Here is a 144,179-nt window from a genome sequence, read left to right as displayed (position 1 = left end):
CACAGCGAATGAACACAGACAGCAGACAATGGGGGGGAGGGGGGGAGAGAACTAAATAAAAATAAATCTTTTAAAAAAAGAAGAAGAAACATCTCAAATTAGTAACCTAATTTGATATATTAAGGAACTCGTAAAAAAAAAAACCAAAAAACCTAAAACCAAAGTTATCAGAAAGAAGGAAATAAGATTAGAGTGGAGGTAAATCAAATACGGAATAGAAAAATAAGAGAAAATTTACAAAATAAAAAGTTTATTATTTGAAATCAATAAAATTAACAAACCTTTAGCCAGAGTGACAAAGAAATAAAGAGAAAGAGAAAAGATGCAAATAACAAAAACCAGAAAGGAAAATAGTGACATTACTACTGACCTTTCAGAAACAGGAAGTATTATAAGAGAATACTATGAGTTACTGTATACCATCAAATTAGATAATCTATACAAAATGGAAAAATTCCTAGAAATACACAAGAAGTAAAACCTCAACAAACCTATAATAAATACATATAAAGAGATTGAATCAATCATTAAAAACCTTCAACCAAATAAAAGCCCAGGACCAGATAGCTTCACTGGTGGACTCTGCCAAAAATTTAATAAAGAATTAATACCAATCTTTCTCAAACTCCTCCAGAGAACGCGAGAGAACACTTCCCAATTCATTCTATGAGGCCAGCATTACCCTGATACTAATTTCCCTTATGAATATAAAACCAAAAGTCCTGAACAAATACTAGCAAACTGAATCCAACAGCATATTTAAAAAGATTATTCACTAGAACCAAGTGGTGTTTATCTCAGACATGTGAAGGTGGCGCAGCATTAAAAAATCAGTCAACATCACCATATGCAAGTCACACAGCCACATAAAATCAACACCCCCTCACTGGGCTATATCTGGAAATTTTTGAAAAGCTATTTATACAATATAACATAATTATACTCATTTATAAACCCCCTAATCATTATTCTTTTACTTCTTTTATTTGAGACTATAAATTTCATTATACTTGGTAAGTATATTTCTTAGAGACTTAAAGCCCTCGGATTGTTCTTACATTGGTTGAACCCTGAAACCCAGCAGATATGTGGCCAACTCTACTTTCCAGTTCTTCAGGTCTGCCCTGGACAACTAACAAAACAATGAAGATGAACCAACCCCATCTCCAAAGCAAGGAGTATCTTCAACTTCAAGCAAAACAATTTCATTTCTCTGCCCCATAATATCTACATCCTTTCTCAGCCTGAAGCAGTCAGAGTAGACATTGTCTAAAATCCCTCAAGACTGAGGAATGAAGAAAAATAAGGGGGGAGTGTAACCACTGACTAAAGCATATTTATGGTTATTGTATTTATTATCTTGCATTAACTGAGTAACTTAGAACATTGATATAAAAATAAATTTTAATGATAAAAAATCAATGTAATACAATAAATAAATAGAAAAAAAGGGGAAAATCCTACATGATTTTCTCAATAAACACAGAAAAAAGCTATTGACAAAATCTAGCATCCTTTATTGATAAAAGACATTCAGAAACCTGGGAATAAAAAGGAACATCCTTAACATGAAAAAGGCCATTTACGACAAACCCACAACCAAAATCAAAATAACGAAAGACAAAACCTTCCCCTTAAGATCAGGACAAGACAAGAACACCTGCTTTTACCACCGCTATTCAATACTGTACTAGAAATTCTAGTCAGACCAATTTGACAAGAAAAAGAAATAAAAGTTAACCAAATTAGAAAGGAAGAAGTAAAACGATATCAATTTGCATACAAAATAATTTTATATAGAGAAAATCCAAAGGAATCCATAGGAAAACTGCTAGAGCTAATAAGTGATTTCAGCCCACTGGCAATGTACAAGATGAACACTCAAAAATCAATTGTGTTTCTATATGTTAACAATAAACAATCTGAAAAGGGAATTGAGAAAGCAATACTATTTACAATAGTGTGCAAAAGAATAAAACATCCAGGAAAAATCTTAACCAAGGACATAAAAGACATGTACACTGAAAACTACAAAACACTGCTGAAAGAATTAAAGAAGACCTAAAGAAATGATAAGACATTCCATGTTCATGGATTGGAAAACATAATAATGTTAAGATGTCAATATTTCCCAAAGTGCTCTATAAATTCAATGCAATCCCTATCAAAATTCCAGCCATATTTTTGTAGAAATAGAAAAGTTGATCCTCAGATTCATATGGAAATGCTTGGTGTCTCAATTAGCCAAAACAATTTTGAAAAGAACAACAAGACTGGAGGGTTCACTTCTTTATTTCAAATCATACTACAAAATAACAGTAATCAAAACAGCATAGTACTGGCATAAAGAGAGAAATATAGATCAATGGAACAGCATTGAAAGTTCAGAAATAGACTCATACATCTATGACCAATTGATTTTTTATAAGGGGGATAAATTATGTAATGGGGAAAGAATAGTCTCTTCAGCAAAAGGTGTTAGGAAAACTGGATATCACAAGCAAAAGAATGAAGTGAGACCTCTACCTCACACCACTTAAAAAATTAACTTAAAATGGACCCAGGACCTAAATATAAGAGCTAAAATTATAAAACTTTTAGAAGGTAATATAGGGACAAATCTTCATGACCTAGGGTTTAGCGATGGATTCTTAGATATGACACCCAAAACATGAGCAACAAAAGGAAAAACAGATAAATTCAACTTTGTAAAAATTAAAAATGCATCAAAGAATAAAATCAAGATATTGAGAAAACAACCTACAGAATGGAAGAAAATAGTTGCAAGTCACATATTAGATAAGAGCTTAACATCCAGAATATACAAAGAACATTGACAGGGAAGCAGACTTGGCCCAATGGATAGGGCGTTCGCCTACCACATGGGAGGTCCGTGGTTCAAACCCTGGGCCTCCCTGACCTGTATGGAGCTGGCCCATGCGTGGTGCTGATGTGCATAAGGAGTGCCGTGCTATGCAGGGGTATCCCCCACATAGGGGAGCCCTACATGCAAGGAGAGCACTCCATAAGGAGAGAGCCACCCAGCATGAAAGTGCAGCCTGCCCAAGAATGGTGCTGCACACACAGAGATGCTGGCACAACAAGATGACACAACAAAAAGAAACAGATTCCCGGTGCTGCTGCTAAGGATAGAAGCGGTCACAGAAGAACACACAGTGAATGGAAAGAGAGCAGACAACTGGGGGAGGGGGTGGGAAGGGGAGAGAAATAAATAAAAAATAAATCTTTAAAAAACAACAACTATAACAACAACAAAGAACATTTACAACACAAAAACAAAGACAAACAACCCAATTTCAAAATGGGAAAAGAACTTGAATAGACATTTTTCCAAAGAAGATATACAAGTGGCCAATAAGCATATGAAAAGATGCTTAACCTTAGCCATTAGGGAAACATAAATCAAAACCACCATAAGATACAACTTCACACCCACAAGAGTGGCTATTATTTTTTAAAATGGAAAATAACATGCTTTGGAGAGGATGCAGAGAAATTGCAACTCTAGTGCATTTGTTGGTGTGAATGTAAGGTGGTATAGCAACTGTAGAAAGCAATATGGCAGTTCCTCAAAACATTAAGTACAGAATTACCATTTGACCCAGCAAATTCACTTCTAGGTATTTAACCAAAGAGAGTGAAAACAGGATCACAAACAGATACTTGCACACCAATGTTTGTAGCAGCATTATTCACAATAACCAATGGATAAACAAAATATTGTACTTATACACAATGAAATATTAATCAGCCATGAGAAAGAATGATGTTCTAAGACATACTGCAACATGGAAGAACATTGAAAAGATCATGCCAAGTGAAAGCAGCCAGACCCAAAAGGCCACATATTGAATGATTCCATTTACATGATATGTCCAGAGTAAGCAAATCCATAGAGATAGAGAGTAGATTTGCTGTTTCCAGGAGCTATGGAGAGTAGGTAATGGGAAGTGACTACTAATGGATATGGAGTTTCTTTGAGGGGTGATGGAAATATTCTGATATTAGATAGTTACACAAGCTTATGAATATACTAAAAGCCACAAAATTGTTGCACTTAAAAAAAAGAATGATGTTAACTCTAGGTTTTTTTGTAGATACCCTTTAGTAGATCAAGCTCTATTCTATTCCCAATATCATGTATAGGCATTTAATTTTCCTTCATCTATTGAAATGATCATATAGTTTTCCTCCTTTATTCTGTTAATAAGAATTACATTGGGAAGCAGACGTGGCCCAACTGATAGACATCTGCTTACCATATGGAGGGTCCAGGGTTTGATACCCAGGGCCTCCTGACCCGTGTGGTGAGCTGGCCCACGTGCAATGCTGCCACACAAGTGCCATGCCATGCAGGGGTGCCCCCACATAGGGGTGCCGTACATGCAAGGAATGCGCCCTGCAAGGAGAGCCATCCTGCATGAAAAAAGCGCAGCCCACCCAGGAGCGGCTCCACACACATGAAGAGCTGATGCAGCAAGATGACGCAACAAAAAATGAGATGCAGCTTCCTGGTGCCTCCTGACCATGCAAGCAGACAGAGAAGGACACACAATGAATGGACACAGAGAGCAGACAATGAGGGGAAAGGGGAGAGAAATAAACAAAATAAATCTTTTAAAAAATTATATTGATTGATTTTCAAGTATTATAGCTACCTTACATTCCTGAAATAAACTCTATTTGGTCATGGTCATTTACTTTTTATATATTGCTGAATTCTGTATGACTATTCAACAGGGTGAAATTCAAGATTTTATTTTAAATCTCCAAAATGAATTAAATGGTATTATTTGATTCTATTAACCTGTATCTATTAATTGATATGTATTAATTTATACTATAAATTTTAAATTTAGTTATGTTAATTTTATTTATAAATACTATATTTGAGAAATGAAAAAGTAACCACAATAAATGAAATCGTATATGTTGGTGAGTATGCTTTTGTTTTTAAGTCCTGTAAAGGTTCTTAATTTTATGCAAAAGTATATAAAATTCTGATTCTATTTGGTGAATGTTGGCCTAGGATAGATCTATAAATTAAGGGTTGTATCTAGCTTCCAACATGATACAAATATGGCTAGATTAGTTCATGCTATTCCTGCAAAAAGCTAGTAATTTTTCTACTGCCAAAGCAAATAATCGGGCATCAATTTTACTTAGTAAGAAAATGAACTTGTTCAAATTTTGCTATGGTTTGCCTTGGCATCCAGCAAGCATAAAGAAATGCTAACTGGGAAATGGATGTGGCTCAAGCAGTTGGGCTCCTGTCTAACATGTAGGAGGTCCCCAGGATTTGATGCCCAGGGTCTCCTGGTGAAGGCAGGCTGGCCCACACGGCAAGCTGGCTGACGTGGAGTGCCAGCCCACGGAGGAATGCCAACCTGTGTGGGAATGCCACCCCACGCAGGAGTGCCAGACAACACAGAGAGCTGGCACAGCAAGATGATGCAACAAGAGACACAGAGGAGAGAAAATAAGAAGACGTAACAGAAAAGGGAGCTGAGGTGGCTCAAGAGAGTGGTTGCTTCTCTCCCACTCCAGAAGGTCCCTGGACTGGTTCCCAGAACTGCCTGATGAGAACACAAGCAGACACAGAGGAACACACAGTGAATGGACAGAGAGAGCAGACAATGGGGGTGAGGGGAGAAATAAATAAATAAATCTTAAAAAAAAAACACCAATTTCTCTTGCCAGAGCTAAAGCACACTGGATTTAAATAACTTTTTATTTTTGCTTTTCTGGGAATGAATCACCATAGTTAAAATTAACCAATAGCGGGAAGTGGACTTGGCTCAATGGATAGAGCATCTGCCTACCACATGGGAGGGCCAGGGTTCAAACCCAGGGCCTCCTGACCCATATGGAGCTGGCTCACATGCAGTGCTGATGTGTGCAAGGAGTGCTGTGCCACGTAGGGGTGTCCCCCACATAGGGGAGCCCCACACACAAGGAGAGCCACCCAGCACAAAAGAAAATTCAGCCTGCCCAGGAGTGGCGCTGCACACATGGAGAGCTGATGCAGCAAGATGACGCAACAAAAAGAGACATGTGATCCCCAGTAACACTGACAAGAATAGAAGTGGACACATAAGAACACACAGTGAATGGACACAGAGAACAGACAACTGGGGTGGGGGGGAGGGGAGAGAAATAAATAAAAATAAAAATTGAAAAAAAAAATCAACCAATAGTTTAATAAGTACAACTGTCAGTTATTAAGTCTATCTTGGATATTTTTAAATGGCATATGTGGTATTTTGTATTTGCCTACTGTTGTATATTTCATAGATAAAAATCCCTACTAATAGTCAATATTTTATACTTTTTATAATTCATGAAACTAAGGGACATAATAAGTAAATGACTATCTAAATTCCACTAAGAGTTAAGATAGTATCATATTTCATGTTAATCAGAATGGAAGCTCTTCCAAGTTTGTAGACTCCTTTAAGGCAGAAATTATTTTGTTTACTGTTGTATTCCAAATTCTCAACATAGTGCATGACACAGGTACTCTCCTCTTATTTCCTCCCTCCCTCCCTTTCTCTGTTTTTCTCTTTCCTTTTTAACTCATTGAATTCACTTTATTGAAAAGAATCTCAAACAAGGTAAGTAATTTCAATGTAATTTTGTGGATTTGATTATATATAGTTTTATAGACAAAAATATAGATATATGTGTGTAGTTCGTTTGTTTAAATAAACAATGAATGTAGAACTTTTTTTTCTACATATATATGGCTTGATTTCAGGTACAATACTTCAAACTGGGTATTTGGATTGCATAGCCTAAAATGTATGAAAATATCCAGTCATTAAAATGTTTGAAAAGATCCAGTAAAACAAATAACATTTATTTCATTATTTTTTGTTACATGTGTTTTTCTTTGTCTCTTAAGGAATGATTAGAACATTTTTATTCTAATGAGTTAGAAAGAGTTCCAGGCTGTTTATTTTCTTGCATGTTCCTTATACATGGGAAACCAACCAAGAAAGTACTGAAAATAGATTTAGCACAATTAAGATGTGTCCAAGTGAAGCTAAAAAAAAATGTGGTTAAAAGAAGATATAATTTTAAAAATAATAAATAAAATACAAAAATAACAATTTTTAAAAATTTGAAATAAAAAATTTTCATACATTGTATCTTTCATCACTCTAAGATCTGTTATCTTGTGTGTACAGTGATAATTTCTTCCATATGTTCTCCCAGTGTCTTATTTTTTTCATTTTATCTTTAAAGATGGTTTAGGTTACAGAAAAGTCACATAGAAAATACAGGGAATTCCCATACACCCAACATCCTCCCCCTTTTCCACTTTCACCTATTAATAACATTTTACATGTGGATGATACATTTGATACAGTTGATGTACAAATATTGCAGCATTGCTACTAACCATGGTCAATGGTTTATATCATGGTTCACATTTTACACCATACCCTTTTATAGGTTTTAAGGAAATTTAAAAGGGCATGTATCTGTCATTGCAAGATCATACAAAACAATTCCCATGCCCTAAAAATGCCCTGTATTAGTCAGCCAAAGAGGTGCTGATGCAAAATACCAAAACTTGGTTGGTCTTTATAAAGGGTATTTATTTGGGGTAGGCACTTACAGATACCAGGCCATAAAGTACAAGTTACTTCCCTCACCAAAGTCTATCTTCACGTGTTGAAGCAAGATATGGTTGCCGACGTCTGTGAGGGTTCAGGCTTCCTGGGTTCCTCTGGACTCAGCCTCTCTTTTCTCCACAAGGTCAGCTGTAGACTGAGGCTCTCTAGACTTTGCCTCTCTCCACAAGGTCAGCTGTAGCCTATCAGGTGAAAGGCTATCTCTCTCTCTCTCCCTGTGGCTCCAGTTTCAGCATCAAACTCCAACATCAAAACTCCAACATCAGAAGCCCCCAATTCTGTCCTTTGCCATGCCTTCTATCTTTGAGTCCCCATCAAAGGGTGGGGACTCAATGCACTACTGGCACAAGAGATTTACATGATTACTTAATCAAGCAAACCTCTAAATCCAATATAATCTAATATGCCCAGAGGAAAAGATCAGTTTACAAACATAATCCAATATTTCTTTTTGGAATTCATCAATAATATCAAACTGCTACATGTCCTATGTTCTATCTATTCTATTCTTCCTTCCCCCTCCCTCAGAACAATTTTTGAAGAATAAGGTTCATAGTTACTTGCAATAATATTGAGGGCTTGTCATGTTGGTCTGTTTTCTTGTATTAGGCACTGCCTATGCTCTCAAGAGATTCTTATCCCTCTACTTGAGAAAACAGCAGGACTTCCCAGGACAGGGTTTAATATTTTGTTTATTGTGTGGGTCTCCACCCACTGAGAAAGCGCACTACGACAAGATGAACACTTACAAATTCCATAGCAGCACGCCGCAGATATACCCTATCCCTCATATCCCAGAGACTTAAATCTTTATTCTGTTCGTGTCCTGGTTGCTGCAACCCACGCAGCTGAACAGGTTCCTGAGGTGGGAGGAGTGTGAGGCTGAGAAATGGACGATGAGGAGCTTGCAACTACCTCAGGCACTTGGCTTAATCATGGACTTCATTTTATACTATAAGGGGAAACAGCACATTCGGGGGCGGTTTGCATTTCTAGGTTACTACAAATACAAAAGTTATTCTTCTATTCATTAGCCTATAGATAACACAGTTTCTTTCTTATCCACACTCAGCATATTCAGCTCAGCACATGACTTTGCCCAGTGGGCACCTCCTATTTTATCTCCAGACTTTTCAGGTGCACTTTTTCTCCATTCTTACTGTGAACCTTGGGACCTGCTTTGCAGGCTTCCGGGGACCCTGCTTTGCTGGGCTCCCCACACCTGGTTGAGCCCTGAGTCCCAGCAGAGTTGCAACACCTACTCTCCAGTTTATTGGACTCAGCCAGGACAACTAACAAGGAGATGATGATGGACAACACCCATCCCAAGGAAGAGAGAGTGTCTGCAACTATAAGCAAAATTATCCCATCCATCTGCCCCATGGGGTCTATAGACTTATTAGCAATGGAAGACTTTTTTTTTTTTTAAAGATTTATTTTTATTTTATTTAATTCCCCTCCCCTCCCCCGGTTGTCTGTCTTCTGTGTCTTTTTGCTGCGTCTTGTTTCTTTGTCCGCTTCTGTTGTCGTCAGCTGCACGGGAAGTGTGGGCGGCGCCATTCCTCGGCAGGCTGCTCCCTCCTTCGCGCTGGGCGGCTCTCCTTATGGGTGCACTCCTTGCGAGTGGGGCTCCCCTACGCGGGGGACACCCCTGTGTGGCAGGGCACTCCTTGCGCGCATCAGCACTGTGCATGGGCCAGCTCCACACGGGTCAAGGAGGCCCGGGGCTTGAACCGGGGGCCTCCCATGTGGTAGACGGACGCCCTAACCACTGGGCCAAAGTCCGTTTCCCTAGAAGACTTTTATCACTGACGTGGAGGCAGTGGCCACCAGAGATTCTGAGGGGAGGTAGAGAGAATAGGTGTAACATGGTAGCATTTTCAAGACATTGAAATTATCCTGCATGACATTGCAATGACGGATGCAGGCCATTATACAATTTGTCATAACCTATAAAATTGTGCAGGGCAGATTATAAACTATAATGTAAAACTATAGTCCACAGTTAGTAGCAATGCTTCAGTATGCATTCATCAGTTGTATGAAATGTACCACACTAATGAAAGACGGTGTTAATGTTGGAAAGTGGGGTAAGGGTTGGGTATCTCCTGTATTTTTTATGTAACATTTATGTAATTGAAACTTCTTTAAAAATAAAAAAAATTTAAAGAAAAAAAGAAAAGCTAACGCTTCAATAAATAAATTAGATCTCTACCCTAATTATCCCATTCGTCAGTACTGAAAAAAATGTACACATATACACTTAAGTTCCCCTAGCAGTGGAATTTCTCATCAAAGTCAGAGGCAACTGCATCCTACCAATAGTACATTACAATTTTCTTGCCTTCTATGAAGAAAGATGCAGATATTTAGAGAATAGGTTATATGCTTTATCAAAGGACCATTTCTAAATAAAAATAGGATTTCAATGTATTTTTATTTGTAAATGAAATTTTAGATGATTCTAAACCCATGTCAAAGGATCTAATGGTATTCATTTAAATGAAATATTTCTTATACATAGGTATAGATGCAGAGTTCTGAGGAACTAGAAATACACTATGCCTCACAGCACTGGGGTTCTTTCTCACCTATATGATGAGGTGCTCCAAGGTGTAATATTCCTATAAGAGGTAGTGTAAATGCTATTTCTGTAGTAAACACTTATTGAATGTACATTAAACTTGCCATAATTTGCCAGGGCTGCTATAACAAAGTACACAGGCTATTTTTAGCTTCAACAACAGAAATTTATTGTTTTACAGTTGTGAAGGCTAAGAAGTCTAAAATCAAGGTGTTGTCCTATTTATGATGGAGTGATTTGTTCATTGATTGATATCAACCAAACTACTGATAGATTTAGGTGCTAAACCTTGTATTTTCCACTGATGAAACAGAAACTGAAGAAACTAACCGCTGTCTTGGAAATTTGACTATATATGTTTTGAAACCACTTGCTAAGACATTAGATTAGAGGCAGACCTCAGGCTGAGGAGTGTGCCCTCCAGCAACTAGCCCAGGGGTAACCACAGGAACCCATGTGATTGCACAGCTATTAAAATCACACCAAAAAATAAATAAGCAGCTGAAGTGGCTATATTGATATCAAATAAAGTAGACGTCAGAGCAAAGAAAATTAAAAGGCATAAAGAGGAATATTACGTAATTGTAAAAGGATCAATCCACCAGAAAGACATAATCTTAATGTGTATGCACAAATGACGTAACTTTAAAAACATGAAGCAAAAATTGACAGCGATAAGAGGAGAAACAGACAAATCCACAGTTACATGTTGTGGTCGTCAACACCTCATTCTCAGTAATTGATAAAACTACTAGACAGAATATCATCAAGGATACAGGAGATTTGATCAACAAAATCAGCCAAGATGATCTAATTGAAACCTATAAAACTAGACTTAACAACAGCAAAATACACATTTTTTTTCAAGTGTCCATGAAATATTTACCACGATAGACCATATTTTTGGCCATAAAACAAACTTCAACAAATGTAAAAGAATTATAATCATACAGACTAAGTTCTCTAACCATAATGAAATCAAACAAAAATCAACAACAGAAAGACAAAAGGAAAACTTCTAAACCCTTGAAAATAAAACAATACATTTCTAAGTAATACATGGATCAAAGAAGTCAGAAAGAAAAATTTTAAATACATAGAACTGAATGAAAGTAAAAATACAACATATACAAGCATGGAGATGCAACTAAAGCAGTGCTGAACATTAAGTGCTTATAGTACAAAAGAAGAAAGGTCTCAAATCAACAGCTAAGTTCCTACCTCAGGAAACATGAAACAGAAGACAAAATAATCCCAAAGCAAGCAGGAGGAAGGAAATGATGACAATCATATATCAATGAAACAGGAGAAGTGAAAATAAAACGAAGTTGGTTTTTTTGAAAAAAAATCAAGGAAATTGATAAACTTCTAGCAAGACTAACAAAGATAAAAACAAGACATAAATCACCAATATAAGGAATAAATCAGGGGATATCACTGCAGATACTGCTATTAAAAGGAAAATAAGGGAAGACGTTATGCTCATAAATTCAAAAAATTAGAAGAAATGAACCAATTCTTCAAAAGCCACAAACTATCAAACTCAACCAAGATGAAACAAAAAACCTTAGTAATTTTTTATCTTTAAGGAAATGAACTTTGTAACTAAAACACTCCCAAAAAAGAAGTCTTCAGGCCCAAGTGGATTTACTATAGAACTCTACCAAACATTTAAAAAAAAATTTGCACTAATTTTACACAATCTCTTCCACAAAATAAAAGAGGGAACATATTCCAACTCACTTTATAAGACTAGGATTACACAGATACCAGAACCAGACAATGAAAATACCAAACAAACAACAACAAAAAACCCAAACCTACAGACCAATATCTCTCATGAATTTAGATGCAATAATTCTCAACAGAATATTAGCTAATCAAATCCAACAATGTGTAAAATGATTTATACACCATGACTAAGTGAGATTTACTCCAGTATGGAAGGCTGGTTCAATATTCAAAATTCACTTACTCCACTATATCAACAAGATAAAGAAAAAAAAATTACATGTCTTATCAATTGAGGTAGAGGAAGCATTTGACAAAATCCAACACTCATTCATGATAAAAAGAAACAGCAAACTAGGAAGAGAGGAGAACTCCATCAACTCGATAAAGAGCAGATACAAAAAACAAACAAACAAAAAACCCTACAATTAATATCATACTTAACAGTGAGAGTCTGAATATTTTCCTCTAAGGTAAGGAACAAGGCAGGGATGTCTGCTTTCACCACTCTTATTTAACATAGCACTGGAAGTTCTAGACATTGCAATAAGACAAAAGAAAGATTTAAGACAATCTTAAGCCATACAGATTGGAAAGGATGAAGTAATACTGCCCTTATTTGCAGGTGACGTTGTTGTCTATGTAGAAAATTCCAAGGAATCCACACAAAAAACACACAACAAACTCCTAGAACTAATTAGGATATTAACAAGGTCATAGGAAATAAGATCAATGGACAAAATTCAATCACATTTTTTATGCTGTACTAACATGAATATGTGGAAACTGAAATTAATAGCACAATGCTAAATTAAAATCACTAAAAAGGAAATGAAATATTTAGATATAAACTTTAAACATATATAAGCTCTTTATGTTGAAAACAAAACGATGATGAAAAAATTCAAGAAGATCTAAATAAAAGGAGAGATGTACTATGTTCATGGACTGTAAGACTCAACATGGCAAAGATATCAATTCTCCCCCAATTGATCTGTAGATTTGACTCAATTTCTATTTTTAAAAAAATCTCAGCAAGGTGTTTTTTAGATAGAGAGAAGGTTATTCTAAAATTATATAAAAAGGCAAAGGTCCTAGGATAACTAAATTGTCTTTAAAAAGAAGAATAAAATGGGAGGAGTCACTCACCTTATATTAAGGTCTACTATATAATTACAGTAATCAGGATAGTGGTGTTGGTGGAAGGATAGTCACATAGATCAATGAAACAGAATAGAAAACCCTGAACCAGACTGACACAAATATGCAGTACTAATTTTTGACAAAGAGGTAAAAGCAATTCAATGAAGAAGGAGAGTCTTTTCAACAAGTGGTGCTGGAATAATTAGACATCCATAGGCAAAAAAAGAACCTAGACTAGAACCTCACACTAATGCAAAAATTAACACAGGGGAGCAGATGTGGCTCAAGCAGTTGAGTGCCTGCTTCCCACATGAAGTCCTGGGCTCAGTTCCCAGGGCCTCCTAAGAACAAAAACAAAAACAGACACACACACACACAATCAAGCAAACAAATGACTAAACCAACTCAAGGGAGCCAATGTTGCTCAGAGGTTGAGTGCTGGCTTCTCACATACGAGGTCCAGTACCTCAATCCCTGGCCTCAGTACCTCAAAAAAATAAAAAATTAACTCAAAATGGATCATGGACTTAAATGTGAAATGTAAAGCTACAAAACCTTTCAAAAAAGCACAAGAGAAAATCTTTGGCATCTAGAATTAGGGAATGAGTTCTTAGACTTGACACCAGAAGCATGAGCTATATATAAAAGGAAAACTGCTAAGGTCAACCTTTGCTCTGTGAAAGACCCTGTTAACGGGATGAAAAGAAATGCTACAGACTGAGAAAAATATTTTCAAATGTCATCTCTGAAAAAGAATTAGTATCTAGAATAAAGAACTCTCAAAATTCAACAGTGAAAAACAACATTCCAATTTAAGAATGGATGAAAGACAAGGATAGACATTTCACTGTACATGAAAATATGTTCAACATCATTAGCCATTCAGGAAATGCAAATTAAAGCCATAATGAGATATCACTATACACTTATTAGAATGGCTAAAATAAAAATGATAACATAAAATGCTGGTGAGGTGCAGAGAAACTGGATCATTCATATGTTGGTGAAATGTGAATGGTACAGCCATCCTGGAAAAGTTTAGCAATTTCTTTTAAAAATATAAACATGCAATTACATATATGAAACAGCAATTGCACTACTGAGCATTTATCCTAATAAATGAAAACTTCTCTTCACACATAGGCCTGTGTACATATGTTCATAGTGGTTTTACTCATAATAGCCAAAAATTGGAACAACCCAGATGCCACTCAGTGGATGAGTGGTTAAACAAACTGTGGTACAGCCACACCATGGAATACTGATCAGCAATAAAAAGGAATGAGCTGTTGATATATGCAACAACTTGGAGAATCTCCAGGGAATTTATACTGAGTAAAAAATGGCCAATTCTAGAACGTTACATGCTGAATGATTTCATTTATAAAACATTCTTGAAATGACAAAATTATAGAAATGGAAAGCAGATTAGTGGTTACCAGAGGGTGTGTGGTTTGGGGTAGGTGGCTATAAAAGGGCAATATACCTTTGTGGTGATGGAACTGTTCTATATCTTGACTGCTATGATGTTGTACAAAATTTTTGCAAGCTATTACCATTGGGGGAAACTAGGTGAAGAATACACTGGACCTATTAGTCTTTAAAACTTAATGTAAATCTGTATCTCAAAATAAAAAATCTAATTTTAAAACCACATATACCCACTAGTCCATTAATCTCAGTCCTAAGAATTAAAACCATCAAAGTATAAAGACATATAAACATTTACTGAAATTGCTCTTAGTGGCAAAACCTAGAAACAAAGTAAATGCCCATCAACTTGGTGGTGTTAGAATAAATTATAGTACATAATTTATGCATTTATTGAAAGAATTACTTAGAGCTACACCAGTTGTTTGAAGGTGTTTTTACAAGGTTGAGTAAGAAAAGATAAATGTGTAGAATATGATCCCCTTTTATAAAGAGAAAATGTGTAAGTGTATATATGTATAAAAGCATATGATTTTATATGCTTTTTATTATTATATGAGCATAGAAAAAAATATGGAATACATATCACGTTGGTGACATGGGTTACCGGGGGAGAAAGAAGGTTTAGTGATATCAATGTGGTGGAATAGGGAAGAAAGGTGTTTTAGTTTGCAAAAGGCTTCCAAGGTAACCATGGCAGTTTGATAGTATTTATGAATTCCAAAAAGAGATATAGATTATGTTTGTAAACTGGTCTGCTCCTCTAGGTGTGATACCCTTTGATTGTATTAGATTCAGCTGAGATGTCTTTGATTAAATTAAGCTTGGGCTTTGATGCGACATCATCAGTAGGGTGTAACTCACTTTAAGTCCCTACCCCCTTGGTGGGCTATGTAAATGGTCATTCACTCAAGAAGACACACAGAAGGAGAAACACAGAGGAAGGGCGCTCCATAGATACAAAAGAGGAAAGAACTTGGTCATTTCAGTCTGCCATGTGACAGGAAGGAGAAGCCTCAAACAGTTAAAGTCTTGGGGAGAGCTGAGCCACTCACCTGATAGTTTGCAGTTGAGAAGGCCTGGAAAGAAACAAGTCCTCCAGTCTAGAGTTGAGATTGTAAGAAGCTGGGCCCACCAAGCCTTAAGAGGAAGAGGAAGGCTGAACACTTACAGAGATAAGCAACCAACTTGCTCCAACACATGGCAACAGACTTTGGGGAGTAAGTACCTCTTATGGTACCTTGAGCTGGACACTTTAGGGCTTTGTAACTGTAAGATTTTACCCCCAAAAATACCCTTTATAAAAGCCAACAGATTTCTGGTACCTTGCATCATCACCCCTTTGGCTAATAGAGACACATACCAGAAATGGGTTGGTTTTTACAATGGGGATTTATTAATTTACAGTCTTGCAGTTCTGAGGTCATGAAGTGTCCAAATCAAGGCATTATCAGATGTTTTCTCCCGCAGCTGCAGCTGTGGAGGCACATGGCAGCAACTACTTATCTCTCCCCTCTCCTCCAGGCCTCACTGCTTTCAGCTTCTGGCCTCAGAGGCTCCCTCACAGCTTCTATGATCTGTTGATTTCAGCTTCTGGCTCCCAGAGCCTTCTCTCTCAGCATTCAGGGTTTTCTCTGTGTGTCTTTGGCCCCTTTTCTTCTTGTTCATTGTTTATAAATGACTCCAGTAAAAGGATTAAGAACTACACTAGGTCATGCCTAGTGACTGAATCAAAGGGTTCCACCTACAAAGGTTTATACCCAAAGAAATGCACCAATTTAAGAACATAATTTTCTGAGGTCCACAAAAGACTCAAACTACCACAAAATGTAGAACAAAGAAAAAGAGGAAAAGAAAAAACTATAGACTGTATTAAATACATATGTGATAAAATATATGCATTTATATAAAATTTTATCTCTGTATGACATTTATTCATTGTATTTTAACAGGTTATTGATGGCTCATAATATATAAACTTTTGTATTTTTATTTATATCTGACTCTCATCCTGAAATATCTTATTGATTCTAATATCCTTTTCATTGCTCTTAGGTAAACAATCATATAAATTAAAAATAAATTTTGGAGCCTGTTTTCTAATTTGTATACTTGTTATTTCTTTTGTCTTTGAAAAGTTTGAAACTTCAGGTTGATTTTCTCAGACATCCTTATTTTGTTTTTTTACTATATCCAGGGTTTACTACTAAATATAATATTGGGGGAGGCGGACTTGGCCCAATGGTTAAGGGTGTCTGCCTACCACATGGGAGGTCCACGGTTCAAACCCTGGGCCTCCTTGACCCGTGTGGAGATGGTCCATGTGCAGTGCTGATGCGTGCAAGGAGTGCTGTGCCACGCAGGGATGTTCCCGTGTAGGGGAGCCCCACACGCAAGGAGTGCGCCCCGGAAGGAGAGTGGCCCAGCGTGCAAGAAAGTGCAGCCTGCCCAGGAATGGCCCCACACACACGGAGAGCTGACACAACAAGATGACGCAACAAAAAGAAACACAGATTCCCATGCCACTGACAACAACAGAAGTGGACAAAAAAGAAGATGCAGCAAATAGACACAGAGAACAGACAACTGGGGTGGGGAGGGGGGAGAAGGGAAGAGAAATAAATATTTTTTTAAAATTTTAAAAAATTTTAAAAAATACAATATTGGTTACAAGTTTGACTTAGTTTTTTTGGAGGTGAGCAGGTGTGTATGCGCATGTGTGTTCTGTCAGGAAAAGATGCTGAAGTTCAATAAGTACCTTTTTTTTTTTAAAGATTTATTTTCTTTATTTCTCTCCCTCCCGCCCATTGTCTGCTCTCTGTGTCCATTCATTGTGTGTTCTTCTGTGTCTGCTTGCACCCTCAGCAGCACTGGGAAACTGCGTCTCTTTTTTGTTGCGTCATCTTGCTGCATCAGCTCTCCATGTGTGCAGCACCACTCCTGGGCAGGCTGTGCTTTTTTCATGTGGGATGGCTCTCCCTGCAGGGCATACTCCTTGGTCATGGGCACACCCACATGGGGACGCCCCTGTGTGGCACAGCACTCCTTGTGCTTGGCAGCTCTGTGCATGGGCCAGCTCACCACATGGGTCGGGAGGCCCTGGGTATTGAACCCTGGACCTTCCCATATGGTACGCAGATGCTCTATCAGTTGAGCCATGTCTGCTTCCCATAAATAAGTATCTTTTTGACATCTAACAATATGATACATTTTTTATTCCTTTCTCCTATTAAATGATAAATTCTATGACTAGATTTCTTAATATTAAATCATTCTTATATTTTAGAAAATACATCCTCCATGGGCATTGTTTATTTAATATAGTTCTGGGTTTTATTTTTAACATTTTATTTAGAAGTGATTCCAATTTAATTGATGTATTATTTTGCTTTTGCATGTTTTTACCAGATGTTGACAATAGGGTTATTAAAATGAACTGAGATGCTCCCATATTTTTCTTTGTCAGATACACTTTAGATAGCATAAGAGTTATCTATGTCTTAACAGTTTAATAGTTACGGCTATTAAAAGCCCTTAGGGTCTGGTATATTTTACAGGTTAAGTTTTAATAAACTTCAATTTATTACATGATTATATCTCTATTCAAATCAATTTTGATAATTTATATTTTCCTAGAAAGTCACTAACTTCACCAAAATAGTCTTGTCAGATCTTCCTGTTTTTTCAAGAGAAGCCAGAATTTAAGTTTTACTAGTACTCTTTTTATTAAAAACAATTTTAAAAAAATATGTGTTTACTTATTTTTCCCCTTTCCCTTTCTCCTACCCTGCTGTTTTTGCTGTCTGTGTTGTCTTCTGTTCTCATTTCATCTCCTCTTGGATTCACTGGAATTTGATCCTGGAGACTCCTGATGTGGAATGAGGTTCCTTGTCAATTGTGCCACCTCATTTCCTGGTTTCTGCTGCACTTCACCTTGACTCTCCCCTTGGCTCTCTTTCGTTGCATCATCATCTTGCTGTGTGACTCACTTGCATGGGCACTGGCTCACCACGTGGGCACTTGTGCTCACCACATGGGTAATTGTGCTCACTGGCTCACCACACAAGCACTCATGCGGGCACTTGTGTGGGTACTGGATTGCCACATGGGCACACTTTCTCTTCTTCTTTTTCACCAGGAGGTTCCAGGGATCTACCCAGGTCCTCCCATATGGTAGGCAGAAGCTCTATCACTCGAGCCACATCCACTTCCCTATTAAAAACAATTTTAGGCTTACATTAGTATTAACATCTTACCATAGTTAAATTATCAAAGTCAGAAAATTCATCATACCTCATTAACTAATCTACAGACCTTCTTCAAATTCCAGTTGTCCCATTTATATACTTTTTTCAGTAACAGAAGCCAATCCAGAGCCTGTACTCATTGAGTCAAATCTCTTGATTTTTACGGTCCTGATTTTTTAAAGTTAGCAATTTACTGCTAACTCTTAGCAAGATGACTGTAGCAGACCTTCAGTTTGCTACTTCTGTATAAGCAGGGTCATGGCTGAAGCTTACATCTTGTGTATCATTAGCAACAGTGGCCCGAAACTCAAGCTAATATGGGGCTGATGGAGAGTTGACAGAGTATAAAGGAGTGAGTGTTCTTTTTTTTTTTTTAAAAAAGATTTATTTATTAATTCCCCCCTCCCCTGGTTGTCTGTTCTTGGTGTCTATTTGCTGCGTCTTGTTTCTTTGTCCGCTTCTGTTGTCGTCAGCGGCACGGGAAGTGTGGGCGGCGCCATTCCTGGGCAGGCTGCTCTTTCTTTTCACGCTGGGCGGCTTTCCTCACGGGCGCACTCCTTGCGCGTGGGGCTCCCCCACGCGGGGGACACCCCTTGCGTGGCGCGGCACTCCTTGCGTGCATCAGCACTGCGCATGGCCAGCTCCACACGGGTCAAGGAGGCCCGGGGTTTGAACCGCGGACCTCCCATATGGTAGACGGACGCCCTAACCACTGGGCCAAAGTCCGTTTCCCGAGTGAGTGTTCTTACATCTCTTCTTTCCTTAGTTTGCCATATGGATATTTTTGGCATTTTACTATGCAGAAACCAATTCTTATTTGCTTCTTCTGGTATCCCTGATATGGCCTACCCTATGGAATATGTTGAATAAATACTTGTTGAATAAATGAGTGAATTCTTACAAGGATAAACGTTGTCCATTTGAGAAAAGTTTCTACTAGCAAGAATGTGCATGTATTATATTGTCATGGACATGCTGTGCTTTTGTCTATCCATCATCTCTTTTCCTTTCTTTTGTAGAAGCAACAAAATTTTCTTTTTGGAAATAACTTCTTCCCAACTCCATACAATCATTCTGGAACCATCAATCAAGGTGCTTCAGCTACCTGGGCCACAAAGTGAGCACATGACCCAGTTTAGGCCAATCAGACTCTCCTGGAAACTCTAACAGCAAAATGCAAAAATGGTTGGAGCTGTGTTTTAGTCTGCTATGCTGCTCAAAGCAGATACCATGAAATGCAGTGGGAATTTACTAGTTTACAAACCTACAGTTTTGAGGCTGAGAAAAATGTCCAAAATAAGACATTATCAGGCAATGCATTCTTCTTGAAGACCTGCTGCTCTTGCAACATGGCAAGATACATGGTGGCATCTGCTGGTCTCTCCTTTATCTTCCAGATTTTTTTGCTTTCAGCGTCTTGCTTCTATGGCTTTCTTTCTCTGTATAGTCATCCCATTTGTAAAGGACTCCAGTAAGAAGATTAAGACCCACTCTGGGCCACACCTTAACTGAAGTAACCTATTCAAAAGGCCCTACATACAATAGCTTTACACCTGCAGGAATGGATAGGCTTTAAGATCATGCTTTTCTGGAGTGCTTACAGTTCCAAATCACCACAAGCTCATTCATTCCATTGTCAGATTCCTGTTGAGACCTAGATACCTGGATCTTCTCTGGTTCTTGCCCTTCTAAAGGATCCATTGTTCAGCCTTTGCTTCTATTTTACAAGCTACTCAAATCCTTCCAATAATCCAATAAACCCTCACTTTCACCCTTCCCCTGCCCACACCCGCTTTGGTTTTGGCTTAATTTAGCCAGTCATTTCTATTGTTTGCAAACAAAGAAACCTATATATATATATATTCCTTTATATATATATATGTAAAAGGAAAGTGGAAAATCTATTTTTAGATTTTCTTCTCAAAATGTGTGGGAAGCAGTATAAAGCAGTATATAAAATTCAAGTTCTCCCTTCTGTATATGAACTAATCACAAGCCCTAATTAAAACTATAGCTAATTTAATACATATGTATCAACTATATTCTATACTATAGATATTTATATATCTATATTATCCTATATTTTAGATATTTATGTATCTATATCCTATACAAAATATACTGATATTATATTATGTGTAATGTATTAAAATAATTACATGTATCAAATTTAGTAACTATATATCTTAATATACTAGTGGGATGAGATATAGCAAAGGATACAATAGCATTTTTTCATGGAAAAAATTAATTATTCTGGAAAAAATCTGACATTTTTCAAGTTATTAGATTAGCATTTATGAAATTTAATATAATTTTCTTATGTAGACACTATAATACATTACAAAAATTTACCTCTAACTCCTTGGAGTAGTTAATCTAGTGTTTTCTAAGATATCCTACCCTATAACAGTTCTCATAGTTGACTCATAATAGAAATAAAACCATAATGCATCAAAACTACTTGCTTATAAGACAAAATTGGACACATTGTGTTACTTGGAAACATAACAATCTTATTAATGGTTTATAAATCCATGCTTATTGTTATGATAAAATATAATATAAGGAAAATATACACATTTTACATCCAACTTCATTTCTTAACTTACAAAGATGTGGTAAAACCTTAAACCATCAAATATCATTTCTTATATATTTGATAACCCAGAAAAAAAGGTAACTATATTTGAAGTTCTGGAAAATATTGCTAAGCCTTCAGCATTTACTTGTCAAAGTTATCCTTGTAACTAACAAGAAGCTATGAATGACAAAGAGAAATACAAGTGATTGTTTCACATTATATTGATACTCAGTTGATCCAACCACTATGCTTAGTTTCTGATGCTCTTAATTCTGAAACACCATGGTTTAAGAATTCCAGGAAAAATATATAAAGGCCCTTGAAATTCCCAAATAGCTATTCTAGATTAGTCTCGGTTTAACAAGCAGGAAGAAAGAGATAATGAAAGATGCTAAATTAAGTAAATGAAATTATTATTCCTCTCATACAGCTTTTTCAGTTGTATATATGATAGGTGAAAATTCTTAAGAAGTAAAATAGCAGCAGTGTATGCCAAGAAAGTTATCATATCAGTGTACTTTTTATAATCCTTGTTCTGTTTCATGCCAACAGACAACATGGCTAACAGACCACAAGGCTGAGAGACGCTGCCAGAAACCTCTTGAGAAGAAGGCTGCCACAAAAACTCCTGTGAGGTCCCAGCCATGAAAATCTCATTTGGAATTAGAATTGGTTGGGGGTCAGGGGAAAACCCCCTATACTCCCAAAAGACCTCAAGATTGGCCCCTGAGAACAGACAGGAGGGGCAACCAATCAGAACAGCAAACAGCTGGTGCCCCACCCAAACATGATGACTGGGGGAGGAGGAAAGACTTTAAAAGCCCCTACCTGGGGCCCCACATTCATCTCATTCTGCAGCATGCCCACAGTCCATGCCTCAGACGGTGTACTTCTGTGGTTTTCTTGTTTCTTAATAAACTCTTAACTCCCTTGCCCACCCTTAAAAAAAAAATAGCATATAGATGGTACTTAGATCAATGGAAGCCAATAAGAAACTTTCTTCCATAATACTCTAATCAGGAAGAAAAAGACATATACTATTGTATTTCTAGTGTATTTGTTTTTTTAGGCATAGAATGTTAATTATATTTCAGTTTAAGCTATCAGTTAAAGATAACTCATATGTTACTCATACGTTATATTAAAATGTAAAAATAAAAATAATTTGCATTATAATCTCAACTGTGCTTTTTAAACCAGGTTGGCTTTATATATGAATAAATTCAGCCTCTTCTAGAAGCACTGCTGTTGCTGTGGAAGATTAATTTTTGTTAAGCTCAGATAAGATATACCATTTTTTTTTCCCCCTCTTCCCTGCCCCCCTGTACACTATGCTCCAGCCACAGTGGCTTGCACTTCCTAGAAATACAAAGTTCCTGTTTTAGGACATTTGCCCATACTATGCCCATTACACTTTAAATATTCAACTCATATGTTTCTCATTTAGTAGGCCTTAACAAGTGTTTCTTGAATTAATTATTGTTAACCATATTTTTAATTATGAGATTCTTTCATTTTTCCACCCACCAAATATTGAGAGGCTCACTAATTCAACAGATGTATATAATATTTATATGTAATAAAAATGAAATATCACAGTTAAAGTACTTTTCTATTACCAGAAGCCATCGATTACTTATGAAGGAAAAAAATTAAAATGAGAAGATTAGTGAGTAAATAATTTAATGTCATTCTTTTGTGATATGTTGCAAGACAGAATTATCACTTGCTTAGCTAGAAAAAATGCGTATATTTGCAAGCAGTTATTTTTCAGATGCATTTGGACCATGATATAATTAAATTAATATAAAATGCCTTTCTATTTAATATTTACTTTATCATTAAAGACTCTACTAGCTATTTAGACGCACCTTTTTCTCTATCATTGATAAGAATTTAGCACTTCTTAAATGTATTTTAAAATCTGAACATCATATTATCTTGTTCTGCAAGAAAAATATCATCTACCTTTAAAACAAACTGACCACCATTCATCAAATGCTTACGATGACCTATGTACCATGTTAAACACTTTATGTACATCATCTCATTTAATATAACAACCATCTATAACGGTTTAAAAATGAGGAAACTGAGGCAAAGAGTATAAATAACTTGCCTGGAGACATACTTTAAGCATGCATCTTTCGGTGTTTAAACCCAGACAGTAATTCCAGGGTCAACACTTTTAACCACTATTTGGTACTCTATTCCTTTATTATGCTCCTCTGTGGCTCATCAATCTGGAGCCCAAATACTTCACGAAAAAAAACTTTCTAAAATAATCCCTCCCCAAAAAACTAAGTGAACTGATACTTTTGAAAAACTATCCTCTAAAACATAGGGTGGTTAAAAATTCTAAAAAGTATCATTTTCATACTGAATTTAAAAAGAAAATTAAAGAAATAATGGGCTAGAAGGCAAATTCCCAGCAAGATTTTAACATCAGAATGCAATATATCTTGAAGCAGAAATGCTGAGCTGCAAACAACCCAGGTGTGAGTGATAGATTATCAGGACAGGACACCAGGGACGTAAATTTGATTGCTTGTGACTTCTGTCAACTCTCGAGAAATCAAGAACAAAGCATAAAAGCATTGCAATAGAAATGTTTCTATATGAGCCATTCAGCCTCTAAGGCAAGTTATACAGCAACTGAAATTCAAAATGAAAGCATAAACATGGCGACTTTTTTATCTTTAAATATACAATGCTTGTGCATTCACTTCTTCAAAAGGTCAGAAAAAAACTTGATTTTTAAAAATTGTAATACCACTTCAAAATTACTAGCACTCTCTGGCAATCCTGCTATTATGAAAGCTCTGGTCAGTCACCTGTTCATTCCACCAAAATGAATTTCTAATGCCCTATTCAGCTGCAACATATGAAAAATTAATCTTTATATTTTCCATTCACTGAAGGATTTAAAACCTTGCAGTCAACAGGATAGTGGAGAGCTTACTGTGTTTTAAAACTGTAAATCTACACATTCTAATCTTCTCTAGCCAAAAGTATTTACAGCTATTTCCTCATTATGCTTAAGTGCATTAATGCAATAATATTCAAATAGTTTTTTCAATCCTCTGAGCTTTAAATTTGATATAAATTACAGTTAAACATCTAATAGAACATTGAAAAAAAATAGTCATTAAATGGTTAGTTGCCTTAATATCTACACTGTGGCAGTTTGATATTTATGAATTCCAAAAAGAGATACTATGTTTGTAAACTGGTCTGTTCCTCTAGGCATAATACACTTTGATTGTATTAAATTCAAAGATTTTACTTTTACTTGGTTAAATCAAGATTAGGGCTTTAATTGACCACATCATTAGGGCAACTCAGGGTTGACTTCCTTCCCCCTTGGTGGGCTATATAAATGGACACTTACACAGAAGAAGAGACAGTGGAATAGAGATAGCTTCATAGACATGGAAGAGGAGAGAATGTTGATACTGAGGGCCCGGAGAGAGGTGAGCCATTCGCTTGTTAATTTGCAGCTGAAGAGACCAGAGCCCTGAGCAGCTGAGAAAGCCTGGAAAGAAAGGAGCCCTCCAACCTACCGCTGAGATTGGAAGAAGCTGGGCCCATGGAGCCTTAAAAGGAAGAGGAAGGCTGAACCGTTTCAGAGACCATGTTGTTCCAACATGTGGCAACAGACTTCAGTGAGGAAGTACCTCTTATGGTACCTTGAGCTGGATACTTTAGGGGCTTGTAAGTGTAAGCTTTTACCCCAAATAAATACCCTTTATGAAAGCCAACAGATTTCCGGTACTTTGCATCAGCACCCCTTTAGCCAACTAATACATACATGGAAGCAAACAATCACAATCAGGTCAAATGATTTTTGCAAGTGACAAATGGTTTCAGAACTGTTAAGAAAGTCAATCCAACCTAAATAAACGTTCTTTTCCAAGAATCTTAAAATGCTGTATAAATTTCATTGTTAGATATAAATGACATTTCCACTTTTGTAGAGCTTCTTGCCCAACCTCCTATTCACATTTAAGTTTTATTATATTTCCTTTAAAATTTGAATTTAACCAAATAGACTACTTTTCTTAATTCAGAAAGTTGATACTTAAAATTAATGGGATTACTTCTTTTGGAAAGAAGGAAAATGTGCCCTACCTAATTTTCAAATAGTTAATGACCTAAGTAAAAAAAAGAAAGTTACCTTGTAAATTGGGTAATGCAATACTGCTGCCTATATAGAAAAGAGTGGTTAGCAAGTGGGACACCAATGATATCAAATGGAGCATATTTAATTATCCTGGAATTCATGGATTTCCCAAAATTTTTAAAGTCCATGTTTTTAAAAATATATAAAGACTGAATGAGAGGGAAGCAGACTTGGTACAACGGATAGGGCATCCGCCTCCCACAAGGGAGGTCCACGGTTCAAACCCCAGGCCTCCTTGACCCGTGTGGAGCTGGCCCATGCGCAGTGCTGATGCATGCAAGGAGTGCCCTGCCATGCAGGGGTGTCCCCCGTGTAGGGGAGCCCCACGCGCAAGGAGTGTGACCCGGAAGGAGAGCAGCCCAGTGCGAAAGAAAGTGCAGCCTGCCCAAGAATGGCTCCACGCACACGGAGACCTGACACAGCAAGATGACGCAACAAAAAGAAACACAGATTCCCGATGCCGCTGATAAGGATAGAAGAGGTCACAGAAGAACACACAGCGAATGGACACAGAAAGCAGACAACTGGGGGGGGGGGGGAGGCAGGGAAGGGGAGAGAAAAAAAATTAAAAAAAAAAAGACTGAACAAGAGTCTTAAACAAAGATGACAAACAGACAAGAATGGACTGACGGCTCCCCAAATCCCGAACCTAATGACATTACAAAAACTAGAGAAAGTAAAAATATCTGTAAAACTTATATACTTTGAGAAACCATTAAAGCTGAACACCAATTTTGGGAGCTAGCATGGGGATGAGTTTTTAGGTTTGCCCTTTTATCTTATCCTGTCAGCAGCAGCAACATGTTGATATGAATGGCAAGTGAACATCAGGTTCTGGAGAGCAGTTCAGAAGTGCAGGTGAATTCCCTGAATGCCTCCTCTGCCTTCCCTTCCCTGTACACCTAGTATTTTTTTAAAACTATGAAAAGTGTTTACATGTAGTCAGAATTTCATATAAATGCAAAATCAAAAGATCTTTGAGATAGATTCGGTGAAAAGACAATATAGTGTATCTAGCATCCAATATGTCTTAAATGTCAGGCATGTAGGAAAAGAAGGATGTTCTTATTTTCTTTTATATGCATGAAAACCCTGGAAGAATACCAAAGAAAGTAATATTTTTTACATATGGACATAAGAAATAGGTAGAGAAGGCAAGGGTAAGGAGATTTATCACTGTTTACTTTCATGTGTGTATGTACATGTGTCCATATTATTTTCTGAGGAATAATTTCACTTTAAAAAAATAAACAATGAAGGAAAATAAAGATGTCCCCAGACATAAAAGTCCTCAAAAGGTTTACTATTTAATGGACATCTTGGAAAACATTCTTGAAGGATGTACTTGAGCCTAAAAAGAAATAGATCCATAAAGATACAATGAAATATAGAAAATAAAGGAGAACATATGGTAGCAAATCCTAAAGTTTACTATTATCTACATAAAGAAACAAAGCAAAAAGTACATGTGAGTAATAACCTTTCGCTATCCATTCTCCTCATCTTCCTTAATAATAAAATCCTGAGTAACGTGACCAGCTAAAACCCCACTTTTCTGAGTTGCCCTTGCAATTAGTTGGAGTCTTGTGATAACTTCATTCCGACCAATGAGAAATAAGCCAAGATGTGGGACCATTAAAAGGAGTACAGGCAGAGACAGCTAGAATGGCTTAAAAAAGCAAAAGCCAACCATATGCTATCTACAAGAGACATACTTAAAATAAAAAGACATAGGATGAAAAGAAATGGAAAAGATACATGATGAAAGCAGTAATAAAAAGGCTGGATGGGCTATATTCATATCAAATGAAAAAGAAGGGAAACATTAGGGAAAAATCAATCATAATATGTATGAACTTAGTGACAATTCAATGGAGAAAGAGACAAAAATACAACGAAAGTTTTGACACCCCTTTCTCAGATATTGGGAAAAAAGATAGGATGACCTGAACAAAACCATTAACCACCTTGACCCAAATGGCACTTATAGACAACACATCCCACAACTGCAGTATACACCTTTTTGCCTAGTGCATATGGTTTATTCACAAAGATAGACCATATGCTGAGCCACAGAAGTATTAATAAATTTAAAAGAATATAAATCATAATCTTAATCATCCCAATGGAATTAGACATCAATAAAAGTAAGGAAAAAATCACATTTCTATTTTAATACTCTGTATTTAAATTTTTTTAAACCTAATTCTGAAAAGGCTTCTTAATTAGTGTTATTTTGAGTGTTAAATTGTCACAATTAAACTATTATTTTATCCCTGGTATAATTCTAATTTTTTTAACTTTGTAAACATCTGTCTCTTGTTCATCTGTAATAAACTAATTTTGTGGAAGATGTAATTTCTTACTGCATAAAAGAATGATTTTATCTTGGGGAATTCATTGTGTTAAGAGAACCAAGTCAGCCAGTTAAATTATCCTATCGCTATATCCTTAAGACTAATCTTAGAAAAGAGAAATTTAATCTGTGTAATTACCTTACAAGGTGGAAAGACTTGTTGACATTTATGTTAAGTCTGATTCACATAATAAAGGTGTTGCAAAGAATTTGTATTTTATAAATTTTAAAGAAGATATGCTTAAAGGTTTTTCTTTATCTTTCCTTTATCTTTCCTCCTGAACACTTACATCTTCGCAAGTGATGGACATGATTTTAAAGTCTAATTTTTGCTAAATGATTGAGGCACAGATAAAAATATCAATATCCACTGTCTACCACCATGTTCTTTGAAATAGAAGTGACCATTTGTTCTATCTGGCTTGAAGAAGTCTGACAAAAAAAAGCAATATCTGTCATTTGTAAATTTTCTTGTTCCAAAGAAAGCAGTTATGTTTAATAAATTATGTAAATAAGTTATTTTATACCAAAAAATAAAAATAAGATATTTAGGAAAACTCCAAATATTTGAAAATTAAATAATGCTCTTTTAAATAATTCATAGGTCAAGGAAAAGATTAAAAGAAACATTTAGGAAATATTTTGAGCGAACTAATAATAGAAATATACCATTAACAGAATTGTGTAGGATGTAGCTAAAAGAAGCTCTTAGAAGGGAACTTAAAGTTTCAAGTGCTTATATAAGTAATGGAGGAATAAAATAAATGACCCACAGTTATGCCTTAAAAAGCTTGGAAAAGAAGAGTAGAGTAAACCCAAAGTAAGCAGAAATAATAAAACAAGAAAAATAAAAATAGAAATTCACAAAACTGAAAACGAGCAAGAGAGAAAATTAAACCCAAAAGTTGGTTCTTTGAAAATATGAACAACTGATAGACATCAAGCTAAAATGAATAAGAAAAAAGGAGAGAAAACACAAATTTCCCATAAAAGGAATGAAAGATGTATTATCACTATTCAACCTCAGAAACTGAAAGGATAATAAAGGAATAGTACGAACAACTCTATGCTAACACGTTAAACAATTGAGATGAAACTGATAAACTCCTTAAACATATAGTTTATTTCTCCCAGTTTCCATTCAGGGATGTATTAATAGAAAGCTGGAAAGAGCATCACTCCCAGCTTTACAATGAAAAATAGCTGGATAAATACTAAGTTTAAAGCTTTTCTTGAATTTATCAAAGAGCTAACATCACAGGGCAACCAACTGGACCCAAGTCAAAGGACAGACAGGCATCTGCAGGGAGACACCAGATGTGAACAATAGTTTAAATGAGCAAGATGCATCTGGACACCTTTAAGAAAAGTTTGGCCAAGGTATCTGGCAAACTGATGGAGGGCAGCCAGATATATAACAACAAGAGAGTGAAATCCCTAGGGGTCACAAACATGGGGAAGCAAACTCTTGCAGGCTTTTACTTCATGAGTTCCACTGGTGCTCGCAGAAAATCTTGGGAGAGTCCTGGGAAAGTTTCTCTTACAGTGCAGGACTGCAGGGAAGAACAACAGCCAGTATAAGAGGGGAACAAAACACTGATAGTAACCTGCACTTCAATGTCTTCATCTGTGGATAGAAGGATGCCAAACACTGTCACCCTTAAAGCACTGGCAAATCCACTGCAGCTGGATGAAGAGAAAGGGAAAAAACTTCTACAACTAGGGAAGGGGCAAAAATATGTACTGGGCTAGAATTATGCAAAGGAAAGAAACGAACTCTGAAAAGACCATACTCCTGAGACCCAGGGATTTAGAGCCTGCCTAAGACTAAATCTTAATCAGAACAACAGAAAATGCTCCATTTCCTACAAGCAGGCTAATAGGCATTGTGTAATAAGAATTGCACTCTTTTGGAAGTTCTGCACAAAGGAAAGGCCTAAAACTAAGAGTGGAGCAGATGTTAGGGAAAAAACCCTCTAGAAAATAGCTCACACCCAAAACACAAGGTATCACTAGAGAAATTTCAAGCCTATGTTGCACTAAAGGTAACAACAGCAAAAACAAACCTCAAATCTAGACAAACTCCTTATTAGAGTAACTCTAATGTACTAAAGGTCTTGCAAAAAGAAAGGTGTTCCCATTTTGAGGCAAAGAAACTATTTTCCTTAGTCTCTCCCATCTTACACAAGATGCCCAGTTTCCAACAAAAAACTATAAAGCATTTGAAAAGGCAAGAAATAAACAACACACTCCTGAGAGACAAAGGAGTCATCATAACCAGACTCACATAATATAAGATAATGAAACAGTCTGTCAGATAATTTAAAATGACAATGATTAATATGCCAAAGGCTCTAATATGAAATATAGACATGAAAAATCAGATGGGTAATTTTAGGGAAGAGATGGAAGCTATAAAGAAATAATTAAATGGTAATGTTAGAGAAGATAAACACAGTAATAAAGATGAAGAATGCTTTCAGTGATTTCATCAGTAGGCCAATAGAAGAGAAAATAATCAGCAATCTTCTGACTGAAATGCAAAAAGAAAAATAGTAAAAATTAAAAATAAGTAAAATAAAAGTAAATATACCAGAAGAGAGCATCCAAGGGCTGTGGGAATTTCTCAAATTAATGTACATGTAACTGGAATTCCAGGAGAGGTGAGACCAGGGCAGAAGAGCTTTCTGAAAAAACAATGCATGAGAATCTTCCAAAATTAATAGCAAACATCAAACAACAAATACAAGAGATCATAAGATCTCAGAGAATGCAAAGCAGAATAAATATCCCCCAAACAAACAAACAAACAAAACACCCATGTATATTATATTCAAACTGCTAATAAGAAAAGACAAAGTCTTGCAGCCACCTGGATTAAAAAAAAAAAAGAGGATATATGGGGCGGGGGGGCAAATAATGGAAGACTTCTATTCACAAACTATGCACACTAGAAAACAATGGAATGATATCTTTAAAGAGCTGAGAGGAAAAAACGTTCAACCCAGAATTCTATACCCAGTGAAAATATCTTTCAAAAGTAACAGTATTTCTCTTTTTCTTTTTGTTTTTTGCTTTTTTTAATGGTTGAAGCAATGAAATTGTTCTAAAATTGATGGTGGTGATAAATGCACAACTCTGTAATTATACTGAGAGTCAAGGATATTTATTGAACACTGTGGATAGACTGTATGGTGTGTGAGTCTTTAATTTAAAATTAATAAATAATAAAACAAATAAAATAAAAAGCAAAAGAGTAACAAAGACTCTGAAACATAACTAAAGAAAAAATATTAATGATGTATTGTGTTTATATCATACATAAAAGTAAAGTCTATGAAAACAATAGCCCAAAGGATGAAAGAAAGGAATTGGAAACATTGTCATAAGTTTACTACACAAGAAGCAATATAATAGTACTTGAATGGAAATGCTGATTAAATAAAGATATATATTGTAAATATATATCTAGGGAAACAGCAACGAAATATTTTAAGGTATAAAAAGTCAATAGAAGAAACATAATAACTCAAGAGAAGACAGAAGGGAAAACAAAGAACAGATGGAACAAATAGAAAATAATATGTTAGATTTTAATCCATCATATAAACACATTATATTTGCATGGAATAAACACATCAATTTTGAAAGTTGGATAAAAAAGTAATACCAAACTCTATGTTATCTACAAAGAAGTTTACTTTAAATATAAAGATATAAATGGCTTAAAGGTAAAAGATTGGAAAGATATTCCATGAAAACATTAAGCTAAAGAAAGCTATATCAGTATCAAATAAAGTAGACTTCAGAGGCACATTATGAAACAATGAAAGGGCCAATTCTCCAAGACATAATAACCTTAAATGTATATACTTCTAACAACATAAATCAGTAAAATTGAAAACAGAGAAATAGAAAACATCAATGAACCCAAAGCTAGATTTTTGGGGAAAAGACTATAAAATTGATTAACCATAGCCAGAATGACCAAGAGAAGAGAGAAGATACAAATTACCAATATCAAGAATGAAAGTAATAACTACAGACTACAATGAAAGATTAATGAGAATACTACAAACAACTCTATGGCCATAAATTTGACAGCCAAGATGAAGCCAATTCCTGGAGACACAAAATACTAAACTCTTTCATGAAGAAATAGATAAACCGAATAGTCCTATAATTACTAAAGAAATTGAATGCCCAGTTTAAAATATCCAATAAAGAAAACTCCAGGTCCAGATGGGATCACTGGTAAAAATTTCCCAAACATACAATGGAAAAAATACCAATTCTACACTATCTCTTCCAAAATTAGAAGAAGAGGAGAACTTCCTAATTGGTTTTATGAAGCCACCAGTACCCTAATACCAAAGCTGGACAAAGAAAATAGAAGAAAAGAGAACTGAAAACCTAATTTTCTCATGAACATAAACAAAAAATCCTTAACAAAATATTCACAAATTGAGCCCAGCAATATATAAAAAGGATAACATACAATGGCTTATTCCATGAATGTTAAGGCTGGTTCAACATTTAAAAATCAGTCAATGTAATTCAACATATTATCAGACTAAAAAGGAAATAATATGATCATATCAATGGGTGGAGGGAAAGAATGAAATGAAATTTGACAGCCATTCATATAAAAAATTCTAGCAAAATAGAAGGGCAATTTCTTAACATGACAAAGAGCTTCTATCGAACAACCCACAGCAACATCATACTTAATTATGCAAGACTGAATGCTTTCCCTAAAACCTGGATTGTGGTGAAGATGTCCTTCCTCCCCACTCCTATTCAACATTTTATTACAAGTCCTAACCAGTGAAATAAAGCAAGAAAAAGGGAATAAAATGTATTTATATTCAAAATGTCTAATATGGGAATCCTGAAGAATCTACAAAAAAGTTACTAGAACTATTAAGTGGGTTTAGTTGCATGGTCACAAGTTATAAGGTCAGTATAGAAAACTATTAGTATTTTGATATACTAGCAATGAACAGTTAGCATTCAAAATTAAAAAGAAAAGCACTATATCATTTACAAAAGTACCAAAAGAAAAAAGTAATATTAGGCATAAATCTAACAAAACGTGTTTAGAATCTATTATATATTATGAAAACAATAAAATATTGATGAAAGAAATCAAAGGAGACATAAATAAATGGGGAGATATGTCATGTTCATTGATTAGAATACTTGAAAAATTTTTTTTTAAAGATTTATTTATTTATTTAATTCCCCCCCCCCCCCCCCCCCCCCCGGTTTTCTGTTCTCTATGTCTATTTGCTGCATCTTGTTTCTCTGTCCACTTCTGTTGTCGTCAGCCGAACAGGAAGTGTGTGCTGTGCCATTCCTGGGCAGGCTGCACTCTCTTTCCCGCTGGGCAGCTCTCCTTACAGGGCGCACTCCTTGCGTGTGGGGCTCCCCTAAGCAGGGGACACCCCTGCGTGGCAGAGCACTCCTTACGTGCATCAGCACTGCGCATAGGCCAACTCCACATGGGTCAAGGAGGCCCGGGGTTTGAACCGCGGACCTCCCATGTGGTAGACAGACGCCCTAACCATTGGGCCAAGTCCGTTTTCCAATACTTGAAATTTTTAAGATGTTCAGTCTACAGATCAACATAATCCCAATGAAAATCCCAGACTTTTAAAAATAGATATCAACAAACTGACTCTAAAATATATATGAAAAGGCAAAGGAATTAGAAAAGTTAAAATACTCTTTTCTTGAGTTGAAATTCACATAACAAAATTAACAATTTTAAAGTATACAATACCACGACATTTAGGACATTTACATTGTTGTGTAACCATCACTTCTAACTAATTCCAAAAAATATTCATTGCCTCAAAAGAGAATCTTGTATCTATTGAGTAGTCACTACCCATTCCTCCCACTTCCCAGTATCTGGCAAGCATTAATCTGCATTTTTGTCTCCATGACTTTATCTTCCTTAGACATTTCATATAAAAGGAAACATACAGTATGTTTTCTTTTGTGTCTAGCTTCTTTTATTTAGCATAGGATATATTTTAAAGATTTATTTCTCTCCCCTTCTCCGCCGCACCCCAGTTGTCTGTTCTCTGTGTCTATTTGCTGCATGCTCTTTGTCCGCTTCTGTTGTTGTCAGCGGCAGGGCAATCTGCATTTCTTTTTTTGTTGTTGTGTCATCTTGTTGTGTCAGCTCTCTGTGTGTGCGGTGTCATTCTTGGGCAGGCTGAACTTTCTTTCACGCTGGGCAGCTCTCCTTACAGGGCATATTCACTGCACGTGTGGCCCCCCTGCGCGGGGACACCCCTGCGTGGCACAGCACTCCTTGAGCGCATCAGCACTGCACATGGGCCAGCTCCACATGGGTCAAGGAGGCCTGGGGTTTGAACCGCGGACCTCCCATGTGGTAGACAGATGCCCTAACCACTGGGCCAAGTCCACTTCCCATAGCATAGTATTTTTAAGGCTCATCCACATTGTGGCATGCATCAGTACTTCATTCCTTTTAATGGCTACATGATATTTCATTGTATGGTTATATCACATTTTGTTTATCCATTAATTAGCTGATGGATATTTTTTTCCCCCACCTTTTGGCTATTGTAAATAGTGCTGTTATGAACATTCAACTATAAGTGTTTTTTTTTTGAATACCTGTTCTTAATTATTTCAAGTATACACCTAGAAGTGAAATTGTTGAGTCATATGGTAAATCTATGTTTAACTTTTTGAGGAACTGCCCAGTTATTTCCCACAGCATCTGCACCATTTTGTAACTCTACTAGCAATGTACAAGAATCCTTATTTCGTCACATTGTCTCCAACAATTGTTCTTTTAAATTTTTCATTAGAAAAATGGTAGACTTACAGAAAAATCATACATAAAATACAGAGTTCCCATAAATCACCATATTATTAACACTTTGCATTAGAATCATACCTTTATTACAACGGATGAAAGAACATCCTGTGATTTCCATTAGGGCCCACTGCATTGTACGGTCATATGCTTTTTAAAATTTTTATTCTAGTAACATACATACAGCCTAAAATTTTCCCTTTTAACCACGTTCATAGAATTCAGTGGTGTTACTTTCATATTGTGCTACCATCACCACCATCCATTACCAAAATATTTCCATAAACCCAAATAGAAACCCTGTACAATTTAAGCATTAACTCCCAATTTTTTACCCTCACCCTTGCTAACATATATTCTAATTTCTGACACTATGAGTTTGATTATTGTAATTGAGAGATCATATATTTGTCCTTTTTTGTCTTGTTTTTTTTTTTTTAAGATTTATTTTTATTTACTTAATTCCTCTCCCCTCCCCCGGTTGTCTGTTTTCTGTGTCTTTTTGCTGCGTCTTGTTTCTTTGTCCGCTTGTTGTCGTCAGCGGCACGGGAAGTGTGGGCGGCGCCATTCCTCGGCAGGCTGCTCCCTCCTTCGTGCTGGGCGGCTCTCCTTATGGGTGCACTCTTTGCGCGTGGGGCTCCCCTACGCGGGGGACACCCCTGTGTAGCACGGCACTCCTTGAGCGCATCAGCACTGCGCATGGGCCAGCTCCACACGGGTCAGGGAGGCCCAGGGCTTGAACCGCGGGCCTCCCATGTGGTAGACGGACGCCCTAACCACTGGGCCAAAGTCCGTTTCCCTGTCCTTTTTTGTCTTGTTTCACTCAACACTATCCCTTCAAGGTTCATCCATGATGTCCCATGTATCAGAAACTCATTCCTTTGTATGGCCGAATAATAATCCATTCTACGTATAAATCACACTCTTCATCCATTCACTGGCTGATGGACACTTGGGTTCTTCTATCCTTTGGTAATTGTGAATAATGTCACAATGATCATTTGGTATGCAAATATGTTTGAGTCGCTGTTGTCAATTCTTTTGGATATATATATACCTAGAAATGGGCTTGCCAGATCATAAGGTAATTCCATACTTATACAATTCTGAGGAACTGCCAAACTGTCTTCCACAGTGGCTGCACTATTTTACATTCCCACCCAAAATGAATGTTATTTCTCTGCAAACTCTCTAAAACTTGTAATTTTCCAATTTTTTCTAGTGCATGTGAAATGGTACCTCATGGTTTTGATTTGCATTTCCCTAATGGCAAATGATGTTGAGCATCTTTTTTTTTTTTTTATTGCGTTATGTTTTATTCAACAAAATAACTTTAATGTTGTAGCTTAAATTGAATTCGCTAAAACATCTTCATCTCTAGCATAATGTGCCTCAAGTGTCTTTTTTTTTTTTTAAATTATTTTTTTAAATTACATTATGAAAAATATGAGGTCCCATTCAACCCCACCGCCCCCGCCCCCCACCTCCCCCCACAGCAACACTCTCTCCCATCATCATGACACATCCATTGCACCTGGTAAGTTCATCTCTGAGCATCACTGCACCCCATAGTCAATGGTCCACATCATAGCCCAGACTCTCTCACGTTCCATTCAGTGGGCCCTGGGGGGATCTATAATGTCCCGTAATTGTCCGTGAAGCACTATCCAGGACAACTCCACGTCCCGAAAACGCCTCCACATCTTTTAAGAGATGTGTTTATTTACTTATTTTTATCTATCCTCCCTCCCGCCCCCCCCCCCACACAATGGTTCTCTACTCTTTCTGCTCATTGTTTGCTCACCTTCTCCAGGAAGCACCAGGAACCAAACCTGGGACCTTCCACATCAGAGGTGAGTGCCCAGTGACCTGAGCCACATCAGTTCCCTTGTTGAGCATCTTTTCATGTGCTTTTTTGTCATTTGTATATCTTCGAGGAGATGTTTATTCAAGTCTTTTGCCCATTCTTTGATTGGGTTGTCTTTTTGTTGATGAGTTTTAGGATTTCTTTATATAGTCTAGATATTAAACCCTTACTGAATATGTGGTTTCCAAATATTTTCTCCCATTGTATGAGTTGTTTTGCTTTCATGATAAAGCCTTTCAGGCACTCAAGTGTTTAATTTTGATGAGACCCTTTTTTTTTCTTTTGTTGCTTGTGCTTTAAGTGTAGTTGAAGCAACGATTGTCTAACACAAAGTCCTGAAGATGCTTCCCTATGTTTTTTTCCTAGGAGTTTGATACTTCTTGCTCTTACTCTTCCCAAATTGAGTGATTTGCCCCTTTTCAAAACTCAGTTGGCTATAAATGTGAGGGTTGGTTTCTGAACACTGTTTGATTCCATTGGTCTATGAATCTGTCCTTGGGCCAGTACCATGCTGTTTTGATTACTGTGACTTTAAATTATAATCACCCTAGTGGGTGTGAAATGGTATCTCATTGTGGTTTTGATTTGCAGTTTCCTTATGACTAATGATATTGAACAAGTTTTCATTTGCATGTTAGTCATTTGTGTATCTTCCTAGGAGGCCTTTGCCCATTTTTAAATTGGGGTATCTTTTTGTTGTTGAGCTGTGAAAGTTTTTTATATTCTGGATATCAGACCCCTCTAAGATAAATGATTTTAAAATATTTCTACCAATTCTGTAAATTGTCTTTTCACCTTCTTGATAGTGTCCTTTGATTAACAAAATTTTTAACATTGAGGAAGTCCAATTTGTTTATTTTTCTTTGTTTCCTTGTGCTTTTAGTGTCATAAATAAGATTCCATTTGGGCACCTAAGTGTTTCATTTTTCCCCATTTCTTCTTCTAAGAGTTGTGTAGTTTTAGCTCTTACATTTAGGTCTTTGATCACTTTGAGTTCATTTTTGTATATGGTGTGAGGTAAGAGTCCAAATTCATTCTTTTGTATGTGGATATCCAGTTTTCCCAATACCATTTGTTGAAGAGACTAAATAAAATTTTAAAGAAAAGAACAAATTTGGATAACTCATATTACCCAATTAATTCAGTATAGGGTCAAATCAAAATAAATAATTTATATGAAAAAATCTGCCACCTTTTAACTTAAATTTATATCTTTCAACCAGTTTTTTTTTTTACACAGTATAAAGATTTCTTAAATTATTTCTATCTGGGAAGCAGACTTGGCCCAGTGGACAGGGTGTCCGTCTACCACATGGGAGGTCCATGGTTCAAACCCTGGGCCTCCTTGACCCGTGTGGAGCTGGCCCATGCGCAGTGCTGATGCACGCAAGGAGTGCCGTGCCACGCAGGGGTGCCCCCCACATAGGGGTGCCCCCTGTGTAGGGGTGCTCCCTACATATTGGGAGTCCAATGCACAAGGAGTACACCCCATAAGGAGAGCCACCCAGCGTGAAAGTGCAGCCTGCCATGGCGCCATACACACGGAGAGCTGATGCAGCAAGATGACGACACAACAACAACAAAAAAAGAAATGCAGATTCCCGTGCTGCTGACAACAACAGAAGCAGACAAAAAAAAAAGAACACGCAGCAAAATGGACACAGAGAACAGACAACTGGGGTGTGGGGGGGAAGAGGAGAGAAATAAATAAATCTTAAAAAAAATTATTTCTATCATTAGCTAGAATATCTTTCTGACTTCTTAAAAGTCTTTGGAAAGGTTTGACTTCATAAATCTTGAAATAATTTAAATTGTTATATGTTCAAAGGCAAGATAAACTTTCATCCCGAATTCAGTTCAGATGTTGATACTGATGATGCCATACAAACATCAGAATATGAAAAGGGAAATGGATGTGGCTCAAGCAATTGAGCTCCCAGCTACCATATGGGAAGTTTCAGGTTCAAGTCCCAGGACTTCCTGGTGAAGGGAAGCTGGCACAGCAAGATAACACAATAAAAAGAGACACAGAGGAAAAACAATAAGAGGCACAGCACACCAGGGAGCCAAGGTGGTGCAGGTGTTTGGGCACCTCTCTTATACTCTGGAAGGTCCCAGGATCAGTTCCTGTTGCCACTTAAAGAGAAGACAAGCAGACACAGAACATACAGTGAATGGACACAGAGAGCAGGCGACAGGGGCAGGGTGAGAAATAAATTTTAAATCTTTAAAAAAAAAAAAAGATTATGAAAATGTTCAGTACCCACAGAAAGGGTTTTATGCATATTGAGCTAGTCCTAAAATGGCTTGAGAGCAGGGAAAGGGGGGTGGCTTTGGGTTTTATGGTGGTTAGGGAGTAGGGCTGAACTGAGGGTTCCTACTCATGGTAAGAACTTTCTGCAGGTGACAAGGGAGGGAGCATCAGGGCTTTCTTATTAAGTTGCCCAGTTAATAAGACAAAGGGATGAGACTTAAAAGCTGGCAGCAGACATCAAAAACTGGTGTTGGACTCTTTAATACATGATAAATTAACACAACTAATTTACAATAGAGATGTTGAGCAATATTTTTACACAGTTTCATCAAATTTTAAATATCTTCATTTAAACTATGTATTGGCACGGCAAACATTGCATAAAATTATAAAGGTGAATTTTTTTGTTGTTGAAGACAGGGAACAAAATTTTAAATGTTCTTCAAAAAAGATTTAAGCAAGAAAATTATCTTAACAGTATCACCACTGATACAGCAATCCAATTTTCAGAAATTACTTTAGTCCTTCACATTTAATTTCCTCATATCAAAGAATTTTAGAATAACTCCTGCTTTTGCCATTTATTGTATTAGAAGAAATAACACAGACTTTATTCAAGAACATAAATTCTTTGAGATTACTAGAGTATCCCTCTATATACTGCAGCGATGAAACAAATGAACACTAGTACTTTTTAAATTTTTTAGTAACTAAAGTTAACGTCAGCAAAAATTCTGCACAGTTATCACTGAAAGGTCTCCTGATGACCTGAATTCTAGCTCTTCTGAAAGCACTTGAAATACTACCAGAACGAAACTTAGGTTCTGGGGAGCATCTGGCTTAATATTTACAACAATGATTAATAGAAAAAGCATCAAATTCTACTAAAACTAATAAAACTTTTGCCTGAATATGATTTACAAATCAAAACTGAAATAAATAATGATCAATTAATGCTACAAGTAAAAATAAAATTAGATTTCAGGCTTAGTTTAAGTATTTAAATAAATATAATCAAATATGTAACTATGGTGACTCACTGTTTTAATCAACAAAATAAAAAGAATAGTCTTCATGTTTTAAGTAATAATGGAAATGTATGCTCTAGATAATTACAGAGCAGTAAAATAACTCAAGAAATTAGTAATTAGCTCAAAAAAAAGTAAATTGTGTTGTATTTTGTGAGGAAGATGAAAAACCTTTTAAGGAGGAAGAATGTGCTGAGTTTTGATCCTGTTCAAATGAAAATGGAAAACTAAAATCATCTTTTCCAGCTCCAAATGCGTGAGTTGAAGAGTCGGATGGAAAAGAAAATGTAAAAGCATCTTCTTCAGGTTTCCCAAATAAGTTTCCTGAAGAAGATAAATATTACAATATCATGTTATTCACATTATTTAAATTTTGCATAACCTATTGAATTACAGTATACCACATACAATAAAAGGAGTAACACTGAATTATTTATTTATTAAGCAAATCTTTAACCATATTCCTCTTATGTGCAAGGCACTGTCATTGGTACTATGGAAGGTTAAAATAGACTCAAACTTAAACTCTACTTTCAAAAATTTGAACTTGAAGATACAAATGTATATAAGGAACTATATATAATGTAGAAAGTGGGATAAAATGCCCCAAATAGAAAGAATAGCACAGAGGCTCAGAAACAGGCATGCGGGAAACGGACTTGGCCCAGTGGTTAGGGTTGTCTGTCTACCACATAGGAGGTCCGCAGTTCAAACCCCGGGCCTCCTTGACCCGTGTGCAGCTGGCCCATGAGCAGTGCTGATGCATGCAAGGAGTGCCCTGCCACACAGGGGTGTCACCCGCATAGGGGAGCCCCATGTGCAAGGAGTGTGCACCCTGTAAGGAGAGCCGCCCAGCGTGAAAGGTGCAGCCTGCCTAGGAATGGCGCCACCCACACAGAGAGCTGACACATGATGACAAGACACAGATTCCCGTGCCGCTGACAACAACAGAAGCGGACAAAGAAACAAGACGCAGCAAATGTACACAGAGAACAGACAACTGGGGTGGGGGGGGAGGGAAGAGAAATAAATAAATAAATCTTTAAAAAAAAAAGAAAAAAAGAAACAGGCATGCAAAGGCAAAATAAGGGTAACAGAAGTTGATTCAACTTGGCAGAAGCACTGAGAAATAATAAAGAGGTATAAAAGGGAATTACTGAATATGAGCTTGGAAAGATTACTGAATGTTCAACTACAGAATCCAGACTTTATTTGGTAGGTAAAAGGAAGACATTAATGAATTTCAAGTAGATACATGATGTGATTTGAATTTTGCTTTACAAGGATTACTCAGGAAGAAATGAGTAGAAAAGCTGGAAGAGAAGAGTGTCTAGAGGTGAGGACAAAAGAAAGGTAAAAATGTCAATTGCTCAGGGAAGAAGTGATGAAAGTTTGAACTTACCTATTGTCATAACAATGAGAATGGAAAAACTGCTGAATCTAAGAGATATTGCATAAATCAAACAAATTCCACCACTATTTATTGAGTAGCCATAATATACTATTCAGGGCTCTGTTAGAAACATTATATTGTTTTAAAGAAATTTTAAAAATAATCTTTATATATAAAATTTTTTGGTTGGTGATTTCTAGAACTGCCAATAGGAAAAACATTCTTTCATTTATAATATTTAAAACTATAAATATAAAAATATTTTTTCGACATATTAATTATAATTTTAATTATTACAAAGCAATAAAAATGTATAGTAATCCAAAGACTTATTTGAAACAAGCTTTTTAAAGCACTTATGCTTTCTTTTCTATAGAGAATTTAACTATAGCACAGTAAGCATAAAAATTTACTTTGCGCCACTGAAATTTTCTTATATTTTCTAACATTTTAATTATTTCACCCTAAAATAGAGCTGAGCCAATAAATAATAGGATGATGGATGTATGAATGAAAAATGAATGGATAGATGGATGGATGGACGGACCACCTGATTACCAATATATACATGAATTCTTCCTTTCCACCGTTCTCATCATCTCACTTCATTTTTCCATTGACTTCAAAATACATCCATAAAATTTAAACAAAGGAAAATAGCTGTAGCCCAAGTAAATGTAGTAAGAGTTTGAAATATAGTGGTATCAATGAAAACAGAAAAGAATGAAAAACACATATTTCAGAGAAAGAATTGAGAAAATTTGGTAACTAGTTGGATATAGTCACAGACACAGAGAGGGGTTACAGTTACCAGTATTGTTTGGCAATTAGAATAATGTTTGGCAATTAGAATAATGGCAATCCCATTAGAGACATCAAAAGGAAAACAAGCTAGAGATATGCTGAGTTACTAATGTCAACAAATGTCATAGACATAAAGAGATTTCAATTACACAACCAGAAATAAGGTACTAGAGTTTAGGAGAAAAGTTAATGGGGGAAGATATGATTTTTGTCATCACCTGTATTATAATACTGGAAAGCACAGAAGTTGAGTGTCAAGTGAATAATAGTGTCAAAGAAAAGAATATAAACAGAATAAAATTTTTAGATGGCTGATATTGAAAGCATGTCTACAATTAGTAGATTCCATCTGGTCTTACAGCAATAAATACCATTATGACAATGCCAAAATTTATGTCTCCACCCCACTGAAATCCAGATTCATATATCCAACTGCCTTCTGATTCTACCTTCAGAAAAATTTTTACATCAAACCTGACCTCTACTCATCACTTTGGCATCTACCACCCTATCATCAATTCTCATATAGATTATTTTAATAGATTCCTAAATGGTTCTTCTTGCTTTCATCCTTATTTCCATACCTGCTGTTTTTCATATAGTACCCAGAGTAATTCTTAGCCTGTCAGATCATTTCAGTCCTTTGCTCAAAACCCTCCAATTACTTCCCATCTCAGAACAAAAAAACAGCAAAAAACAAAAAACACCCCAAATCCTTACTGGTCTTTAAGACCCCACATGATTTGTACCCCTGCCAAACTCTCTGATTTAATCTTCTACAGTTTTCCCCTTCCTTATTATGAGGGACAGACTGGCCCAGCTGCGGTCCAAGCCATGAAACTCGCCTTAGAAGGGACAGAACTATGAGTAAACTCTAGATCCTACACACCCTTGAGTAAACTCAGGGATAGCCCTCATAGGAGCTGAGTCACTGGCTAAAGACAGTACACCTGTGCCAAACTGCCTCTTCGTCCCCTCCCGCCCATCTAGCCAGTAACCCTAAAAGCCACCTTATATAGACATACTGCTGTATCAACCAATCACATAATGTTTCCGCGTTCACCCTATATAACTCCCTTCTACCATTCCCTCCCCGGACTTGCTTGCAGACTGCGCATTAACCCGCACACATTGGCTTTCTCACTCCAGCTAATAAACTGTTTTGAGCATCTTGGCCAGTGGTTTGCGTGAGTCCCCTTCTGCTGACTAGTAGCCCCGGCCAGCAAACCCCGACACACAGCTGAGAAGGTGTGTCGACAACCGGCTGCCTACGAGGGCGATGTGAGGAAAGCTTCTCCTCCTGCCTGAGCGGCCACAAGCAGCTTGCCAGGTTCTTGGAAACAACTGGCAACATTATTCCATTCCAAATATACCAGTTTACCTGCTGTTCAATAAATATCCTAAGCATGCTCCCATCTCAAGGCCTTTGCACCCTCTTCCTGGAGCTTGTATTCACAGCTCCTTCAGGTCTCTGTAGAAATGCTGCCTTTTAGCAAAGCCTTCCCTAACTTCCTCGTAACACAGCAACCACCTTCCAACCCAAGTACTCCCTATTCTCTTCACTCTTCTTTACTTTTTTTCATAGCACTTATCACTGTCTGTAAGTAAAGAAATAACAAGAAGCTTGAGTTAATCCAAGCTTGCCTGGGAAAATTATCCTACAATCTAACTTCTTACAGCACTGTTTTCTTAGAATATACAGAGTTAAGATAACATGGAAAGACTTGTTTCTGCTTTGTCTGCTGTGTGGGACTGAACCTGAGTTAGAGAACCTGTGAGTTAGTCTATAGGCATTGGGCCTCAGAATATTATTAGAAACGGGGAGGAAAATGAGGCTGTAGCTTTTCTATGTCAAGGTGAACTACATGCACCATGCCTCTTACACTTAGCAGCCTTACATGCCCCATGTAGGTGAGATGCCAAAAGAAAGCTTATACTTGGGTAGCTGATGGGCCTCTTGATGAGATAAAGATGGTGTACCTGCTATTATCTGCTATCCTGTATCATTCTATAAATCTATGTAAATGGAGCATTAGATTAAAAGTCTATTGTATGTAAACTAGGGGCAATGCTCCAAATATGTTCATCAATTGCAATGAATGTACCACAACTAATGAAAGAAGTTGTTAACGTGGGGAAGGTGGAAGATATAGGGAGTGGGGCATATGGGAATCTCTTATATTTTTTTATGTAACATTCTGTCTAATCTGAGTATCTTTAAAAAATATATGTATATATATTTTAAAAGTCTATTTTAACATGAAAGTCTAACTGTCAATTCAACCCATAACAACTGCTGTTTAGGGCACCACCTAACATATTATATATTCGTTTGTCTATTTTATGTTTTTCTCACTTGACCATTAACCCTATGAGAATTTGGCATTATTGTCCACTGTTCTTTGCCCAGAGCCCAAAGCAATACCTAATATAATATATATGCATATATAGTTATATGTCGAATGAATTAACTAATTAAGGGATGGAAGAAAAATAAAGATCCAATAAAATGTAATCACCAGAGAGATGGAAGGAATACCAAAATCAACAGAAAGGAAATAAGAATAGCAAACTGTTTCAAATATTGCAAAGAGGCTTAATATGATGTTAAATGCAGAAAACCCATAACACTTGATAATTGGAAAGGCATTAGTACTCTTGGAGAAATCAAATTTTGGTAGGATGGTAAAAACAGAAGCTAAATTGCTAAAAGATTATCAGTGAGGGATGCAGAAGTAACAGTAGTTTTTAAAGAATAAACTGAGCATCTAAAAAAATTGGTTAGAAACAAACTAAATACGAAGACATAAAGTTGATATGTTTTTATATGTAGCAAACTTCCAATCACTTACCAATATCCTGATGTGATGAGAGAGGATTTAAATTTCCTGCAGAGTAATGTTCACTAAACTGAAAAATAATTTGCATGAAATATTACTTGTGAAATCCGTATAACAGTATACATAGCATTTATTTTTAAACATAAACCAAATTTTGTTTTATAACTTTTATATAAAACCTAGTTCTTCCAAATAAGCAGAACTAGAGTGCTCAAAATAGCAACTTTCTATATCACATACTACTGTACTAAAAAATAGATATATCTTCAAAACCTGTCAATTACTTATGATTAAAATAAAGTCTACCAATTTGATTCTGCCAATAGACAAAAATATGAATGGCAACATGTGCTGTACTAATGATAGCCCCTCCTTTAGACTACTAGTATGGCCTAAAATTTTGTCAACTTTGGCTTTAATTAAAGCCCTTTAAAATTAGACTCTTGGTATTGTTTTTCTGCCTATAAAAATAATAAGAACTATGATAGCTCCAAATTTTTTCTCTAAGACAGACTTTCTAAAAGAAAATGGAACTATGCTATATACAGGATAGTCTTTTGTCCTTTTTTTCTCTTCATATTGCCTTGTAATAAGTATTTTTCTCTGTTGCTATTCTTCAGAAATTGATTTTTTTATGGCAGTATTATATACTTTCATATGGACATACCATACAGTTTGGAACCATTTTTAAAATTTTGGACACTGAGGTTGTTAATTTACCTTTTATAAATTTTAACATACAAGAAGTTTAAATTTTTGTTTACAACCAAACCCAATTTCTTTTCTTTTGATTCTTCTTCTACTGTTTTTATGCTTAGATAATTGTTTCACCTATATTTCCTCCAAAGTATTTTTTTTTGTTCTGGCAGTTTGAGATTATTTATGAATCCCCAAAAGAGAAATATATTATATTTGTAAACTCATCTATTCCGGGTGTGATACCCTTTGATTGTATTAAATTCATAGATTTTAAGTTTACTTGATAAAATCAATTTAGGGCTTTTGATTTGACCACATAAGTAGGGCCTGACTCAGTTTGAGTCATTCATCCTAGCAGGCTGATATAAAGAGGCACTCACTCAAGAAGACACACAAGGAGAGAGAGAGCTCTGTCATGTTTGATCCTGGAGCCTAGGGAAGAGATGAGGCATTTGCCTGATAGTTTGCAGCTGAAGAGAACAGTGCAGCTGAGAAGGCCTGGAAAGAAATGAGCCCTATGCCAGAGACCAATAAAGAAAGTCCTGAGAGACCAGGCAGAGATCAGTGGCCATCTTGCTTCAACATGTGGCAACTGACTTCGGTGAGAAGACAACCTTGAGTTGGACTCCTGAGGGTCTTATAACTGTAAGCTTTTACCCCAAATAAATACCCTTTATAAAAGCCAACAGATTTCTGGTGTTCTGCATCAGCACCCCTTTGGCAGACTAACACAATGGTTAATATTTTTTATTGAAGTTAATGTATTTGTAACTTCTACTGGTGTACAGTGAAAAATGGGTGCCTAATTTATCCTTACTAATCTGTGGTCCCATCTTTATCACATTCTAAATTCTTTTATTTTGGAACTTTCTAGTCTTTACCATTGATCAGTCTATCAATTCTTATATCATTATCACACCATTTTGATTACTCTAGGCTTATAGGATTTATTTATTTATTTCTCCCCATACCCTTGTTTTTTTTCACTTCCTGAGTCTATCTGTCTTCCTCGTTTCTTTAGGAGGCACCAGGAGTCAAACCTGGAACCTCTTATGTGGGGAGTTGTCTAATCACTTGAGCCAACCTCTGCTCTCTGCTTTGTTGTGTCTCTCATTCTGTTTTTCTTCCCCATGTCTCTTGTTGAATTATCTTGTTGCATTAGCTTGCCACGCCTGCCAGTCATGTCAGCTCGCTATCTTCTTCAAGCAGCACAGGGAACCTCCACTCTCTACTGTGTTGTGTCTCCCATTATGTTCTTTTTTTCTTGTGTCTCTTGTCATATCAGCTTGCTCTGCCTGCCTGTCACACAAGCTCACTGTATTCTGTAGGAGGCATTGGGATCTGAACCAGCAACCTCCCATGTGGTAGCTGGGAGCCCAGTTGCCTGAACCACATCTGCTTCCCTACATGTTTTAATATGTAGAAATATAAGTTCCCCCTCACCAATCTTCTTTTTTTGTAATCTTCTCTTATTATTAATATCCACAGATTCTCTAGTGATATCCTCTCTTATATCCCTAATATTGGTAAATTGTATTCTCTCTCTTTTTCTTTATCAGTCTAGCTAAGGGTTTACCAATTTTTTCAAAGAACCAACTTAAGCTTTGTTAATTTTCTGAATTGTTGATTTCATCAATTTCTGTTCTTATATTTATTTGCTTCATTCTACTTACTTCGAACTTACTTTGCTCCGTATTATAGCTTCTCAAGGTAGAACCTAAGACCAATGATTTTAGACCTTTCTTCTTTTTTATCAATGTGATTATTTGAATTACTAAATTATTTAAAGCCCTGGCTTTGCTCTGGCTTTGTCTGCATCCCATAATATTTTATATGCTGTTTTTTTAATAATCATTTGAGTCAAAGTATTTTCCAATTTTTCTTGTGATTCTTTTTCTTTGACCCATGGTCTAAGTATTTATACGGTTTTCCTAAATAACCTAGTTACAGATTTCTAATTTAATTCCATTGTTGTCCAAAAACATATTCTGTATGATTTCAATCCTTTTGAAAAGAATGTACATGCTGCAGTTGCTGGATGTGGTATTCTCTAGATACCCATTGGTCAAGGGGGTTGATGGTGGTGTTCAGATCTTACAGATCTTTACTGATTTCTTTTTTGGTATAATTCTATCAGTTGCTGAGAAAGGGTATTAAAAATCTCCTACTACGTTTATGTTTTTGCCTATTTCTCCATTTAATTCTGTCAGTTTTTGTTCCACATATTTTGAAATTGTTATTAGGTGCACAAGCATTTATGATAGTTATATCTTTCTGATGAACTGGCCCTTTTAACATTATGAAATGTTTTAACATTATGAAATCTCTTTACTTCTAATAATATTCTTGGTCTTAAAGACTACATAAAATGATATTCATACAGCCACTGTGGCCTTTCTATAAAGCTTTTATTTTTCATGGTATATCATTTCCATCCATTTAGTTTCGACCTGTCTATCTTTATATTTCAAATGTATCTCTTGTGGATAGCTTATAGTTGGGTATTGCTTTATTATCCATTCTGACAATCTCTGCCTTTTAAAAAAGGGTTTAGTTCATTTATGTTAATATAATTATTGAAATTTTTATTTTTGGGCTTACCATTTTACTATTTCTTGTCTGTTTGTTCCCTTTGTATTTTGTTATTCTATTCCTTTTCTGCATTCTTTTTGATTAAGTCTTTTTCTAGAATTCTATTTTAATTTATTACAAATTTTCTTTTTGAAATTTTCTTGATTATTCTTGACCAGTTTTTTCCCCAAGAAAAAGTCGTAATTATTTTGTTAACCATCTCTCCCAACCTCACACCACAAAAACAAAACAAAACAAAAATTAAAAATAATCTTGCCAGGATTCCAATTAGATTTGAACTGGATTAAATCTCTACATTATTTTGAGAAAAAAAATACATCTTCACAACATTTTCTTTCTATACAGGTACTTCATATACATTTCTATATATTCAAATAGGTTTTGTTTTTGTTTTTGATTTTGAGGTACTGGGGGCTGGGGATTGAACTCAGGACTTCATATGTGGGAAGCCAGTGCTCAACTATTGAGCCACACTGGCTTCCCTGAGTTGGTTTTTTCTTTTTTCTTTTGCTTGTGTTTTTCTGTTTGTTTTGCTTATTTTTTCAAGAGGCATCAGGAACTGAACAGGATCTCCCATGTGGGAAGCAGGGGCTCAACTGCTTGAGCCAAATGATTCCCTCAAATCATTTTTAAAAATAAAGTTTTTATGATTTTCTTATCCAAAATGTACCTGTTTCTTGTTAAGGTAACAAACACATATTTTGCATTTATGTTACTTTTGTAAATAAGAATTAAGCAACTATTACAGAGAAATGTTTTTTCATGCCTGGCACACCCTTTCTAGGAATTGCCTGTTTTACTAATAAACATTAAATAAAAAATGAGACAAAAGCTGAAGACATGAAATACTATGAAATGTATAGTACTATATCAAATCCATCAATAAATTTCAAATTACCATCACTTAATATGATGTAGGGGGATAGGAATAGAACATTCTAATCCATATAAAATTAGCTAAATTTGTCTAATTTAAATAAGCAATAATAGTATAAAATAATGGTTGATACAGAGCATTACAAAATGGCTGGTATTTTTCTAAGTCTTTAAGTATAGAAATTCATTTATATTCATAAATCCTATAGTAATAACTATTATTATTTCCATTTCACAAATAAGGAACCTTAAGCACAAAGAGTTACTGACCCAAAATCCCAAATCCAGTATACAGTCAAGTTGTCTGCCTTCAGAATCTAACCTTAATTACTATACATATTTTTACTGATAAAATAAAGCATGTCTTACCAGTAAATGTGCAAATAAATACTTATCATAATTTCTACTAAGGAAGAACAGAAACCAACATTAGAAGGCAGTTATTAAGATCTTTTAAAATTAACCAATAATAATTTTGCTATGTAAAAATATGCAGTTGAAAAGATCAACCTATAACCTGGAGCATTTTCCACATTGAGAATATGTGAAATTGGTTTAGCAGTTAGATATATTAACTATAAAGCCAAATTCATTTTTAAATTGTCTCTAACTGCAATTTAAATCATCCCCACCCCAAAATTCTATTTATATGAGTAGATGTTAGTTTGGGGGACCTGAGGTTGAAAGCAAAAAGGTAATGGGGAACTGTGTTATATTATCTGTACTCACACAATTTTCAAATTGCTTTTGTTTTGTGTTCTGTTTCATGACAGTTTGGTACTAAAGAACTAAAATTACTTGAGGTTCCAATGTGTAATTTTTAAAAATAAACTTTGGCTTATCTTATTACCTGATCTGATGGGATTTCTGAATCAAATACAGAAGAATCAAATAAGTTCAGTCCAGGTGATCTAGAAGTATAATTCATAAGAAAAGAAAACCCAGGGGATTCCTTCTGAGCTTGACCTTCAGGTATTGTATTTCTATTTCTGTTATGGAAAAATAAGAAAAAATCAAAATTACAAAAATCCACTATTAAACATTGGAGACTGGTGACCACCATAAGCAATGTCATAAAAGTAAGAATTATAGTGGGGAAAGGCAGAAATTAGTTACTGAATGGACAAACACATGGAGAGAAAATTGTTTAGAGTGAAGAATAATGTTAAATAATATAGAACCATCAGTTTTGGAATAATAATAGTTGATACCTATTGAGAATGTACATTGGGCTATATTCCACCTATTTTCATAGGCATTAACTTATTTTTCCTCACAATAACCCCATGAAATAGACGCTTATTACTAATTTCCAATTTAAACAGAGGATTTTAATGCATAGAAAAATAATCTGTTTAAAGCTATATAGCCAGTAAGTGTTAGAGTTGGGATTTGAATGTAGCAAATCAGATTCAAACTCGAAGCTTTTGACCCCAATGCTACCCTGTCTCCCAGATGTTGAAAGTCAGTCACAAGAGTTTCATTTTGATGAGAAGCCAGCCATTACAGATTGTCACATAAGAGAATTAAACTATAAAAGTAATGATTTTGGAAAAATAATTAGACAAGGCAACATATAACCCAGTAGTTAAAAGCAAGGACTCTAGTTTTGAATCTCAACTCTATCGTTGACTAGCTGTATCACCTGTGGTATTTCCTTACCTATAAAATAAGGATAATAATATACCTATACCTTATAAGATTGTTGTGAATATCAAATGAGTAGTTATAAAATGCTTAGAACAGTGACGCACATAATTAGTGCTATATACCTGCTTGTTAAATAAAATAGAAGTCTCAAGATTACTGCCATAACTAACTGTCTGACCATGAATGAGTCACTTAACTTCCATAAATCACAGGTTTCTCATCCATAAGACATGGAGGTTTTAGTATATGATCACATTCTTTTTTAGTTCTTATATTTGATGATAAGTTCCACTTTGAACATGCTGTGATTCAGTAAACAACATGACATTTAAATATAAAGATCTTAAAAATATAAGTGGAACATAGGTGAGCGATGCATGATGAAAAGAAATGTTTGGCCTGTGTTTAGAGGAAATTTACGGTTCAGTGTTAAAGAAGGGATTGAACTAAACAAAAAGATTAAATGCTGAACTATTTTCTTGGCTGCAGACTGCAGATCTGAGGTTTCCAAAGTTAAACAGTTAATCTTGATAGAGATATTTATGTCTAAAAAGGTTACTTAATGATAATTCTTGCTTCAGGTATTACAACATATGGAAAAATGACTGCTGGAACATTAATTATTCAATGGTAAATCCACACTCTATTACATCTGACACTAGCTTTTTAGCTTCACATTTAAAATTTTTCCACAATGTTTCTGTCCTTTGAAAAACCTTAAATCAATCTACTATTGATTTATACTTAGGATTTATACTATATACTTAGGATCTATTCCATCTTCAGTAAAATGTTACAGGAAAAATAGGGAGGAGGGTCTGAGAAATAAGAATGATAGAACAGTAATAATTGTTGAAGTAGAGGTCCATTATACTAATCTCTCTCCTTAGTTAAGTTTGCAATTTTATATGATATAAGCTTTTTAAAGTTACAGGTATTCCAGCATTTTACTATTTCTATCAATTAGTTATAAAAAAACTTGGTATATAGATACATTAATGATAATTATTAAGATCCTACATTTCAAATGAAGGAGTTTTAGAAAACTGTAATTTCTCCAAAGATTCAGGTGTTTTCACAACTTCAGTTCTTAAAAATATAGGAATTTCAGGAGTTTCTGGAAATTTTTCAGCCCTTTCTTCAGCTTCATCACTATTATTTTCTTTTTGCTTCTCAAAATGTTCCATAAATACAGCCTGTAATTTTGAAGTAACAGACAACTGAAAAAGTGAATGTTGTTACTACATTTTAAAAAATCACATATATAAAAATATGTGAAGTGGAAATTACTATATTAATCCATGATCTCATTATCATTTAGACAAAATAATTGAAATAAGAATAACTGGTGAAGTAATACCAAAATAAACTATGTCCAAAAAATGGAAAAGTATTTTTATCTAATTTCCCCCCCCCCCAGCTCCAGCTCCCCCATTCCTCCCTGAAAGAATATATGATTATTAGAACATACTCAAAACTGAGGGAAAAAAATTACTAAGAATGATTTTTCTCTTAAATTTTCTACCTTAATCTCTAGATAAAGAACTGTATATGCTAATTTCTTAAAAGGGAAAAGAAATTTACCCTGAAATAATCTATCTCATTCTATTCATGTTCTTTGTACTTTCTATTTTGCCCTTAATAATCTGTTATACTACTTTCTCTGCAAAGACTGAGGACCTGTATACTAAATTTGCCTTTATCTTATTTTGTAGGCTAGGAATCTGATTTCTCTAATGTTTGTTACACCAAATTCCACTATAGAAACAATTTGTTCCCCCTAATCATTGCCAAAATGATTAAACAGTGTTTTTCCTGTACTACTTTACAGCAGAATACTATTGTATTGTTTCTCTTGTTTAAACCCTAAATAGCTAGGGTGATACAGCTCATAATTTTAAGTTCTGTTGATTGACTACTTAACATTGTGCCTACATCTATCATCAAAGCTTTCCAATATTATAAAATATTTTTGTGGCAACCACTAATCTTGAATTGCCAGTGCAATATGTTCAGTTTCACCAAACAAAATTTTTTCTTTTCTTCAGTCATGATTTAGTTGTGGCCTCAATAAATATGGTCTCTTATTAAATAGTAACTTTTTTGCATATTTTCATATAAACTTCTTGTGGCTTCACTTTTGTTATATAAAACTGCTATAAGGGATAGAATCTGGAACACCCTAGCAACCTGATTACTGCCTAATGACTTCCAGACCTCACGTAAATAATCTTAATTAGATTAAGTCTGATATTAAAATGGAAGCAGAATATTTTTAATTGGAGCATTTTGCTTAGAGATTAGAAATCAAATACTTGACTTACCTTTGACTCTCTTAATTGTCTTACTGTCCCTTTATCTCCACTCTCAGCATCTGTTGTTAGATGAAAATAAATTATTTTTTTTCTTTTTCTTGTAAAATAAAACCTATTAGTTGAGCCAATATTTGACTTTTGTTGACCTTCAAAAATGAAAATTTAATACTGTTCAACCCAAAACATAAAGAATACAAGAATAGTTTAATAAACAATTATAAGAATAGCATCTAACCACCACGAAGATAAAAAATTGGGCATTATGAACACCCCCAAAAGGCTCCATACTCCCATATCCTCCTCCTCAGGGGTAACCACTATCCTGACTTTTGTGATAATAATTTCCTTCATTGTCTTTATAGTTTTATCACCTATGTAAGCATCCCTAAATAATATAGCTTATTTTCCCTGTTTTAAATGTTACATGATGAATAACATACATCTCGCTTTTTTTGTTTGGCATATGCTTTTGAGATTTATCCATATTGCTGCATATAACAGATGCCAAACAATTTTCCAAAGTGGCTCTATCAATTTTGTTTGTGGCAATTAGCCATCCTAAACTACCTCAGCAAATCATTCAATCCCATCAGAAAATAATTAGCTATGCTTACAATTTAGCTATGGTCTAAATATATAGCAACAATAATTCCTACCAATTGTTTATGAGTTTTGCCCTACACTCTCATCAACACTAAGTATTGTCAGACTTTTTGTATCTTGTTAATCTGGTGAATGTGTAATATTTCATTTTGGTTTTACTTTGCAGTTTCCTAATTTGCTGAACAATATTTTCATGTTTATCTGCCACAAAAGTCTCTATTTTGTGAAGTATCTTTTCCATATTTCACAAATATTTCTAATTGTCTTTTTCTTCTCGGTTTGTACATTCTGTTATATGAGTTACAGATATATCTGTCAACTTTGTGACTTGCCTTTCAGTCATTTTATGGTATATTTTGATGAACAGAATTCTTAATTTTAATATAGTCAAACTTATCAGTAAATCCTTTCTTACCTTGAAGTCATGAATATTGCTATTTTATCTTCTGAAAGATTTAGAGTTTTCCCTTTCGCATTTGTTATTACAGTATTTTCAGCACTTATTAGCTTCATCAAAAGATGGATCTGGAGATTGTCAAGGAGTCTTTTTTCTTCCAAGATAATTATATGCCTTCTTGGGTACAAAGTCTCACCATACATTCTGAATGGCAGCTAGGCTATGGCAGATATATGCATTTCCCATATCTCTGCATTGGAGGCACACTGTTTCTAAAGAATTTTTATTCCCCCCTAGTCTAAAACTCGGTTTGGCATATAAATAGGTGGAACATATTACTTGTGTTGATAAAGATATGAGCATTTCTCCCAGAAGAAAACATGGGAAATATCCATCTACATGGAATAAGAATATTGTGCAGAATAAATCCTATACCAGGGGTGAGAGAAAAAGACTCACAGTATATTATACAACCACTCTGACTATGCATATATTTACAGAGGTTTTATACTGCCAGAATGAGGCATTTATAAAACTTCAAAATAAGCATTACTAATCAATATGTGACAGACAAGAATAGGTAAATACATCTGTAACCTAATGAATGGAAAAATTTTTATTCATTATGGGTTTACCAAATAAGTATGTATACATAAATGCACATATATATATGCAAACATTCATACAGCTAGGATTTTAAAGGGTGTGTCAAAGTTCCAAAACTAATCAATGATAGGATAATTAACTGATACACATACATCCTGTGACCTTACTGTGATTTTTTAAAAAAAATTGTGACAACATACATACATACAACACAAAATTTCCCATTTTTGCCATTTGTTAAATGTACAGGGGTATTAATTACATTCAGGATGTTGTTCTACTATCACCACCATTTACCACTAAAACTTTTTCATCACCCCAAACAAAACCTCTGTACCAATTAAGCATTAACTCCCTATTCCATACCCCTACTGCACCCCCTGGGGTAAGCTGTATTCTAGTTTCTGACTCTATGAATTTGCTTATGCCAGATATTTCATATAAGTGGAATCATAAATAGCTGTCCTTTTATGTCTGATTTAGGTTACACAAAAGAATGATTTCAAGTTTCATCCAGGTTGTAGCATGAATCCAAACATCATTCACAGATGAATAATATTCCATTGTATGCATACGCTATTCATACATTTTGTTTATCCATTCATCTGTTGATGGACACTTGAGTTTTTTTCACCTTTTAGCTACTACAAATAATGCTGCTATGAAGATTGGTATGCAGATATCTGTTCCAGTCTCTGCTTTCAATTTTTTGGCAGATATACCTAGAATGGAATTGCCATCATATGGTAATTCTGCTTAGTTTTTTGAGGAACCACCAAACTGCTTTTCCATAGTGGCTGCACCACTTTACATTCCCACAAACAATGTACAAGGAAGGGTTCCTACTTCTCTGCATCCTTGCCAACATTTATTCTGTTATTGTTCTTTTTAAAATAATAGCAATCCTAGTGGGTGTAAAGCAGTATCTACTGTGGTTTTCATGTATTTACTCACCATTGGTATATCCTACTTGGAGAAATGTCTGTTCAAGTTCTTTGCCCATTTTGTAATTAGGTTGTCCTTTTTTGTTGAATTGTAGAAGTTTTTCATATATTCTGGATATTGAACCCTTATCAGATATATGATTTGCAACTATTTTCTCCCAGTTTTAAGACTGTCTTTTCACTTTCTTGATAATGTATTTTGATGGACAAAGTTTTTATTTTGATGAAATATACTTACTTATTCCCTTGTTACTTGTGCTTTTGGTATCATATCTAAGAAATCATTGTTAAATACAAGGTCATGAAGTTTGACCCTATGTTTTTTTCTCAGAGTTGTATGGTTTTAGCACTTACATATAGGTCTGTGGTCCATTTTGTTAATTTTTTTCCCAAAGACTATTTACCCCCCTATCTTTCCCCCCACCCTGATATTTTTTGCTGTGTCCATTCACTGTGTGATCTTCTGCATCTATTTCTCTTTTTGTCTTCTCTTCTTATTTTTCCTCCTCTAGGATTCACCGGATTCAATCCTGGGAACCTCTGATGTGGAGAGAGGTTCCCTATCAATTGTGCCACCTCAGTTCCTGGTCTCTGCTGCGCTTTACCTTGACTCTCCCCTTCATCTGTCTTTGGTTGCATCATCATCTTGCTGCATGACTCACTTGCACAGGCACTGGCTTGCTGTGTGGGCACTGGCTCATTGCGTGGGCACTGGCTCACCATGCAGGCACACTTCCTCTTCTTCTTTTTCACCAGAAAGCCCTAGGGATCTAACACGGGTCCTTGTATAGTACACATCCACTTCCCCATTTTGTTAATTTTCATATAGGATGTGAGGTAGGGATTCATTTTTTTTTTTTTTAAACATGTGGTCAGCCAGTTTTTCCAGCACTACTTGTTGAAAAGACAATTCTTTCCCCCATTTAATGTTCTTGGCACCCTTGTGAAAAATCAGTGACCGTGGTGTGGATTTATTTCTGAACTCTCAATTCTATTCCATTGGAATATAGGTCTATCTTATTCAAGTACTATACAGCCTTAATTACTTACCGCAGCTTTGTGGTAAGTTTTGAAATTGGGCAATGTGAAATCTCCAACTTTACTCTTCTTTTTCAATATTATTTGGCTGTTAAGTACCCTTCACAGTCCATATGAATTTGAGGATTGTCTTTTCCATTTTCACAAAAATGACTGCTAGCATTTTGATAGGGATTGCATTGACTCTGTAAATAGCTTTAGAAATATTAATTTATGAATACCAAAAATAGATATTGGATTGTGTTTGTAAACTGGTCTGTTCCACTAGGCATATTAGATTGTATTAGATTCAAAGGTTTCACTTTTACTTTACTAAATCAAGATTAGGACTTGTATTTGACCACATCATTATGGTGACTCAGTTTGAGTCCCCACCCCCCTCCCCTTTGTGGGCTATATAAACAGATGCTCAATTAAATATAGGGAAGTAAATACATGGAGAACACAGAAGCAGATACAGAGGAAGAGAGAGTGCTCCAAAGACAGGGTCCCAGGAAGAAAGATAAGCCTGATAAGTCTATAACTGACTTTGTGAGAGAACAGAGAAGTTGAGCACAGAAAGAAATGAGCCCAGGGAAAGAGAAGAGCATTATGCCAGCCTACAGCTGAAATCAGAAGAAGCTTTGACCACAGAGGAAGGAGGAAACCTAAACCCTCACAGACATCACTTGCCACCTTGCACGAACACATGGTAACAGACTTAGGATGACAAAGTACCTCTTATGGTACCTTGCGTTGGACTCTTCAGGGCCTGGTAACTGTAAGCTTCTACCCTAAATAAATACTCTTTATAAAAGTCAAAAGAGTTGGTACTTTGCATCAGCACCCCTTCGGCTGACTAATACAAGTAGTAATATCTTCAATGTTAAGTCTTTCAACCCATGAAGATGGGATGTCTTGCCATTAATGTAGGTCCTCTTTCAGTATTGTTTTGTAGTTTCCAGCATATAAGTCTTTCACCTCCATACTTAAACTTACTCCTAGATATGTTATTCTTTTAGAAGCTATTGTAAATGAAATTGTTTACTTAACTTCCAGTTCAGATTGCTCATTACCGGATATATTAGTTTCCTCTGACTGCTCAAGCAAATATAATGTAAAGAGTCAGCTTAAGCATTGGGAATTTATTAGCTCATGGTTTTGAGGTTAAAAGAAAGTTCAAATCAAGGCATCATCAAGGTGATGCTTTCTTCCCAAACACTGGTGTTCTGGGGCTGACTGCTGGTGATCCTTGGATTTTAGCTTGTCTCATGGCAAGGCATATGGCTGTGTCTCTTGGTCTCTCCCTTCTCTTCCAGGTTCTACTGATGTTGAGCTTCTGGCTGCTCCCTCTGTGGCTTTCTCTCTGGCTATATGAATTTCATTCCATTTATAAAGGACTCCAGTAATAGGATTAAAACTCATCCTGATTGAGGTGGGCCACACCTTAACTGAATTAACCTCATCAAAAGATCCTACTTACAATGGGATCACACCCATTATGCAGGAATGGATTAAATTTAAGAATATGTTTTTCTGGGGTGCATACCAACTCTAACTCATCACGGGGACAGAAACACACCTGATTTCTGTGTGTTCATCTTGTAGCCTACAACTTTGCTGAATTCATTCATTAGCACCAATAGATTTCTTGTGGATTCTTTGGGATTTTCTATATATATAGCATCATGTCATCTGTGAATAAAGATAGTTTTACTTCTTCATTTCCTATTTTGATACCTTTTATTTCTTTTTATTGCCTAATCACTTTGGCTAGAATTTCCTGTGCAAATGTTGAATAACAGTGATGAAAGAGGGCATCCTTGTCTTGTTCCTATCTTAGGGGGCAATTTTTCAGTCTTTTACCACTGAGTGTACTGTTAGCTCTGGATTTTTCAGAAGTGCCCTTTTGCATACTGAAGAAGTTCCCTTCTATTCCTCTTTTTCAAAATGTTTTTAATCCTAAAAAGGTGTTGAATTTTGTGAAATGTCTTTTCTGTGTTAATTGAGAAATATTTGTTTCAGCAGCCAGGAAATCAAAACATTTAAGAACCTGAGTCATCTTCCTCAAAACTCTGAAAAACAGTGAAAGGGTTGCAGTAACTGGGTGAGTGCGAATTCAAGAAAACACAACTCAAAACACAAGTAGGAGAAATATGTGTCACTTTTGCTCATCACTCCCTCACCCTCTCCTCAGACCAGTGTGGAGCCAGCCTGCACTCCTATTGTGGGTCCCTGGCCCTGTTCTGGAGGGAGCAGAGTAACTGCTATGCACATACCTGTGTGACCATATGTCAATGCCAATTAATCAGGTGGTAACCTGAAAGACTAGATATTCTTTTCTGGCTCACCCTCCCAGAACTTGTTCTGCAGACAGAAGTAGCTTACTGAAACTAAAGCAGTGTAAGAAACAATTAAATCAAGGCAACCTGGGGCAAAGGATTACTGGCTTTAAGACACAGAACGGAGCACCAGGGAGGGGGAAAGCCTATTTCATAGGGAATAGAAGGGGCATTCAAATTCCTGTAAGCAGAACAAATCCTGAGGCAAAGAGTGTAAGCCCAAGCAATACTAGAGGCATCCTCAAGAAAGAGAGAGAGGACACTGCATTTTTGCTGCATCTTCTTGTTAGGAAGATTAAACTAAAGAAAAGCATCGGTCAGCACAGAGCCTATTTGCAAAGACTTTGAAAGGTGTTTTGTTTTGTTGCATTGGTTTTTTCCTTTGTTTTTAGCTCCTGGTACTCAAGGATATCTCTGTCATATCGCTAGCTGGATACAAACTTAAGGAACAGACAGCTCAGGTACTAAATTCCAGGGTTAACACAGTGTGCAACAAAAGATTACAAGACAAACAAAGAAATAGGAAATGATGGCCTATCCGAAGGAACAAGATAAAAATCCAAAACACATCAATGAATAAGGAAAGACTTCGGACACATAAACAGAGTTTTCTAAAAAATGATCTTCAATATGCCCAAGGAGGTAAAAGTGAACAGAGCCTAAGAGAGCTACGGAACACCATCAAACACACAAATATATTCCAGTGTCAGAAGAAGAAGAAAGAGAGAAAGGGGCAGAGAGAATATTCAAATAAATAATGGTAGGAAACGTCCCAAATTTAATGAAATACATAATGCACATTCAAGAATCCCAACAAACCCCAAACAGGATAAACTTAAAGAGAACCTCACCCACATACATGGTAGTCAAACTGTCAAATGCCAGGGACAAGAAAAGAGTTCTGAAAGATGGAAGAGAAAAGCAATGTTATATACAAGGGGATCCCAATAAAAATTAAGTGCCACTTTCTCATCAGAAACCATGTAGACAAGAAAGCAATGGCATGGAATATTTAAAGAGGTGAAAGAAAATAACTGCCAACCAAGAATTTTATATCTGGTGAGAATGTCTTTTAAAAATGAGGGAGAGGTTAAGAAATTCCCACCTAAACAAAAGCTGAGAGAGTTCATTACCACTAGCCCTGCCCAACAGGCAATGTTAAAGGGAGTTCTTCAAACTTAAAGAAAGGACACTAGCCAGTGGATTGAAGCAGCATAAAGAAAAAAAAGAACTTTGGTAAAAGTAACCATATGGGTAAATATACATGCAAATAATATTGTATTGTTATTTTTTGGTATGTAAATCTCCTTTATACTTCTTACAGGTTCTAAAATGCAAATGCATAAAAAGTAATGATAAACCTATGATTTTATATATACAATATATGAAGATATAATTTGCTACAAATACAATAAAAAGGTGAGGGATGGAGAGGCATAGAACAGTGTTTGTATATGCTACTCAAGTTAAGCTGGTAACAAATCAAACTTGATTATTATAGATTTAGGCTGTTAAATTTAAGTCCCATGGTAACCACAAAGAAAATATCTAAAAAAAGTTATAAAGAAAGAAATGAGAGGGAGCTCCAGGGGCACAATCATTTAGCATGTGGTACTTATACAGAAAGAAATGAGAAGAGACTCAAAATGATACACTACAAAAAATCAAAATAAATATGGAAGTAGGCAGTAACAGGATAACAGGGACATTAAAAGGTATAAAACTTCCAAAGACCAAATAGCAAAGTAAGAGAAGAAAGTCCTGTATTATCAGGAGTTGTTTTAAATGTAAATAGATAATGCTTTTCAGTCAAAAGGCAGAGATTGGCAGAAAGGATAAAAAGCATGACCTGACTATATGCTGTTTACAAGAGACTCACCTTAAGGTCAAAAATACAGGTAGCTGGGAAGTGAAAGGATAGAAAAAAATATTCCATGCAAATCATAACCGAAAGGGAGTAGAGGCACCTATCACTAATATCAGGCAACGTCAGACAAAACAGACTTTAAGTCAAAAATTGTTACAAGGGACAAAAAGAATATATATTGATAAATTGGCCAATTCAACATAACAGCTAAATACACACACACATCTACCAGCAGAGCCTCAAAATATGTAAAGCAAATACTGACAGATTTGAAGGAAGAAACAGTTTTACATTAATAGGAGGAGACTTCAAAACACAACTTTCAATAATGAATAGAACATCTAGGCAGAAAATCAACAAGGAAATAGAAGACTTGAATGATACTATAAATCAACAGAATACACTTTCTTCTCTAGTGCACAAAGTTATTCTCCAGAAAAGACCCTATGTTAAGTCACAAAACAAGTGCCCCAAATTTAAAAAATACTGAAATCATACAAAGCATATTCTCTAACCACAAGGGAAAGAAGCTAGAAATCAGTAACAGAGGGAAGAAGGAAAATTCATAAATATGAGAAAACTGAAAAAAAACATGCTCTTAAACAACCAATGAGTCAAAGAAATAAAGGGAAATTAGGATATATCTTGAAACAAATGAAAACAAAAATTCAATATACCAAAATCTATGGAATGTAGTAAAGGCAGAGCTGAGAGGGAAATTTATAGTTCAATAGACTACATTGAAAAAGATCTCAGAGACCTAACCTCACAACTGGAAAAACTAGAAAAAGAAGAGCAAGCTAAATCCAAAGTGAACAGCAGAAAGGAAATAGCAAAGATTAGAGATAAATGAAATAGAGAAAAAGAAACAATAGAGAGAATCAATGAAATCAGTGGTGCTCATTACCAAAACTCTTTTTTTTTAAAGTTGCTTATTTGAATAAGCCAAAAAGCATATGAAAAGATGCTCGGGAAGTGGATGTGGCTCAAGCAACTGGGTTCCTGTCTACCTTATAGGAGGTCCAGAGTTCGATACCCAGAGCCTCCTGGTAAAGGTAAGCTGGCCTGTGTGGTGAGCTGGCCCATGTGGTGTGCTGGCCTGTGCGGAGTGCTGGCCCATGCAGGAGTGCTGGCCCATGAGGAAAGCTGGTGCAGTAAGATGATGCAACAAAAAGAGACACAGAGGAAAAACAATAACACAGCAGACCAGGAAGCTGAGGTGGTACAAGAGAATGATCGCCTCTCCCCCACTCTGTAAGGTCCCAGGATCAGTTCCCGGAGCTACCTAATGAGAATACAAGCAGACACAGAAAAACACACAGCAAATGGACACAGAGAGCAGACAATGGAGGGAGGGGAGAAAATAAACTAAATTTTTTTTAAAAAAAGAAGAAAAGATGCTCAACATCATTAATTATTTGAGAAATGCAAATCAAAGCCACAATGAGATACAACACTTTATACCCACTAGGAGGGTTATAATTAAAAAGATAGGAAATAGGAAGTGTTGACAAGGATGTAGAGAAATGAGAAATCTCATATACTGGTGGCAAGAATGTAATATCTTGGTGGCACAGTCACTTTGGAAAACATTTTGGGAGTTTCTCAAAATATTAAATACATAGTTTTCACATGACCCAACACTTTCATTCCTAATTATATAAACAAAGGAAATGAAAATATATGTCCACACAAAGAATTGTACATGAATGCTCAGCGTAGCAATATTCACAATAGCCAGAAAGTGGAAATAATCCAAATGTCCACCGACTGCTGAACGGATGAACAACATGTGGTATATCCATACAACGGAATGCTAGCTGTAAATAAAAAATGAAGTACTCATACATGCTACAACATGGATGAACTTTGGAGTCATTATGCTATGTATCCAGATACCAAAACTGACATATTATTATTCCATTTATATGAAATAGCTAGAATAGACAAGTCTATAAAAGAAAATGTAAATTATTTATTGCCTAAGCCTGGGGACCCGGGGGAATGGGGATGACTGCTGGGGGTGCAGGGTTTCTTTTGGGGATGATGATGAAAGTTTTCTAAAGGGCAGCAGACTTGGTCCAGTGGTTAGGGTGTCCATCTACCACATGGGAGGTCTGCGGTTCAAACCCTGGACCTCCTTGACCCGTGTGGAGCTGGCCCATGTGCAGTGCTGATGCGCTCAAGGAGTGCCATGCCACGCAGGGGTGTCCCCTGCATAGGGGAGCCCCACGTGCAAGGAGTGCGCCCCATAAGGAGAGCCACCCAGCGCAAAAAAGTGCAGCCTGCCCAGGAATGGCGCCGCCCACACAGAGAGCTGACACAAGATGATGCAAGAAAAAGAAAACACAGATTCTCGTGCCGCTGACAAGAGAAGCAGACAAATACAACGATGCAGCAAATAGACACAGAGAACAGATAACCGGGGTGGGGGAGGAAGGAAGAGAAATAAATAAATAAATAAATCTTTAAAAAAAAAATAGAAACTTTTCTAAAATTGTATTTGGTGATGGTTGTACAACTCTGCATACACACTGAATTTTAAGTCATGTCATTTATACTTCAATGAAAATTTTATTTAAAAATGAAAAAAGGGAAGCGGACTTGGCCCAGTGGTTAGGGCATCCGTCTACTACATGGGAGGTTCGCGGTTCAAACCCTGGGCCTCCTTGACCCGTGTGGAGCTGGCCCATGCACAGTGCTGATGTGCACAAGGAGTGCCCTGCCACGCAGGGGTGTCCCCCGTGCAGGGGAGCCCCACGCGCAAGGAGTGCGCCCCATAAGGAGAGCCGCCCAGCGAGAAAAAAAGTGCAGCCTGCTCAGGAATGGCGCCGCACACACGGAGAGCTGACACAACAAGATAACGCAACAAAAAAAGAGACACAGATTTCTGTGCCGTTGACAACAACAGAAGCGGGCAAATAAGAACACACAGCAAATGGACACAGAGAACAGACAACTGGGGGGGGGGGAAGGGGAGAAAAATAAATAAATCTTTAAAAAAAATAAAATAAAAAAAAATAAAAAATAAAAATGAAAAAAAAAGTTGCTTGAAGAATTTCTTGTGTGTGTGTATTTTGCCCTTGAATGTTATGGATTATTTTTATTTCATTTTGACAATGTTATTTGATAAATATCTAATATATTTACTCTTGTCAAAGTTCAAAATTAATATATTAGAACGACTAAAATAAAAACTACTGCCATCACACACACACACAAAAAAAACTGAAAAAATCTGGCAAGCACCTTCAGTTAACAAGAGATGCAAACAATCCAAATAATCCATTTAAATAGTATAAAACCCAAATATAATTTGTTACCCTCACTTCTTATGAAAAATACAAATAGCAAATACCTGCATCTCCTTTTTCAAACCACTGAGTACAATTTGATGGTTTCTGTGGTGTTAGCAATCTAAAATGCAATAAATATAATTTTATATTTTTGTTTAGTTGATATTCATAAATTATTTCAGAAATTAAAGCATTTTATTTTTTTAAGTTACCTGAACTGCATAAAATTTTGTGAACTTTTAATAGCTGGAACATGTGAACATTTTAAACGGCTATTCACAGCAGAGTCACTAAACACCTGAACCAAAGAAACCAAGCATTAGAATTGGCTACTTTACAAAACAAAAAATTTTTGCTTGCCATACCTACTAAGGGCTCTCTCATTTCATTTACATTGCCATCCCTTCATAATATCATCAACAACAACTACAAACATTAACTGAAATCACTTTATATAAAATAGTAAGTCAAATGCTGGTAAACAAATGATTTCAGACGAGAAACTTCGTATTTTTGTATATATATAAATAATTATTCATGGTAGCATGTCTATATTTAAGGCAACTCTTGTTTAATTTTGTCCCATATTCTTGACTAATCAAGTGAATCTTAACATTTTCTCAACTTGATACCTGATTTCTCAAATTGAATATAGAAAAGCAAAATAATGGGTTAAAAGAGTAAAGCCTGAAACATTCTTTCATTTATACTTATGAAAAAAACTAATACTATTTTATCTTTAATTAAAATTTATTATTAATATCTAAACCACTGTTTTACTAATGATTGAAGTGTCTGATATGCATTTCACTTTCTGTGAGTCACTCATTTTAAAGGGTCTCTGATTTTTGTTATTTGATACTTAATAGGAAAGTTTATCCCATTTATTTTTGTTATATCAGATGTTGTTCCTAATTCTATCAATTTAGTGTGCAATTATAGTTTATGAAAAAACACTGCCAACTTCCCTTAAAGAACAAGTGTTGGTAATGTTGTGATGTATGTTAAACTATACATGCTTGTTACATGCCTCCTGGTAGACATAGTTAAGTATTTTACAGTAGATACCAAGAAGCAAAATTGCTGGGTATACACATTTTTATTTTTAATAAGTACTATGAACAAGTCCGCCAATGTAGCTATACCAAATTACACTCTAACCACCATTTACTTCCCTAGATATTACCAAATGTTTTAATATCTGAAAATCTAATAGGTGAAACTAGGTATCTTGTTGGTTTATTTATTTTATTTTATTAAAGATTTATTTTATTTAATTTGCCCCCCTCCCTCCCGCTTGTCTCTTCTCTGTGTCTATTTGCTGCGTCTTTTTCTTTTGTCCATTTCTGTTGTCGTCAGCGGCATGGGGCGGCGCCATCACTGGGCAGGCTGCACTTTCTTTCACACTGAGCAGCTCTGCTTACGGGGCACGCTCCTTGCACGTGGGGCTCCCCTACAGGGGGGACACCCCTGCGTGGCAGGGCACTCCTTGCCCGCATCAGCACTGTGCATGGGCCAGCTCCACACGGGTCAAGGAGGCCCAGGGTTTGAACCGCGGACCTCCCATGTGGTAGACGGACGCCCTAACCGCTGGGCCAAGTCCATTTCCCTATCTTGTTGGTTTAACTTGCAATTTTCTGTACTCCTGCGACGGTCAAGCATTTTGTTTAGTGATCCTTGGCTTTTCCTTTACAGTAATTTACCTTCTCATACTTTGCCCATTTTTTATTGTCTGTTAGTTTGTAAGAATTATTACTTCCTTTTATATTATATATTCTCAATGCTAATTCTTCGCTCACTGTCATTGTCTTTTAACGTTGTTAGTGTCTTTTGTCATACATAAGTTTTAAATTTTAATGCATTTTTTAAATGAAATGTTATAATAAATTGTTTAAGGAGCTTCCAGGAAAGATCCTTAAAAATGGGGCTGACACAGCTAGCTCTTCCCCCGCTTTCTCCTTCCTGCCTGGAAGGCAGATATGATGGCAAGGCTGCAATGGTTACCTTTTGACCATGAGGTGACCTTAAGGTGAAAGCTAAGCACTAAGGATAGCAGAAAAGAAAACACAGATTAATCACAAGAAATACTTATATTATGGAGATGGTGCTATCAGCCTTGAACCTAAACCAGAACTAGAACTTAATTGCAGGTTAAGAAAAAATAAATCTTTATCCTGTTTAAGATGTCATTATTTTATTGGTTGGTTTTCTTTTGTTTTACATGTAGTCAAACTCAACCCCTACACTCACAATCAGTACCTTTTTTGAGAAAACTATTATTAAAGTTTCCTGTTATAAATGTGTGGATTCAATAGATCTTAGGAATGCTATCAGTTTTTGCTTTATATATTTTGAAGCTGTATAATTTGGTATATTATGGTTCTAAAGACTTCTTGGTGAACTGTTCTTTTTCGAAATATAAAATATACTTATTTATCCCTTTTAATGCTTTTCATCTGTTTTGTATGACATTAATATTGTTACATTTGCTTTGTGTTTGTTTGCATTGGCCTGATAAATATTTTCCATACTTTTACTTCCAGCCCTCATTTGTCAAGTTGCTTCAGCTGTTCTAATAGTCTATAGGTAAATTTTTTTTATATATCCCATATTAGTGCCTTTGTCTTATAATGAGGTATTTAACCAGGCACATTATTATGATAATTGATTTGTTTGTACTTACTTTTGGAATCTTATTTTCTATTTACTATGCTTCCTAGCTGTTTTCTTTTTTTCCCCCAAAGATTCCTGCCTTTTGTTGCACTGATTAAGTTTGCTGTGCTTTATCTTTTTTTAAAATCTCCACTGTTCTAAAAAACTTACACTTTCCACTTCTCTTCTGGTGATTATCCTTAAATGTTTAACATACATACAAATTTAATATTCCTAGCATGTATGGAGTTAATCAGTATTCATATCTTCTCTCCAAACAAAAAAAAAGAACTTTAGTAAGCTTTTGTTCTCCTCATTTTTCTTCCCACCCTCATTCCATATTGTTATCACCTGGAATTTTAGTACCAGATTTTTAAATTTTATAATTAATACATATTAAGATTTAAAAATAAGCTTTAACACAACTGCCCTATATCTGTGTTATATTGATTATGAATGAATAAAAGTACATTTTTCATTGATGATTGTACTCTGAACTATTCTTAGGAAGAATGGGGGAAGACAGAGATGCACTACCAACAGCCGCCTTTATGGGTGGCATGCTCCTTGTTCTTCTTTGGCATCAAGAACTATTCAGGGCACTGCCTGTCTCTCTAACCCAAGCACCCACACTCACTGCTTCTACCGGAGATAGTTACCCATTTTACTAATGCCAGGCCAAAGGCAGAGTGGATATGGAATGAACAGGTGTTAACTAAAGTAACTCCCAGAGAATTAACCCAAAGAATTATTATTCATTGTGCCTGGACTGCTACCTTCTACAGTAATATTCTCTTATGCATGAATTGGGTTACAATTTCCCTCTTCAATCCAGTCCCATTTCCTCCTTCAGAGATTTCTCAGTTTTTGGTCTAAAGGGTGCAGGCTTGATTTTCCATTATTTTTGGAATAATGTTTTAGGGGCAAGGCTAATAGTATTTGCTCAGACTGCCATATTGAAACTTTCTTTTTAGACCCTGATGTTATACAAATGGATGATTTAATATATTTGATAACACCAAAACAAAATTAAAAATCCCTTTGTCCTAAGTACAGTACACTCATTATCTTACTTATGAATATTTAATTTATACTTTTAAAAAGACATACATACATGTGTATCATTTTCTTTTTGTCTGAAGTCAATATTGGCAAGCTTTGGCTGCTTCACAGAACTTTCTTCTTTTTTATCTAGGTTATCAAATATTATTATTTCAAGTCAATTACAGGAATAGAATCATACGTCAAATCCAATATGTAATCTAACCTTGTAATTTAAAAAAACCAAGGTACATTGATTGTACACTTTGGATAAATTGTGTGCTTTACTATTATGTATCAAAAAAAGATTTGTTTTAAAAATCAAGTGTACATGAATATTTAATTTAAATTAAAATGAGTAATGAAATTAACTCTTACCTTCTCACTATATAAGTTATTACAATAACTATGAATGTGAAAAGAAAACCAGCTAAAAAAAAACTATACCTCTATAAAGAGAAACCAAAGAAGACAGTGGTGTTAATGACTAAAGAAAATCTAGCCCAATAAAATGTACCTAAACTAATCTGTAGATCTACTGAGTTAAACAGATATCATTTACAAGTCTCTACCCACCTTCTATCACTCATATTGATAATATAGCTCTTCAAATTAAAAATACTAATCTCATATATATAATTACTCCTCCTCCTCTGAAAACAATGCAACCAAACCAGAAACTTTTTTTTTATTATGTGAGTGATTTCTTTCTCAAAGACAAAAAACTTAGGTATAAGAAGATGTATCTTGTTTGCTCTCAGAATAAAAATGGTACTTTTCAGTATCTCTAGGACTCCAGTGCTATTTGTTCTTGTTTACACAAAATAACTAAAACTGCTTCTTCTCTATTTCTTCTTCTACTTGTTAGCAAAGAAAATTAAGTTTTTAAATTATAAAAAGATACTGTACCTGTAACTCTTGGTTCTGAAGGATGCATTTTTATTGGTCTGACTAATTTCTGAGATTCATAAGGAAGAAATAATTGAGTGTTTTGAGGGTTTTTATTCAATACAAGTACATGTTCATCTTTTTCAAACATTCTAAAGAGAAAAATGAATTAAATATTTAGCTATATTTAAAAATTAACATTTTAAGGAAGGGCTATTTAGATAATATATTATTAAAACTCCTCAATTTGCACAAAATGAAACTAAGTTCCAGAGATGCTAAAAGACATGCCCAATATTATTGAATTACTTGGTAGTATTGTCAGAACTAAAACACATTTTTCCTGATTAAGTCCAGTGATATTCCCAGGATATCACACTCTCCTTCTTATAACACAATAACTTTCAAAGGCTTTTTTGAAAATATCAAAAACATTTTAATCAACAACTTTGTCCACAAATGCATGTTTTAGGTTCTAGAGTACTTCAAATTAAAATATATATATATATATATATATATATATATATATATATATTCAGAAGCAAAAGAAACTAGCATGATTACAGACCATTAAAAAACATTGTAACAATCATAAATGTGTCAAATTTTTCATTGGAAGAATAATTTCACTGAATTTTTCCTAAATTAAGAACAAGAATAAACACTATCAAAATAAATATTTAGTAAAAATGATGAAATAGTTACATAAGTTCCCCTTAACATACAGAAGTTTTATAATATCAAAAAATGGATAAAGTGAAATTCTATGTATTGACCTATTTATTCATCCAATTTCATAAAATACTGTGGATGTGAGACATGGGAGTGTGTGAATCAAAAAAATAGATTCAGAGAAGTGGAATCAGGGAAATTAACTTGGGAGAGGAGTTGTTGAAAAGTTAGGATAAGGGCAATGGAGCCTGAGGAGAGGAATTTATGAAGAATTAAAAAGGGTATAGGCAGAAAAAGGAGAAAGTAGAGTTTATCAGAAACCATAATAGTAATGCAATCTTTTCTCAGTCACACACTAAAAAGCAAAATCAATCTTTTTTTTAAGCCTTCACCATCTCATCTGCCACCACTGATGAATGAAAGAAAAGGAAACTCACAATGTTACAATTCAGTATCATCTTTTTGTACATCTTTCACTCTCTGTGGCAAAGGAAGAACTGGTGACAGGGTGATAAAAAGGTAAATTCATTTCTGTTCCCACCACTGTTTCTACTGTTTAACTCCTACTGTTGATCCATCATGGAAAACTGTATGACATGTACAATACTGACAGGTTATAGAAAAGCTGATGTGCCCCTGCTACCCAATTCCTCTCTACACATTATGCTGGGCCTTACTAAAGAAAAGGCATATCTGAGTATTAGTTTATAATATTTAAACATATAAATTTGAAATTTTCATAAGAAATGTGTGGAAAATAATCTGCACAAAAAAATTAGTTACTGTGTAAATATTAATAGTTTGGGATAAAGTACAGAATCAAACTTTAGACCCAGATATCTGTTAACATAAGACCCAATTTTAAAATTTACCTATACCTTTCTTTCAATTCCTTTCCCTTTTCTGTATTTTTATTCTTTTCTTCCAGAGTTTCTGAAAGATTCTTGGTTTCATAAAGTCTTGCAATCTGCTAAAAAGAAAAAATGATGAAAAAAACAAAATGATTACCTGAAACTTATATTTTTGGTAGTATTAGCTATCTTTCATTGAAAATTGTCAAAATTAACAATAAATCATACCCCTTTTGCTTTCCCTTACAACTCCATTAACAAACCTAGATTTCAATGAACTTCTATTTTCTCTTAGAAAAAGAATAGTTAGAAGCAAAGTAGACACTGATTCCTTACATAGGAATATAGCTATCATTTATTTTAAAGTAAATGGCATCTACCTTTTCCTTATTATTAGAAATAACAATACTATTACTTTGGTACTTCATGCCCATGAAACATATATACAATCTTTAATATAACTTTCAAAAATATTTAGAAAATTAGGTATTATATTCTATTCTTTCTCACCTTTTGGAAGTGACTTTGATAGGTTCTCATACCTGAGTGAATGAAAGCCACTAGAATTCAAAGGATGACGCAAAAAATGTATTAAAAAAAATATCATTTATCATCTTTCTTGAAGGCTAAACTAGTTCTAGCCTAGCTCAGAAAAGATTATAATGTATAGTATTAAATTTGTCAAGATTAAGTTCTTTAGACCATTCATTGTCTTTGTTCCCTTTGCCAACACTATTGTAGCTCTTTTCATGCCTTTAAATTCCTGTTCTTAAGCTAGATCTTTTTTTTTCATCTTTCTTCTTTAGCACCACCCCCCAAATAGTTACACTATTCCTCAAAACTCAGAGCTGAATATATCCAGTATCAAAAACAAATTTAGATAATGAGGCAAATAAATTATCATAACTATTTTCCCACTTAAATATTCTCAGCATAATTTTAAAGCAATATATCTTTCCAAGACTAATCAATTTCACTAGAAATTTTAAGTAAAATAAAGTAAATTAAATAAATTCACATTTTTTTACTCAAGAAAATACTGGGTCTCTATGTTAAAAAGTCAGTTCTTTGAATTTAGCCACCTACAAAGTATCAGGTGAGTCCTGCTGATAATCTTTTAGTAGTAACTTAAAAACATTTAATTTTTATTTCAAATATACTGACTCAAATTTAAAACAAACAAAAAAAATTATTGAGTTCTGTGATGTTCAAATTCATGTGTCAGTTTGGCTAGCTTATGGTGTCCAGCTGTTTGGTCAAGCAAGAACTGCTCTATTACTAAGAGGGTAATAAACGGATTTGCATCTATAGTTAGGTGATTGTATATATGGCTGACTATATCTATAATGAACAAAGGGGACTGCCCTCAGCAACATGGGGACTCTTCTCATCCAATCGGATAGAGATATTAAAAGCCAGAACTGAGGATTTCAGAAGGAGGATTTTTTTCCCTTCACTTCAGCTAGCCAGCTTCCCTGGGGAACCCAACTTCATCTTTATTGGAACTTCCAGCTTGTGGCCTACCCTAAGGAATGTGGATTTACCAGCCCCTACAACCACATGATCCAGCTCCTCTAATAAATCTCTTAATATATAGAGAGAGATAGGTAAATATATTTTTTACCAAATTTTAATTTCACAAATATAAGCGTTATCTTAAGCCTTTCTCCAAGTGTAGACCCTCTTCAGACTGTAAACAGACCATTACATTTACATATCAATACACATATTAGAAACATAACAAAATAAATACCTGGTTTAAATAATTAGTTTCTATTTCCACTTCATCTACTTCTTTCTTCAATTCAGATGAACTTTTGGTAAAATCGTTGGCATGTTTAAGAATATCTTGTGTTTTACGTCTCAAATCAACCCTTTTATGTTAAGGAACTGTTATGCAAGTAAATTTTACATTTATAATCTTATGTATTACATCAGAAACAGTATTGTGTAACATTATTTATATGTATGTTCTATTAAGAAATAATTTGTTATATACTGAGCTTAAAAATAACATTTTATCCAAAACATTTGTTAGAGGATTTTTGTCCTTTCAGTTAAATATTTTCACAGGATTGTTTTTTGTTTTTGTCTTTTTAACCCAAGTTTATAATGTCATTACCAGTTCAGGCCTAAATTTAACTTATGTTCCCATTAATTATTTGTACCAAAGCCAACATTAAAAATCTACCCAATTTCCCTTTTCTTGCTCTGTAATGTTCATCAGTGCTCCCTGCGGAACTCAGAAGAGGGCTAGGTCTTCCATCTGGATTTTCTGCTTGAACTGGACTTATGCCCAAATTTTAAGTGGAGAATTTGTCAGCTATTAACAGACACCCTGCATAGTTATTAGCTAATACAATTTCCTGTTACTCTATAATCCTTTTAGAAGAATTTAAAAATAAATAGAATAGTGGCAGCAAAGAAGAACTCCAGAGAAAATTTGTCAGATCTTTCCTACCCTGCCTTAAAAAAATATGATTTACATGATCGGACAAAAAATCTCAGTAAATATTACATATAACACTGTATATGTATTATACACATATGGACACGAGAGCAGATGGGGGTGAGGGGGAGTGGGAGAAAAATAAATAAAATAAATCTTTTTAAAAAAAGAGTTAGTTAGGCATCTATTACAGTTTCATTATAATTATTTACTCATATGTTTGTCTCCCCTACTAAACTGTGAGCTCCTTGGAACAAAATTCTGCCTTCTTTGGTATTACATGGCACAAGGTAGGTACCCAAAGAATTTCTACAGACAAATGAATAATTTTGATTCACCTCTTACCACCATGTATCCTAACAACTAATAATCAATCTAACTGTAACTCTTTCTTTGGTAAGACAGAGCAAGATGACTTTTCATCGGTTTGGTCGCTAAGATATGTCTCTATCTTAAACCAGAGACATATGCCATTTTATTCTTATTCAAATTGCTTGCTTATGCTCACCTGGACATATATAAAAACTAGTCCCAGAAGACCTCTAAAGTAAACTCTAAATACTTTCAGTTAAACAAAAAAAAATCCATGTAATTCTCACTAGAGAAACATAATAACAGTTAAAATAATATTTATCTAATAAAAATTCTAAGAGCAACAGTATCGTGGATACATGTGTAATGTCCATTTAATAATTGATGGAAAGGGAGCAGGCACTGAAAAACAAAGTCATATTTTAGAATATTTATTATATTCTTTTCATAATTAAGATACCATTATTAAAACAATATATAATAAAAGTATTAATACCTAAAAATTCCATAAAAATAGTCTCATTCATTTTTAGTTGTTCAGTACATGCCAAAACTCTGTTTTGAATTTCTTCATGCTCTGTTTTCTTCTCATAATATTCATGTGAAAAAGGTTTTTCTGAATACTTTATTTGGTATTGCTTCAAAACATCTTTATACTGGCATATATAACCATGATACATTTTTCTGTTAAAATTAAAAGAAATGATACTTACACAACAAAAGTGTATCTAAAAGCTCTATAATATCACTTGTTAAACTCAACTAAATTAAGCATAAAAGGAAAGACAAACATCTATAGCGTCCATCAATTCTTTCTGCCCTTCAAACTTTCCCTAACTCTATCACACTTTACTACTCTACTCTTTTCCTCCAATACCTGAGTTATTCTCTCTTTAATCCTAGTCAGTTTAACTTCCACACCCACCATTATAATGAAACCACCCTTCCCAAGGTCACTAGTGATCTAATTTGTCCAATTCAATGATCTCTTTCTAGTTCTCATTCTGATTATCACTGCGGAATCTGGTTCTTTGGATCACTTACTCCTTGAACCTCTATCCTCCCTGGGTTCTGAGTCATGTCTCAGTCGGGCTACGTCTGTGACTAGACCTTTTAAATCTCCTTCAATTTTCTAAACTAAAATTATCACATGAAATAATACTCTGTGTTAAAGGTCTGGGTCCACAATCACTCATGTATACCCAAGAACTATTTTATCAAGATAATTCCAATACCATTTGAAGGAACTTCTCTGATCCATCTCAGGGTGAGGTGGAATGGTCATCTATTTAGCCACAAGTCTTGGGTGGGACTACTAATTCTTATAAGAACGTATTAACCCTTCCTTCTCACTTGGTCTATACTTGCTTCACAACAAGAGTCGGTAGACTATGGCCTGCCACCTGTTTTCATAAGGCCCATGAGCTAAGGATAGTTTATATATTTTTAAATGATTAGGGAAAAAATCAAATGAGTAATATTTCATGACACATTAAAACTAGACAAAATTCAAATTTCAATGTCCATAAGCAAAATTTTGTTGGAACACAGCTCATTCCTTAACATACTGTTTAAAGCTGCTTTTGCTCCACAACAGCAGAGTTGAGTAGTTATGACAGACTGTACGGCCCACAAAGCCTAAAATATTTACTATCTGACCCTTCACAAAAAAGTTCGCTGACCTCCTAACCCACAACAGTGAAAATGTTCAATCCAGGTTCTTTACATAGAAAATATATGCTTGAATCCTCTTCTTACCCAATTTTTATCAAATAATTAGTTTCAAGAAAAAATATTTATAGAAAATTTTCTGAAAGATTTATATTCTTTATCTTCCTCAAGATTTTCTAAATTTTATCTCTTGGATAAAGCCATCCTTTATGAGGAATTTCTTAAAAGATCCTTAAACGATTATCTCCCCTTAGCAGATGAGAAAATGAAGAGCAAGTGTTCATAAAAGTAAGGATAACAGCCTTGTATTGGTCATCACGGCCAACTCTTACGAAAGTTTTAATTTCTTAATATTACTAAACTCTGTCCCCTTAACAAGGTAAAACCATTGAGCCCAAAACAATCAAGGCACTATTCCTCAAAAGGGTTATTTGCTAATTAAGTCTCCCACCCCCACCATGTAACAATTTGGAGAATTGGGTCACAGAGGAGAGAAATATCCTTAAGAAGACTGAGTCTGGGTCACCAGATTCAAGTGAGATTAGCATACTACACCCATACTGTATATTCACACCCACTCTTCTAACAGTCTATATAGGAACTTTGGCAGAGTCCAGCATAGCCAACTCATGGTTCAAGAAAAACCATTACTATCCTATCCGCTGCCAGTAATACCATTCTTGGTGAATGCCTGGAACAGGGCTGTGAGAGTAAGAGAATCAAATAACTGGTGCCTATACTTCTTTCATTATCCATGACACCAACAAATGAACTCCTTTTCTTTTGCAAATGCCAGGCATTGAGTCATCAATTCAATCAGCCTGTGTTTCTATAAGGGAAAAATTAAATGGATGTTTTCACATTAATACTTCTGACTGGCTCAGAGAAGTCATTCACAAAAAACACTGTCAGAGGAGTACAAATTGGAATTGGCTTGCGGTAGCACCTCAAAGACTCATTTTTGAAATAATTCTGTATAGTCATGGCTTTGCACTGAGAGATGTTATAAGAAGCAGTTATTTGGGGGAGGCCATTGTAGATACTAACTCCCATATTGCACAATTTCATGGAGAAATTTCTCTTGAGCCTAAGTACTAGGAAAAAAACTCCACTTATACTAAACAATTGAACTGTTTTTTAAAATGAGTAATGTGAATTTCAAACTGGTCACATTTTCTCAATGTTTTGACTACTAGGAATTTCAAAGCCTAATTTCATATCTAACCAACATGAAGGACCATGCAGTAAGAACTTGTAAGTGGACCAAAAGTTTCATTTTCATATATTATCCTTACTTCCTTGTCACCTTGATTAGTATATCTAGTTATTTTTAATACTATTTTTAATATCTTCAAATGATATTGTACCCTAGGTTTCTCCTCTTTTTGCTCCATACATTGTACTGGTCAACCTTATCCATTTCCATGATTTTAAATACCAATGAAATCCAAATCTATACCTACAGTCCCTATCTTCTCTTGAGGCACATCTTTGACTATTAAGGGGTACTGCATTCTAGATCTGTGTGTGTGTTAAATTAAAATATATAAATATACTGGTATCCAATTATGTTAAAATGTCAGTTTTTTTAATTAGGTGAAATTTTTGTATTATATAATGTGTTCAAAGTACCTCACCTTACTTGTTTCATTAAATTCACTAATTATATTTAGTCCCCAAGACCATGTGATTATATACATTTTTTAAATCCTACACAATTATCAGTGTTTCTCCATTAGAATATAACCACCCCTATAAATCTGTAAAGTTTGAAAAACTGAAGTTTGATATCAAATGTTTTTCAAACATCAATACCCAAAATTTTCATAACCTATTTCTACAGATAACTATTCCCCCAGATGTTTGTCTCTAACACTTCAATAACAAAGACCACTAATTGAGACACAGTGCTAAAATAATTGCTACTGAGAAATAGTTTATACCTAAACATAGCCAGAGTTAACACAACTTTACTACAATCACCAATGGCACCCAAAGAGTCCAAAATATGGCATTTACCAAAAAACAAAACAAAAAACCCCACAAAATTCACTCAGTATATAAAATTTCTTCCTTTTTCAATGAACATTCTTATGAGGCATAATGCCCTATTAATACAAAATTATAAAACTGATATGCTCAAATTAATGTATGTAATATACTTGTCTTTTTCAGTAGTTTCTTGATAAATAGTAACTTGTTCCTGCATATAATCTTCATGTTTATGAAAAACATCACATGTTGGCTTCCAGCTATGGAAAAATATTATATTTCAATTAGCATTTCAGAATGAGAAACAAATTGACAAAGATAATAAATTTAACCCTCTAAATATAAAAAAATATTTTTCTTTCTAGAGAAAATAAGCTTACATCAAGAAAAATATACCCATCTCTCATTACCACCTTTTATGCACTTATACATATTCTCAAATATCCATTAATATTTAATATAACCTTTTTTGGAAAGATGACTAAGGAAGGAGCAAAAGTGGCACGGCTGTTGCTAGGTCATTTCTATCATACACTGCAACACTCCAACACCAGCCTTTCTTCTTCATCATATTTCTAAGATGTTGGCCAAGAAAATCTTTTGGAATACGCATTCAAAGAGCTAGGACAGGGACTAAAGAGTTTTTTCGTCTGCTTTGAAACTCAGAAAGGCATGTTGTTAAACCCTCCTGAGCTAGAAGGAAAGACTCCAGGACATATAAGATAATAATAATGAGTATTTATCCCATACATTTTTTGTTTTACTACATGACTTTTAAAAAGTTCACAAATATGAAAAATTTTAAACTAATAATCATACGGCATTTTTATTCTAAGTATTCCTCAAATATTTCCTCTAGCTCTTTTGTCTAATCTTTTATCTGATTCAAAAAGTATACAAGCTATATGGATTAAGAAGGAAAAAATAAAACTGTCTTTGTTCACTTATAATGTGATTGTCTATGTATAAAATTGCAAAGAATGAGTAAAAAACCTCCTGGAATACTAGGTGATTATGGCAGGGTTGCAAGATACAGGTTAATATACAAAAATCATTTGCTTTCCTATATATTAGCAATGAACAACTGGAATTTGAAATTTTGAAAAACAACATTTACATTAGCACCAAAAAATGAAATATTAGATATAAACCTAACAAAAATGCACAAGATCTATATGAAGAAAACTACAGTATTCTCATGAAAGATACCAAAGATCTAAATAAATGGAGAAATATTCCATGTTCATGAATAGGAAGATTCAGTATTATTAAGACATTAATTATTCTCAGCTTGATTTACACATGTAATGCAATCCCAGTTAAAATCTCAGCAAGATACTTCATGGATATCAAGACTTGCAAATATCAAGAAATTAATTATAAAGTTTATGGACAGACAAAAGACCCAGAATAGCCTAAAAATACTGAAGAACAATGTCAGAGGACTGACTCTACCTGACCTTAAGACATACTATTAAAAAAAAAAAAAAAAGACATACTATAGGGAAGCAGATGTGGCTCAAACAATTGGGCTTCCATCTACCATATGGGAGGACCCAGGTTCAATCCCTGGGGTCTCCTGGTAAAGGCGAGCCAGGTCCATGTGACAAGCAACACAGCAAGATGATAATACAACGAAACAGAGGTGCAAGGGAGAGTCAAAGCAAGATGTGACAGAAACCAGGAAATGAGGTAGCACAAGACAACTGGTTACCTCTCTCCCACATCAGAGGTCCCCAGAATCAAATCCCGGTAAAGCAAAGAGGAGAAAAACGGGAAGAGAAGACAGACACAGAAGATCACACAACAAATGGACACAGACAGCAAACAGGAGGGTGGGGGGTAGAAAAAATAAATTAAAAAATAATAATGAATAAATACATTTTTAAGAAACATACTATATAAAAAGTGCTGCTGGGTGCCAGCCAACCTGTTGGTTCTGAGATTCCCACTCTCAGAGGAAATGCCCAGCCAGAGGGAGCAGGCAGAGGATGGTGCTAGGCTGGTGTCCAACAACTCAACTCTGCACAAGGAGGAGCTCAGCAGCAAGATTAAAAGATCAGAAAGTGGTTTGGATGAACTTTCTAACTTGAAGAAAGACAGGAAAGTATATAGGCAACAACAGAAGAGCAACAAATTCTTTCTTGCAGACCAAACTGAAATGCTCTCTGAAAGCAAATATTGGACGAACTGAAAAAAGAATACCAAGAAATAGAGAACTCAGAGAAGAGTAAATTCAAGGAATAGTCAACTTTAATTTCACCTAACAATGTGTGGCATTTGTTATTCTGTAAGCTTTTCTGTTGAACATTTCAGCAAAATTCTGAAAGAGGATTTACTGTATAATCTTAAATGATGGGGGCCCAATAATAGTAAGCAATTGTTAAAGTCCAATGTTAACTACCAGTGTTTATTTTCTGGTCACATCCTTCACTTAAGAGGTGTTTTGACTGTCCAGCCTATGGAAGATGAAAGAGGCAATGTGTTCCTGTGGAATGGAGAAGTCTTTAGTGGAATAAAGGTTGTAGCTAAAGAGAATGATATTCAAATTATGTTCAATTATCTTTTCTAAGAATTAAACTGGTATCTTGTCACTCTTCTCAAAAGTCCAAGGTCCTTGGTCTTTTATATATTATCGATCATCCAGTCATTATTTATGGTTTGGTAGGAATTTTTTTTGGCCACTGTAGCTTGCTTTGGCATTTTAATAATATGGATGAGAGTCTCTGCCTCTCTTCAGTTGGCACCCAAACATCTGGAGTGACCAATCAGTGGCAAGAAGTTCCAGCATCTGGAATTTTCAGAACTGATCTCAAGTCTTCTGCCATTTCCAAATGTGTGATTTTAAAATTGTATCCATGGAAATATATTTCTAAGGCAAATGTTATCGAAGAATGCATTAATAGCCTGACTCAAATTTCAACAGACTTGCCAACATTTGTGTTGGTGGTAGCAAGTGAGGACCAACTACACCTCAAAGAACCTGTTGTTCCTTTAAATATGATGTTGCCAAAAGTTCCATTTGAGACTCATGCCCTAATATTTCCAGCATCCCACCTACAAGAGAGACATTTCAGGTCTTTCTTACTGACAGACACATGAAAAAAGTTTTTCAGCAATTCATTGATGTCCTGAGTACAGCTGTAAAGAGATGTGTCTTGTGTTTACCTAGGTATGAAAGCTTGATGCCAAATGAGATTTTGAAAACTGGTGATAGGAAAACAAATGTTGTAATTCTGCTTTCTGGAGGCATTGATTCTGTGGTTATTGCAACCCTTGCTGACCACCAAATTCCTTTAGATGAACCAATTGATCTTAAAGTGGCTTTCATGACTAAAGACATACCAACTTGCTTTAACAAAAAAGGAGTAAAGAGAAAAATCATTGTGAATACCTTCTGAAGAATTCTCTAAAAATCTTCCTGATGCAGATGGTGATAGCCCTTATAAACAATTCAATGTACCGGATAAAATCACTGGAACAGCGGGTCTAAAGGAGCTATAAGCTATTAACCCTTCTCAAATGTGGACTTCTATTGAAATTAATGTTTCTTTGGAAGAACTGCAAAAGTTAAGAACTCAAATATGCTAATTAGTTCAGCCCTGGGATACAGTTTTGGATGATGGCATTGGCTGGGCAGTCTGGTTTGCTTCTAGAGGAACTAGCTGTTTAGTGACCAAGGATAACGTGAAATCATATCAGAGCAGTGCAAAGGTAGTTCTTACTAGAATCAGTGCAGATGAGCAACTTGCAGGCTATTCTCACCATTATGTCTGCTTTCAGTCACATGGCTTTTAAGAATTGAACAAGGAAATAGAAATGGAATTACGAAGAATTTCTTCTAGAAATCTTGGTCGTGATGATAGTTAATGGTGAGCAAAATTTCCTTTCTTGGATGTCTCCTTTCTAAATTTCCTACTTGTTTGAGAAAAGGCGGACTTTACCCCACGGAATTGGTGAGAAACTAATTCTGCGGCTTGCAGCTCTGGAACTTGGTCTTACATCTTCTACGCTTCTGCCAAAATGGTTCATGCAGTTTGGATCCAGAATTGTAAAAATGGAAAAGAACAAAAAGGCCTCTGATAAATGTGGAAGGCTTCAAGTCAATCCTTAGAGAACCTTTCTATTGAAAGGGGGATTAAAATGTAATACTTCATAACGTGACAACATTTACTGAATGACAGTTATAAATAAAATACTTTGTTCCTTTATTATTGTAAAAAAAAAAAAAAGACCTACTATAAAGCTACAGTGATCAAGACATAAATGGTATTGACAAAAGAACAGATAAATAGATCAGTGGAACAGGACAGCCCAGAAACATAGTCCACACAAATGTAGTCAATTGATCTTTGATAAAGGAGCAAAGGCAATTCAATGGAGAATGCACAGTCTTCAACAATGGTACCAGAACAAATGAATATGCAAAAGAAAAATGAATCTAGATACAGACGTTACACCTTTCAAAAAATTAATTCAAAATAGATCATAGACCAATGCAAAAGACAAAACTATAAAACTTCCAGAAGATGATATAGAAGAAAATCTAGGTGGTCTTGGGTTTGGTCATATATCTTAAATACAACACCAACAGCACAATAAATGAAAAGAAAATTGATAAGTTAGACTTCATTAAAATTTTAAACTTTTGCTTTGTGAAAGACACTTAATATAAAAGGACAGGCCAATGACTTGGAGAAAATATGTGCAAAACACATATCTGACAAAGGGCTTATATTCAAAATATAAAGAACTCTTAAAACTCAACAATAAGAAAATAAATAACCCAATTAAAAAAATGGGCAGAAGAGCTGAACAGATACCTCACCAAAAAAGGTAAACAGATCATAAAAAATGATAAATAGCATATGAAAAGATGCTTAACATTATATATCATTAGGGAATTGCAAATTAAAATAATAATAAGATACCACTACACACCTAGAGTAGAATGGCTAAAATCCAAAGCACTGACAAAACCAAATGCTGACAAGGATGTGGTGCAACAGGAGCCCTCATTCATTGCTGATAGAAATGCAAAATGGTACAGCCACTTTAGAAGACAGTCTGGCAGTTTCTCACAAAGCTAAACATAAACTTGCCATACAGTCCAGGAAACCTGGTCCTAGGTATTTACCCAAATGAGTTAAAAACGTTTGTCTACACAAAAACCTGCAAATGAATGTTTACTCAGTTTTATTTATTTAATTGCAAAAAATTGGAAACTACAAAGATGTCCTTCAATAGGTGAATTAATAAAACAAAATGTGGTATACACATGCAATGAATGATTATTCAGCAATACAAGAAATGAGCTATCAAGCCACAAAAAGTCATGGAAGAAACATACGTGTATATTGTGAATGAAGCCAGTATGAAAAGGTTACATACCACATAATTCCAACCTTATGACATTCTAATAAAAGCAAAACTATAGAGACAGTAAAAAGATCAGTGTTGCCAGCAGTTCAAAGCATTGGGAAGAGGGACGAATAAGTGGCACACATCACATTTTAGAGCAGGGAAACTATTCTGTATGATACTGAAATGGTAGATTATGCATGTCAAAACCCATAAGACTGGTACAACACAAAAATGAACCCTTCCCCATCCCTCGTAAAGAAAAAACAGATAATGAGAGGAAAAAAAAAAGCAATGGGCCGACAATGAGCATAAACAACGAGCAAAAACAATGAGCAAACAGACAAGGGAGTCATGGGGAGGGAGGCTCAACACCCTACTGACACAGCCCAATCAAAGCCCTAATCAGAATTTAATCATGCCCAGGCACAGACCAGTTTACAAACATAATATTTATTTTTGGAATTCATAACTATTATCAAACTGCTACAACTATTAAAAATTTTTTTTAAAGAATACTTTCCCACTTCGGAAATACAAATATATAGAAGGAAATAACTATCACCCATGTTATCAACACTGAATATAACTACTCTTATTATTTTAATAAATTGCTTCCAAATTTTACTATAAATATGTATTTCAACATAGTTAAGCTCATACTCACATATAACACCATATCCTCTTTTATCATTTACTTTTAAATTTACACATTTTCCTTGTCACTAAAAAGGCACTGTAAAGATTTTAATGGAAATATAATATTACATAAATTATTTAACCATTCCAATACTGTTGGCTATTTGTGCTTAATCTAAGTTTATTATAAACAGAATTTGTACTTAAATATTTGATTTTCCAATTAATTCCTTAGAAAATATTCCCCAAAATGTATGTAATGAAGGTCAAAGGTTATAAGTACATATCTTCTATTTTTAAAATTCCATAATACATGTTCACTGAAAAGATATTCACTATTAAGCATTGTGATGTACATTCTTATAGACATTTTCTAATATTATACATAAATATACTATTACTAAGTTAGATTCGTATTATTAATATTGTTTTATAACTTCCTTTGTTCAATCTGTAATATACCGCTAACATCTTTCCATGTCAATAAATATATACCGATATCATAATTTTATTGGCTACCTACTGTTTATTCACATGGATATACCAAAATTCATTTATCCAAAATTCATTCATTTAATCCCCTAAAGTTATACATTAGAATTGCTTCTACTGTTTTGGTATAATAAAAAAGGTTGAGACAAATAACCTTGCTGCACAATACATCTTTGAGAGAATACCTAATTATTCCTTACAAAAAATTCTCAGACATGGAATAGCTTAGCCAAAGTCCTGTTTATTTGTTGTTGTTGTTTTCGGTCTGTTTATTTTTAAAGCTTTTAAAAATATATACTGAAATGTCATCCAAAAGGTTTATACCAATGTACATTCCTACAGTGTATGAGAGAACTTTCTTAACTCCCTGGTCAACACGAAGTATCATCTTTCTTTAAATCTTTAAAAACTTAAGGGTAAAACTATGGCAGTTCATTGTTGCTTTAATTTGGCTCTCTTTGATTATTAGATTGAACATTTGTTCACATACGTATTTTTTTAAAGATTTATTTTTTATTTATTTCTCTCCCTCTCCCCCCGCGCCCCACTGTCTGCTCTCTATTTTCATTCGCTGTATGTTCTTCTGTGTCCACTTGCATTCTTGTCAGCAGCACTGGGAATCTGTGTCCCTTTTCGTTGTGTCATCTTGCTGCATCAGCTCTCCGTGTGTACTGCGCCACTCCTGGGCAGGTGTGCTTTTTTTGTGTGGGGTGGCTCTCCTTGCAGGGCACACTAATTGCGCATGGGGCTCCCCTACGTGGGGGACACCCCTGCGTAGCACGGCACTCCTTGCTCGCATCAGCACTGCACGTGGGCCAGCTCACCACACGGGTCAGGCCTGGGTTTGAACCCTGGACCTCCCATATGGTAGGCAGACGCTCTACCAGTTGAGCCAAATCCTCTTCACTCACATATTTTTAGATTAAGTACCTCCTCACTTTATTATTTATCTGCTTTATCTTCTTTGTCCATTTTTCTAATGGGGTCTTTGTCTTTTCCTTATTGCCACAAGTATTTTACAATTTTTTAAAAAAATTAATCTTTATCTGATATTATTTCTAGCTTATCATTTGTCTTTAATAGTCATTCTGGGGTATTCTACTTTTTATTTGTATGTAGTCACATTTATCCATCTTTTCCTCTGTTGTTTGTGCCTTTGGTGACATATTTACAAAACCTTCTTCCCTCAAAGATTATATAGTCACTATGTCTTCTACTTAATACTTTCATAGATTCATACTTTGCATTTAAATCTCTTATTCAGCATGTTGAAATCATAAACTACTGATTTTTATGAATTTAAATATATTAAAATCAATAGCTCTTACTAACTCTCTTCAGTACCCAGGAGAGATTATGCTAAGGTATATCCACGATACAGGGTAGATTCTAAGGGGAAGTTATCATTACTTTTCTAGCACCACTGCAACCAGTTAAGGGAAACCATTGACAAACCCCAATACAATAAAACCTAGATAAAAATAAGAAAATTTCAAACATAATTTTTTGCCTATCATATTGCCAAAAATTTTAAAGATTGAAAGTCCAGTGTTAGCAAGGGTGTGAAGAAATAGAAACTCTCAAACATTGTTTCTGGGAGAATAAATTGTAAAAACTTTTTGGAAGGAAATTTGACAATATCTATCAAATGTTTACATGTGCATACTCTTTGATCTAGCAATTTTACTTCTAAGAGTCTATTCTACAGAAATACATCTATAAATGTGGAAGGGTATATGTTTATGTTAGTTACAGTAGGGGAAAACTAGAAATGACCTAAATGTCCATCAAGAGAGAAATGGTTAAATAATTAATATACACCAATACTATAAAATACTAAGAAGCTATTTAAAAGAATGAAGATCTGTACATAATTACATGTTTGTATTATGTCTGTACATAATTAATTTGTTACTACTGTTAAATTTAAAAGCAAATTGTAGAATAAGTATATTATGATCTCATTCTTGAAAAGAGAAAGACAAATATGTAGATAGATGTGTATATATGTATACGTAATAATGTTCATGTACATTATTCAACATAATGTTGAATATTTATTGGAAAATGTCTGGAAGGATACTCACCAAACTGTTAAGAGTGATTACTTAAAAGGAGGAAAACAAGGCAGGGGGTAGGGTCAGCAGGAAGAAAAAACTTTTTGCTGCATACATTTGTGCATTGTTTGAATTTTTATATTAAGTACGTGTTACTTTCATAATTTTTAAGAAACAGTAAAAAATAGAAATGGGGAAAAGCAATAAGGCTTATTAAATTTTTGAATAAAAAATTTCTGTAACAAATGTGAATCTGAAGTATAATACTACTTAGTACAAAGTCCACATAAAATTAAGTCCAGAAAGCTAACACATTTTATAAGTATTTATAATAAAACAATAAAGTAAATTTTATTCACCATGCTTTGCTACAAAATGCTTTAAGTTTAACAAGGTTGAAAGAATCCTTAACATATTGAATAGTTTTATTTTTAAGAGCTACTAATTTTAGACTGGATTCCCTTACCAAAAAAATAAGAAAATTCAAAGATAGAAACTATTTCAAATTTATAAAAAATATTTTTCTTGATGTAAGCCTTTTCAAAATTCTGTATTTAAACAAATTAGTGAGTTAACAAGGGCAATTTAAAACTTGATTCATCATTTTGCAATATAGAATACCACTTCTCAACAACAGCATCTTCAACTATGAACTCAGAAACCTTGAATAAAAGAATCTAGTGACAGTTATTGAAAGTTCATTTCTTCCAAATACTCACTCACTACAGTTGTCTTTGATCTCCTTACTATGTTTACAGTAATGACCAATTTCCTCATCTGTTGTATTTATGTTTTCGTGTATCTTGCAAATAGTTGCTTTGTTTTCTTTAATATCTTCAAAGCATTCTGGAAGAGGTCGTTTTTATTTTATTAAGATAGAAATTAAAAATTCAGAATAAACAAATATAGTAGGAAAAAAGGGGTATGGCAAGCTACCTAAAAAGAGCAGAGCCAGAGAATGGAGAAGTAAGGCTTGTGACGAGAAGGGTCCTATACTATAAAGAAGAGAAGTAGGATAGGCTTGTCCCTAGGTTCAGAAGCTAAGGAGTTGTGCTTGGGATTGAAGAGAAATAAATGTTCCCTGTCCCTCATCTGTAACATAAGAGGTGCTAGATTAAGTGATATCTTAAGATAGATCAGTTGCATCATAAGATGCTGAGTTAAACAACATTTAGTCATTTATGATACTAAAGAGACTTTTGTTATTGACAAATGTTAAATTTCTATTCATCAATTCTACATGAATTCTTTAAAGCATATTCAACTCACTTATTTCTTTGTGACTGATGAATAAACATATGACAGAAATAAAGTAATTTCATGAAAAAGTAAAATAAATTCTTAATGCTCAGTATTCATTTTTGATTGCAGGAAAGATAAGCAAATTCTACCTTTTCAGAACTATTAAGAAAATAGTTTTTTCTTCTGATAGTTTTTATGTAGAATCCTAAACCGAGAGTACATATTTAATTTTCCTTGCTATTTCATTCATAATATTCTTTTTCAGAATTACTACTAGAAACATAGCATTCATTAATCATGGCCCCTGATTTCTGGTGTTTTTAGAGTTTAAAAAAATTTTCACTCAGATATTTAAAATAACTGATGATGTTTAAGGAAAAAACAACACCCTGTTAATTGCACTTATGAGGTTATTTCTGCTTAAAGCAAAATTCTTCAACACAAAGTAATTAAATGCTGAATACAAAAATTTACTACTTAAAAACTGTAGTTAACCACCACTTTATCTTTGGTAAATTAAATAGCTCATTATTAATCACCAGATAGAAACGGCACAAAAGTTACAATGCCAACAACATCAGGGCAACTGGATATTATTTTCTATGTCATAAAAATAAAAGACTAAAATATGTTTATCATGCAAAATCACTTACTATTAATTCGTTGTATCATATCTTCTTTAGTACTTATGTCTTGCTCATACTGGAAAACTAAAATAAATAATTCTTTTGTGAATTGACTTCATTTTTAAGATGTCAAATTGTAATACAAATGGTTACCTCTTTCTTTGTTTTCATTTTATACCTACCAAATTCTAGCAAAAGTCTGTCCAAACTGACAAATAGGCTGTCATTCATCTTGGATATTATGTCTTAAAAAAAAAAAAAAGACATTTATGAGTAAAGGAGTTTCTGAAGCCTTGCACTGAACACTGTCTATTCCTAACAGCCCTTTTAATATAGCACACCTTCACAGAAAACTGTGGATGGAACAAAAACTGGCGAGGACAGAGACCTTTTCTGGCCGTAGCTACAATCCCTGTATAGCACTGGGCACAGCCCTAGCAGACACGAAATACTTGCTTTGAAGGACGTTGTATGAAAGGTTTTTTTTGGGGGGGGAGCCTTCATAATTGTTTATACGTGGTATTTTAACAAGGCTTTGAATCTTCGGTGTCCAGACACCCCGACTTTTCAAAAGGATACTCCCTTAAAATAAAAAATATCTCTAAACGGTTTACCTAAATTGTTACACGCCTCCCACCTTGGTTACTACTGCGAAGAGCAAGATTCCTCAAGAAAGAGAACTGAAACCTAACAGCGAAGTGAAACCTTGAGAAACAGTGCAATATACATTTACAAATTTACCAGCAAGAATCCAAAAGTGGCGGTTTTCACAAGATTGCCTATTCCCATTACAAAATACGCCTGAAGCGGGATTCTTATCACTCGTTACCCACAGATTCGAGGAGCCACTCTTGCCCGGCGTTTTTACGCGTAAAATTCACTCACGGACTCACCCTTCCCCACAGCCTAATCGCTTTCCCGCACCCGAGTCCGCCCCTCACACGCACGGCTTCCTCTGGTTCGCTGCGCTCCAACCACGCGCCGGGAGGCGACGAGCGTCGCGGGGCCGGGGCGGCGGGACCAGGCGACGCGCCCGGCCGCCCCCAGAACGCGACCCCCACTCGTTCTCGGGGCACGGCCCGCCAGTGTCCCCTCAGGACCGCCTGCCCAGGGAACAACCGCCAAACCCACCTCTCTTTCCTGCTCCCCTCAACGGTCTCTCTGGAACCCCAACGTCCGCACCTTCCTTCCAGGGGTTCCAGGCTTCACTCGGGCGTCTGTCACGCCGCCCCCGCCACGCCGGAGTCTGACTGGGAAGGGACGGAGCCCCGCCCCCTCCGCTGGCCCCGCCCAGCCCCGCGGGGAGACCCGGAGAGGGGATTGCTCCTACCTTCCGCGGAGAAACGCGGACCCAGCGCCCTGCAACCGAGCAATTGAGTGTTGAAGTTACGGAGAGTAAGGGACTCTCCCGGAGCCTTAAAGACAAGTGTTTTTTAAAACTATTAACTCCTCTTGTAACATAACATGACGCTTTTGAAAATATTCTGGGCAACAGCAATAAAAATTTCTATTAGCTTCAATATGACAGTAAAAAATCTTGGATGAAGTTTTTGGATTCAGCATTTTTCAAAACTTTTACAAACTCAAGCGTAAGAATTCAACAAGCATTTTCAACCTGACTCATTTGTTCAGATTCAAATAAAGTGCACATTAGTATTTTTCTGCCCAAATGCTGTTTTTAGATCAGTTATAGTCTTATTAGACTTCGTCTGCATATCTAAACTGAAGTGAAAAGTGGAGGAAAAAAAAAATCTTAAGTTAGTCGTCCAACTTACCTCAATTATTGGTATATTTCTGGTGAAAATGCTTTTAATCAAGCGATTTAAATAGTTGCTTCAATTCACCATGTTTAATTGTTTCACAGATTATTTTTTAAAAGAGAGAAACTTTCAGAAGTTTTTCTTGTTGGAGTACCTCAGATCAGAGGTATATCCATAAACACATTTAATATAATGTAATGTTGCTCACTAGTTAGAATTAATGATAGTGAGCCATCAAAGCTAATGTAAGTTTTGATGACATAAGAGACTTAGCAGATTTATTCTTATTGTATGCGCTCATATGTATTTATTAACTATCTGTCTTCAGGAAGGCATGAGAGAATGAATATGTAAGGCAAAGTTATTTAGTCTTGCTGGTACTACATTGCTACAACTGTCAAGAAATTTTGATAGGTCAAAAAAGTTGATTACCTTCACTAAGTTTTCTTATAGTTTGTAGAAATTTAGAGACACCATCTTACTGAGACCCAAAAATCAATTTATTTGCATTTGTATTCAGATTTATGCATGTTCTAATTACTCTCACAAAAATAAACCAGAGTCCTATCACCACCACCTCCTATTCCATTCCCAAAACCCCTTCTGGAAAAGCAATGAAAATGTTCCATCTCCTAGATAATTTTAAATAAATTTTACCCCCACCTCCAATGAAGTGTAGTGCTGTGTTTGAAAAATTACAGAACCTTCGCTCAGGTCAACATTATCCTAACAAATGATTTTCTGGGAAAGTGCTCCCTTAAGACAAAAATCTATCCCCAACTATTATTAGCACCTTTGTCTCTTGCTCCATACACACAAAAATCAGAATATGAAGAAAGCCTTTATTTAAACCTGCTGAGCATTCTAATTGCATTGTATTCCTCTTCTCCTTTTACTGCTAAATTTATCTAACAAAATATGTCTCCTACTTACTATTCCTCCCCCACTCCTTTCCTCATTGACCTTTCAACTACTATCCCCATCACACTAAACTGCTTTTTCAAAGATTATTGATAAAAAATATTTTTATTCCAAATCTAGCAGTCTTTTCTCAGTCTTATACCTCCTCTCTTTTTCCCCACACTCTTCCATATTTGGCCTCACTAAAATGCTCTACAAACCTGACTTCCAAAACACTACTCTCTTCTAATTTCCCCACTCTTCCTCACTGCTCTCTGATTTTGACTTCTACTTCTTTCCTCCATACCACCACCACCCCAAGTATGGAATCTTAGCAAGATGTTTCATTTAACCCTACCCTTTTCTACACTCTTTTCTTGTGTTACTCATCCTTAATGTCTTCATTTATCATGACTATGCTTATTACTCCCAAATCTATAATTCCAATTCTGTCCTGTTATCTAAGAGTTATGTTCAAGTATTTACCAAATATTTATTTTTACATGATTTTCCATCAATGCAGGTTCAACATGATCCAAATTCAAATTCACCCCTTCCTCTGCTTGTAATATGTCTGTATGGCACAATTGTTCTCCCAAAAATAAAAATACTAAAACTTGGTATCTTCTAAGACTAATAACTCCTATTTTCCTCTTATATGTAATTATTTACATAAGTCTTGCTAATGTTTTTCTTTGAAATATCCCTTTTCTGCATCCAATCAACTCTGTACAGAGTCTTTGTAGTGAAACATCTATGGTTTCAAATTCTGGTTCTGTCATTTGTTAAGGCAAAGCTCTGGTATGTTACTAACCTAAGCTTCAGTTTCTTTAAATGTAAAGTGAGAAACTTAATAATGCCAGTATCATAGAATTGTTGGAAGATTAAATTAAATAATTTCTATAAAACCTTTAGTATGGTGTCCAAGACATAGTATATAATAAAATTCTACCAACCAAACATATTGACCTACCTACATCACTATTCTATCTCCCTTCCCTTTGTTATAATAGTAGCACTGTCTCTCCTCTTATCTAAAGCCAATTCCTCAGAACCTGTATTTTGAGTGCATTTCCTTTTGCCTCCTCAGGAATGTTAAAATATCAAATATCCCTCTCTCTCATGTGTATTCCATGTCTTCACTTCAGTTGGATCCTTCCCATCACCTTGAAACACGGTAAAGTCTCTCCCAGTTTAGAAGGGGCAAGAGGAAGAGAGGGAGAAAAAGAATAGAAGGAGGAGGGGGAAGAAAAGGAAGGGAGGGGGAGGGGAAAGACGGGGAAGAGGAAGAAAGGAAGAAAGGGGAAAATCTTTGCTAGACACTAAAGTTCCTAACAGTCAAAAATGGTATTTCTCTCACCAGTTTCATAGCCAAACTTTTTCTCAAAGATTTGTCTATACACTGTCTCTATTTCCTCCCCTCCTTTTCATTTCTCCACTTAACTCCAATCTGCCCTACTTCCATTACTCCATAAAAATTGCTCTGGTTGAAGATGACAATGACCTCATTGGTAAAGATGACTAAATCCAAGGAATATGTTTCAGCCCCTACCTTACCTGACTTCTCAGCAGTATTAAGCAGTCTTAATCATTCCTCCTTCTTAAAACACTCTTCCCTTTGCTTCCAGCAAAAAAATAGTATTAGCCTATTGGTGTTTTTTTTCTCTTTATTTCTGGTAAAATCACTGTCTCCTCCAACAGGCTCATCATCCTCTTTTACTTATCCATTAAATGTTTTAAGTACCTCAGGCTCAAACCTAGGCCATCTTCTCATCCTGTACTCTACCTTTAAGTAATCTCATCCCTGCCCTGGCTTCCAAAATCACTACTGCGCAAATAACTAACAAATGTGTGTCTCTAGCCCAGACCCCTGATATAAATCTAAATCCTTAATTAAAAACAGCAGAAGGTGATTCTGGCTGATTTAAGCAAATCTACAGTTTGTAAAAAGGATACTGGGGGATGTCATCAAGATGACAGAGTATAAGGTTCCAGGACCCCATCTCCCCATAGAAATTTTAAACAATAAGCAAAAATGGTGAGAACCATCTATCTTAGAACTGTGGAAAACAGTAAAAGGGTTGCAGTAAGAGGGTAAGCCCGAATCAAGAAAATAAGCAACTTAAAAATAGCACCCTTGCTATTCCTACAATCACCTTCTCCCTGGCATAGGGCATAACCAGCCTGCACTCCCAATATGGGCCCCCCTGGACCCAGTTCAGGAGGAAACAGAGAAACCCTAATACACTTGCATGCATGCCTGTACTAATTTGTCTAGTGGCAGCCTGAAGGTTTGGATCATGATAGTCATTGCTGCTCAAAGTCGCAGAAATTGCCCTAAATGTAGAGGCAGCTAGAAGGGTGTAAGAAACATTGACTGTAAGAAAACAATCAAATTGCAGATGCCTAAAGAAAATATTACTGGTTTTAAGATACACAATGAAGCACCAGAGACTGGAAGGAAACATTATTTTCTAGGAGAAAAGGGGCATTTGGATTAATGTAAACAGGGGAATTCCTGAGGCCACACATTCATACTCAAGACAAGATGCGTACTCAAAATAGACCAAGGAAGACCTTACTCTTTTGCCTTGGGCTGTTCTTTAAAAAAAAAAAAAGTTTATTCACACACCACATACAGTCCATCCAAAGTGGACAATCACTGACTCTCCGTACAATCACAAAGTTGTACACTCATCACCACAATCAATTTTAGAGCATTTTCATTACTCCAAAAAGAAAAATCCCATCATTTTTACCCCTTTAGCATTAGTACAGTACCTTTGTTACAATTGATGAAAAAATGTTACAATAATACTGTTACCTATGGTCCATAATTTGCATTTGTTATGCTTTTTGATCATATACCATCCTGTTACACCTCGTAGCAGTGACATACATATATGTTCTAGTTCATGGAAAAACATTCTTCTGTTTATACTATTAACCACAGTCATCATCCACAACATGTTCACTATGTTATACAGTCCCTTGGGCTATTCTTTAGCCTCATTGCTAGGCTGGCTAAACTATAAAGGAGAGCACTAACACAGGCAAAGACTGGGGAAAGCATTTTCTTTTTTTCTTTTTTTTTTTTTTCATTTTCTTTGGTTAGCTCATGGCAATCAAGGAAATACCTGTCACAGCACTAGCTGGATACATCTAAAAGAACAGGAATGATCAGTGATGAAAATACAGAGATAAAGATTAAAATATTAAAATGTCCAGGATGCAACAAAATGTTACAAGGAATACAAAGAAATATGAAAAGTGACCCATGCAAAAGTACAAGATAAAGCATTATAAACCAATAGTAAGGAGGCCCGGACTTTGGGCATACCAAAGATTTTTTATAAATTGTCTTAAAAATGCAAAAAGAGGTAAAGGAAAATATGAACAAAAGGCTAAATGAAATCATCAAAATAACAAATGAACATAAAAAGAATTTCAATAAAGAGATAGAAATCATAAAAAAGAATCAAAATAGAAATATTAAAGCTGAAAACCAAATAACTTAAATTAAAATTACATAGAGGGAGTCAAAAGCAAATTGGAGCTGGCAGAAGAATCAGTGAACTTGAAGAAAAGACAACTGAAACTTTTCAGATGGAGGAGCAGGAAAAAAATGAATAAGGAAAGTGAACAAAGCCTAAGAGACTTGTGGGACACCATCAAGCCTATCAGTATATACATATGGAAGTCCCTGGAGGAGAAGAAAGAAAGAAAGGAACAGAAAAATAGTCAAAGATGTAATAGCTGAAAACTTCTTAAATTGAACAAAAGACATGAATACACACAAACAAGAAGCTCAATGAACTTGAGACAGGATAGTTCAAAGAGGCCCACACTGAGACACACAATAATTGGAGGGGGCCTCCCACCCTCCCTGTGAGAAAGCCCTGTTAATTCCTTTGCAAGGATGGGTCTTGCATAGGAAGCAGTGCCAGAACCTACCCACTGGTATCTGTCCCCTGCCTACTGCCCACCTGTATCTTTCCGTTTCCCGCTTATGACCCACTTAGGAAACAGTCAATCAGGGTAAATTATGGCTTATAGTTGTGGTCAGTAGCTGACTGCAGAACTTAGTCAACAATAAACTGACACTTTCCAGCTTTTAGCACAAAGTCAGAACCATAGTTAAGTGACCTTAGCTAAACCTTAGCTCATTACAATAGTAAGTTCTCCTCCTCTGGGTGAGATTTACACACCATTTTCTGTACATGCAATGACCAAGTATGTTAGAGCATGTTAGAATATAGCGTGTGGACATGGTGGACGATGGGTATGGGGAAAGGCAGGAAGAGATGAGAGGTGGAGGCGTCTTTGGGACATGGAGCTGCCCTGGATGGTGCTTCAGAGGTAATCACTGGACATTGTAAATCCTCACAGGGCCCACTGGATGGAATGGAGGAGAGTATGGGCCATGATGTGAACCATTGTCTATGAGGTGCAGAGGTGCCCAAAGATGTACTTACCAAATCCAATGGATGTGTCATGATGATGGGAACGAGTGTTGTTGGGGGGGGGAGAGGGGGGGGTGGGGGGGGAGAGGGGGGGTGGGGGGGTGGGGTTGAATGGGACCTCACATATATATTTTTAATGTAATATTATTACAAAGTCAATAAAAAATAAAAAAAATAAAAAAATAAAAAAAAGAATATAGCGTATGCACAGTTATGAACCCACTTGCAAACCCCCTACCCTGTCAATCTTTCCTCCTAAATCACAAACACCCCACACACACAAACCAATATAATGCCACTGCTCCCATTGTTCAGGGAGGTAAATGCGAGACTTACTCCCTGGTCTCTGCTGGCTTAATAAAGTTCTTTCCTTTGATTGATCTACCTTGGTGTCAACTTCTATTCTCTGTGCCAAGCAAAAGAACTGGGGAATCTGTAAGGATCCACTTCATGATCAAAATGTTAAATGCCAAAGACAAAGAGACAATTCTGAAAGCTGAAAGAGAAGTAACACATCATGTACAAGAACCCCTCAATAAATTAAGTGCCAGTACTAATTAGAAACCATGGAGGCAAGAAGACATTAGGATGTCATATTTAAAAGCTGAAAGAAAAAAAAAAACTGCCAGCCAAGAATTCTATATCTGACAAATCTTTCATAATTAAGGGAGAGATTAAGACATTCACAGATAAACAAAAGCTGAGAGAGTTCATCACCTCTAGAGTGGCGTACAGGAAATGCTAAAGGGAGTTCTTCAGATTGAAAGGAAAGATGCTATACAATAAATTGAAGCAGTATGAAAAAATAAAGATCTCTGGTAAAGGTAAAAACATAGATAAAAATAAATGTAATGAATATTGTATTTTTGGTTTATAACTCCACTTTTTCCTTCTTACAGGATCTAAAATGCAAATGCATAAAAAGAAATGGTAAATTTATCCATTTGGACACAATGTATAAAAAATATAATTTGTGACAAGAACAGCATAAAGCTGGGGGACCAGAGGAATATAGGAACAAAGTTCATATATGCTATTAAAGTTAAGTTGGTATCAAATAAAACAAAGGTACTGTAGATTTAGGATGTGACATTTAAGTCCCATGATAACCACAAATAAAATATTTGAAAAATATGCACAAAAAGAAATGAGAGAGGACTCAAAATGGTTTGCCACAAATAATCAATTATATACAAAAGTTGGCAATAATGGAAAAATTAGGGGAAAAGAAGATATGCTTACAAAAACAAAACAGCAAAAGGCAGAATTTCTGCATTATCAGTAGGATACTTTAAATGTAAAAAGGTTACTCTCCAGTCAACAGGAAGAGGTTGGCAAAATGGATTTTAAAAAACGTGGCCAACTATATGCTGTTTCAAGAGACTCACCTTAAATTCAAGACAAATAGTTTGGAAGCAAAAGGATGGAAAAAATATATGAAACAAATACCAGCAGATTTGAAGGGAGAAAAAGATGGTTTTACATTAATGGTAGGAGGTTAAAACACTACTTTCATAAGGAAACAAAGGACTTGAAGAATGCTATAAACCAACAGAGCTAATATACATATAATACTTCATCCAGCAATAGCAGAATACACATTCTTGGGAAGTGGACTTGGCCCAGTGGTTAGGGCATCCGTCTACCACATGGGAGGTCTGTGGTTCAAACCCCAGCCTCCTTGACCCGTGTGGAGCTGGCCCACATGTAGTGCTGAATGCGCGCAAGGAGTGCCGTGCCACGAAGGAGTGTCCCCCACGTAGGGGAGCCCCACGCGCAAGGAGTGCACCCCGTAAGGAGAGCCGCCCAGCGTGAAAGAAAGTGCAGCCTGCCTAAGAATGGCACCGCCCACATGGAGAGCTGACACAACAAGATGACACAACAAAAAGAAACAGACTCCCGTGCTGCTGACAACAACAGAAGTGGACAAAGAAGAAGATGCGGCAAATAGACACAGAGAACAGACAACCGGGGCAGGGGGGAAGGGGAAATAAATAAATAAATAAATCTTTAAAAAAAAAAAAAAGAATACACATTCTTCTCAAGTACGCTCTAGAATAAAACATTTGTTGGGTCACAAAACAAGGCTCAATACATTTAAAAAGACTGGTATCATACAAGTATCTTCTCCTACCAATACAGAATTAAGTTAGAAATCAAGAACAGTGGGAGAACCAAAAAAATTCACAAATATGTGGATATTAAAAAATACACTCTTTTATTTATTTATTTATTTATTTACTTATTTATTTATTTATTTCTCTCCTCCCCCCCCCCCCCCCCCCCCCCGCTGCCTCGGTTATCTGTTCTCTGTGTCTATTTGCTGCGTCGTCTTCTTTACCCACTTCTGTTGTTGTCAGCGGCCCGGGAATCTTTGTTTCTTCTTTTGTTCTGTCATCTTGTGTCAGTTCTCCGTGTGGTTGGTGCCATTCTTAGTCAGGTTGCACTTTCTTTCGCAATGGGTTGCTCTCCTTACAGGGCACACTACTTGCACGCGGGGCTCCCCTATGCGGGAGACACCCCTGCGTGGCACAGCACTCCTTGCGCACATCAGCAGTGCACATGAGCCAGCTCCACATGGGTCAAGAAGGTCCGGGGTTTGAACCGCAGGCCTCCCATGTGGTAGACGGATGCACTAACCACTGGGCCAAGTCTGCTTCCCCAATACACTCTTTTTTTAAAGATTTATTTTATTTATTTCTCTCCCCGTCTCCCCCCACTATTGTTTGCTCTCTGTGTCCATTCACTATGTGTTCTTCTGTGTCCGCTTGTATTCTTGTCAGGCGGCACCAGGAATCTGTGTCTCTTTTTGTTGTGTCATCTTACTGTGTCAGTTCTCTGCGTGTGCATCACCACTCCTGGACAGGCTGTGTTTTTCACACAGTGCGGCTCTCCTTGCAGGGTGCAGTCCTTGAGCATATGGCACCCCTACGCGGGAATGCACTGGGCATGGGCTAGCTCACCACATGGGCCTGGAGGCCCTGGGTATCGAACTCTGGACCTCCTATATGGTAGGTGGACACTCTATCAGTTGAGCCATGCCCTCTTCCCAACAATACACTCTTAAATGATCAATGGGCCAAAGAAGAAATCTCAAGGTAAATTAGGATATATCTTCAGATGAATTAAAATGAAAGCTTTATATACCAAAAATAATGGGATGCAGCAAAGGCAGTGCAAAGAGGGAAATTTATAACTCCAAATACTTACATCAAAGAGGAAGAAAGACCATAAATCAATGCTCAACCTCATACCTGGCAGAGAACAAGAAGACCAAAATAAACCAAAAGTGATCAGAAAGAAGGAAATAATACAGTGGAGATAAATAAAATCAAGAATAGAAAAATAGAGAGTATCAATGAAACCAAAAGTTGGTACTTTGAAAAGATCAACAAAATTGACAAATCTTAGCTAAACTGACAGAGAAAAAAAAGATGACACAAATAAATATAAGAAATGAAAAGGGGGAGGACTTTGCTACTTGCTCTACAAAAATAGAAAGGATTATAAGAAGCCACTTTGATGGCTACTATTTTTTAAAAAGAGAAAGAAAAAAATTACAAGTGTTGAAAAGAATGCAAAGAAATAGGAACATTCGTTCAGTGCTAGTGGGAATGTAAAATCAAGAAAACAATTTGGTGGTTACTCAGAAAATTAACTATATAATTACCATATTAATCCACTTCAAGTTACAAACCCAAAAGAATTGAAAGCAGGAACTCAAACAGATATTTGCACACTAATATTCATAGTGGCATTATTCACAATTGCCAAGAGCAACCCAAGTGTCCATCAACCAATGAATGGGTAAATAAAATGTGATTTATGCACACAACGGATAGTATTCAGCTGTAAAAATGAAGTTCTGATACATGAGACAACATGGTTGAACCCTGAAGATATCATACTGAGTGAAATAAGCCAGACACAAAAGGACAAATATTATATGATCTCCTTGATATAAAATAATTAGAATAAGCAAACTCAGAGTCAGAATATAAAATATAGGCTACCAGGGAATGGGGTTGTGTAGGGAATGGAGCTTTAAGGCTTAAAATGTGCCAAGCTTCTGTTTGGGATGAGGGAAATGTTTTGATGACGAATGGTAGTGATGGTGGCACAACATTGCAAACATAGCACTGAATTATATATATGAAGGTAGACAAAGGGGGGATTTTAGGTTGTATGTATATCACTAAAATAAATTTTTTTAAAAACTCCATGGAACTGCACAACACAAATGGTGAACCCTAACTTTAACTGTAGATTATAGTTAATAGTATAATTGTTAAAATATGCTTTTATCAACTGTAAGAACTGTACCACACCAATTCAAGGAGTTAATAATAGAATGATATATGTGGAAGCGGACTTGGCCCAGTGGATAGGGTGTCTGTCTACCACATGGGAGATCCACGGTTCAAACCCCGGGCCTCCTTGACCCGTGTAGAGCTGGCCCATGCGCAGTGCTGATGTGTACAAGGAGTGCCCTGCCATGCAGGGGTGTCCCCGCGTAGGGAAGCCCCATGTGCAAGGAGTGTGCCCCGTAAGGAGAGCCGCCCAGTATGAAAGAAAGTGCAGCCTGCCCAGGAATGGTGCTGCACACACGGAGAGTTGATGCAGCAAGATGACGCAACAAAAAGAGACACAGATTCCTGTACCGCTGACAACTGAAGCAAACAAAGAAGAACACACAGCAAATGGACACAGAGAACAGACAACTGGTGTGGGGGGAAGGGGAAAGAAATAAATAAACTAAATAAATCTTTTTTTTTTTTTAAAAGAATGGTATATGGAAACCCTGTATTTAATGCATGATTCTTCTTTAACCCCACAACTTCCCTAATCTAAAAAAATAACCTCCTTATTTGTTTTTTTGTTTGATAACCTGTGAGTGATCAATGCTGATATATTTCCTTGTCAAATTAGGCTTGTACCTTCATCACCTCCTTGAATTACCATGTCGATAAAGCATGGGTAGTTTAACCTTTCTAAACAATGAACAGTGTTAGTGGACTTCCTTCTGAATGTGTCTAACCCATATTAGGGAAATGCAAAAAAATAGACATTTTTAATCTGGTATATCTTATAGACATCATTTAATGTTGCTATGACCCATCTGTTATTTTAATCCATGTGCTTTTGATTCTGTTTTGGTGCAAGCCTATTTTTCTTCAAATATGTCTGTTTATTTCTAAAATCCTATTAAATATGATTTTAAATTTTAACTAACCCCCCATTATTCTACCCTCTATGTCACATAATTCTTTAATTTTGTTCCTGTTGTTTGCTCACCATTGTATCCCTGCACCTGGCACAGTGCCTGACACATGATAGAAATTCAACAGATATTTGTTAATTAATGAATAAATGAATGAATGAGAAGTAAATACTCAAAATAGGTTGCATCACTTCACACCTGTATTACTGTAACAGACTGGGGACAGAGTCCCTTTGATCTATCCTATATTTCAAATCCTATTCCATCTTATAACAAAATTGATTTTTCTTTCATTATGTTACCTAATAAGAAGAAATCAATTACTCTGTCTCCCTCTGCTTCACTTGGAATGCCTCTATACTATTTTAAGAGCTTTTATAATTTGGCCTCAACTTTATTTCCTAACAAGATCTCCCTACTTTAGTCAGGCCAATACTCTCACTGATCCATGAATACACTGCTTATTTATGTTTCCATGGCTTTGTGGTCAAGTTGCTCCTCTCTTGACCCAGGAAAGATCTATCTGTTCTTCTGTGTCCATTTCAAGTCCCACCTTCCCCAGAAAACCTAGCCTGACTATTATGGATATCCCTTTTCCCTGTAGTCGATGGCACTTTTTAGACCAATGGACGTAGTATTTAATTACATAGTGTGCTGGACACTGGCATTACAGACATGAAAGAAGTGCTTTCTGTAAAACATGTCACCACTTATCAGTGGAGACAGGTACTTAGGAGGATTAGTACCATAATAGAGATATATATATGTGATTGGGATGATATTTTGGAGATACTACATGAATTACCTCAGTCCCCTTCAATTGATTATAATCATGCCATACTTTGGTTTGTTTTATATTCGATCCATGATTTCTTGTACAGATTTTTTTTTATGGAGTTTACATTGCATTTCATTTTTCTATATGCAGAGAAATATATTTTCTTCACCATATTATTAAATACTTTGAGTCTTTAATCATACTAATTTTTGAATGTTCTAACATAATTTCTAGGCCCAGAGTACATACAAACACTCTACTTTGAGAGACCTATAACTTCCCAAGCTAATCACTCAATTTCTCAGGGTTTGGCCTCTCTATGTCTGTGCATTCACAGAAGTAGGGAGGGGTAGTAGGGACCAATTATCACAGCCGTTCTCCAGACAATTCTTCAAGCTCTAACCTTATTTTCTTCCCCTCTTCCCCTTCCAATTTTCTCTACCTACCAACTCAGGGAAACACAACAGAAAAACTTTCTCAATTTTAAACAACACTGGATATTAATTATTGTACAATGTTGTTGTGATACAATGATGCCTTAAAATCTACGGAGTTTAGCAGGATGTAAGGCATTTTCAGAAATAACCTCAAACCATGATGTTTTTTCAATTCTCATGTCTGTTTTTTCCTATATGAGGAAATAATAAAAATGTATTGAAGGAAAAAAATCATTTGAATAATTAGTGACATTCCATGTACCTGAGGGGGAATATTGAATATTGCAAAGATGTTTTTCACTCCAAATTAATAATATTTGTAATGCAAGTCCATGAAAACTCTCCTGGACTCTTTGGAGAGGTGGTAAGAAACTTGACAAATTGGCCTTAAAGTTCATCCAGAAGAAAATATTCACAGAACAGGTAATAACTTTTTTTAATACTGAAGAATTCATTTGCTCTACCAGATAGTAAAATACATTTCAACTACAGTAATGAAAGCATTAGAATAATCAATGAAACAAAATAGAAGGTCTAGAACAATGCCTATGTAGACAAAGAAATTTAGTATGTGATAAAGGTGACATTTCAAAGCAGTAGGAAAAGAATGAATAAATCAATAATGGCAGTAAAATTGTAAATGCTTTGAAGGAAAAAAAAAAGTTAGATTCCAAATTTACATCCGACCCCAAAATAAATTCAGATGTATTAAAAAGTTTTTTACAAATTAAATCTAAGAACAGTAGGAAAAGAAAATATAGATTATTTCTGTAACTGATGCAGGGAGCCATACTAAGCATGACACCCAAGGCAGAATCAGAGTTGTTAGATTTGACTGCAAAAATTATAAATCATTAATGCAAACAACACCATAAAGTAAAAAGGCAAGTGAAAAGCTGGAAAGAAATATTTGCAACATATGACAGGAAAAAATGTACTCTTAATATTTGAAGAGCTCTTACAAATCATTTTTTAAAATCCCAATAAAAATTAAGCAACAAATATAAATGGGACATTCTCAAAAGAAGAAATATAAATTATTGATAAATATGTAAAAAAAAAAAGTATCAAAGAAATGCCAATTTTTAGCTGTGACGCTGGCAAATATTTACATGGAGAATAATGGCCAAGGTGTGGCAAAAATGACATTCTTATATCATATGGTTAGATGTAAAAATTGGTTAAAAATCATTTTGGATGGCAATTTGAAAATGTGTCATATTTTTTATTTTTTATTTTATTTATTCTTTTATTCATTTTTTAAAAAATATTACATTAAAAAAATATGAGGTCCCCATTCACCCCTACTGCCCCCACCCCACCACTCCCCCCACAGCCACACTCTCCCCCATCATCGTGACACATCCATTGCATTTGGTGAGTACATCTCTGGGCATCACTGCACCTCATGGTCAATGGTCCACATCATAGCCCATACTCTCCCACGTTCCATCCAGTGGATGTGTCATATTTTTTAATGGATCGTCCTGCATGACATTGCAATGACAGATACAGGTCACTATACATTTTGTCAAATCTATAAAATTGTGCAGTGCAAAGTGTAAACTGTAATGTAAACTATAGTCCATGGTAAGTAGCAATGCTTCAGTATGTGTTCATAAATTGTAACAAATATACCACCCTAATGAAAGACGTTAATGAGGGAAAGTGTGGGAGGGGGAGGGGGGAGTATATGGGAATTCCCTATATTTTTGATATTACATTTATGCAATCTAAAGTTTCTTTTAAAATAAAAAATTAACTCAAAAAAATTTTAATGGGGAAACCCTCTGACTCATCCATTTCACTTCCAAGAATTTTAAGGGAAAAGTTGGATAAGTGTACAATAGTGCATGGAGATGGTCATTGCTTCATTGTTTATAATGGTAAAAAACTGGAACCAACTTAAACATCAATAAGAGACTGGCTAAATAAATTATGGTATTTATGTAGTAGAATACAATACAGCCATTCAAAATAATAATGCATTTATATTTTAATAATTCATTTATTTTTAATTGTAGTAAAATATACATAACAATCATTTAAAGTGAATAACTCTTTGTACTCAGTGGAATTCTCAGTGGAATTACTGAGTCATATGGTAATTCTGTTTTTAACTTTCTGAGAAACCACCAAACTGCTTTCTACAGCAGCTGTACCATTTTACATTCCCACCAACAATGAATGAGTAATCCTATTTCTCTACATCATCACCAACACTTCTTATTTACAGTTTTTTAATAGTAGCCACCCTAGTGGGTATGAGGTGCTATTTCATTGTAATTTTAATTTTCATTCCTTTAAAGGCTGGTAATTTTGAGCATGTTTTCATATGCTTATTGGCTTTTGAATATTTTTTTGGAGAATTGTCTATTCAGATTCTTGGCCTATTTTTTAATCAGGTTATCTTTTTGTTGTTGGTTTGTAGGAGTTCTTTATACATCCTGGACATTAAACCCTTAACAGGTATAGGGTCTTAAACTAATAACAACCTAGTTCAACTAGTACCAACCTCGTTTTAGTAGTATACAAACTCTCTACTCTTACTTATCTCTGTCCCTCTCCCTTTATATTGTTATTGTCTCAGATTAAATCTTTGTGCATTGTATACCCATTAACATAGATTTAAAATGCTATTTTACATATTTACTCAAGTTATGGCGTGGGAAGGTAAGCCATTACAAACCAAAAGTTCAACAATATAAGTAGTTACCTTAACCAATATCATTTATTTTGCTCGTTTTTTTTTCAGAGATTTATTTTATATTTATTTCCCTCCCTCCCTGCCCCCCCCAGTTGTCTGCTCTCTGTGTCCATTTGCTGTGTATTCTTCTGTACCTGCTTGTATTCTTGTCAATGGCACCAGAAATCTGTGTCTCTTTTTGTTTCATCATCTTGCTGCATCAGCTCTTCATGTGTGTGGTGCCACTCCTGGGCAGGCTGCACTTTTTTCATGCAGGGTGGCTCACCTTGCAGAGCACACTCCTTGCACGTGGGGCTCCCCTACATGGGGCACACCCCTGTGTGGCACAGCACTCCTTGTGCTCATTAAATGCACTGCAGGTGGGCTAGCTCACCACATGGGTCAGGAGGCCCTGGGTTTGAACCCTGGATCTCCCATGTGGTAGGTGGATGCTCTATCAGTTGAGCCAAATCCACTTCTCTATTTTTCTTACGGCTTTGCATTACTGTCTAGTGTCCTTTTATTTCAGCCTGAAGAACTCCCTTTAGCATTTCTGTAGGAAAAGTCTTCTGGCAATGAACTCTTTGAGCTTTTGTTCATCTTTAAATGTCTTAATTTCTCCTTCATTTTTGAAATATGATTTTGCTGGATATAGAACTGCTGCTTGACAGTTTCTTATTAACTTTAAATACACAATTATTCTGTCTTCTGGCCTCCACAGTTTCTGAGGAAAAATCCATTGTATATTTGATTGGGGGTCCCTTGTATATGACAAGTCATTTCTGTCTTGCTGAATCCTATCTCTGTCTTTGGATTTTGCCAATTTCACTATAATATGTCTTGGTGTGGATCTCTTAGGGTGTATCCTACTTGGAGTTCATTGAGATTCCTGCATGTAAGTATTCTTGTTTTTTTATCAGATTTGGGAAGTTTTCAGTCATTATTTCTTCAAATACTTTTTCTGTCCCTTTCTCTCTCACTCATCCTGGGACTCCACTGATGTGCATATTAGTAAATTTAATGCTGTCCCACAGGTCCCTCAGGCTCTGTATATTTTTCTTCATTATCTTTTCATTCTGCTTCTCACACTAGATAATTTCAATTGTCTCATCTTCAAGCTCACTGACCCTTTCTTCTGGCTGTTCAAATCTACTGTTTAATCTCTTTCATGAGTTTTTCATTTCTGTCCTTAGCAGCTCCAAAATTTCTGATTCCTTTTATAATTTCCAACTCTTTGTTTCGTTCAGACAATATTTTCCTAATTTCCTTTAGATCTTTGTACATGGATTCTTTTAGCTCATTGAACATATTTTAAACAGTTTATTTAAATTCTTTGGCTAATAGCTGTAATGGATGAGTTTCCTCAAGGATGGTTTCTGGCAAATTCTTTTTTCCTGTGAAAGGGTCACACTTTCTATTTCTTTGTGTGCTTTGTAATATTTTGTTGAGATCTGCACATTCTCAGCATTATGTTATTACAACTCTGAAAATCTAGTTCTCCCATTCCTCTAGGATTGTTAGGTGTTTTGCTGTTGCTGCTGCTGCTGCTGTTGTTGAGGGATGGAGCTGTCAGTCTTTGTCTCTTCCAAAGTATTTTTGCTCCCAAACAGGGAATAGAAAGAGAAAGGGGGAAAAATAGCTATTGCTTCTTTCGGACTCCTCTGCCACTTTTGCCTGAGGAAGTTTGGAACAATGTCCACCCTCAGAGTCAGCCCCCAGCTATTTGAAGTAGCTGGTCAAAAGTGGTGATCAGTTGTCAGACCACATACCCATGGATTTTGGAGGACTAGGTGCTTATAGCCTACCCCAGCACCAGAAAGTTTTACCAGGATCCCCAGCTTCGGTCCCCACTGCTGCCGGCCAGGCAGTTAGTTTAGGAATGAGGGATGGTAGTTGCTGCAAAGAGAGTGAAATTCACTGATATTTGCCACAGTTCACCAGTTTCTTCCTCCAGATCTTCCCTGAATGATGTATAGTGTTCCACTAGACTCCAGAGTTTTAAAATAGTTGATTCAGATAGTTCCTGCCATTTCAACATTTGTTTAGGTAGAGGGACTGATTCCTGGAACTTCCTGCTCTGCCACCGTCCCACAATACCTCCAACATGTATTTATTATCAGGAAAAAATGTTCACAAAATATTATTGTAAAAAATGTTTATAAAGCAACATGGATAGTGTGATGTCATTTCTGCCAAAGGAAAATATATTTGTGCATGCATAAGAAAAAGCCTTTAAGAGGGGAACCGGTGTGGCTCATTTGGTTGAGTGCCTTCTTCCCATGTATGAGGCCCCAGGTTCAATTACTGGGACTGCCATTTTTTTAAAAAGTCATTAAGGATATGCAGCTAGCATATAATCATAGTTATCTGAGATAATGCCATCACAAGGCACTCTCACCTTCGACTCCATATAATCTTAGTGTTTGGTTTTTAACTACAATGGAAATGTATTGCTTTTATAAAGAAAAATCATTAAGATATTTCCATTAGAAGAAAAAACAGCACTCCATATGAAAAAAATACTTGATAAAAGAATCTAAATATCAACAAATGAAACAGAACAGAGGAATGGAAAGGTATGCGAGTGTGTGTGGTGTGTAATAAAATAGATTGTTTAAAAATGTTAAAAATAATTGTTAAATAAGTATTCTTAAAACAAAAGGGACACCCTTCAAAGAAAACTCTACTACATCATTTCAGAAAACTTTGGGAAACAGAAAAGAAGGAACCTGAGGAATAAAAGTACTCTAAAAGTCTGATTCTATTTGGGTAGAGAGAAGAATGTGAGCAAAGTTAAAGTGTTATGGTAGAGGAAATAATGCATATTGATGGGGGAAATATCAGATGACTTACTTATAAATATAATAAGAGTCTTCTGTAACAATTAAGACTACAGGAAAAGAAAAGATAACCATTAATTGAATAGAAACCATAGAACTTCCAAACTAATATAGAAAAAAAAATGAATATCGCAACTTAATCAAACCAACAAAATTAAGGTAGTAGAAAATAAGAAAACAACTAAGTTACTGGGGGGAAAGGGAGCTCATTATCTGAATTAGGCCTACAGGGCTCTCGTTTGAATCAAGCAAGCATTGCTTTTTTGACTTCTCATTGTTATCCATAAAGATGGGATCTAAATAGAAGAGTTGTAGCTGTAAAGATAACTACTTCCACTCTGAGAAGAATGCAAAAGAAAGATAAGGCTAAATAAAATAAAATCTTAGAGACTTCTGGGAAGATGGCATCAGAGTAGGCAGGCAGGACTCAACTCTCTTACAAAAGCAATGGAGAGAGGGACAAAAGCTGTCCAAGGGACCTGCTTTAGGGGTCAGCAGACCAGAACAGTGCTGTGCAACTCCCAGGAGGGTGAGGGACAGAGAGGTGAAGAAGTGAAAAACAACAAATGTGAGTTAATAACCCCCTGTAGCAACCAGAAACAGCTCCTACCCCCAACCTCAAGACATTAAGCCAGAATAAAACCCCTGGCTCACCTAAGTCAATGGAGAGGGGAAGAGATGTCTTCCTCCCTCTTGGCTGTTACAAGGGAAGTTAAAGGGTGGGCTGGAGGGTTACTCTTCAGTGAATTCAGCCAGCAGAGCCTGCTTTGAATCTCGGCTCTGGCCAGACCAGAAACACAGAAAAACAGAGGTTGAAACATCTCCATGGAAACATTGGCAAGTGCCATCTGCTGGCCAACCAGGAAATTGCAAGGAGAAAAACGGCTTAGCCCCACCCCTGGAAGAAAATCTGCATCCATTGAGTGAGTCCCTGAACTGATTTTGGTAACTTAAGATGGGCAATTTTAAAGACTTGGAATAAGTTGAACCAAAAATAATAGAAGAGCTGTGAAAAAAACATGAGGTAGGAGAGAGAAATTGACCATCAGAGTAAATGCACCAACATATTCAGATGCTTAGACATCAGCAAACAATTATGAACCATGCTAGGAAACAGGAAGTGATGGTTCAACTAAAGGAAGAAAGGGAGCACTAGAGCCTGAAAGGAAAAAACAAGGGTAAGATACTTGGAGAAGAGTGTAGAAATGAAGATTATTAGGAGTAAATTAAAGGGTAAAAAGACATACAGTAATAAGATATAACAAGTGAAAGCCAAACGACAAAATGGACAAAGGAAGTAATGCTTTTACAGTAATAACATTGAATATTAGTGGCTTGAACTCCCCAAACAAAAGACATAGAATAGGGGAGTAAGTATAACTCAGTGATTGAGCCCCTGCTTCAATCCCTGGTACCTCCTAAAAAAAAAAAAAAGACATAGACCAATAGTATGGATTTTGAAAACATGAGCCATATATATGCTGCCTACAAGAGAATAGACTCACCTCAGATCTCAGATATAAGGATACAACCAGGTTGAAAGTGAAAGGTTGGAGAAAGTAATTCCACACAAATAGTAACAACAACAAAAATCTGGAGTAGTGATACTAATACCAGACAAAATATATTTTAAATGCAAAACTGTAATAACAGATGATGAAGGTTATTATATATTAATAAACAGGCAATTCACCAAGAATAAATAACTATAGTAAATAATTACGCACCTAACCTGGGTGCCCCAAAATTCACGAGGCACACACTGGGAAAAATGAAGGGAGAAATCAATGTCTCTACAATAATAGCTGGAAACTTCAATACACCACTCTCAGTATTGCATAGAACATCTGGACAGAGGATAAATAAAGAAACAGAGAGCTTGAAAAATATGATACATGAACTAGACCTAACAGACATTTATGGAGCATTACACCCCAAAATAGCAGGATATACATTATTTTCAAGTGCTCATGGATCCTTCTCCAGGATAGACTATATGTTGGGTCACAAGACAGGTCTCAATAAATTTAAAAAGATTGAAATTATACAAAACACTTTCTCTGATCATAACAGAATGAAGCTAGAAATCAATAATGGATGGAAAAAAGGAAAATTCATAAATATATGGAGATTAAACAACACACTCTTAAATAATCAGAGGGTCAAAGAAGAAATTGCAAGAGAATTCAGTAAATATCTTGAGACGAATGAAAATGAGAACACAACATATCAAAACCTATGGGACATTGCAAAGACAGTGTTGAGAGAAAAATTAATAAGCATCAGTGCTTACATTAAAAAAGGAAGAAAGAACTAAAATTGAAGAATTAACTACACACCTGGAGGGACTAAAAAAAGAAAGATGATGCAAATAAATAAAATCAGAAAGGAGAGGGGGGAAATTACCACTGACAACACAGAAATAAGATGGATCATAAGAGGATACTATGAATGACTATATGCCAAAAAAAACTAGATGACATAGACAAGATAGACAAATTCCTAGAAACACATGAACAATCTAACTGACCCTAGAAGAAACAGAAGACCTCAACAAACCAATCACAAGTAAAGAGATTGAAACAGTCATCAAAACCCTCCCAAAGGGGAAGTGGATTTGGCTTACTTGATAGAGCTTCTGCCTACCACATAGGAGGTCCAGGGTTCAAATCCAAGGCCTCCTGACCCATGTGGAGCTGGCCCATGCACAGTGCTGATGCACGCAAGGAATGCTGTGCCACGAGGGGAGCCCCACACGCAAGGAGTGTGCCCCGTAAGGAGAGCCGCCTTGTGTGAAAAAAAAAGTGCGACCTGCCCAGGAGTGGCACTGCACACACAGAGAGCTGATGCAACAAAGTGATGCAATGAAAGAGATGCAGTTTCCTGGTGCCGCTGACAAGAATACAAACAGACACAGAAGAAAACACAGTGAGTGGACACAGAGAGCTGAAAATGGGGGGAGGGGGAGGGCTAGAGAAATAAATTTTAAAAAAAATAAAATCTTTGAAAAAAAAAACCCTCCCAAAGATGAAAAACCCAGGACCAGACGGCTTCACAGGTGAATTCTACCAATCATTCACAGACAATATAATACCAATTTTGCTCAAACTCTTCCAAAAAATTGAACAGGAAAGAACGCTACCAAATTTTTTCTATGATACCAACATTACCCTAATACTAAAACCAGATAAAGATACACAAAAAAATAAAATTAGAGACCAAATCTCTAAAGAATATATATGTTAGTCAGCCAAAGGGGTGCTGATGCAAAATACCAGAAATTGGTTGGTTTCCATAAAGGGTATTTATTTGGGGTAGGAGCTTACAGATACCAGGCCATAAAGCATAAGTTACTTCCCTCACCAAAGTCTATTTGGAGCAAGATGGCTACCGACATCTGCAAGGGTTCAGGCTTCCTGGGTTTCTACATTCCTGGGGCTTGCTTTTCTCTGGGTTCAAGGTTCCTTTCTTCCAGGAGATTGCTTCTCTTTCCTCTGCGTGCTGACTTTCCGGGGCTCCAGCTTAAGTCTTGAGCATCAAACTCCAACATCAAAACTCCAATATCAGAAACCCTCAACTCTGTTCTTTGCCATGGGTTTTATCTGTGAGGGATGGGGACTCAATGCCCTATTCATAACTCAATCATGACTAGGTACAGGTCAGATTACAAACATAATCCAATATCTATTTTTGGAATTCATAACCATATCAAACTGCTACAATATAGATGCAAAAATCCACAATAAAATACTTGCTAACTGAATCCAAAAACACATTAAAAGAATTATACACCACAATCAGGTAGGTTTTATCCCAGGTACGCAAAGATGGGTCAACACAAGACAATCAATTAGTGTAATAAACCACATTAAAAATTGAAGAAAAACCAAATGATCCTCTCAATTGATGCAGAAAAAGCATTATGACAAAATACAGCATCCTTTCGTGATAACAACACAAAAAATATGAATAAAAGGAAGTTTTCTCAATATGGTAAACTGCATTTATGAAAAACCTACAGCTAGCATTGTACTCAATGGTAAAAGACTGAAAACTTTCATGCTGAGATCAGGAACCAAAACAAGAATGCCCATGGTCACAACTGTTATTCAACTTTATACTACGAGTTCTAGCTAGAGCAATTAGACTAGATAAAGAAATAAAACGCACCCAAATAGGACAGGACTAATTAAATCTTTTGCTATTCACTGATGATATGATCCCATATCTACAAAATCCTGAAAAATCTACAACAAAGCTACTAGAACTAAAAGACAAGTTCAGTAAAGTGGCAGGATACAAGATTAATATGCAAAAATCAACAGCATTTCTATACACTACTGATTAGCAATCTGAGGAAGGAAATCAGAAAAAAATTCCGTTTATAATAGCGACTAAAAGAAAGAAATATTTAGGGATAAACTTAACCAAAAACATAAAGGACAAGTATTCAGAAAACTACAAAACATTACTAAAAGAAACTGAGGAAGACTAAAATAAATGGAAGGACATTTTGTGTTCATGTACTGGAAGACTAAATATCAAAAGATATCAAACTGATTTACAGATTCAATGCAATCCCAATAAAAATCCCAACAGCCTTTTGTGCAGAAATGGAAAAGCCAATTATCAAATTTATTTGGAAGAGTAAGGGGTCCCAAATAACCTAAATTGTCTTTAAAAAGAATGAAGTAGGCTGGTCTGAACGCAGTGCAAGTTACAACTAATTGATTACAGTCAGTTACAAAAAGAAAGATGTTGTAGGACTCTCATTTCCTGACTTTAAAGAATATTCTGGGGAGTAGATGTGGCTTAGTCAATTGGGCACTCACCTCCCATGTGGGAGGTCCAGTTTCGGTTCCTGGTACCTTCTGGAGAAGGCGTGCAAACAATGAGCAGACAGACAAAAGACCATGAGGGGGTATGAATAAAGAAAAATAAAGTAAAAATAAATCTTTTTTTAAAAAAAGAATATTCCTTAGCTACAGTTGTAAAAAAAAAAAAAGCATGGTACTGTTATAAAGACAGATTGACCAATGGAACTGAACCAAGAACTCAGAAATAGACCCCCACATTTACAGTCGAGTGATTTTTGACAAGGCTGTCAAGCCCTCCCAGCTGGGTCTGAACAGTCTATTCAACAAATGGTGCTGGGAGAACTGTTATCCATACCCAAGAGTAAGAGAGAGGACCCCTATCTCACACCTTATACAAAAATGAACTGGATAAGGACCTAAATATAAAATCAACAATCATAAAACTCCTAAAAGAAAATGTAGGAGAGCATCTTCAAGATCTTGTGGTAGGTGGTAGTTTCTTAAACCTTACACACAAAACATGAACAACAAAAGAAAAAATTTAAAAATGGGACCTCCTCAAAATTAAACACTTTTGCCCCTCAAAGAATTTCATGAAACAGTGAAAAGGCAACCAACTCAATGGGAGAAAATATTTGGAAATCACATATCCAATAAGTGTTTAATAGCCATGATATACAAAGTGATACTATGGCATAACAATAAAAAGACAAACTACCTGATTTAAAATAAGCAGAAGACTTGAATAGACATTTGTCCAAAAAAGAAATACAAATGGCAAAAAAGCACATGAAAAAATGTTCAACATCACTAGTGATTAGGGAAATGCAATCTAAACTACAATGAGATATCATTTCACACCTACTAGAATGGCCAATATTAACAGGTCGAAAAACTGCAAGTGTTGGAGAGGATGTGGAGAGATAGGAACGCTTATTCACTGTGGTGGGAATGTAGAATGGTACAGCCACTTTGGAGAACTGTTTGGCAGTTCCTAAGGAAGTAAGGTGAATATAGACTTGCCACATGACCAGGCAATACCGCCACTAGATATATACCCAGAAGAAATGAGAGCAGTGACACAAAAAGACATCTGTACACTGATGTTCATTACGGAGTTATTCACAATTACCAAAAGATGGAAACAACTCAGGTGTCCATCAACCGGTGAATACATAAACAAATCGCGGTGTATACACATAATGGAATATTATGCGGCTGTGAGAAGAAATGAAGTCATGGAAGCATATGACACCATGGATGAACCTGGAGGTTATTATGTTGAGTGAAACAAGCCAGATACAAAAGGAAAAATACTGTATTATTGTGCTTTTATCAACTGTATTGTGTAAAATAAGGGAGTTACTAATTAGAATTAGGTCACTAGAAAATAGAACATGGTTAGAGAGTAGAAAGTTGAGGGTTAACTTATGCTGAATTGGTAAAAAGGTTGTTTGTAAGTCTTTGGAAGTAAATAGAAATGATGAAAGCACATCACAGTATTTGTAACTAGCAGAGTTATTATATTGATATGACAGTGGTTGAAAAGGAAAGTCTAAGGACATGTGTATTACTAGAAGGAGAACTAAATGTAACATAGGACTGTATAACACAGTGAAACCTCATGTGAAATATGAATATTGCATATATAAGACAACTTTTACAAAATATAAATACAAATAAACTAAAGCGATGGAAACAGAATAGCAGCTATGTATAGCATGGGAAGCATAGAGGATTGAGAGGTGATGAGTTTTTGTCCGTTTTTTATTTGTTTATTTGTTTATTATTATTATTATTGGCATAATGAAAATGCTCTAATAATGATTGAAGTGATGAATATACAACTATGTTATTATACCAAATACCATTAACTATGATTAATCCACTTTGGATGGAATTATGCTTTATTAATATGTATCGATAATATTGATTTGTTTTTATAAAATAGAATCTTAGCTGTCATGGATTTGTATCAAACCCAAACAGCTCATTCCTATATATGAAATTAAGTAAAATTATATTGGACTAAATTACTTGAGTAAAATCTTTATTATCACAAGGCTGTCCGTTAAGAACAGGGATTTCTTTTTTATATATTTCCTCTAAGTAGAAAAAGTTCTATTTCAACTCACTGGATTAAAGAATATTACAAATAAACTTTAAATTTTTTTTAAAGACTTATTTTTCCCTGCCCCCACCCTGCTGTTTTTGCTATCTGTGTCCATTCACTGTGTGAGCTTCTGTATCTATTTCTCTTTTTGTCATCTTTTCTTATCTTTCCCCTCTAGGAGTTACCAGCATTCAATCCTGGGTACTTCTGATGTGGAGAAAGAGTCCCTGTCAATTGTACCACCTCAGTTCCTGGTCTCTGCTGCACTTCACTTCAACTCTCCCCTTCATCTCTCTTTTGTTGTGCCATCATCTTGCTGTGTGACTCACTTGCACAGGCACTCATCTCACCATGTGGACACTGGCTCACCACGCAAGCACGCTTTTTCTTCTTTTTCACCAGGAGGTCCCAGGGATCGAACGTGGGCCCACCCATATGGTAGGGGAGGGCCTTATCACTTGAGCCAAATCTGATTCCCTGTAAATTTCTTCTTAAATATGTGAATTGTACTACAACATATCCACATTTTTTCTTTCTATACTAGACTGAATATATAAGAGATGGATGCAATTGTCTCTCGTGTATCTTATCTTGTGAGATAAATTTTCCACTTTAGTTGTTCATTTAAATAACCATCCCAAGGAAAGCTTTAAAAGCAAACCCAATCTATCAGATAAAAAGAAATTAGTGAAAATTCGCCTTTGTTTGGGCTGTTGTCAATCTTGGCACTAAGTAATGCTTAGGGAAAAGTGAATAAATTAAAAAAAAATAAAGCCAAAAGGATTATTTTCCCCCTTCTCCATTGACCACTTATGGCATTTCTATTCTTTCTATTTATTTCCAAGAAATATTTGAGACTAGTACCTTTGTCATATAAATTGGTATGGTATGCTGAAAAATGCCTCCTCTCCTAAAGATATATTCACTCCCTTATCCTTAGAACCTATGAAAATTACCTTAAATGGGAAAAGACTGAATATTACCTTATGTGGCAAAAGATGTGATTACATTAAAGATCTTGGGGTGGCAGACTTGGCCCAGTGGTTAGGGCATCCGTCTACCACATGGGAGGTCCGCGGTTCAAACCTCAGGCCTCCTTGACCCGTGTGGAGCTGGCCCATGCGCAGTGCTGATGCGCACAAGGAGTGCCCTGCCACTCAGGGGTGTCCCCCATGTAGGGGAGCCCCACGCACAAGGAATGCACCCCATAAGGAGAGCTGCCCAGCACGAAAGAAAGTGCAGCCTGCCCAGGAATGGCCCGCACACACGGAGAATTGACACAACAAGATGACGCAACAGAAAGAAACACAGATTCCCATGCGGCTGACAACAACAGAAGCGGACAAAGAAGACGCAACAAATAGACACAGAGAACAGACAACCGGGGTGGGGGGGAGGAGGGGAGAAAAATAAATAAATAAATCTTAAAAAAAATAAAATAAAGATCTTGGGAGAAGGAGCTTATCCTGGATCATCCCAGTGGGCTGTAAATGTAATCATACATATCCTTATGAAATAGAGGCTGGGAGCTGATGTGACTCGATGGTTGAGCTCTGGCTCCCCACATGCAAGGTTCTGATTCAATCAGTACCTAAAAAAAATAAAAGAAGAAGAAGGAAGCAGAAAGCATTTTGAAACATACACACATAGGAGAAGATGATATGAAGAAGGGGGCAGAAACTGGAGAGATGTGGCCTGAAGCCAAGAACGCTGGCTGTCACCAGAAGCTGGAAGAGTCAAGAAACAGATTCTCTCCTAGAGCCTCTGGACAGAGCTTGACCCTGCCAACACATGGATTCATATTTCATATTTCTGACCTCCAGACTGTGAGAGAATAAATTTCTGTTTATTCCCATTTTGTGGGAATTTGTGTGGCAGCCACAGGAATCTAAGGCTGTAGGTATTTGGAGAATTTCATGTAATCTATTTACTAACTTCTTTGTATTAATTTATTGTAATAGAAGGGTCCACACAATAGGAAGGTCTATTTTCAAGACACTGAAGCAGAACACAAAAGGATTATAAAACCAAGGACAAGATGAAAAGTAATACACCAGTATAGAGGGCCTGAATTATAGATTAAGTGGATGGTTACCCACAAGAAGTGAACAAAGACTTGTTTGAGACTTTGTGATGTACCCGGAACAGTGCAAGGAATATGCACATGTAATCTCAATTAATCCCTACAACTAACCTGTAAAATAAGTATTACCCAATTTAACAGATAAGGAAATCAGGGCCCAAACTTATGCAGACAATGACTGATTTAAACCTAAATTATCCAGCTCAAAAGTCCATGCTGTTTCTATTACTTTCTCTGTAATAGAAACTGTAAATTTCTATTCTCAAACTTCCATGAAGTTCTATTCTCAAACTTCCATGAAGTTTGAGAAGCACTACGGCTCCAAAATATTCTGGAGACACTATGCCTCTCTTCTCTGAGAAGTAAGCAATTTGTCTTTGTCTACCTTACAATTTTAACAAGTCTCAGTGCAGGGAGCAAGGACCTGGCAATGGAGAATGGAAAGCAGAAGGAACCATGGAGTGAGACAAACAGAAAAGAGAAGAAAGAACATAATTCAAATTATTACAATACAGAGAAATATAACCATTAGGAAAAAAGATAATTTTCAGTGACTACAACAAGGACTCATAAATAGGAGATCTAAAAGGTAAACAAGCAAAAAGGAGATGCAAGTGGTAGAAAGAATATTTAACTAAATGTTGGGCAAAAATTAAATTTAAAATTTTAAAAATCTGTTCAGTTCCAAATTGTAATGGCTGTAATGGCAAGTTCCTTTAGTATTGTAAAAATACAATACTAAAAAAAGAAAAGATGATATTAAAATTCCATCATTTGAAGGATTTGAGAAAAAAATCTGCTGTTAAAACAAACATAAATGCATTTCTCTTTCCCTTAGTTTTTTTCTGTCTTCACCCACTGTCTGCCCATATAATTCCCTGCCAGAGCTTTGCAGCTGGTCCCTTCTGGGGCTTAAGCAGCCTCCTCCCTGTGTTTCCATTTAAAAATCTTTATTTCAATAGGTGGGCCCAGAGCATCTGCACTTCCAAAATTACCACACAACTGATCCAAAATGATTGAAACAAAATTGGTTTCAAAAATTGCCCTTAGGCTGAAAAGAAGATGAAGGCTAACATTTCAGACCTAAAGAAACATTTATCGCAATTCTGTAGTCTGTAATAGACTTGTACGGTCAGTAATAGAAATGTTGACAGCTGTTAATTATAGAAATGCTAGTGAGCATCACTGTTATTCTTTTGAAAGACGTGACAAAAGAGTTCAGAGCTTTATTTACTTAATCCAAGCCTTACTGAGACAAAACCTCAAGCCCAATCTCTTCTCCCCTAGAGTCTGGATTCAGTTCCATTTTCCTGCTGGTATACAGTGCACTTACTCAGGGAAGGGTCTTCAGTAACCCCAGAGTCCAACATTTCCTAATCCCCAAAGATGACAATGCAAGTCCCACAGCCACATTTGAGATCCTGGGCCTTTTCAGGGCTTACAGGAGTATCCTACCTGATAAGACCCCCCATAGTTTAAATCCCCCCAGAGAGCCTAACTCTGAAAGTCTCAGCAGCATGAAACAGCACCAGACCTTTCAGCAGGCACCAATAAATATTTGTGTGTGATTCAAATCCTATGGACTCAAACTCAAGTGGAATTGAACCATCTTCCTTGGGTAGGGAAAGCAAGGTATATAATGGGTAGAGATTTAAATTTGTGCTTTAAACCTGTCTCTGCCACTAAATGGTTGTGTAATATGAGCAATCATTTAACCTCTTTGGCCTTCATATTTTACTCATTTGTAAAATGGAAGAGGACTAAGCAATAACTTTTAACTATTGTTTCAGCACACATGATAGAAACAACAACAAAACACTTTTCACATAGATGTTTATAGACTTATAAGTATACAGTTACCACAAGTATTATTTACAATAAATTTTAAGAAAAAAGTGAAATTAGAGTAGGTTCTCAGGAAGAGATTTTTGTTAGTTGGCCTAGACCTAAGGTGAGATTGAAAGTGTGCTGGTTCCTTTGAAAGTACTTTGACTCTAGAATAAACTCCAAATATCTCCTGGGGGTTGGTGGGAAATTGCACCAAGTTGAGAATTACTGCTGTGAAGGGTAAGATGCCATTAAATATATATATACACACACTGTAATTCTAAAAAGTATTTTCTGCTAACCAACTGGATCAACTCAAAGAATTTAAGGTATTTATTGGAGGCTCATGCCTCTAATTTTATAGTATTTGAGATGGCATTATGATCTACTACACATATAATACATGTAATTTATATATATATATATATATGACACACAATTTAATGTGAGTAATGTTTGGCTGATCCTGAAGGACATTAAACAAACTGACATTCTTTCACTTTATTGAATTTTAAGGTTTCTATGTGTACTTTAGAAGAGTACTCTGATCTTGGGTTTAAAATGGTCAATAGTAACCTATTAGTAGAAAAAAAAATAATAATGTTCCCAGAGAACTTTGAATTAATCATTCTTTCAGTAATTCAATTAATGTTTCATTACTAATGACAAAGTATTTATGTTGGTTAAATTTTTAAGCAGCAACCCATTGATATCTAACTCTGCGCAAGCAATGCTCTGGTGTAGTTAGTCCTATGCATATTTAGGCTTACCCTAAAGAAGGAGAAGAGAGAGAAAAAAATGAATTTAAGACCACCATTTTACTGAAGTATAACTTGCAATATATTATTTGACTTAAGTATAAATTTTTATCCAAATGTCTTAGAAAAACCACAAACTAGAGGTCAAAACAGAGTTGCATAATAAATCTAACATTTTTAAAAAACATTACTGCTAACTAATCATTACTTTTAAATGGTATATTTCCCTCATTTAAACATAAAAAATTTCTTCCACTCAACAACATAAACATATTTTAAATGCCATTGAAAAATAGGTGAGCAATTTTGCAAATAAAAAAATATCCTAATCAATTAAAATTAGACCAATATTCTAATTGTAATACTTTTTACCAGTTAATTTTACAGTGCCAGAAAATCTACAGAACATTTCGCCAATGGTGTTTGCTCTCAGGCATCCAAATAAAGAGGCTTCTCTGTTCTTTGTTACAAGGTGCTTACTCGCAAGGAAGGAATGCATGAAATAGAGATATCTAGCTTGGGAGCTTATTAGGAAAGTTAGAACTTTAAAAAATAGGATATTTACTTTATTCCATAATCTGAAAATCTGGACTACCAAATACATAAACAAATACACATCTATATTTATGTGCATGGTATCATGTGAAAATCATAATACTAAATTCATTAATAAATGTTAGAAAGGGTGAAATTTTAGACTGCAATTTTAAAGATTACAAAATGTCTTTTAAAACTTTCCATATTTTTTTACATTATTAAAAAATAAATGACAGCTATAAAAATAAAAACCAGCTTTCACAGGACACAAGGTTTTGAGGCACAGGAAAGAGAAACCAAGATTTCTCTTCCAAAAGTCCAAATCGACAAACACAAAAGGCTGGGGCCTCATTTTCCTCCAGTCTTTGGCTCTCAGATGCAGCACAAACATCTCCACCAAGGAATTCAGATGCATTCAATTACTACGTGCTTAAACTCACTATGTGAAGTTGTGTGGGAAAGAAAACAAAAGCATCTTTTTAAAAACAAACCAACAGGCCTTTGACTTAGGAAAAGTCAAAGAAAAGCAAAAGGCAAGAGCGACTGAAACCCAAAGGTAAGAATGTACTGAGCTCCCCTAGCAAATTGTGAGCTACAGCTCCTCAGAGTGTAACCAGAGCCCCACGTGTCGGTCTACTCTCGGGAGAAAAATCAGAAGGGACAGAAAGACGGGCGAGACCCCGATATATGCTGGAAGTTCCAGGCTGAGCTCTGAGGCTTTCTGGTGTGAATCTCACAGTTTCCTGGGGGCGCTCTGCCTGAGTCCAGCACCGAACAGTTAGATACAGAATCTGTCCATGAGCATCGTCTTCGATGCGCTTTTCTCTTCCATAAAGTAAAATTCTAACTCTGCAGAAAGCAAAACAGATGTCGAGAGTTAGCCCAAGATCCTAGGTCCCAAATCTGTTGCTGCAAATCAATCCCTCAAAAAGTTGTAAAGCCGGAGGCAAAAGGCGGCCTCTGCGCTTCCTAGGTTTCCTGGTCACGCGCAAAAGTAAAATGAAGGTAGTGAGAGTGGGGAGGGGTGGGTTGTCCGGAGGATTGGTGCAAAGACACTAAAATGGAAAAATATACCTTTTTGTATAAGACTTTTCCTGGAAAAGCCGGAAGAGGTACACGTTAAGCATAGAGTGGGGGGTCAAACGCCTTATTCACAAGGGGGTGATTTCTAAGAAACCCATGGAGCTTCTCCCTCTCGCTAGAATGGGGGCTTACATATTTCCTCCTGTTTGTGTTTTCCTTTCGTGAAGATCCTGAACGAATTCATGATTCCAAAGTGCCCGGGGGCAGTTTATATCTTTTAGTTTATAAAATTAAATCAGTTCTCTTCCAAAGGCGAGATTAGAATCTCTTGATAGTAGACTCCGGCCTCCAGACATTTCTCAGGCCCCGTCCTCCCGGGGCCCAAGCACAGCGTCAGGCTGGACTCTCTGACCCGCCGCAACACTCGCCCCTTTCCCCGCGGCTCCCGCGCCGCCAAACCAGGCTATCCGTCCTAGTCCGAGTCCCCGGAGGACCAGGAGCCCCAGAAGTTCAGAAGTCAACGCACTGTCTCATCGATTATTTGCAGAACTATTGTCCAAGAAACGGGCTGTAGGATAAATATTCCCACTTCCTGGCTAGGTTGCCTAGCTAGGTCAATTAACACGACCTGCTCGCAAAGATTAAGGGGCACGGACCACTCCTCCCCTTCCAGCGGCCAGGTCGGAGGTTGGGGTCCGCTCTGGGCTCGCGGGTCGCGAGGTCTCAGTAGACCCACGGCGTCTTCCGCGCGCCGAGGACGACCGTGAAGCGATTCGATGAGCGAAAGGCAGCAGAAATACCCCGCAGAAGGTAAAGAAACTTCTGCAAACTGAAGCAACCGGGATGCTCCCCTTAGGCCGCGCTCTGCTGCCAGGGGCCGAGGTGCCGGGAACGCAGACCTCCAGGGTCCGGCTTCCTCCACCCCCCGGGCTTTATGTTTTGTTCGAACAGCGGGTTCTCCTCCGCCTGCAAGTTCTGGGACCTTGCAGGAGATACTTCACGCTGAAAAATTTTCCTTCCAACTGATTCGGAAGTTGCCCCAAGCTAGGGAAAGTTAGTGCTTTGTCATTATCCCCATCAACCTTTTGATTTTGCCCCTGCCCTGTCGCATTTTAAGAAAACGAGCTTTTATAAAAGAAAACCTCACCGTGGAGGTGGCTTACAACCTCACAGAAAAGATGAGAATGGTTGCAGGGCTTTTTCTTCCCCTTTTCTTTTTCTTTTTTTTCCGAATGAACTGTAAAGGTCTGTGAAAATAATATCAGCGTTTTCCGTCAGAACAAGCTTTGCCCTGCACTCAGGCGTAGCATGATCTGACCCGACACCTCCAACCATCTGTGCTATCTATCTGCCTTCTGATTTAACAGATCTGTATAAGCTGCACACAAATTGTACTTGAGACCAGAGGAAAAAAAAGACAGCCGAACCAGGTACAGTTCGATGGTGAACATTCCAATCTATTCCTTTCTAGGGATGGACCTCCCAGAGACGGTTTTCCTGGAGTTTTGATTGAAGACCTCTCTCCCAATTTCCCTCAGGCTAAACAAACCCCTATCAAAAGCCCAGATGAGTCCGTGGTTTCTTTGGCCAGGGCTTCTGAATACTGTGTATAGAGACTTCAATTGGGAATCAATAAAAGTCGTCAGTTCAATCTGCTGGCCTGAGGGCAGTGACGCCAAGAAGGCGCTACCCCTCTGCAGGAGAGTCTCTGACAAGCCCGGCTTGGGAAGAGCTCTCTAGGCCCCCCGCACTGTTGCGGATCCCCCTTCTCTATTTTTACTGTCATTTAATTGGGGATAAAAGCCCAAGGTCAGAGTGTCTACTATCCCCAGCTCAAGAAATATATCTTCTAAGCACAAATTAGGGGCAAAACCAGCCTGCAAAGAGAGATGCAAATCAATATTTTTAAAAATATGTTTAAAATAAGCTTTTCAGTTGCTGTCCTGACCGACCAATGACTTCTCACTCTAGATGTGGCTATGATGCACATTTGTTCAAGTCCATTAAACTGGGGCAAGGGGGGTACTGACTTTAAACTATACTAAACTTTAATATTATTATTAAATTAAACTTTATTTGGGGGAGACTTCTCTATAGCCTCCTCTTTGCTTTGTTTGGCTTCATGATCAGCACCAGTGTTATCAGGTGTGAGCTGTCGGTTGCTCATAATTTTAAGTAATTTCAGGAGGTTTTGGAAGGGAAGAGGTGGAGTCCAAACTGACCTCTTCTACAGATCCCTGGTCCCGTACCTTCTGCTCCAGATTCGTTTCCTAATGGGCTGCTTTCATAGCTGGAAAAGCAAAAAGGGGGAGAGGCATGCAGGGATGAGTGCTGGGAAGAAATGAAGTTGTCTCTCCACTTCCCCTCCCTCTCTCATTCATGCGCTCCCCTCAAGATTTGCTGTTTCCTTACAACTAAACTTGCAACCTCACGGAGAATTTCTATTTTGTCCGGTCTTCTTTGTCCTTTACAGACCTCTCCAGCGGAACAGCGCCTCACCCCAAAGTGAATTCCTGTAGCATCCCTGCCTCTTTGGGAGAACAACAAAAAGGAGGAAGGGGTAAGCCTGAGGGGGGAGAGTGAAATGCTGCTGCTCTCGCCTCCCTTTCTATCTCATCCACTCGTACCACTTTTCATCCTGCAGCTTCTGCAAAATACTGAGGAAACGTCCACCCTCGAGCGGCGGGCGCTGTCGAGCGCTGGGAGGTGCTGAAATGGTCTGGGCACCCTAGCCGAAGCCTTGATTGGCAGAGCCGGTCGGTGACTGACAGGGGGTCTCCATGGCGCCCTCGCCGCCAATCCGCCCACCCCAGTAGCTGCGCCCACTCGCCTGCCTGCTGCCCCAGCAAAGCCGAGCCGAGCGGAACCTGAGCCCGGTAGCCGTCTTCCAGTCCTGGTAGCTCTTTGCCGGTCGCGGCGCGTCCCCGCCGCCCCCAAGCCGCCTCACCGGAGTGAGCCTGGCTCACCCAGCCAGGGCCGCGGTGAGCTGCTGCGTGCCCCGCTCCGGGCTCGGCACCCCTGCCGCCGCTGGTGCTGCCTCGATGTTCCAGCTGCCCATCTTGAATTTCAGCCCCCAGCAAGTGGCCGGGGTATGCGAGACCCTGGAGGAAAGCGGCGACGTGGAGCGCCTGGGGCGCTTCCTCTGGTCGCTGCCCGTAGCTCCCGCGGCCTGCGAGGCCCTCAACAAAAATGAGTCTGTGCTGCGCGCGCGAGCCATCGTGGCCTTTCACGGTGGTAACTACCGCGAGCTCTACCACATCCTGGAGAACTACAAGTTCACCAAGGAGTCACACGCCAAGCTGCAGGCGCTGTGGCTGGAAGCGCACTACCAAGAAGCCGAGAAGCTGCGCGGACGACCCCTGGGCCCGGTGGACAAATACCGTGTGAGGAAGAAGTTCCCACTGCCGCGCACCATTTGGGACGGTGAGCAGAAGACACACTGCTTCAAGGAGCGCACGCGGCACCTGCTACGGGAGTGGTACCTGCAGGACCCGTACCCCAACCCTAGCAAAAAGCGTGAGCTCGCCCAGGCAACAGGACTGACCCCCACGCAGGTGGGCAACTGGTTCAAAAACCGCCGACAAAGGGATAGGGCAGCGGCCGCCAAGAACAGGTCGGTAGCTAGAGGCCTCTGTGCTTCGCGCACACCAACCGGTGCCAGGCGCCTCCGATTCAGGTGGATTCGAGCGCGCCCTGTCTTTGGTTACCCACGCCGCGGTGTTCCCGGATCGTCGGCGGGGGCTTTCTTCTGAGCCCTTGATCCCCCACCCCCTCTCCTTCTTGGCGGTGTATCAGGGTAGCTCCAGCAGTCAGTCCCGGTCACAAAATCAAGGCCACATGGGGGATGGTGGTGGGAATAAAAATTAAAATCCCAGAAACAAAGAGGGACCTCAAGGCCTAAAGCTTATTCTTAGCCTTTGTCCAGGCTCCTACTATAAAGGGAAGCCTGGCTTTGTAACAGTGTGGCGGTTTATTATTAATTGTTTTTAAAGCCCAGGTACAACCCTCTCTCATGGTTTGAAAACAGTTTCGATGGACTCCTGTTTCTAAGAAGTTGGAAGTCCAGTTTTCTTTCCACGGACAGGTAGCCCTGTCCGAAATAGCAAATTCGTCGGCTGAGGCTTTTCATTCCCCAGCGCATAGATCTTCATTAGGCAAACATTTGGACCAAGAACCCACCCTCATCCTCCAGGCCCAGATGCTCGGTGCAGCCCTCAGGCAGCCCTCTTTGCCTTTGGTTCGGGTTGGCCCGGACTCGGGGCTCTGACTCAAGCGTGTGCTACAGCAGTCTTGCTCTGGGAAGGGGATCCCCCGTCCTGGAGCCGGATAAATCCTTGTTATCCATGCCTTGGCTATTTCCTGACAGTCCTGTAAGTCTCCCAAAGGTGGACAACAACGGAAAAAGACCTTGTGGTTCCAATTCTAAATACCGGGGAGGTGGAGAGCTGAGAAAAGGCGTGGTGGGGGGTTGGTACAAATGCCGGGCTCTGTTGCCTCGCCTTCGGTGTCTTAATTTCGGGTCTGAGCGAAAGCCGTACGCAATCGGTTGTTGCCACACAGACCCGGGAGAGCTGGGCGGCAACAGAGCGCGCTGTGACCCTTGTCCCCTTCCTTTCCTACAGGCTCCAGCAGCAGGTCCTGTCGCAGGGCTCCGGGCGGGCGCTACGGGAGGAGGAGGAGGGCACGCCCGAGGTGCTAGGCGCCGCCGCCAGCCCGGCCGCCAGTCTGTGCAGCAAGGCAGCCACCTCAGCCATCTCCATCACGTCAAGCGACAGTGAGTGCGACATCTGAGCCGCCCACCCGGCCTGCTCAGAAACAGAATCCTATGTAAAGAAGAGACAAACAAAATGAAGGAGGTAGAAGGATGCAAGACCCAGCAAACCCAGCCGCTGCCGAAGCCAGGAGGCCAGGGATCCAAGGGACCCGGCCGCGCTTTCCACCCTGCGGCCCACCAGGCTCCACCGGTGCCCTCCGGCCGTGACCGCGAGGGCCTGCGCTTAGACTTGGTTCTCCTCGCTTTGCTTTTTCCTAAGGATTTTGCTGCAAAGATACCTTGGGAACCCGAACTGCACACGCAGCGCCTGCCCGGATTCTCCCGTGGGTATTTAGAAAGGACGCTCTTACATATGTATAGCTTTTGCTTTAAAGTTAAAAACAAAACAAAACATATATATGCTGTTTATTTACTTATTTAAGGGACTGCCACGGTAGGTTTCTCTATAGTTTGTAGGACTAGCTGTTTCTAAACATGTAGTCTGGTGCCCCTTAGTTTTTGTGTGGAGAAGTCAAACAATTCAACAACGTGGCCAGCTACATTTCTTAATTAAGAGAGCTGATTTCAGATTAAAAAAAAAAGGGGGGGTCATTCCCTTCACCTGGTAGCAGGAGCCTTTGTACAAATGGTCTCAGGAGGGTCGCCACTATAACATTTACTTTCTATACCAGGTGGCTCCTGGTATATTTTTTAAATATCCCATTTCCCAGATCAAGATATATGTGTGTATGTATTATGTATGTATGTGTATATACATGTATGATTTATTTAAACCTAGAAATTGGCAACATGAGCATCCCCTGTAAGGCAATTCCCCATGTGCGTTCCCAGCACAGGTAACCATGGCTTGTCCACCTAACACTCATTTTTATGAAGTGTCTATGGATTTCAGGAAAAACTTTGGAAGCCAAACTTGGGGACTTAAGCAGTGAGTTCTAAGTTATAAAGATCTAAGACTATTCTGGCACAGGCTCTGCAAGGAGAAAGGCTTTTCATCTTCTTCCAGGGTCCTTCCCATATAAAAGCAGTGGGCACCCACAATCATACTAGAGTGAACATATCCTGCATTTAGGGTTGAGTTCTTATTAAGATAAAAGGAGGTTGGGAGAGGTCATAAACAACTAGACCAGCATCTTCTTGCTGCAGAAGAAGGTTTTAATCAAATGCCTGGTTTTCAATGAGAGGGCTACCAAGATGGAGGAAAGGATATAATCATGTCACTTACTGATGTAAAAGAGAAGGTGCAGAAAAGTAACTGGCATTTTTAAACAATCTGATCTCCTTACTAAATATGAAACAAGCCATTAAGAGCCATGGTAATGGCTCAATTTAAAATGTCAGACAAATGTCCTTTGAATTTAATTTTTTTCTCTAAAAGTACAGACACACAAACACTAAACCACACACATACACACGCGAAACACCTACTGTCTTGCACTAAGAAACTAAATATAATCAGGAAAGCCTTTAAGCTTTGTCTCTCTACATGAAAAGATTGCATATCATATAATTTGACACTGATCTTTAAGTCACTTAAGCAGGACTTCATTCCTCCACTCCACCCCACCCCCAGTTGCCTCTCTCCTTAGAAGAAGGTCTTTGGATCAGAAGCCAGCTGGTTTATTTAAGCAGAAGTGGCACAGTAAGAACCAAACAAAAATAAGCAAAGTTATGGAAGACAAAAGCAACCAAATGGCAAGAAATACAGTGGAAGCCCAGGGCAAGATTAAGCATCGTTTTTGGTTTCTAAATTGCTTAAATAGATTTGGCCTCATTTGGACTTTAAAAATGGCTCTCTGTGTATAGCAGGCTTTATTCAGAGAGTTGTTGAAAACCAAACTCTCTTTCATTCACAGAAGCTCTAGAGGGAAGGAGTGGGAAGTGTTTGTGATCAAGCTAGTGTTCCTTCCAAAAGCAAAAATTCTGTCCTTCTGTGGGTTCTCAAAGGCTAGGATGGGAGAGCTCCTTCAAAGTTTAATCATATTTCCTAGAGCCTCTGGTTGTTCCTGGAATGCCCAGGGCAGGGTCAGACTACCACAATGCAAGCCAGGAAAATAGGGTACTAAATTTAAGGAGACACTCTCTCCCAGGTACCAACCCAACACTTGCATGACCCTGAGAATAGGTGGCTCCTTAAATTTTGTACTCTAGGGACCTCGCTTGCCTGAACCCAGCCCTGACACTACCAAGGGATGTTGCACTTCAATTTAAAAATCCAGAGACTTCTAGTCTTGTCCACTTACACAACCCCATCCTAGCTATGCAACTCTGCAGAATCAGCATTTGGACAAGTTAGTTGACATATTTATCTCTTAAGCTGATGCTTCCAGGCCCAAGAGTGAATGGAAAGGACTAATTAGTGCAGGGGTTCTTAACCAGGGGTCAGTGAGCTTGAATTGAAATTAAAAAAAAACATTATTCCTGTGGACGTGTTGGTGTGGGTGTGATATATTTATTAAATAATACACAGTATAGTGAGGACTTAGTAAGGGGTCTGTGGTTTTCACCTGACTGGCAAAGGGGTCTGTGGAAGAAAAAATACAAAGAACCGCTGAATTAGTGGAATCATGTAAAGGAATTTGAGATTCTAAAAACCCAATCACACTCACCAGTTCAAATGATACCTAAGCAGAAGGAAACATCCTTTCTGCCTTGTCAAGAAAACAGGATTAACACTGCTAGGAATTAAACTTTCTCTTTACAAAATAATTTTTAAATTATATTTAATTTCTTGGAGAAAAGGAGAAAGTCTAAACAGTAATGGAAGATTTTTCTTTCTACTCTGGTGAAAGACTTTTAGCTACATCTACCATTTGCTTAAATTAACATGCTGCTTAAGGATTACATTTTAAAGTAGCTATTCTTTTTTAATCATCCAGAAATTTATTTATCTTATTTCATTTTAAAATCTTATGGGGGACATTTTTTTAAAACTTTACAATATTTTTTCTGAAACCTGGTTGTGCCTATCTTTGCAAATGATCGATTCTTTGATGACCACGTGTTGAAAAATAGTCCAAAGCTCCCTACGGACATGTATTGAAAAGGTTGTCTTTTTCTTTTTCCTTTTGTTTGTTTTTAAGATTTTTTTCTTTATAAGTTTACCCAGCTCTAGAAAGGTCTAAAATTTTTTTCAGATGTTAGCAAGGCTGATGGTTTATGAAATTGGAAAAATCTCCTTGTGATGAGTTTCTTGTATTTTTCCTGCAATACCAATTCCTAAAAAGCAGTTACTCCAATAGAGTGGAAAGAAGCTGCATTTTTACATTTCAGCGGGCCTGACTTACGTGAGGATTTTACTCCCGGTCCCAGCTAGGGCTCTTTTAAGGCGTATAAATATTTCAACCACCTGCCCGTTCCACCCAAACCGCTGATTGTTCCTGCTTCCTAAATGCAGCACTTCCTCTCACCTCCACTTTTCCGACCCACTCCGCTCCCACCCACTCCTTCCCCTTTCCCTTCACCAGGTTGTTTATAAAAACCTGGGAGCGAGGGCTTGAGGGGCTGGGGTTGGGGGAAGACTTACTCTTTGTTTACATTACACAAATGACAGGCAAAGAGCTCAGGCAGTCTTCCTTGACCTCGTTCTCTCTCCCTAATTTTAACAAAAAGGAAAAAAAATATTGTATCCAAAGAGAATGTGAATGGGGCGGGAAGAGGAGAAGCGGCTTTTCGCTCTATTCAAGCCGGACGCGGGGGCGCGGACGATTTCCGCTCCCATTGTGCGGCGGGCCTGGCGGTGAATGGGGGGTCCGGGGCGCGGGCGGCGGCGCTGTCAGGCGGCTCAGCGTAATCAGCGCTAATGACGGCCGCCAGGCGCTCGGCGGGACAATGCGCAGGGCCGCCAGGTTTTGTCAGCCTGAAAGGCTAATAGGTTTGCCTGGAGGCTGGGAGGGGGCGGTGTCGGGGAGGCGGCGGCGGTGAGGGGAGAAGGGGTCATTGTCCGCGCGCTGTCCCCGGCGCCGAGACGCGTCCCTCCGCCGCGGCCGCCCCAGGACCCGGCGCCGGGGGCAGGAAAGCAGCGGCGGGCAGGCAGGCAGGGGGCCCCCTGGGGGCCTGCTGGGGAAGCGGCGGCGGCCGGCGCGGGGGTCCCCTCTGGGCGGCGGTCCTCCGCGAGGAGGGCGGGCCGGTCCTTGCTCCCCAGAAGCCGGGACCGGGCGCGCGACTCTGCTGGGGGTACTTCACACACCCCCGCCCCCACTCCCCGTTAAGGCCCAGCGCGCCCCGGGAGAGGCCTCGAGGGCGCTCCCATTGTTTGATGGGATTCAGGTAGCTCGACGAGGAAAACCTTTTAGAACCCGGAGAACACTTAAAAACCGAGGTGAGGGTCTAAATAAAGTTGAGCGCTGGGGCAGCATTTGAGGCGCGCGCAGTCGCCCTCGGGCTTCTGACAAGGCGGCGGTGCCAGGGCCTCGAGCGAGGGCATGTGGCGCGTGGCAGAGCCACCGCGCGGGTCTGCGCCTGCGCGGGATCGGTCTGCGCGTGGAGGATCTGGGCCTGCGCGGGGCCGGCCGCGCGCGTGTCAGGCCTGCGCGGGCCGCTGGCAGAGGCTGCGGCGTGACCCGACCCGGCCTGGAAGCTGCAGTTGTCTTCCTCAGCTCTCGGCATCGACGAGCGGGTAGCCCGAGCAGGGGATGCAGAGCAGAGAGCTTCCGGACCTGAGGTGCGGGATTTGCAAGCGCTGGGCCCAGCCGCGTCCTCGAGAGGGCTTTGCTGGCTGGGACGGAGAGAAGGAGCAGCGCGCTCCGAGGGCCAAATATCCGCGAACGCACCTTAAAGCGCTACCCGGCGCCAGCCATCGCGGTCACCCTGACCCGCTTCTTTGGGAAACCCTGCGGCTCCCCTCTAAGTGTTTACGGATCTCCTCAGGCTAGATCTTGTCTTGCAGTTTTCTTTGTTAGGCTTTATATTCCCAAACATCTTAGACATACCTACAGAGAGGGAACAAACTGGTTTTCTCCCCACTTTCACCTCCTTGTCAGCAGACAAAGGGGTAGGAGGGCAATCCCAGAGCAGAACCAGCAGTTTCACGCCTCCGTGCTTCTGCTCACGTTGTTTCCGCCTGTTCTGTGGTCCCTTTGCCTGGAACGTGACCCCCTACCCGGATTGCTAACCTGTCAACCGTCAAGTTTACCCCACCTCGATGTAGTCTCCCTTGAACCAGTAGACTTCCCACAGAGAATCTATCCCCCCCCCCCCCCCCCCGCTTTTTCAGTGCTGCCACTGTACCTTACCTAAACTTCTCTTTCAGTGCTTGTAATACTTTCGTGTATTTAGTCTACCTTTTGACTCCCCCGCTAGAGTGTAAGCTCTTTAAGGGTGAGGGCCAAATTTTATTCATCTTTGTATTCCCAGCGCCTAGGTTAAGTAGAAGGTGCTCAATAAATATTTTTTAAATGATTAATAAATGAATGGGTCTTCCTTGAAGCCTGCCAACTCCACCTATATTAGTGGAGGACCACTGCTAGCTCTGACCTCTTTTGAACAGCAAAGATGACTAATATAGGCTGGACCCAAAGTTCACTTAAATCCTCCCAGCTCAGGTTACCAGCTCCTATCTACTTGTCAGGTTCTCTGGGATGTTTCACACCAGGGCTCTCTCTCTTTGGACATAAGATTTTTCAGAATCCTGTGGCTTTGGGTTAATAACATGAAAAGTGTCTTCTTGCACAACACCTCTCCCCAAACAGGGAAAAGTCATCCCCGTAGGTTTCAAAAATTCTAGCTGCTACAACTGTCTGAACCCTGTAAAATAGAATTCCTAATATTTTTTGTATGTTATGAATGATAGAACTTTCTCCTACCAAAAAAAAAAACCCTTTCTGTCATCCATCCATCCATCCATTCATCCATCTATCTGTCTATCTATCTATCTATCTATCTATCTATCTATCTATCTATCTATCTATCTATCTTCCTTCTATCATTTCCACCTACCCCCTGCTCCAGTCTTGACCTATATATAAAAAACAAGTTTAAAAAAAACCCACAAACTCAGACTAAGTGTTCAATTTTAAGATATTAGAGTAACACCCCACACCTAGGCTAACCTAGGGGGAAAAGAAAACATAGTTTTAATTAAATCTTAACTCACAAAAGCCCCATGAAGTTCTACTTGCCATGAAACTCATATCAATTTTAGAATTTAATAGACAGAAGCAAGTAAACTGTAAGTAGTTTGAATTTCAATTAAATATATATAAGGCTGCCTCCTGGAAAGTGATGTTTAGCCTGACAGTGTCAACCTGCAACTTGAGAATGCTGACCTATTGTTTTTCTGACTGAAAGATCAGTTTTGGATTTTCTAGCATGAAATCAAATATCAGAGTTCAGATGGTACATATTAATTTGGTATATGAACAGTCTAGATGGTGGTAGTTTATTATGTATTTCAAACACTTTTACATATATAGCATTCCTATTAAAGATTTGTCCATTTAAATTAAACACCATTTAAAGCCTATTTTATTGCATCACACATACTCTTGACTTTCTATATGTATATGATAAAGTATGCATTTGAACTGAAGATTTATATGTATACACCTAGATATCTGAACTACATAATTATATTTGCAGGTAATTGCGATTGCATGGACTGGATTCATCAATTTAAAACAGACAAGTAGGAGAAAGAAAATTATATTGTGAACAGCATGTAGCTGTACATGGCATGTGAGAGGGTGGGATCAAACAGATCTAGCTTGAAATATCTAATTACTGTGAACTTGAGCAGGTCACTTAACTCCCCCAGCCTTAGTTTTTCACTTCTTTAAAATGGGTTGATGAAATCCAGGGATAAGGTGTTATTGAGATAGTGTATATAAACATCTAGCACAGACCCTCACTTATATTAGGTGTTCAGTGAATGGAAATACCCTTTTCCAGTTTTTCCTGGTTAAATGCTAATGTAAGGAAATAAGCTCTACAATTCCCCCTTTAAAAATGTTTTTAGTAGGTATCATTGTTATTTTTGAATATTGCTCACCAAATGAGTTGGTTTTCCAACAGCAGTAGTGGATGGACTTGTGCTAAAGCACCATAATTCTAGTCTAGGCTTTTTACTCTACCCTGGGGCTGCTTGGTAACTGTGGAGCTCTCCAAAGTGATCCTGGCCCCTTGTGCAAGTCAGGATAACCCAAATTTAAGTATGATCACTGAAAACGTTGCGTAACCTCTTGAGAAAAATTCGAGGTCCCTTTCTTTGAGGAGGGAACAGTAATCTCACTTCACTCACATTTGTATGACTCCTTTTAGCTAATAATAAAGACCTTTCACCTGCACCATCTCATTTTCTCAGGAGGAGGCAGCGAAGTAAGTCTGGCAGATATAGTGATTCCCACCTTTCAGATAAGGACACTAGGGCTCACATTACTTGCTCAAAATCTCGGAATCAGGGAACAACCCAGGTTTTGTAGGACTTGAAGCTTCTGTAATTTGGAGAGGGGTGGATACTCTTTAAGATAAAGAATCTAAAGTTATGGGTACAAAATTGGGTATGGGAAAAGAAAGCACAATTATAAATTGTGAAAAATTGGCAATACCACAAACATCACAAAATCCAGACAAATAACAAAATTATTTTATTAATTTCCTGCCCTGCACGCCTCTAGAATATTCCCCCCCCCCCATTTTAGTTATTTTGTCTGTATTCTTCTGTTTCTTTATATGTCGACAATTTTAAACATAGTCTAGAATAGAAAGATAATTCAGTCTTTCCTCCAGCATGGGTTGATTTAAATGGGTTCTTTTATTCTTGATAGTTGTACTAAAGTTTCCTTCAGATTTGTAGCTCATTATTGGTAATGCCATAAATTATTTTTACGATTGTCCTCAAATTTGGGAAAACCTCTCTAAAGTTTCTTTCATATATGAGCAGTAAGATTTCAAGAAATTCCACGTTTCCTTGAACAGTTACCCATCTTAAATAATCCTTGCATTGACAACACCCACTAGCCAGTTTGCCGTCAATAGCCCTACACATTCATGTTGTGAACCATGAGTTAGCACAGTGAGCAGTAGGAATAGTCCTGCAAGACATTTCTGCACTGAAGAAGCTGGCAATAACTTAACTATACATAGAAGTGGCAGCAAACCATAAAAATAAATATTAAACCCAAACCAAATGTGACAAAATTCAAATTCTCTGTAGTTACTGAATCCCCAAAATGACTATGGTCACCCCACTGCCACACAGCATGAAATGGGAAAGAGGCAAAATAGGAGTGGAAAGAGACAGTGGTCTATTGTAGTTAAAATACATTACTTCACAAATTTTCCAAAAATACATGATCATGTAAACATATTGGTAGGACCACTCCCAGAGCCTTGGAAGGGGCCTGTGCAGGTAAGTGGTCTTGAAGTCTAAGCTTCATTTTGCCTCTGCCTGGGCCCAGTGGGTGTTTGATGAGAACAGGTTTTCTGACTTCAAGTCCAGCACTTTTTTCTATTACCTGGAAATCATGTATTTTCCCAGAAACTTTTGACAAGTTGCCACAGAAAGGTTTGTTGTTTTTTTTGTTTTTTAATGATTCATTAAAGGAGAGAGACTTTAAAACCACGAACAGAGAGTTGGTCCTGAGGTAGACATGTTTCCACTTACTACCTGGTTACCTTTCCTTTTGGGGGTCCTTCACCTTGACTCCTTACAGGTGCCCCATCCCAAACTATCAAACACCCTTCAGTGCTCTTCATCCTTCCTTTACCAAAATCTACTCTTAGTTGCCACAAAGAATCCAATAAATCAATTCACATCAACATACAAATGGCTGCTAAAAGCTTAATGAATCACCTACAGATGGGAGCGTGGGAGGGTACTTAGTACTAGGAGATAATCCTTTAATTCAATAACCTCAAACCACTAATGGTAGCAGTTCAGTCCTCCCTAGCAAGCAAGTAGGAAATTACTTTTGGTTGGCAGGGAGCCAGGTGACCTTCCAAGTCATCCCATGGAAGTAGATGATTGTTTACTACACTTGCCTATAAGATAAGCTTTCAGGGTCAAATTTCCCCAATATTAAAAATAAAATAAACTTGTCTGCCCTCCAGCTTTTCCCTCAAGATACAATTCCTTCTCTATCATTCCCTTCACCACAGAAACTCGTAAGAGTAGCCTACACTCTTTGCCCCCATTTTTTCACTACTCTCTCCTTTACCTCCTGAAATCTGTCTTTTTCTTAAATCATTCCATTAAGGCAGTTCCCTTCAAGGACACTCTACTCAGTCCTTAGCTACTGAACCTGTTGATCTTTGATGCTGTTGACCATTCCTTTCTGAATACATGGTGTGTCATTTGCAAATTTTAAGGAAGCACTCTTTCTCTCAAAGTCCTGTAAATAGACAGTCGGCATCTGAGAGTACCTCCTTCAATTGTGTACCCTATGTGCCTCACTTGCCGCACCCTAAGTCCCAACCCTGCTTCTGAAACATAACTGAGCTCACCATACTCAAAGCATGGGCTGCAGTTGGCTGTCTTCATGCCTTTGCTCACACAACAGGTATAAATGGACCTTCATGCTTTGTGGCCGATCTGAACCCCTTCGTATCTTCTTCTGATAGCATCACCCATAGGAAACTGCTTCTCCCCACTTCAACGTTGTTCTGTTGGAGATGCCAAATATACTAGTCTCCCACTCAGCTCCCAGTGGGGTATAACCACCAAGCTGGAACAGTCCTTTCCAGAAATTCCTGAGTTGGAATCAGAGGGGCAGCTCTCTCTTTACTCTTGGATTGAGAGCAGTAAGAATATGGTGCCAAAGCTATTGGCAGCTGTATTACCAGGAAGGAGAGATAGAAAGGGCCAATGCTAATAAAGCCATTGCATACTGTCTTTTTGTGTTTCGGTTACAGGAATGAATAACCTCCTTTCTGCTTTTTTAGTTTGTTTGTTTAAGTAACTTTCAGTTCCTGTCACTTCCAAACAAGAGTGCTGAGATATAACATAGAAAGTTCTTTGCTTTCTCTCACCCTATTCTCCACAGATACATACACCAAACCTTCATGGCTCAGCTCAAAGGCCATTTGCCTCCAAGAGCCCTCCCTGAGCCATAAAATCTGAGCCAATCTCTCCCTTCTTTGAACTGCCATGGGATTTTATACAGCTTCAGATGAGCTAGTGGCTCATGCCGTTTTGCCATTGACAACCCTGTGATGTCAGCATCATATCTTCCAGGAATGCCAGCTAGTGAACAGCACTAGAGTTTGCTGCTGCCACTGGAGCTGCTCCTATTGCTGGGCACTTCACTCCTGGAATCTTCCCTAACCAGATTCAAGCAGCCTTCTGGGGGCTGCATCTTCTGATGGTTCCTGATCATAGGCTGACCACCAGCCTCTCACAGAGTGTCTTATGTTAACCTGCCACATATAACACAGATCCTCCTCGGTGCTGTGAGGACATTGCCATGCCGTGCAACAACAAGGGAGCTCACTGAATGGGTCTGATGTGGTAGGTGCTGACCCAGGAAGCTCTATGTATGCACCATTTCCCATGAGCACTCATGGGAGGTGTATTAGTCAGCCAAAGGGGTGCTGATGCAAAATACCAGAAAAGCGTTGTTTTTATAAGGTGTATTTATTTGGGATAGGAGCTTACAGATTCCAGGCTATAAAGCATAAGTTACTTCCCTAACTAAAGTCTATTTTCACGTGTTGGAGCAAGATGGCTGCCAACAGCTGTGAGGGTTCAGGTTTCCTGGGTTCCTTCCTTCCCAGGGCTTGCTTCTTCCTGGGCTCAGGGTTCCTCTCTTCCTGAGACTGGCTTCTTTTCCTCTGTGAGCTTACTTCCCAGGGCTCCAGTTTAAGGCTTCAGCATCAAACTCCAACATCAAAAACCCTTGTATCAAAAGCTCCAACTCTGTCCTTTGCCATGCCCTAATGACATGGCCCAATCAAAGCCCTAATCATAACTCAATCATGCCCAGCAATAGACAGATTACGAAAATAATCTAATATCTATTTGTGGAATTCATAACTATATCAAACTGCTGTACTCCACCCTCTGAATTCCAGGGTCTACAAGAGACCCTGAAGAGATTGAAAAGGTAGAGCAGGCTGCTGCTGAAAAGGCTGTGACCAAGGAGGAATTTCAAGGTGAATTGACTGCTCCAGCTCCTGAGTTTATGGCTACTTAACCAGAGGTTCAGTGTGGTCTGAAGGTATGCAGGGGCCTTCTGTATCCATTCAGCAGTTTCCCATGATGATCAGTGTGCTTAGCCTGCAACTAAAGACAGATCTGCTCAAGTCACTGAATGGGTAGGAACAACCACTGAGTGGTCTTAAGCTGTTCTTCCACAGGCTCTTTAACAGAAAATGGACATAATGTTGATGGAAAACAAACATCAGTTTCTATAAAAAATACAAGGATGACAGAGAAGTAAAAATTCTTTATCTATTAATTAGTGTTTTTCTTTCCAGGAAATAAAGTCCTTTTGTCAGAACTTATCAAAGTTCACTTTAAGATGTGAGAATTTTACTGTCTATAAATTATACCTCAATAAAGCTGATTTTTTTTTATGAAAGAGTGCCCCAGACACATTGGCATTTCTTTTCTTTTAGCAAATAACCAAGATGCAGTTTACCAGCTTTACTTTTTATAAATCTAAGCTTAAATTACATATTTAAAGAATTGTCAAAACTTACTAAGTTGCGAGCATTCATGCACAACTAGAAAACATCTTAATTTATATTAAAACAGAAATGTATTACCATTAATGTACTACCATCTTTTGCTACTAAATATTGAAAAAAATTGAAATTATTTTTGTAGAAGATTCATCCTGGCAATGTAACTTCACAGCAGACTGAAACTACTTGGTTTACATTTAGAACAATGGAAAGAGCAAGATCTATGCTGGTGCTAGTGTACAATTTTGTCCCAGCACTACCAAAAGAATCACAGTTCATCTTGGATTAAATTTAATAAAAAAGCAAAGTGCATGCAGAAATTTACAACAATTTTAGAGACAAAAAAAAAATGGTTTTATTAATGTGGTCCCAACAATAAACTCAAAAGTCTGTGACAAATAGGTGCCCCAATAAGCTGTTTATAAATACTTTATTTACATTAGGTATAGTTACACTGAAAGAAGAGTTCATTTGAACTCTTCAAAAAAATGTTCCCGTTAATCCTCAAAGGTGCTGGTTATAGTTTAACATTTCTGTTAAATGCACGCATTGTGGGATGCAGATGTGGATGTGTCTCAAGTGACTGGGCTCCTGTCTACCATATAGGAGGTCAGGGTTTGGTACCTGGGGCCTCCTGGTGAACACGAGCTGGCCTGTGCGGCAGGCTGGCTGGAGAGGAGAACTGGCCTACTCAAGAGTGCTGCCCCACGCAGGAGTGCTGGCCCAGCATGGAGTGCTGACACAGTTGCAACAAAAAGAGACACAGAGGAGAGACAATAAGAGACTCAGCAGACCAGGATGCTGAGGTGGTGCAAGAGATTAAGTGCCTTTCTCCCACTCCAGAAGGTCCCAGAATCTGTTTCTGGAGCTGCCTAGTGAGAAGACAAGCAGACATAGAAGAACACATAGCGCTTGGACACAGGGAGCAGACAATGGGGGGGGGGGGCAGATAAATAAATAAATCTTTTTCAAAATGCATGCATTGAATTACTTGTTATCCAAGTGTAGTGGCTACTACTTACCATTTATTGTTAAGAACTGGCTGTCGTCTTCAACTTCTATTCTCTTGACCATTTTCAATAATCTCTTTGTTGTAATTTTTCTGCCATTGACTATTTTAGTAGAAGTTGATACAGATTTGAAGTTGCCCATCCTATTACCACCAAAGGACATCAAAGAAAATGAAGTAAGAACCCCGTGCCCAGTGAAACAAAAGAAGTAAATCCTATATCAAAAGATGAAAATCCACCTCCAAATGATGGAAACCTGCTGAAGGCAGAGAAAAATGATCCTGTGGCCCTGCTTCTGGGTTCACAGATGACTCTTCCATTTCCCAAAAAGCTCCTCAAATGGGTCTTCCAAGAAGTCAAATGAAAACGGGTCCCTTCCCCCCCAAAATTCCCTGAAGACGTCATCTGGATTACAGAATGTAGAGCCAAACTCAAATGGACTGTCAAAATGACTTCCACCTCCACCACCACCATTTAACCTTTCTTTGCCATATTTGTCATAGATCCCAGTGTTTTAGCATCTGATAACACTTCACATGCCTCAGCTACTTGTTTGAATTTTCTCTCTACTTTTTTATTCTCAGGGTTTTTATTAAGGTGCCACTTCAGTGCCAATTTACAATACGCCTCTTTAATGTCCTTGGATGAGGCATGTCTCTGCATACCTAGAACTTCATAGTAATCCACCATGGAACAAGTCCTGAGGAGGTTGGCAGCCAGCAGCAGAAGGGAAGAGAGGCTGGGTGGTGGGGCCCACGGTCTCCTCTCAGCTCCGCCATGGCCAGTGCTGTTGGAAGTGGTAGTGGCAATTCCTCATGCTCTCCTTTCCAATAAAGCTTATTTTAAAAATATATAGGGGAAAGCAGATTTGCCTCAATGGATAGAGCATCCGCCTACCACATGGGAGGTACAGGGTTAGATACCCAAGGGCCTCCTGATCCGTTTGGTGAGCTGGCCCATGTGCAGTGCTGATGCATGCAAGGAATGCCCTGTCATGTAGGGAGTCCCTGGCATAGGGGAGCCCCACACACAGGGAATGCACCCCTCAGGGAGAGCTGCCCCACGCAAAAAAGAGTGCAGCCTGCCCAGGAGTGGCGCCGCACACACGGAGAGCTAATGCAGCAAGATGACTCAACAAAAAGAGGCACAGATTCCTGGTGCTGCTGACAGGAATACAAGCAGATGCAAAAGAACACACAGCAAATGGACAGAGAGCAGAAAACTGGGAGGGGGAGATGGGGAAGGGGAGAGAAATAAATAAAAAAAATATATATATGTATAGGCATGGAGAGGATGAAGCTCTAGATGTCTAGAATATGTAGTGCAACTTTGCAGAAAATCAATCAAGGAGGGAATTTAAGGCTTAGAAATAGAGAAGAAACTTCCCAAAATGTATGAAACCATCAGCCATACACATCAGAAGGATGACTACTCCTACGGGAAGATGACTGAAGACAAGAAAGACCTGGAAAGAACCATTTCCTTCTATCAAAGCTGGAGTATCGCCCAGGAGGAAAAAGCTCAAGAAAGTTGATTGGCATCTTTGCTGATTGAGAGAAAGTTCAACAAGCTAAGAAAAGGAAATGGCCACTACAGGCAAAAACTGGCTGAAGCAGTAATTAAATTCCAGGTAGCACTTTTTAAAAAAAAAATTATTTATTTTTATTTATTTCTCCCCAGTTGTCTGTTCTCTGTGTCTATTTGCTGCATGTTCTTCTTTGTCAGCTTCTGTTGTTGTCAGTGGCATGGGAATCTGTGTTTCTTTTTGTTGTGTCATCTTGCTGCGTCAGGTGTCCGTGTGTGCGGCGTCATTCCTGGGCAGGTTGCGCTTTCTTTCACGCTGGGCAGCTCTCCTTACGGGGCGCACTCCTTGCACGTGGGGCTCCCCTATGTGGGGGACACCCCTGCATGGCAGGGCACTCCTTGCGTGCATCAGCACTATGCATGGGCCAGCTCCACACGGGTCAAGGAGGCCCGGGATTTGAACCACGGACCTCCCATGTGGTAGACGGACGCCCTAACCACTGGGCCAAGTTCACTACCTGAGGTAGCACTTTTGTACCTGCTATTCCACAGGCAGCTCTGGGTAGAAGCTGGAGAGAATTAGTGCCTCCCCTGGATCATCTGCAGGGAAAGGGGTAGGCTAAACTGTGAAGGCTCAGAGACCTAGCACCACATGCAGGTTTGATTCAGCTTCCAAAGCAGCCAAAACCTGAACATTCACAAACACAGTATGAGATTTGCTTGTGTTTTCTCTCTTTAAAACTAATTTTGATTGATCTCTTTTTATTTGACTGCTATTTCATCGATGCTACATTTACTCCAATTGAAGTTTGATAGAACAATAACTCCAAAGACAGTGTTTTTAAATATATTACTTATACTTCATTGAACCCTCTATAATTAGATAATATAAAAACATATATTTTGATCAAAATAAAAGGTCCACAGACATCATTGAAGTTTGACATGACCAAGGGGAGACATTTGAAACAATATTATTAGAAATCTGTAAAAGTAATTTAACATTTACCTCAATAAATGTTGATTCATTTTTAAAATGATACAAAAATAAAAGCAAAATTTAAAAAACCGAAAACAACACCCCCCCAGCTAAATTTTATCCCAACGTTAGTTAATTTAGTCATAAGTTCATAAACATATTAAAGTGAGTTGATATTTTGCAATCATTTGTTTTTTTTGTTGTAATTTCTTTTTAACTTTTGCTATATTGTTTGGGATAGTTTTTGCTGTTTAAATATTTCTAAATTTTATGCAGTCAAAATAAGTTTCCCTGTTTAAAAATAGAGAAGGAACTTGCCAAGGGATGTTGAGTCACTGACAAAAATCTTATAAAACCTGTGGACAATGGAAGAGTTGCTAGAATCCTGGAATGGGCAGATTTTTTAGTTCAGGAAGAGGAAATGAGGTAGTTTAGTAACTATAGATTGAGCAATAGTTCTCTGCTCAACTGCAAGGAGGACCACAACTCACCATCCTAAATCAAAAATTTTATCCCAGACTTAGATGAAGTTTTGTAAAAAATCGTATTTTTGAAATGAACAGAGAAGAAGGAGGTGGGGCATGTCTGCGTCAGCGCCATCGCAGGCCCTAAAGGGTGGAGAGGTCCGTTTTTAGTGCACGGTTTTCCCCACCAAGCGGCTGTGCTTTTGCGGGCCATGTAGGGTGTGCGCTGGGCCGTTTCCTGCAGCCCTTGGCTGCCAAACTGAGCCGAAAGCCTTCTGGCCGGGCGGTCGACCTGGCCAGAGGGGAAGGAGCGCATTGGCCAGTTGACTTTGCCCAGGTTGCTAAGGCAGCCATGGCCAGTCGTCTAATGATAAAGAAATAAGTTGCAGAGAAAATGAATATCCCTTGGAATGATATTCGTTTGCAAAGAACTGCAAAAGGAAAACCAGTTCTTTTTTTTTCTTTTAAGATTTATTTATTTCTCTCCCCACCTCCCACCCCCCACACCCCTCTCCCCACCCCACCCCACACCCCACTCCACCCCACACCCCACCCCACCCCACACCCCTCTCCCCACCCCACACCCCACACCCCTCTCCCCACCCCACACCCCACTCCCCACCCCTCCAACCCCCACACCCCTCTCCCCACCCCACACCCCACCCCACACCACACCCCTTTCCCCTCCCCACCCCACCCCACCCCACACCCCTCTCCCCACCCCCCAACCCCCACACCCCACCCCACACCCCCTCTCCCCACCCCCCACACCCCTCTCCCCACCCCCTCTCTCCACCCCCCACCCCACCCGTCTCTTCTCTGTGTCTATTTGCTGCATCTTCTTTGTCTGCTTCTGTTGTTGTCAGTGGCGCAGGAATCTGTTTCTTTTTGGTGCATCATCTTGTTGTGTCAGCTCTCCGTGTGTGCGGCACCATTCCTGGGCAGGCTAAACTTCTTTCATGCACGGTGGCTGTCCTTGGGGGTGGTGCACATCTTGTGAATGGGGCTCCCCTATGCGGGGGACACCCCTGCATGGCAGGGCACTCCTTTCCCCCATCAGCACTGCGCATGGGCCAGCTCCACACAGGTCAAGGAGGCCGGGGGTTTGAACTGCGGACTTCGCATGTGGTAGTTGGATGCCCTATCCACTGGGCCAAGTCCATCGCCCTGGAAAACCAGTTCTTGCAAAGGACTCATTGAATCCTTATCCCAATTTCAACTTGAACATCTCTCATCAAGGGGACTGTGCTGTACTTGCTGCTGAACCTGACCTACAAATTGGAATGGATATAATGAAGACTAGTTTTCCAGGTCGTGGTTCAATTCCAGATTACTTTCATATTATGAAAAGAAGTTTACCAATAAAGAACGGTAAACAATCAGAAGCTTTAAGGACGAATGTACTCAGCTGGATATGTTTTATAGGAATTGGGCACTGAAACAAACAGTCATAAAAGCCACTGGTGTCGGACTGGGATTAGAATTACAACGGCCTGGATTTGACGTATCTCCCTTAAACCTGGACATAGGCCAGGTTTATAAAGAAACAGCTTATTCCTGGATGGGGAGGAAGAAAAAGAATGGACATTTGAGAAAAGCAAAATAGATGATCAGCATTTTGTTGCAGTAGCTCTTAGGAAATCTGATGGGTCTAGACATCAGGAAGATCCATCTCAAGATGATTCTAAACTGACTCATGGGCAGTTTACTATTCTGACCTTTAATTATTTAATTGCATCTCCTGTTCCTATGACACGTGAAGATCTTTCATTTTGGGACTATTTTTGTTTCATAGAAGTCATTCCAATAAGAAATGGTACAAAGTCATGATATGATTCCTTAACTAAGGAAAATGAAACGTTTGTAATTTCCTGTACTCACTAAAAAAACAAATGCCTGATAGTATCAGATTTTATTTCACAAAAATAGAAAAATAGGAAAAAATTTTCCTATTAAAAAAGCACATTTCCAGTTCAAAGTAGGTCACTGGAATACATTTTCCTCTGGCTTTTCCCAAAAATTGCGTTGCATTGACAGAAGAAATAGAAAAGTATCAGAATTTTAAAGTAATACATGTTCATTGTAGAAAAAAATAGAAAATGCAAATATGCAAAAAGGAAACATAAATCCTATCTTTCAGAAATAACTATTCCTAAAACCTTGGTGTATATATTCTTCTAGGCCTTTTTCTTGGCAAATGTATACTTTGAAACATTTATTTTAAAAAATGGGAGTATATAGATTTGTACTTTTTTTCACTTGACTTCACATCTTTTGTTCATACATATAAATAAATATACCTCTGGGGCATAACTTTTAGTGACTTTAATGTACTCTGTTATATGACTATATCTGTTAGGATGCTTTTTGTTAGCAGTAACAATGTCCAAATAAAATTGACTTCAACCAAGGACGTTTATTATGTCACATAACACACAGATCAGAGGTGTCATTGAGGAAAATTTTTTTTTCTTCTATGCCATCCTTCGTTTATTCATTTTTGCTTAGGATTGTTCAACTCATGGTCACAAGAGCTGCTGCTGTAACTTCCAACTTTACATCCTCATAAAATCACATCCAAAACTTTTGGAGCCCATTTCTCCTCTTACATCTTGTTTTTTATCATGAGGAAGATTTTTCCTAAGAGTCCTCAGAAGATTTCCCTTTCCCTTCAGTTTCCCTTGACTCAGATCACAGAAAGCCAATATCTAGCATTATTCGTCTCTGTGTGGAAAGTAGACTCTGCTGGTCAGGAAGAAGATGAGGTGGAGATAGAAGAATGGCATTAAAAGGAAGCTCACTTCTTTTCATAAAGAAACGTATGCCACAGTTTACTCTTTCCTCTGTTTCATACGTTGTGATTTCTGCAGTTTATTAATCTAAGAGTGGTGTAATGAATATTGAGGTATATGCTTAATTATGTCCTTAAGAAACCATAGAAGTGGAATGACTAGTTCAGAGGACTTAAACATTTTTAGAGCTTTGATATTGTCAAATTCCTCTCCAAAAAGGCTGTACAGTTTACATTTCCAGTTAGTAGTTTATGAGTGCCCATCACCACCTACCTACTCCCTGGTCAGTGTAGGCTTGTTTATTTTTTTATTGTTTATTTCATTTTTGTCTATGTAAGTAAAAAATGGTGCCTGTTTTATTTGTACTTCATTACTAATGAAGTTGATATATCATTGTTAATGGCTGTTTGTTTCTTTTTCATGAGCTGCTTGTTCATGATGTTTGCCTATTTTTATTTTAGCAAATAGATCTTAATTTAAAATGGGAACATAAACTATAAGATGCCAAGACCATCATATTTGATGACAAAATCTATTATATGGTTGTAGTGCATGTTTTGAGAAGTTAGTCTTGTTATTGCTAAATATCAAGAAATAAAATATTTTCATTGTTTCTATTACTAAAATTAAATCTTGTGTGTAAATTATATAAAATTGGATACTTTGCTTAGTAAAAGAAGAATGACTGGGAATGTTTTATAATTTTTAATTATTTTATTAAGCATGCCAAAATATTCTAGGCATAGTCACAGTAAATAACATGTCAAGTAACATTTATAATAGAGGAAGTATTGTTTTTTTTTTTTGTTTTTTTTTTTTTTTTTTTTTTGTAGTTTACAGTCTCCAGTTTTATTTTATTTTTTTTTTTAATTTTTTTATTTTTTATTGACTTTGTAATAATATTACATTAAAAATATATATGTGAGGTCCCATTCAACCCCACCCCCCCACCCCCCCTCTCCCCCCCCCCCAACAACACTCGTTCCCATCATCATGACACATCCATTGGATTTGGTAAGTACATCTTTGGGCACCTCTGCACCTCATATACATTGGTTCACATCATGGCCCATACTCTCCTCTATTCCATCATGTAGGCCCTGTGAGGATTTACAATGTCCGGTGATTACCTCTGAAGCACCATCCAGGGCAGCTCCATGTCCCGAAGACGCCTCCACCTCTCATCTCTTCCTGCCTTTCCCCATACCCTTTGTCCATTATGTCCACTTTTCCCAATCCAATGCCACCTCTTCTATGTGGACACTGGATTGGTTGTGTCCATTGCACCTTTATGTCAAGAGGAGGCTCAGATTCCACCTGGATGCTGGATGCAATCCTCCCATTTTCAGTTGTAATCACTCTAGGCTCCATGGTGTGGTGGTTGTCCTTCACCTCCATCTTAGCTGAGTGTGGTAAGTCCAATAAATCAGATTGTAGGTGCTGGAGTCTGTTGAGGCTCAGGATCTGGCTATCACATTGTCAGTCCAGAGATTCAAATCCCCTAAATATATTAGAGGAAGTATTGTTATTCCTAGAATGAATGCATTGGTGATAAGAAAAATCATCTGTCTTGTCATTATAATAATAAAACTATTAACATTTATTAAGGAAGAAAAGAAAGAAATGAACAGAAGAGTTATAACCAAGAAGAATAATT

At 37.3% G+C, this 144,179-nt stretch overlaps 2 protein-coding genes and 3 pseudogenes across 2 annotated transcripts; 3 read left to right on the top strand and 2 right to left on the bottom strand.

Moving 5' to 3' along the window:
* Window positions 1–39,851: 39,851 nt before the first annotated feature.
* C3H14orf39 (chromosome 3 C14orf39 homolog) lies at window positions 39,852–88,318 on the bottom strand. Its single transcript, XM_058294933.1, has 18 exons — window positions 88,246–88,318; window positions 87,297–87,359; window positions 87,142–87,198; window positions 85,966–86,092; window positions 76,868–76,957; window positions 73,531–73,718; window positions 73,394–73,436; window positions 72,027–72,147; window positions 70,301–70,392; window positions 68,772–68,902; window positions 67,936–68,012; window positions 64,382–64,467; window positions 64,232–64,290; window positions 53,107–53,156; window positions 51,803–51,978; window positions 49,983–50,121; window positions 44,978–45,035; window positions 39,852–40,252 (listed from the first exon to the last, which is right to left on the bottom strand). The coding sequence occupies exons 2-18, from the start codon at window positions 87,343–87,345 to the stop codon at window positions 40,053–40,055; spliced, it is 1,743 nt and encodes a 580-aa protein (XP_058150916.1). The 5' UTR covers window positions 87,346–87,359; window positions 88,246–88,318; the 3' UTR covers window positions 39,852–40,052.
* Window positions 78,967–80,846, top strand: LOC111767232 (asparagine synthetase domain-containing protein 1 pseudogene; annotated as a pseudogene).
* Window positions 88,319–122,398: 34,080 nt separating the features above from the next.
* Window positions 122,399–124,148, top strand: SIX6 (SIX homeobox 6). Its single transcript, XM_004471103.3, has 2 exons — window positions 122,399–122,970; window positions 123,980–124,148. Exons 1-2 carry the CDS (start codon window positions 122,399–122,401, stop codon window positions 124,146–124,148), a joined length of 741 nt encoding a protein of 246 aa, XP_004471160.2.
* A 12,619-nt stretch (window positions 124,149–136,767) lies between these two features.
* Window positions 136,768–137,453, bottom strand: LOC101442131 (dnaJ homolog subfamily B member 6-like; annotated as a pseudogene).
* Window positions 137,454–138,153: 700 nt separating this feature from the next.
* Window positions 138,154–141,560, top strand: LOC101445419 (L-aminoadipate-semialdehyde dehydrogenase-phosphopantetheinyl transferase pseudogene; annotated as a pseudogene).
* Window positions 141,561–144,179: the final 2,619 nt, after the last annotated feature.

Source organism: Dasypus novemcinctus, chromosome 3 (assembly GCF_030445035.2).
Source record: "Dasypus novemcinctus isolate mDasNov1 chromosome 3, mDasNov1.1.hap2, whole genome shotgun sequence".
NCBI classification, from domain to species: Eukaryota; Metazoa; Chordata; class Mammalia; order Cingulata; family Dasypodidae; genus Dasypus; species Dasypus novemcinctus.
The sequence above is the reverse complement of the archived record's forward strand: the minus strand, read 5'-3'. Positions and strand labels throughout refer to the sequence as shown.

Excerpts from the sequence above, each read along its gene's own strand:
- C3H14orf39 (XM_058294933.1), bottom strand. The coding sequence starts at position 87,345 with ATGAATGACAGCCTATTTGTCAGTTTGGACAGACTTTTGCTAGAATTT. Across the intron at positions 87,199-87,296 it reads CAGACTTTTGCTAGAATTTG|TTTTCCAGTATGAGCAAGAC; the intron begins GTAGGTATAAAA and ends TATTTATTTTAG. Across the intron at positions 73,719-76,867 it reads GAAACTACTGAAAAAGACAA|AAAAATGTATCATGGTTATA; the intron begins GTATATTACATA and ends TAATTTTAACAG.
- SIX6 (XM_004471103.3), top strand. The coding sequence starts at position 122,399 with ATGTTCCAGCTGCCCATCTTGAATTTCAGCCCCCAGCAAGTGGCCGGG. Across the intron at positions 122,971-123,979 it reads GCAGCGGCCGCCAAGAACAG|GCTCCAGCAGCAGGTCCTGT; the intron begins GTCGGTAGCTAG and ends CCTTTCCTACAG.